Source organism: Rhinolophus sinicus, linkage group LG02, assembly GCF_036562045.2.
Source record: "Rhinolophus sinicus isolate RSC01 linkage group LG02, ASM3656204v1, whole genome shotgun sequence".
Lineage (NCBI taxonomy): Eukaryota > Metazoa > Chordata > Mammalia > Chiroptera > Rhinolophidae > Rhinolophus > Rhinolophus sinicus.
The window spans coordinates 96580019-96702490 of record NC_133752.1 but is presented as its reverse complement, the minus strand read 5'-3'; the positions used below and the strand labels follow the sequence as shown (position 1 = coordinate 96702490).

The following is a 122472-nucleotide window of genomic DNA, read 5'->3' as shown; positions in this document are numbered from 1 at the left end:
TTTTATCTTTCTAGATACATTCATGTCATTGATCAATGTCACCGCATTAGCATGTGACTTAATGTGCCTATTAATACAGCTCACGTGAGTACAGTCTGACCACCAATGTGAAAGAAACTTTTCAACAGCGCAAGGACATTTTTCAGCAGTTAAAGAGGCCAATGCTGGTTAATATCATAATTAACTCTTAAGAGGGCATTTTAATTTCTCTCATTTCCAAGTTCTTAGTAACCCGCAGAAGGTGATTCATTCGTAAACACTGGTCACTCCAAGTAGGAGACAAACATAGGTAAGGGACAAAAAGAGCAAGATAATTTTTCTGAAGGTTAGTTTCTTCCTGTTGAGATGTGCTGTAGTGAAAAAAGTCAGCAGATTTGACTCTAACAGTAAGTTATGTGATCTCTGGGAAATCACCTAGTGTCTCTCAGCCTTAATTATATCTGTGAAACAAAGAAACTGGCCTGGATTTTGTATGACCCTCCTTTCAGTTCTAATTGTCCATCACTATAAAACTATATGACTATTTTCAACTTAGCTAAAGCAAAACTTTGGTCTCCAAACCGATCAGAATGCAGATAAGCACTAGAGAATTCAGAGCCAATGATTTGCACCAACACTCATCAGCCCAACCCACCATTTAACATACTGGAAAGAATGTTAAGTAGAGTGAAAACCATCACTAGTTTTCAGATCTTTTTAGATGAAAACTTTCTTAATTATAGGCATTTGAGGTTTTCAACTACAGGGTGTTCTTCACTCTAAGGATTTTAAATAGATGTTCTCTTTAGAAAAGTAGTGCTGAAAAAAAGGAAGGAAGAGGACAGGAGAAAAGGAAGAAAGGATGGGAAGAGGAATAGGAGGAGATAATTTTAAAATGAAAGGGGATATGTCTTTTAGTTGGAAAGACTGGTTCCAATTATAGAAGAACATTCTCTCTGACCATGTCACAGCCTCTATGCTCTTAGACAATATCTGTGACAAAAAAAAAAAAGAAAAAAGGGAAGAAAGAAATCTTGTCTTCACAATATAAAATAGATTGATTCATTCATTGCTAAATGAGGTCAGAGCTGGCAACATTTTTTTCCTTCACACCTAATGTGCTTGATGAGAAAGAACTGTAATTAGCAACAGACTAAATGCTAATTATCCCTGAAAACTGAAGATATTGTTTCACAAGATTGGTGTAAAAAGGTCATGCCAATATTAATTTTAAACTGCACATGCAGATATGGCATGTAGATGCAGACTTTTTATTCTAAAGAATGCTGATTCTATAGCAAATAAGACTGCATGGTGATACATACTTTTTAGGCACTCAAATTAAAGTCGTCTATGAAGAAAGGATATACTCTTATCTAAATGATCCTCTGATGTGGAAACATCTGTGGAATTCTTTTGGAATAAAAGTATCCACCCCACCCCTGAACAGCTCTGCCACCAAGTTCTCCTTTCCTGAATAGCCAATGTTATCAATTTTTTAATCTATTTTTCAGAACTATTTTATAAAAGCCATGAATATATATGTTTGCACAAAATATACATAATTAGATATATTATATACACATACATTTCTCTCACTTTTTAAAAACTCAAATGAGACCATGCAATAATACTTGCTTTTTTCACTAATACTGTGGAGCTCATTTTTTATTAAAACAATGTTCTTCATTCTATGTTGTGGATACATGGTATTAAATGGTATGGGTGGATATAATATATTTCATCAGTGCCCCATTGATGGCTATTTAAGTTATTTCATGTAAGTTGTTTTCAGTATTTGCTATTGAAAACAATGCTGCAGTGACTCTGAACATTCATCATTTCACACATTTGATTATATTTGTAGGAACTCATTCGCAGAAGAGAAATAACTAGGTCAAAAAATATGTACATTTGTAATTTTATTAGAAATTTATTAAAAATGTTTTCTCTCTCTCTCTCTCTCTCTCTGTTAGACCATATATACATTCATTGTCTAAAGTTCATAATGTGCCCAAAGGTGAGTAGGGAGAAATAAATCTCCCTCATACCCCTTCCCTACAGTCACTGAATCCCCCTTCCCAGAAGGAATGACTGTGACCATCTTCTTGTGTATCTGTCCAAATAATACTCTATGCATATGTTATATTATATAATAACATTATATAATTTATATCTACAATATATTTTTATTTTTGTTAGTTTTAGGTGTACAAAACAATGTAATAGACATTTATCATTTATATCCCTCACACAGTGATAACCCCCCTCTCCCCATCTACTACCCCTCTGACATCACATACAGCCATTACATTTCCACTGTCTCTACTCTGAGTACTCCATTTCTTGTGACTATATATATATATATATATATATATATATATATATAAAATTATAGTTGACATTCATTATTGTTCAACTTCAGCTTCAGGTGTACAGTGCAGTGATCAGGCATCTACATCATCCCTGAGGTGGTCTCCCTAATGGGACAAGTGTCCATCGGATGCCCTACAGAATCTTTACAACATTATTGATTATATCCATAATATAAAAATAATGATATATGTGTCTACTGGAGAATTACTCGAATTTGACAGATCCGTGGTTTTCTTCTGTCACAGTCTATGAGGATCAGAAGACTCTTGCCCGGAGAGGCATCACAGATCCGTGCAAGCATTCATATAAGGAATAGCTTTGTTCCTGTCTCATCATTCTTCATCAGCCACACATCATCAATACTGCAGTGGTTTTATTGACTCACTATGCCCGTGTGTTCATTCTGGATGGAAGAGAGGCCATGGATACGTCCCGGGACATTGCCCTGTCCTTGGCCACACCACATCAAATGTTCCAGTCTGGATTCGTTGCAACCATCTGAGATCTGCTTTCAGCTCCTTAGCGGTGGCACCTGTGTTGGGTCTACTGTTTCCTGTGTTTTGTGTTTTTCTCTTGATTGTCTTTTCCAACACTGAAAGTCTACACATTTATTAACTTTAGATCACAGGCCACATTAAGAGAAGCTTCCTTGTGTGTTATGTGCCACTGAACAGCTCTGACTCCTGGCAACCGTATGAATGAGCAATGCCCAGTGTCCCGTCCTCAGCAGCCCTGCTCAGCTCCCGTAGACTCCATGCCTGTGGCTTCCGTTATGGAGCCAGTCCATCTCACGTCTGGTCTTCCTCTTGCCCTGCTGCCTTCTATTGTTCCCAGCATTACTGTCCTGTCCAAAGAACCCTGCCTCCTCATGATGTGCCCGAAGTAGAACAGCTTCGGTTGTGTCATTTTTCCTGCAGTGATGTTTCAGGCTTAATTTGCTCTAGGACCCACTTGTTCATCTTCCTGGTGGTCCACGGTATCCGCAGAGCTCTCCTCCAACACCGTATTTCAAATGAATCAATATTTTCTCTATCAGCCTTCTTCACTGTCCAACTTTCACATCCATGCATAGTAACTGGGAATACGAGGGTGTCGATGATCTTTGCCTTGGTCTCTAATGACACATCTTTGTTTTTGGTGATCTTTCCTCATTCTTCCATCGCTGCTTTTCCCTTAACCTCCCTCGACACAACTCTACTCACTCCCATCTCTCTGTGCAAACTGTACATCCCTCACCTGAGTTCCTCCTTTCATAGTATCTTGCTAAAAGCAACAAGTAGCAGCCAACACAACCACAATATTCTGAGTTTTTCCAAACAGTTCCCCTCAAGGGTGTAGTAAATAAGCATGTGGTTTCACTTCTGTGACAGTACAAGTGACAATTTTACCAAATGTTTTGTCATGGAATAACAAGGGTCAACAGCTTTCCAGCCTGCATCAGAACCTTTCCTGCCATCTATATGCCACCCTGGTCAATCACTATTAAGAGGAATTGGACCTTTCCAAGGCACAGAATGCCTGTTAAGTTTTACCTTTCATAGGATTCTGTCCCAATGATGTTGCTAGTGTATCACCTAGTGGACGTAATAACCAGTTTGCGATTACGTGCTCAAGTCCCCCTATTCACCAACAGGGTTAATCAAGACAAAGTTAACTCTCCGGTTCAAAATGGGTTCCATTCTTTTAAGCAAGCAAAACAACGAAACTGAGGGACCCAGCAGCTGTTTACTTTGCTCTCTCTCCCTTGGTCTTTCTGAGGCCGTCTCAGAGGACAAACCTTAATCTTGTGCATTTCCCACACATGAGCTGTGCTGTTTTGGACTAATGCAGGTTTCTTTTATCTTTGTTGGCTTTGAGGAGACAGTCAAACTTTCTTCTGGATAAACTCTATGGTTCTACACAGCCAGCAGGCTTAGGCTTCAGGCCCAGAGCACCCTGGAGGCCATATGTGGTTTCATCTGGACAAACACTTTAAAACAAATTTCCTGGCTTTTCTTCAGAATTATTAAGATGACAGGCAGCTGCCACCCACGTAGCAAGATGAGGACTAGCACTAACATGAGGGCCATATAGGGTATGGGTGTTATAAACAGTGAGATTGGTGAGTTAGGCCTCGAATTATAATATTACCTTAGAATTTGCTCAACATCTTACAGAGCATTAAACTGCTATCGTCCTTTTGTGATGCACCCAAATCTTTAAAAAAAAAAAAAATCCCTTGACATACCCCTTGGGGAATTAAAATACAGTCATAAAGCCTAAAAGACTCTGATTCTGCTAAGTATAATTTATAACATTAAAAAAAAAAGTGTGCAAGAGTGTGCCAAGATTCTAAGTTTTCAAAATTTTTAGTTATTGCAGCATGAGCCAAACAAGTTGACGACAATTGACGCTTATGCTGTTAAAAAATTAAATAAAATGGAAAATTCACAAAAGGAAAAATATAATCCAAGAGCTTTAACCAGAATAATAACCGGATAGAATAATAAGATGCATTATTCTATCATTATTTAGTCTTATGGTTCTAATATTATCCAATAAGTTTAAGTGCATTTTATGTAATTATCATATGATAGTTGGGGATTTTTTAAAAGAACACAAGTATATTTCATATAAATGGGATGAAATTATGAATGCTGAGATTGATATTATTATAATCCTCTTAATAAACACATTGAGAATAGTTTTTTTAAAATAGATTTTTAAACTGTTTAAACATTTAGATTCTTTTAAACGTTACATCAAAATTCACATGTTCTAGATTGTTTATTCAAATGTTTAAGAGAAACTAATTCTAAAATTATTATATTTGTTAACCAATATTTTTCTGGGGGCCTTATGTAGTGTGATCCCCCCCATATTGAACCTCTGCTTTTCTATTGCATGTTCTTAAGATCATAATTATCTTACTCATCTTTCTCACATGCCCATATCTCATTAAATCTAAGATACTATCATAGTAAGATGTACCATTATCTTATGTGCCACTAAGAAAGGAAAAACTCTAACAAACTGTCAAAATGCTTATCACCAAGAATTTTTATTTTAGACTTCTAGAGAGAGTTCTTTTTTATTTAAATGTACACTTTTTTTCATGTATTCCTATGTGACATAAAACGATGAAGGTTAAGGTAATCCTAAACGTCTTTACATTCACAGCCAGACTCATCTTTATCAGCTTTCTACTCAGAATTGTCAATGTCCATAACTTACCATCTTGTGTGCAGTCAGGAGTGTGGGTGATACATTTGACACTAGAGAACTCCAATATTGTCTCTGAGATGGTATTCCAAACTACTGACTCCTCTTCTGCAAGTTTTGATAATATTGGTCTTACATCCAATGACAATGACTTCCTTCAACTAGTATCTAACTTGCCACTCTGTTTCCATACTTTTCAGTGTACACAACAACTTTCACTTCAGGGATTAATAGTAGTATAATCTTTTGTAAGACATTTTAAATATCTGTTAAACTCAACATATGTAGAGCCAACAATGCATAAAACTCAGTTGAAGCTACAATGACCAAGATTGCTCACGTGTGTATGATGTCACATCACAGCTGCAACCTGGTTGATAGTGACCATGTGACACCATCAGTTCTAAGGCAGCTTCATTTCAGAGATGTTCAAATGTGCATCTTAAGATAGATGAAACATGGTAGTAGCCCTTCTACAAAAACTGCACTCTGACTCCTGACTCAAATCCAGCTCATTGCGGAAGCCTCCATGATTATTATTACCCTACTCGACACATCACATTGCTCAGCAACCCTACATATCCACGTATGCAGTGGCATGTCACATTTACTCTCCTTTTCAGAATAAACTCTCATGAACCAGGCTGGAAGAATCCTCTTTGCTATTGCTTAGCATGGCTTTCAGCTAAGAGCTGGGTGATGCCTTCCTGGGAAATTAGAGCAGAATAAAAAGCTCTAATTTTATTCTGCTCTAATTTCCCAGTGCCCACTTTGATGGATTTTTTTTAAGCAAACTTGTGGTTTGATTGTTTGATGTGCAAACATTTTCTCTTATAGCTCTTATCCTCCCCCACTTACACCTGCCTATTAAATCCAGTCTGTTGGATTTGACTCCCAACCGATGTTTAATTTGTGTAGCTTAGATATTTGTGTGGAAATGTACTGCTGCAATTACCCTTCCATCTAATGGGGAAAAAGTTTTGTTTCTATGGTAACTGCTTTAGAACAGTGCATACTTACTATACTTCTAAAATATGCAGCCTGTCCTTATGGGAGTATACATCATCTTGAAAGGATTTTTCCCCCTTCTATAAACATTCATTTTTTACTTTTTACCTAATTTCAGAATAAAATAAAACTTTCTTTGTAAGAATTGCTAAGGAAGAGCTTAAGGAAATGAGAACCATGGATGGGCCTGGTCCCTTGTAGCTGTCATGGGAGAGCTGCACCATGATCCCCAAGTGGTTTCTGGGAACACATGACCTGTCTCTCCATGGCTGTATGTGTCCCAGACTCTTTCTATTTTCCATGCATCATCATGTTTGCTGTGTTTTGAATGTTGCTATGCAAAATTACATAAAAGGGTGAGTTTTTTCCTAAGTAATCAAGCTTAACAAATGCTACTTTAGGATGAGGCAAAAGTTTCTTAGAAAAATTTTAGAATTCCTTAGGGAATGATTTAAGAATGTTCATGATAAGAAATGACAAATGACAATAATGGCCTAAAACGTTATTCCATGTGACAAAATTCATCTGTTCCAGGGGCTTTGTAACTATTGATGTCATTTAAACCGCAGTTTTAAAAAGTACTCTTATTTCTATTTTTGTAAGCAAGAGGAACTCTCCATATTTTCTTCAAATTCTTTGATCTCTACATATTTTTACCTTTAAAAATTATATGATAACGATTTTATTAAAGCAAAAATAAATAAATACACCAAAACTACAACTTACAGTATTTGTTAGAAAAGTTTGCATCATGTTTTCATTTTATCTTTGTTTTTCCATTTGTGAATTTTTCTTCAGAGCTTACTCACAGAAAAAGATCTATGGATTCTGTAATTCTGTGATAGACATGTAGAAGTTACAAAATATGTTCATAATATCTTAAGCACGTAAGCCCCATCCTCAGCAAACCTGACTTATAGACTCTGAAACAACAAGTCTTCATAACCAAAGGGGCAGCATGGCTTACTTAAAGATTGGAAACAGCCATCTTGCTACTTAAAAAGAAGCTGAAAGGCAAGGGTTGGGAGAGTAGAAAATGAATGATCATGCATGATTCAACTTTTGTGCGTCCAAAGTTATCCATCCCTGTGTACAGGTGAACCGGATAAGATACAGGCTTCCCAGGAGATACTATGCGTTTCCAAGCATCCCTCATCAACATGCCACAGTGGCTGAAATTCACCATCAAGTCTTGTCAGGTACTACTGAATTAGATGACTCAGACAGCACAGAGGGCCCCAACTGAAGGAGTCAGAAGGCACACAAGGGAGTAGGGGCAGCGTAAGGAACTGAAAAAAGTCTTGGGTGTGCAGTAATACCATTCAAGGTAGGTCTGGGTATGGAACCACTGGGGGAGCTCAGACAGCACAGGATATTATGAAGGATGTTAGCTGTTTGATGAGCAAGGAGGTGTCAACATCTGTGAGAAGGAGGATTGGTAGAGAATCTGGAAGTCTTTTCCTGTTCTCTAAGTTTGCCTTGTTGTCTCTGCAAGACAACTTTGTGCCATCTCAGACCTCATGGGCAGGAACACCTCACAGTGGCTAGGCTTATGCTTTGTTTTCCTGTTCATCAACTGTGGAAAACGATTCTTGTCAGAGAAAAAGGAAAGACAATTCTTCTTCCTCTCGGGCCTGGGAAAACCCCACTGCCTATATCAGGATGAGAAGGAAGAAGGAATGGTAATTCAACATCTTACTCGAAAATAGGTTTTTTTTAAAAAAATCTACCAGGTAACAACATTTTTCATCAATATTTCCCACTCTTTCCTTATCCCAGTGATGTTATAGTTGATGGCCAGAAATACTAGAAGTCTAGTCTATGGGAAGCTATTAAAATCATTTTTAAAAAATTATGTATTGCTTTACTACAATTCCTTGTATCTTTAGGTTATGGTTAATTTATTTCAGAGAGGGTGTGTCGAACCATAATTATTTGGTCATACGTATGCGGGGGTGCCAAAAAAATGTATACACAATTTGTATTCATCTTTTATTATCGGTATATTAATATATTGAGCATTATAATTTTAATAGTTTTTTTCTTTCTTAAAATGTGTATACATTTTTTAGGCACCCTCTGTATATATCACGTATATAAACATAGGTATCACTACTATCCAAATACGGAAATAAAGGAGGTTCAGGATCGTGGTGAGACTGCTAAAAAGTCGCTTGTAACATTTTTGTTCAAGGATCTAAATATAGAATTAAGCAAACAGTAATGCAATGAGAAATACCAGGGCTTAACTGAAAGAAAAAAAATAGAATTCGTGACCTTTCATGTCCTATGTCCACGGCAAGTATTCAGCGCATTTGGAGAGATATTCTCATTTGTAAGAGCCAAAGGCTTTCATCATTTCTGGGCATGGGATCTATTAAAGGCAGACCAGGTGGTAGCAGCTGCATGTAATGAAAGAAATCACACGGTTTCATTATGTAGAGTAATGACAGAAGAATGGGCAGTCCAAACCAGCTGGATCCATCTCTGCCACTTTTCACACACACACACACACACACACACACACACACACACACACACACTCACACACACACACACACACACACACACACACACACACTCCAGAAAAAGAATTCAGAAGCTCTGAATTTGTGGATGCAGAAATTGAACCTGGCACCCACAGAATCTAAAATCTTCTTGGTCTGTTATGATGAGCAGAGCAGCGAGTCTTGCTCATAGTGGAGAGTAAAGCTGCTTATTAAATTAGGTTTAAAAAAACTAAATTACTATATGACTTTTCAAAGTGATGAATGGCCAATAAAATGAGAAACAGATATCACCCCATTTTCTTCTCTATAATATAACAACAGGAAATATATGTGGCAGTTCTAGGGTCTATATTTTTCTACGTGCTTAAGTTAAACTCACTTAATCCTCATAACATTATGACTATCATACTCTTTTAGCAATAGGGAAACTGAGACATGGAAAGGTTAGGAAATTGTCCAAAATCTCACCATTAATGATTGGCAGTGGAAGAGTTGATAAGGGAGAGTGTTTTTATTTATGCCCGTAAATAAAAGCATATGCTCAGGCACCTGACGGGCAACTGACATACACTTCCCAAAGATTTCACTTAATCTCTAGCATCTTCCTTGTACCATATTCCATCTACTTTAATGCCTATGTGTATGGAGTGGCCCATTTTAACAGAGTGCAATTGCATGATGGAAAAGGCATCTGAGAACCTGGAAAGTGCCTCAGAGGAAAACATTTCTAGTGTCCAGAAAAAGCCATGGCACTGGGAGGAAGGAGGGAAGGAAACTACAGGATGTTACGGTCTAAGAGAATGAAAAAGCTGCACATACCACAAATAACGGGGTCTCTCCCTCATTAGCCACTTAAGTTTTAAGGCCTTTGCACATATTTCATTTTTCTTCTCTAATTACAAAGGTGGCATACATGCCGATATGCAAGTTACCTAAGAGTCATGTTCAAGTTTTTTTTGCTATTTTCTGGCCATACCATGGAGGTTCTAATTCATACTCCCAAAACATACTTGTGTATGTTTGACACTTATTCTTCTGGACGGAGGCTGTGAATCTGAATGTATGCTGGGTGAACTATTCTTATAGGCATCATCTATGAAGTCAGTAACTGAATATGACTACAGGCAAAACCAAATAGAATTTATTTTCTCTGCCAGTTAGATCTCTTATTCTGCAGTTTCCATAGCCCTACTCATTGTCTGCATTTTACCTGAAGCTTCTATAGTCTTCCAAGTTACACAACCCCCACTAATGCAAGAAATAAGACTAGGCTTCAGGTGCCTATAAAATTAGTTTCATTGTTTTGTGTCTGATATCTTCACATGCCAGGTCTTTAAATGCAGCAAACGTACAGGCCCATGATTTGCCGATGGCTGTATAGCTCATTAGGGAATGAGGAAGGAGATGCAACCAGTGCTGTTCCAGAAGAACACCCGAAGGGTACAGATAGGGCAGTATCAGAACTTTCCAATAACTAGCACTTCTCAAAAATGACATGAGGTGCCTGCAAAGGGCTGAGTCCCCATCAGTGAAAGATTCCTGACTAGGAATCCTTGCTAGACGAGATGACCTCTAGTATTCCTCCTGCCCCAGCACTAAGAATTTGGTAATTATTTTCACAGAGAACCTAATTTTTAATATTCATAGACATCTAAGCACTTGGAAATGTAATGAAACCATTTCAAGTAGTAAGAAATTAAAAGACACACAGAGCTCTCCGTTAATTTTATGAAGCATGTGAACTTTGTTTTCTAAAACTTCAGAGACATGTTGGTGAGCTCTCCAGTGCTGAGCCTCAGAATCTGGGCTGAGCGAGTTCACAAAACTGTGGCCCCTGAGGGCCTGGGTGTACGCAAGGAATCAATGCCAGTGGAGAGGAGTGAAGGGAAAGGAGGAAAAGTGGAATGATATGAGTGACAGTGATCGTGATACTAATGTAATCATCACAGCAATCACAACAGTTAATCTTGGTCGTTCTCATTTTCACACGGAGGAACTGAATCTCAGGGTCATGAGTCCCAAGGTCAAGCAGCAAGTGGCAGAGGCAGGGCACAGACTTCGGTGCTGTCACTTTTTTTTTTTTTTAATTAACCCATTCATTTTATTTTATTTTATTTGTATTTACTTATTTTTTTAATGAAATTTTATCGGGGTGACAATTATTAGTAAAGTTACATAGATTTCAGGTGTACAATTCTGTATTGCATCATCTATAAATCCCATTGTGTGTTCACCACCCAGAGTCAGTTCTCCTTCCATCACCATATATTTGATTCCCTTTACCCTCATCAATCACCCGCCTTCCCTCTTACCCTCTGGTAACCACTAAAGTATTGTCTGTGTCTATGAGTTTTTGTTTCTCATTTGTTTGTCTTGTTCTTTTGTTGTTTCCAATTTTATATACCACATATCAGTGAAATCATATGGTTCCCTACTTTTTCTGTCTGACTTATTTCGCTTAGCATTATACTCTCAAGATCCATCCATGTTGTCACAAATGTTCCTATATCATCTTTTCTTACCGCCGAATAGTATTCCATTGTGTATATATACCACAACTTCTTTATCCATTCATCTATCGAAGGACATTTTGATTGTTTCCATGTCTTGGCCACCGTAAATAAAGCTGCAATGAACATTGGAGCACACGTGTCTTTATCTCTAAATGTTTTCAGATTTTTGGGGTAGATACCAGGAGAGGGATTGCTGGGTCATATGGCAATTCTATTCTTAATTTTTGGAGGAACCTCCATACCGCCTTCCATAATGGCTGCACCAATCTGCATTCCCACCAACAGTGTATGAAGGTTCCTTTTTCTCCACAGCCTCTCCAACACTTGTTACTATTTGTCTTGTTGATGATCGCCATTCTGACTGGGGTGAGGTGATATCTCATTGTGGTTTTTATTTGCATTTCTCTGATGATTAGTGATGTTGAGCATTTTTTCATATGTCTATTGGGAATTTGTATGTCCTCTTCGGAGAAACGTCTCTTCAGTTCATCTGCCCATTTTTCAATTGGGTTGTTTGTTTTTTTGTTGTTGAGTTGTATGAGTTCAGTGCTGTGACATCTGATTCTAGCTTTGCCCACATTGTCAGGCCCACACACCTGTGTGGGCCCAGCATGGAAGGCTATATATTCAAGACAGGCCACAGGAGGGATGCTCACTTCAGAATCTTGCCATACACTTCATTAATTTAAAATATGACTACTTTGGGTAATCTTAGTATGTTTCTCAGCCTCTCTGGAGGCTCACATTTCTTGATATTAAATGGAAATCAAATTAACAAACCTTAGAGGTCTATGAATATTATAAACTCAAATTCCTGTGTTGATAAACTAGGAGAAAATGAAAAACCATTGAGCCTATATTAAAAAGACAGTGCAGAAGCCAAATATTGGTTTTGCTTTTGACCTGAACTTTATCAGATTTATGGTTCCCTATGTTTGAAACATAATCGATGTTTTCTTTATGTTTGGTTATATTTCTCTATCCCAGGAAGCACGAAAAAAGAAAATCCTGCCACAATCTCACATTAATCCATAGCCAAGGAGGCTATAGACTTACCATTAATGGGTTTTGGCTACTGGCTGAATGTTTTCCTTTACCTTTTCAAAACAGAGTAGGAAACAGTCGAGGCCAGCATAAGAGCTGTTGTTACTCTAGGACAGTGATTCTTAACGGGGGTGAATTTGTTCCTCCTCCCTCCTGAGGGACATTTGGCCCTTGCTGGGGGTATTTTTGCTTATCACAACTGGGAGTGCTTCTAGTGAGTAAAAATCAGGGATGCTGCTAAACATCCTGCATGCACGGAACAGCCTCCACAACATTTATTTGGTCCCAAATGTTGAGAAACCCTGGTCTAAGGCAAGGTAAAATGTATGGGTTTTGCACACTTGAGCAACCCCATTGGAAAAATCTTCTAGGCTTCTAAACCCAGAGAATCTCAGCATGATGGTGTTACCTAGAGCTTTTCCCAGATGGAGAGGGAACATCTTCCCTGCATTCTCCATTCATTTTCACAAGTTCCTAGAATGGGCTGTGTGGAACAGGGGAGTACTTCTTACATAATTATTTCCACCATCTTCTTTCTCTATTTTGATCATTATGCAAAGCAATCTGACTTTGGGGAATTTTTGCTTGTCTATCCTTTTACATCATTTTCATAATTTACTTTTAAAACCAGAGTTTTCCTTTTTTATTGTTCTTTTATAAGAAGAAAATGTGGAAGAAGATCCAGAAAACGCTTTTTCAAATGTCTAATCTCTCTAAAAGTAAGAAAAAGCATTGGAAACCTATGTTTCAGGTTTTCTGAATTAACACGAGATTTCTGAATAACTACCAAATGACTACTTTAGTAACCAGTCTAAATATTCATAATTTTGTAAAATTTGTTATTTTTGAAAATTCAATCTAGTTGATTAAACAACTGGAATGAAGCCAGGAAGTATGAGTTTCTAAGTTTCTAAGTTTCTAAAGCAAGAACTTAGAAACACAAACTGGTTTTAAGACCTAGAAAAAAATGTTGAAAAAGAATGCAGAAAAATCACAGATAACAATGACAACAACAAAAAAATCCTAATATAAAAGGTAATATAACTTGATTATCAAGGTGAAAAGGTAATGAGTACAAAGTCCAGGTAGACAGTTATAATTCTAAGACAGTCTGTCTATATCACTTAAGTTTTGGCAAAATCCCCAGACCCACATATAAGCCTGAGTCACCCATCTCTCATTCCTTTACACTCTGTAAAAGGTGACCTACCTGGGTGTATACTCCGTGACTGACTGTGCTGAACATGCTGAGAAATTTGAGAATAAAAAGCCAATGACATCAATCCTGGAGTGAGAAATGATTTCTTGGTTAAGCATTTGGCCTTACCATACAAACTAGATTTTTCTGGTCTCCTATTTCTTTGAATGACTTTAATTTAAAAAGATGTGTTGAAAATTTTTCACCTCTGTGACTTAAGATTGTTTGCTATTTCTGCATTTGGTATGAACCAAAGAGAATCTGAAGGTTATTTCTCAAGCCATGAGACAAAGTCAGATAACAACAGTGTTGGCCTGAGCTTTGAGTTCAAAAGGATCATGATAGTTTTGCTGAGCTAAGAAATAGTGGAGCATTTAAGGTAAAGTGAGTGCTAAAGCAAAAAACCACTAACCACAGTAACTGAATAGTATCTAAAATGGCCTATGGAAACAGAATACTGCTTTACCCAAGTCCCGAATGCAACACCCACTCTGCATCAAGAGACACCTTTTCACTAGAAGATTTTCCCCAATCACTCCTTAGAGAAACACTTAGAAAAATGTTAACTGAGTTTTAAATTTGATCCATTTATATTTGTTCCTTAGGTATAAACTATAAATATTGAGATTTTTGGTGTATATATGTTTGATATAAGCTTATTTGAAGTACATTCATTAATTTTGAAATAAACATTTATTGTTGTTCTTCATATTCCAAACATTAATGGCATTAAATCAAGAAAATTACTTTCTTTCTACTGTAATATTTAAAAACTTAAAGCAATAAATTAAAAATAGACCTCTTAATTAATTCAGAATCAATCACTATTTGTACTAACAGGGGCTTTTCTTATTAGCTTACTTTTGTTTTACATACACATACACACACACTATAAAGAGAGAACAGGTTGATGACACAACAAATATAATTTCATGGAAAATGTTAGTTCCTTTACATGAAGAAACTTGTATAGATTGCAGGTTTATTTATTTAAAACTCTTCAACTGATCTGTTTATTGACACAGAAATTCTCACTGACCAGGAATTCCATTTAAAATGATTCTATTTTAATAACTGATAAAGTGTATTGGGCACTTCTTAGGTCCTCACTACTTTGAACACATTATTTAAGCCTCACATTAACCCTAAGGAGTAGGAATTAACTTATCTTCATTAAACAGATGCAGAAAATAAAGCAAAGAAGTTAGGAAACTTGCCTAAGGTCAGGTGATAGGTGGTGAAATCTGAGTTTAAAGCTCAGTCTACCTGACTTGGAGCCAAAAGCCTTAAACAGAACACCATAAACTTTTCATTAGTCTAGGTACTATTTTATGGACTACGACAATAAAAGCACATTGTTTAAAGCAGTTTATAGTTAAGACTTAATCACAAATTCAAACTGACTTTCCTTATTAGTTTCAATTACTAAGCTTTTAACATATGTTAACTAATACTCTCTTCCCTCAAACTTCAAAGTGTTTTTGCAGTAAAATTTTATTCACGTTCAGTTAAAAACCCCATAAGACTTTCTATAATTTTCCACTGAACACAGACATTAACATGGTAAGCTAAATTTAGCAATATATATCAAAAGCCTTAAAATATTTATACCCTCTTAGAAATTCCATTTCTGAAGAATTTATCCTCCAGAAATTGTTAAAATGCATATAAATGTTTTATTACAAAAATATTTATTTATATATATTTCTAAAATCAAAATTTGGAAGTAATAAAAATACATTGGGGAATGGTTAAATAAATAATGGCATTATCATTTCAGGTGATCTTTCTTATTCATTGGAAAAACACTGTGTTATATGTTTATTTTACTTAAGAGTGCAAAGCAGAGAAGCAGTATAGAAATATAGAGCAAGCACTTAGTCACAACTATATAAGATAAACTTTCCAAAATCACAAAACTAGAAGACACCAAAACATGTTTAAAATGCCTTTCTATTTTACTCCTCTTTTCTATATTTTTCAGTTTAAATTCATTTGCACATACGAATTTTAGCATAGGGAAAACATTATAATTTTCTTCTTAAAAAGTTATAAGTTAGCAAGATGGCAGAATAGGAGGATCACCCCCCCCCCGTCCCACACATATCAAGCACCCCATAGCAACAATAATTAGGCAAAAGTGACTTTGTGGGAGCTTTGTATCCAGGTACGACATTGTGAAACCTGAGTGGAGCCCAAGACAGAGAAGGCCCGTTTTGAGAAGACAGAGGAGACCGACACTCACATGGCAGGTTCCTGACCACGGTCCTGGTTATAGACCCAGAAATGGGTCTTTTACCCTATGGACTTGCTATAGCCCTATTTGGCCATGTTCCTGCCACCAGCCATCTGTTAAGGACACAGGAGGAGTCACACTTGCCCATGCTGTAGGTAACAGACCCGTCAACCTCAGTCTCAGATGTGGACCCTGAAGTGGCCTGTGACCTGGCTCCAGCCCTTCTCAGCTGCTCACCCAGAGACCCACTGGGAGACATGCTCATCAGTGCCCTTGGAGGAAAGCCCACCCACCTGGGTCTGATTTTGGAGCCTGAAGTGGCCCTATAACTTGGCTTTAGCGCCTCTTAGCTACAGTCTGGGAGGGGTATTGCCCAGCTGGGACGTGGTAGGAGACACGGTCTTCCATGCCCTGGAAGATAGGCCTGCCAACCTAGATTTGATTTCAGGTCCTGAAGCAGCCCTGTGACCTGGTTCCACCCCTGCAAACCCACATTCCAGAGGCAGTCCCGCTCACCCAGCCAGCCAGCAAGAGGCACTCCTATCCATGTCCCCAAAGGCAGGCCTGCAAACCTCGGTTCTGGTTGTGGACCAGGAAGCAGTCCTGTATCTCAATACCAGTCTTTCTCAGCCTCAGTCTGGGACCAGCCTGCCTAGTGACCTGGCAGGAGCCCTCCCACAGACATGGTGGGAGCCATACCTGTCTGCTGTGTACCTGGTTAACAGTCCCACTATCTGCAGATCCAATCACAGACACTGAAGTGGATCCTTGTCCCAGCACCAGCCCTACTGACCCAAGTCCTGGAAGTAGCTCCATATATCCAGGGACCAGACAAAACCCATGCCTTCCTGAGCCCCTGGTAAAAAGCCCACCAACACTGCAAGCCCCAATGGAAGCTGAATGCTTTTCCTCTAAGATTGAGAACAAGACAAATGTGTCCACTCTTACCACTTCTGTTCAACATAGTACTGGAAGTCTTAGCCAAAGTAATTAGGCAAGCAATTAATGGCATACAAATCAAAAAGAGAGAAGCAAAATTGTCTCTGTTTGCAGATGACATGATCTTATATATAGGAAACCCTAAAGACTATGCCAAAAACTTGTTAGAACTAATAGATGAATTCAGTGAAGTTGCAGGACACAAAATCAACATGCAAAAACCAGTTGCTTTTCTATACACTAATGATGAGCGATCTGAAAAAGAATAAAGAAAACAATCTTATATACAAAAACATCAAAAATAATAAAATACTTAGGAATACATTTAACCAAGAAGTGAAAGGTCTCTACACTGAAAACTATAAGACATTGATGAAAGAAATTGAAGAAGACATAAATAAATGGAAAGGTATCTTGTGTTCATTGATTGGAATAATTAATATTGTTTAAATGTCCATACTACCCAAAGTGACCTACAGATTCAATGCAATCCTTATCAAAAGTCCAATAGTATTTTTCACTGAAATAGGAAAAACAATCCTAGAATTTATATAAAACCAAAGAAGAATCCAAATGGTCAAAGCATATTTGAGGAAGAAGAACAAAGCTGGAAGCAACACATTTTCTGATTTCAAACTATATTACAAAGCTATAGCAATCAAATAATACAGTTCTAGCATTAAAACAGACAAGTATTCTAATAGAGCAGAATAGAGAGCCTAGAAATAAACCTGTATATATATGGTGAACTAATCTATGAGAAAAACACCAAGAATACACAATGGAAAAAGAATAATCTCTTCAATAAAAGGTACTGGGAAAACTGGATATCTATTAATGCAAAATAATGAAAATAGACACCTATCTTACAACACAAACAAAAATTTCCTTGAAATGGATTAAAGACTTAAAAAATAAGACCTTAAACCATAAAACTCCTTAAAAAAAAAAAAAAAAAAAAAAAAAACAGGGGAAAAATCTCCTTGACATTGGTCTTGGAAATACTTTTTTTGATATAACACCAAAAGCACAGGCAACAAAAGCAACACACACACACACACACACACACACACACACACACACACACACAAGTGGGATGACACCAAAATAAAAATCTCTGCCCAACAAAATAAACAAGCAACAAAATTAAAAGCAACCTACAGAATGAGAGAAAATATTTGCAAACCATTTATTAGATAAGGGGTTAATATCCGAAATATATAAGGAACCCATACAACTCAGTAGCAAAAAAACAAATCACCTGATTAAAAAATGGGCAAAGGATCTGAACAGACATTTTCCCAAAGAAGATATATGAATGGCCAACAAACATGAAAAGATGCTCAACATTACTAATCATCAGGGAAATGCAAAAAAAGACAATAGATAACAAATGTTGTCATGGATGTGAAGAAAATGGAACCCTTGTACACTGCTCGTGGAAATGTAAATTGGTACAGTCATTATGGAAAACAGTATGGAGGTTCCTCAAAACATTAAGAATAGAACTACCTTATGATTCCAGCAATCCCATTTCTGAGCATATATCCAAAGTGAACAAAATCAGTATCTCAAAGACATATCTACACTTCTATGTTCATTCCAGCATTATTCACAAGAAGCTAAGATATGAAAATAACCTAAGTGTCCATTAACAGATGAATGGACAAAGAAAATGTGAATATATATATATATATATATATATGTAAAATTTAGCCATAAAAAGTAAATCTTGCTATTTGAAACAGCATGGATGAACCTGGAGGATAGTGTGCTAAGTGAAATAAGAGAGACACAGAAAGACAAATACTGTATGATCTCACTTATATGTGTAATTAAAAAAAAATCAAATATCAAACTCACAAAGGCAGAAAATAGAATGGTGATTTCCAAGGTCTGTGGGGTGGGGGTGGGGGGTGGAAATGGGGATATGTTGGTCAAAAGGTACAAACTTTCAGTTATAAAATAAGTTCTGGAGATCTAATATACAGCATGGTGACTGTAGTTAATAATATTGTATGTATTGTGTACTTGAAATTTGCTAAGAGAGTAGATATTAAGCATTCTCCATACACACAGAACTGTGTGATACCTACGTGGATGTGTTAATTAGCATGTTTGTGGTAATTATTTCACAATGTATAGCTATATCAAGTTATTGTTTTACATAACTTAAATATATACAATTATATTTGTCAGTTATTATTTCAATAAAGTTGGAACAAAAACAAAAAATCAAAGTGAAAAGTTATAAACAGAATTGCTAAAACTTATCAAATTTGACCATCTGGAAGTCAGGTTCAACTAGCCATGAATCCTACAGGTACAGCTGAAGTAGCGAGTGTAATTAAGAGACCCCTAGATAGAAAACACAAAGAACTCAGTTCCTTCAAGAACAAATCACAGGACTATTAATATGGGTGCTGCAATAAATGTCCATGGACCCGGATGTAATAGAGGGCTCCCTAGAGAGAAGCAGGAGCCCAGCACGCCCACGCCCTTGGATGGCTTGCTATATCCCAACTCTACTTCCCTATTTACAGAGATATGTGGGCAGTGTTTAAAAACAATTGCCTGTGGAAGTCACCATACCATCACTCAGTAAGACAAAAGGGAATTGCCACAGTGAGATGGCTTTCATCTCTCTTGTTAGTCAGAAGGCTGATCTTGTTCATACCTGGGGAAAAGGAGAAAGAATGAGTGGAGGTGAGTGGGAATCCTTCCTTATGTTCTCGGACAATACAAAGTTTCACGTCAACTTGAAGGATGGCACAAATTGTAAAGCCAGGCCCTTTCAGCGTTGGGAAAGGTCTTAGCCATGTCCATTTAAGTTCTTGGTGCATATTTTTAAAAAGAAGAGAATAAAGAGCTCAGTTCCCATTCCCATCCCTACTGGTTCTTAGTCTCCCACAACACGAGCCAAAGTTTCTGTCAACTAAACAGGTCCCTTGAGGGTTTTGGTTTTTTGTTGTTGTTGTTTTGTTTTTTGGTGTTTTTTGTTTTTTAAGTGGACTTCTTTCCATTAGAAACTCAGCACTGGCTGAGGCACCAATTAATTTTGCATAAGCTACCACAGCACCATTAGATGCTAATCCGTTCATTCACAACCACAAGGTATTGTGCTAGGGTCATGTACATGACTTGTGCCTCCAGCCCTGCGGATTTGTTTAGTGCTTAGCCGCTAGTTTCTGCAGCTGTGTCCTTTCAATGACTGCTTTATGGTGGCCAAGAGAGTCGAGGTCGCCTGCCAGGACTCTGAGATCTGGAGGAACACATGGACATATTATTCTTTAGCTCTGAAGCTATCCAATTCCTGTTCCGGTCAGATGGGGAGATAGTGGGAGGATATCTCTGAAACAGCCTAGCACTTACTGTTGATGATATTACTCACGCCTGACATTATTGCAAGAGGACAGGCTTAAATCTCCCTGCACTACCTACGTTCTTCAGTGGAAGAAGGTTAATTACTAATGAAAGTTAATAATACAGAATATAATTCTGAATGTAGCTCCTGGCTTTATTTGTAAGGGCTACTATGGAGCCATTATTTTCTTTACTCTAAAACCACACATTGGATTCAGTCTGCTTCAAACAAGAGGCCAGGAAACAGGGCTTACTATGCTAATTGAATACAAATAAGGCTTTGGCTTAAGTTGTTTTGTGTTATAATTAATTGCAACTAGATTTCTTCTGTATTTATGTAGAGGGAAAAAATACCTCAAAGGTAGCAAGATTTTTACTTAGCCTGAATATTTGGGAGACAGGATCTTGCCACTTTTTATTTTGTATTTGTAATATTTGTAAAGGGTTTTGTTCAGCATTACAGAAAAGCAAAATATCATCATCATTATGACTGGCCTTTGTCCACAGTGGATCTCATCCAGACTAACCAGTGACTCTGTGACTAATAATCTGAGTCACTAAGTTTCATATGTTTATGTATTTCAACACAATTTGCAGGCTGAGAGTTTTTTATTTATTTTCATGTTTCAGGACTCAGAAAGAATGAAATGCCCTTCTGTGTTTCAAATCACTGTAGTGTCACTAAGTGACTGGCTCTGAGGAACTCAGTGCATAGATTGAATTGTGCCTTCAATAACAGATTAGTATTGGCAAAGTCAAAGAATTACCAAACTGTCAAAAGATTAGTATGTAGTTTCAGGACAAAAGTCTTTAGCCTGGTGGAGAATTCAGGTAAGTATAAATATTAATATTTATGTTTTCACTATGGTAGTGGCACAAGATAATTTCAGAATTTAAAATGCAGGCAACCTACAACTAAAAGGGGATAAAGAGAATACAGAAAAATGCAAGTATATTTATTGGCTATTAACTTTGTAAAGATATATGTCTTTATTCTTACAGCTTCTTCAAAGGAATATCATAAAACGGCTGAGTTAAAATATTCTTTTTTTATGGAAAATTCCATTACTTTAATACTTTTCTCATTTCACTATATCCATTTTCATACCAGCCCCAACTTGTTCCTAGATTATAACTGTCCCTCATTGGTCATCTACACTCATCTTTAAAAGGTAGTTAACCTGTCATTTTCACATCAAATTACTTTACAAACATTTGGTTATACATTTTCACAGCATCTCAGATTAGTAATGCCTTACAGTTTTATAGCATTTTTGAAAGGATTCTCTTGCATGTGATCTCATGTTAATTTCATTATCATATGCGGCAGAGCAGAAATGTACTGCCCCTCTTACAGATGAGAAAACTGAGGCACATTACATTGATGTAATTGGCTAAGGTCATACGGATTATTACTAGAAAAACTGGCACACTAATCCAAAGCTATTCCACTAGACATGTAACAGAAATTTAACATCTAAAAAGAATTTTAACTCTTAAATCCTCATAATGCAAGGTTAAAAATAAAGCCTGGAAAGATGAGTTGTTATTCTTGGATATTGGTCCTTGCGAATACTTTTTGTAATACCAAGTATTCTATTATATTACAGTAATGATGTCCAAAGTATAGAAGTGTAATTCAAATGTTATCAAAATATAAAATGATAATAAAATGAATTCCATTTTCAGAAAAGATTTCTTCATCATTCTGTACTCTTCATAGCATGTCCTATATAGGTCTCTGTAGGATGTTCTTTTTTTTTTTTTTTTTAAGATTTTTTTTTATTGGGGAAGGGGAACAGGACTTTATTGGGAAACCGTGTGTACTTCCAGGCCTTTTGTCCAAGTCAAGTTGTTGTCCTTTCAATCTTAGTTGTGGAGGGTGCCATTCAGCTTCAAGTTGTTGTTCTTTCAGTCTTAGTTGTGGAGGGCGCAGCTCAGCTCCAGGTCCAGTTGCCATTTTCTAGTTGCAGGGGGCACAGCCCACCATCCCTTGCGGGAGTCGAACCGGCAACCTTGTGGTTGAGAGACACATTCCAACCAACTGAGCCATCCAGGAGCTCAGCAGCAGCTCAGCTCAAGGTGCCGTGTTCAATCTTAGTTGCAGGGGGTGCTGCCCACCATCCCTTGCGGGTATCGAGGAATTGAACTGGCAACCTTGTGGTTAAGAGCCTGTGCTCCAACCAACTGAGCCATCCGGGAGGCAGCTCAGCTCAAGGTGCTGTGTTCAATCTTAGTTGCAGGGGGCAGAGCCCACCATCCCTTTCGGGACTCGAGGAGTTTGAACCAGCAACCTTGTGGTTGAGAGCCCACTGGCCCATGTGGGAATCGAACTGGCAACCTTCGGAGTTAGGAGCATGGAGCTCTAACCGCCTGAGCCACCAGGCCGGCCCCTGTAGGATGTTCTTGAGTGTGCATTTGTAAGATTCCTGTTATCATCCAAGCAAGTTACATTGTTTTTATTGTGAACCTATTGGGTTTTAAGTTTAAATTAATGGCTTTCTTGGAGATGCTGTGGAGAAAAAGGAACCCTCATGCACTGTTGGTGGGAATGCAGACTGGTGCAGCCGCTATGAAGGCAGTGTGGAGGTTCCTCAAAAAATTACAAATAGAATTACCATATGACCCAGCAATCCCTCTCCTGGGTATCTACCCCAAAAATCTGAAAACATTTATCCATAAAGACACGTGTACTCCAATGTTCATTGCAGCTTTATTTACGGTGGCCAAGACATGGAAACAATCAAAATGTCCTTCGATAGATGAATGGATAAAGAAGTTGTGGTATATATACACAATGGAATACTATGTGGCAGTAAGAAAAGATGAAATAGGAACATTTGTGACAACATGGATGGATCTTGAGATTATAATGCTAAGCGAAATAAGTCAGACAGAAAAAACAGAGACCCATATGATTTCACTGATATGTGGTATATAAACCAAAAACAACAAAAGAACAAGACAAACAAATGAGAAACAAAAACTCATAGACACAGACAGTAGTTTAGTGGTTACCAGAGGGTAATGGGGGTGAAGGGTGGGAGATGAGGGTAAGAGGGATCAAATATATGGTGATGGAAAGACAACTGTCTCTGGGTGGTGAACACACAATGGGATTTATAGATGATGCAATACAGAATTGTACATCTGAAATCTATGTAACTTTACTAACAATTGTCACCCCAATAAACTTTAATTAAAAAAAAATTAATGGCTTTCCTGAGGAAAGAAGATTTATCTACCATTTCCCTGACATCTTCCACAGTGCTTGGGCGTGGCACACAGTTGCTGCTATTTGACTTGTGTATGGCAGCTATATCTGTAATTTATTTTGAAGTACCATTCCCCTACTCTGGCCCCAAACACCCACATCAGTCTCTTATGGATAAATCTGATTTTGCAGCAGTAAGATGGTAAAGTGAAGGCATGGTTCATCAACCACCTGCATCACACTCACCTGTGTCTTAGCCTTGAGTCCCACTACACAGCTTCTCCACCAAAGCCTACAGGGTAGGGTGGTGGTCGGCTCCCCCAAGAGATTCCTATGAACCCTAATGTTTGATCATTCCCCGGGTGAGATAGCATTTTTCAGTTCCTGGAAGTTGTAGTGTTAAGATGGTTCCTGGGCTTGGTGTTTCACAATGAAACATAGGAGATGATCCTTCACCTTTGGGAAACGAGGTGAGAGGCAGACTGTAAAACAGCCCCAAACAAGGACCTCTGACAATACCGAGAGAAAATGTTTACCTGTGCGCTAGGAAACAGTATCACCCAGTTTACAGGAGCCAGGTGACCAGTGTGATGCGTAATCTGAGTGATCCACGGAGCTGTCTTCCTTCCACTGCGCTGGCATTTAGAAGACACTAAGACCAAGCAGTGCTGAGCACAGCCAGGGACCATGTCTGAAGGACTATTTTTCCAACCTAGAGCGACATTAACTGATTGATAACAGTATGCCCCTCAAACCAGGCAAAATCAGCATTCCTCTCTCTGTCTTGTGCCGGAGCCCGAAGATTAACAAAACTGTCTTTTGGAGAGGTGGAGAGGCCCGAGTCAGAGAGCTGTGTTCAGCTGAAGCGCTGAAACCCAGAGCAGGGCCGCAAAGGATGTGGCGGGACAGCAGAGACCAGGGGAATGAATACATACATAAAGGGAAAGCAGGGCCTTGGAGAAACAAAGACCCGGGACATTCACTTGGGGAAGGCTGGGATTCGGGCAGGAATTAACAAAAGATTCATAAAATGATTTCTAATCTGAAGAGAATAATTGCTTTAAACTGCAACCTGAAACAATGAAATCCAACCATCTATTCTTACAAAAAGTAAAGCAGATAACTTGTAAAAAATCTCACCCTCTCCCCCCCCCCCCCCCCCCCCGCTGAATACGGTTAAGAAGAGGCCCTAATTCAAAGCCCAGATATCCTATAATCGCAGTACATTCCAAGGTAAAAGCAATAGCGTGGCTCTTGCAAACTCCTGGTTTGGCAGCTCGAGGATTTAAAAACCACATCCGGGAGCGTTTCATGCACTGCCCTACTCGAGAACGTCCTAGAATGCAGACCTCTTCAAAGGTTTACTTGGGATCAAGAGTGCATACAAATTAGCAGGAAGGACTCCACGACATTGTTAGTCTGAAAGCTGGGAAGACATACTCAGGGTGGCAGGGGACAAGCGAACACTTTCTCTTCCGGTAAAAATCGAGCCGCGGGCAACCACTTTCTCCCGAGTCCCAGGGGGGCGCGGACCAGGAGAGGTCCCCAGCTCGCAGACGGGCGGCGGCGGCGAGGGACGCGCCTGGGGCCTGAGCTCAGGTGGAGCAAGCGCTGCTCCGCAATTGCTCCCGGTGTCCTCACTCGGTGGACCAGCTCAGGAAGGAGATCGGGGAGGGGGCGCCGTGGTGGAGGCGCTGGAGCCCAGCCAGACACCGGTCCGCGGCGAGCTTTCCAGCCCGAGGGCTGGGGGCGGGGCGGCCCCACCCCAACCCCAACCGCCCCGTCCCCTCCCAGATCCTTCCCGCGGCCTTCTTCCCTTCCCGCTTTCCCCAGGAGAAACATGGCCGGGAGCAGTGAAGAGGCGCCAGACTGCGGGCGAGGCGTAGTGGTAAATGCAAACTCCCGATTATTTCGGGCTGAGTCGTGCGCTCCCGGCGCTCTCCCTACCCCTTCCTTCTTGTCAGCCTCCTTAGATTCAATGCCTGAAGTGCATTCGGGTGAGCGCGGGCCGGCCACTGCTTTGTTCTTCCCTCTCGGCGAGGATCGCTTTCGTCCTCAAACCCAGTCCTCCCCTTTCCGCTCCCCCCCCCCCCCCGCGCAATCTGACCAAATACTTAACGTCCCTTCACCCGGTGTTCTCAGTGTCCCCCTTCCGCCTCAACTCCCGCCCCCCAGCCAGGAATCCGCTACTCCAGCGTTAAGCCTGTGTGGTGCTGGGTCCCACTCCTGCCAGCCGCCAGGAGTCACCCCTGGGAGCAGCGTGGGTCTGTGAAGACCCCCGCGGGCTACTCTTGGGGGCCTCCTTCTCTTTGTGCTTGCTCCTGAGTCCTCTAGCCCGGGCCTCACATTTGTTATCCAAAAAGATACTAAGGATTCTTCAAGGCAGCTAAAGTAGCTCAAGTGGATGGAGTTTGAGCTTTAAAACCTGCGCTGGGACCCTGTCTGTAGGGGTCTGTGCCCAAGCTTTAGACAAGCCAGTGCCTCTCCAGCGAAAGTTTCCCCAGTTTCCCTGCAAAAGGGCCACAGCACCAGAGGCCCGTTGAGCGAATTGGAGAGGACGTGTGTAAAATATCAAGTTGTGGGTCCCGACGGTAGGATGTAGGATAATGAGTTTCCAGAACAGAGCCTCTGTACCCTTGGCAATCCCTTGAGGAGTCAGCCAGCCCAGCGGGTACCCATCTCTCAGTGCCCTGGATTCAAATCTGGTCTTGCCCTGTGGCCAGCAACTTCTGCTCATGGCTCCCATGGAGAATGGTTTCTGGAAGGTGGTGATTATTACTGTGTCAGGTTTAATGTAGAACAGTGGTGAGGGTGGCAGGTGGGGCTAATTTACTACATTAAGATTCTTTTTTCAGAGATTAGCCTGTAATTCACGGATAATCTATGATTATGAATGGACTGAATGAGTAAATGGGCTGCGGAAGGAAACACCTCATACTCCAACAGAATTATTTGGATTGAAATGTGTTGCTCAGCTCTTAATTTAACAGCAGGGCAGTTCCTTCTTAAAGGATGAGTTCATTCATTCGACACATTTGATGGTGCTGGGTTCCAGGCCATGTTCTAGGTTCTAGGTATACAGCAGGGAACAAGACAAAGCCCTGTCTTCATGGAGCTTACGTTCTACAGAAAGGTCATAGGCAGGCAGTGTGAAAGCAAATAAGAGAATTTCAGATAGTGATATATGCAATAAGAAAGAAAGAGGAGAACAGAGTGGTTGGAGAAGGGCTGGGGAGCACTACTTTTGCTCAGGTGGTCAGGATGTCCTCTTTTCAGTGACATTTGAGCCAAGATCTGAAGGGTAAGCAGGGGTAGCCCCCCCCCGCCCCCCCGGAAGCTGAGTACTCCAAGACGGCACATACCAAGTGTAAAGAAATCATTACATCCGGAGAAGAAATCATTACACCAAATTTATGGTTTAAAAAACACTCCAATTGCCACGGAGAGGCTGGTCAGGCCTGGGGTTGGGTGGGAGGGATGAAAATGCAAAAAGGGAAACAAGTTCAATTCTGGACAGATTGAGTCTGTAGTGCACATAGGGCCCACAGGTCAGGATGCAACATAGGCAATTTAAAATTCATATTTGGAATTCAGGAGAGTGATTGGATAGATTTGGAAATCATTAGCAAATAGAAAAATATCTGATACTTGGGAGTGGATAGGGATGCCCAGTGAAAATGGAAAAAAATGAAAAAGTACTCTTAAGGGTAGAAACCTGGAAAGTCCCAAATGTAAGAGGCAGAGTTTCCAGGAGAAGCCAGATAAAGAGACCAAGAATGAGTAGCAAAGTAGTAGAGAGCAGGAAGGGTGGTGGGTGCCCAGGGAACAGTGTTTTGTGGCGCCGGGAGTGGGGAGGACACTAAGAGATTATCAAGAGTATTAGATACTACAGAAGGAGCAGGACCAAGATGGAAAAGTGGCCAGTGGATTGAACAATTACAAAGCCATCTGTAAAACAAAGCCATCCCATCAGTAGAATGGTTAAAATATAGCACTCTTATTTAATAATAGGTACTCTTAAAAAGGAGTGAGGTAACTATGACTAATAGGATAGGTAGATTGTTAAAGTCTAAAAAGCAAATGATGGAACAGTGTAAGCCCAATCTGTGTCCAAAAAAGCCTTCAAAAACAAGGCAGTTTTCTGAAAGATGCAGGAAGGTAGTGAGAGGGCCCACCAAGGCTGGAAATAATGCAGAAGGGAGATAGTTCCTGCATGTTTGTCCTTTTCTCCAGTAGAACACAGGATAATTAGATTAACGTCCAGTTGGATATAGGCAGGCGAGGCAAACTCCAAGTGAGTTCAGGGTCAAGGTGCTGATGTGATTCATGTGTGGGATTCTTGGAAACAGAGCTGAGGGGTAGGACTCCATATCTTTCTGATGGTGGAGGGGTAGATGTGAGCCTGAAATTGGCAGCAGCCCTGGTCACAGCCTGCAAGAGAGAGTAGGGGCCCAGAATATGGGACGCCGCAGCAGAGAAGAGCAGAGATTCACTTTTTATATGTTTCCAAACTATTTTTCTCTCTGGGGAAAACCACTTGAAAAATAATGCAAGAAATATTCTGAGCAGCAAAGTATTTTTAACGACTTAGAAAAAAGATTTTCAATGTATCTTCAAATGAGACAAAAGAATTGGAATGAGTTCTGGGATTTGATGTTGTGTGAAATGGCTCAGTTAATGTGTTTGTCACTTCCCCAGCTTGGCCGTGTTTTTGTGTCTTTGAACAGAGAGAGCATTGTTCTGAATAAAATTAGAGCATGTTATCTATGATACTGAAACTATTTAAAGACTTCTTGTTTTGATTTTTTTAAAAGCAGATTAATAACATAATTATCTACAGTTCATAGCAATCTCCATTCCTAACGTTTAGGACTTATTTACAATGCAATTTGCATGCACCATTAAGAATAACAAAGTAAACCAGTAGTTCTTTTATCTCTAATTGTGTTTTATCTCAACCAGGAAAACTTACTATTTTGGACTCTTTGGAAATAAGGCCAGTTTGGATTATATAATAGTTTTAGAGAAATGTATGTCTTCTACTTTTAAATTTACAGCTTTACCTAGAGTAATAAGACTTTGGCAAGGAGGTTGGAAGCACTTCTTTAAATTAAGTAAAATATATAATTTGTAAGTAAACTATTGATGTTTCAGCATATATAAATGGTTAACATTTCTTGCATAAGTACTATAGACTAAGTATGGATAAAAGAACTTTATATCCATTATTTTTCTTATTTAATTCTCACAGTAACCATATGAGGCAGTCCTTGACTCGCCTTTACAGATGAATACACTGAGACTCAGAGACGTTCAAGCGCCCAAGTTCTCACAGTTAGCTACCTCACCTCTAGGTGTGTTGGACTTCTAAGTCCGTGCTCGTAACCATTACTCCTTCTGCCTCTGAGCTGCGGATTACCACTACAGGTTTTATCTATAGGTTGGTTTATTTGTCACTTTCTTATCATTTTTTTCCTTTTTTGGGGGCGTCATTTATTAAGCATTTATTATACACCAGGAAATGTACTAGAACTTCAAGTACATTATCTGTTCTAGTCTTAGTCCTCATAACTACCCTGTATGTAGGTTTTATTGTATCTTATTTAAAGGAGGGGGAAACTGAGTTTCAGAGAGGCTAAGTAATTTCCCTAACACCACAGCTTGTATCAGAGCCGAGCTCTAGGACATGGAGTGGAGAGTAGTCTCTGAGATGTCGCCAGAGCAGAGGGCAGTAAATCATTTGCATAGTGGGAGGAATGGGCACAGAAGACCATCAGTTAATGATGCCACCACCTGGAAGTGCTCCCAGAAGTTGAGAGGGTAGAGTGTGTGGTCTGGAAGGGGAGCCAGAAAGTACTGGTCAGGGTTCTTGTCTGGTCTTTACCTTGGCCTGCCAGTGGGTCTTCTGGAAGCTGCCCATGGGTAGCTGGTGGTTCAGCCGCTGTGGTATTATTGATGGTTACAGCAGGCCTCAGGAGTGGAAACCAGAGTTGCTCTGTGCAAATTCAACAATTTACACCCAGCCAATTTGCTGGTAGAGGCAGGGCAGATGTGATACTCTTCAACTATGCAGATGACATACACCGTTGGCTATCAGTCTACCCATGAATTTCCAGAGCCTTGAACAGCAGTGCTCTTTATCAAATGGAGACAAACCCAGGGTGGAGGCTGGAGTTCAGATAGTTGTGGGTAATCTGTGGATGGAGAATGTGTCATTTATTCCCCCTTTTAACATTTTTGAACACTTACCATATTCCAGGTCAGTGTCCTGGGTACCGGGGATTCAATAATAAGACAGGCAGGGTCTCTGCCAGAGGAGCTAATATTTCAGTGGGAAGAGACAAGACAAAATACACACGCACACACACCACGGGCCACATCCAGTAGGAATACATGCTATGAAGGAAAGTAAAGCTGGGTACGGAGCTACGAGGATGAGTGTGAAGAAGACGGGTGCTATTTTATATAGGTGATCAGAGACTTGGAGGAAGTGAAGGGTAAGCTAGTGGATGGCTGGGGGCAGAGTATTGTAGGCGAAAGAAATGGCAGGTGCAAAGCTCTTGAGGCAGAAACATGTTTGGCACATTCAAGGACCAGCAAGGACAACAGTCGCAGAAGCAGAGTGAGGGAGGAAGAGAGGGAAGCCATGTGAGGACTCTGGATTGTACTCAAAGTGAAATGGGAAGCCCTTGAAAAAAATTGCAGCAGAAGACTGCTATGATACGACGCACCTTTGTAAAGGAGCACTCCAGCTGCCATGTGTGGCCGGGGTGTGTATGCCAAGGTGGAAGCCAGGAGGTGAGTTTGGCAGCTGTGGCAATAGTCCCTGGGGAAATGATGATGGCACGGATGGGGGGAGGCAGTGGAGATGCTGACAGGAGGTCCTGGTTCCATTTTCAAGGAATTGATGATAAGAGTTGCTAATGGGGTGAAAGAACGGAGTCGACCACAACTCCAAGGTTTTGACCTGAGAACTGGGAAAATGAGTTGTCCATTCCTGGGAGGAAAGGATAAATTTGGGGAGCAATAACCACAGGTTTCATTTGGCTGGCATTCCAGAACTTGGGGAGCAGGTGTGGGGTAGAATGACCTTCCAAAATCTGAGCAAAAAGAGAAGTGGTTTTAAATCCCTAGTGAGGAGAAGAATGGAAAGCAGGAGAGTGTCCCAGGATTACGTGAAGTTCAGATGGGTTCTAAAACAACAAAAACCAAACCAGACTGAGGGAGCCAGAGGCTGGAAGGGATAGGAATCTAATCAAGGAACCTGAACGGGAGCCTTTGGGAGACTAGATAGCTGTTAGGGGCACCAGGGATTTGGGAGAGAAGATCAGAGAGCGGAAACAGGCCTCCAGAAAGAAGTGGGGCCTGACCTGAGCTTCCACAAAGGGAGCTGAGCTTGGAATACAGAGGTTGAGGGGGAAGAGAGGAACAGGTTGTAGGTGCAAGACATACGTGAACAGAACACAGCTGGGAAGGATCATGACTTGACTGGAGAGCAATCTGAGGATGGGAAGGGGATGGTGAAGGGAACTGGACTGGAAAATTACGATAGTCTGCGTGAGGAAGGGCCTCGGAAGCTCAACAGAGGCATCTGATGGAAGTGTGCAGGAGTAATTACGAGAACCAGAACCTGCAGTGCAGCCACAGTATGGTTTGAGAATGTGTAATACCTTCGTGTTGCATCCTTCCTTGATGCTCTGAAAGTAACAGTAATACCTTCAGCTTCGTTTTCTTTCCTACCTCTACTGCTTGAACCACAAAACTTGCACATCCCATCCTAAGCAAGAGGAAGGCTTGCTAGCAGTCTTCCTACTACAGGAATAGGCCACTTTTCTGGAGCAACAGTTTCCCAATAAGACTGACTTCAGTACTGACCATAGTACATCCTGTAGCAATTTTTACTAGAAGGACTAGGTGACTCAGAATTTTGGGTCTTCATTAATCCCGGGAGACATGTACTTTTTTTTTTTTTTTTTTTTAAAGATTTTATTGGGGAAGGGGAACAGGACTTTATTGGGGAACAGTGTGCACTTCCAGGACTTTTTTCCAAGTCAAGTTGTTGTCCTTTCAGTCATAGTTGTGGAGGGTGCAGCGCAGCTCCAGGTCCAGTTGCCATTGCTAGTTGCAGGGGACGCAGCCCACCATCCCTTGCGGGAGTCGAACCGGCAACCTTGTGGTTGAGAGGACGCGCTCCAACCAACTGAGCCATCTGGGAGCTCAGTGGCAACTCAGCTCAAGTTGCCATGTTCAATCTTTAGTTGCAGGGGTCAGAGCCCACCATCCCTTGCAGGACTCGAGGAATCGAACTGGCAGCCTTGTGGTTGAGAGCCCACTGGCCCATGTGGGAATCGAACCAGCAGCCTTCGGAGTTAGGAGCATGGAGCTCCAACCACCTGAGCCACTGGGCCAGCCCCGACATGTACTTTTAATAGGTTGTCTTTCCCAGGCCGATGAGGCATTTACATGCCTAGAAATGTAATGGTATATACTATGTTTCCCCGAAAATAAGACCCAGCTGGACAATCAGCTCTAATGTGTCTTTTGGAGCAAAAATTAATATAAGACCTGGTATTATATTATACCCGGTATTATATTATATTACATTATATTATATTATACCTTGTATTATATTATATTGTATTATACCCGGTCTTATATTATTATATTATTATAGTAATAATATAAGACTGGATCTTATATTAATTTTTGCTCCAAAAGACGCATTAGAGCTGATTGTCCGGCTAGGTCTTTCAGGGAAACACGGAATAATATAGTAATGTATGATGATACTGTCTACATTAATATAATTACAAACATGTTATATATATTCATGTTACATTCATGATAATTTTTATAATTTAGACATGTTATATAGTTACACATATGCACTCTTAGAAACAATACTATCAAGTTAGCTATACGACACTGAGTTTATATTTTTATTGCATGATGTCAAGTTTTAGGAAGGGAGTACGTACTCTCTCACTTCAGCTCTAGGTCCTTTATCAGGTTATGTGAAACAAATTACCTGGTCCCATTGAGCTTTTCATAAGTTGACAGAATATAATTTAATGCCATATTGATTATCAGACCTATTCTGTTTTTCAAATGATACTCTTTTTGTGTATTTGTTTTCAAAATTTCCAATGAAAAATATCATAACCAAAATAATTTGATTCACAGATTATGGACGATTGGCCAGGGTATGACTTGAATTTATTCACATACCCACAGCACTATTATGGAGATTTGGAATATGTCCTCATACCTCATGGCGTCATTGTGGACAGGTGAGTGTTACTTCCTGTGTCGGTCTTAGTCCTGTGCTGGGCTGGCTCTCGTGTGAATCGGGCAGTAAATTTTACGACCCTATTCCTGAGTCACTTTTATATAGCAGTGAACAGAACTTATGTAGGACAGAGAATTTGGAATAAAAAGAATCTGTGCTTTAACTGGAACTGTTTACATTTGTCCAGGAGAAATGGTAAGAAGGACATACATACATAAAGTATGACATTACAATAACAGCCTCAAGATAACAATGTCCTGTACAAACTGATGAAAATGGGAGATGGGAAAGCATTGCTTTTCACCTGAGCACCTTTGTCTCACATTTTCCACAGACGCTTGAGTTAACCAGTTAAGAAGTGACCTTTGCTTTCATAGGACACACCCCAAAGCCCTGGCTTTTCCTGCAACTTGCATTTATTTCAAAGCAAATAATGTATCAGAGGTCACCCAGTCTGTGCGATTATATTTTCCAGCCAGTAATAAAGTTTTGGGAATAGGTGTATGTGCAGCTTAAAAAAAATCTGTACAGAACTATTTCTAGAATATGATTTCTACTTATTTCTGACCCATCTACATTGATGTCCTCTGGCTGCTTCCTAGCTGCTTGGCTTTCCAAAAGCCAACACTTTCTCACCTGTTGTAAGCCCCTAAGTCACCCCCATTTGTCCCTTGGTTTTCAGAGAGCCCCCTCCAGTTCGGGCTACCACAAGCGTCAGGATTTATAGGTCATACCCCTTGCACAAAACAGTCCTCATGCCCAGACTGTTACCTTTCCAGGGCCTTTGACAAGGGTCAAATACTTAAGCCTTCACATTTATGTGGAAAGCAAGCTTTGTGTATTTCACAGTGCATTCCCAGGCATCTTAGAGATTCTTCAGAGACCCAGAAATTGGGGTGGTGGGGGGAGTACTGGGGAGTAGGAGCAAATGGAGAGTTGGGCCCTACTCTACCCTTTCCTTAAACCATCGTGCTTCTGCCTCTACTTCACGTGTGTGTGTGCGTGTGTGTTATATCTTTGAGTTAAAATTTAACTGTGAAATAGACCCTCCTCCAAAAGAAAGTTTGAAAAACACTAGGTGGTCACTATTCCCAAGACATTATCTTTCCATCAATTTCTGTCTGTAAGCAAAAGGAAATATCATTCTTTCACTCAAATTCTAAAATTTTCCATTGTATATGCTCTCAAATTATAGTATATTATTAAAATAAGGTCTAGCTTGGGTTTTCTCACGGCCTAAGATGACTTTCTATGGAAAAAAATTCTGATCCTCAGAGGGATAAAACAATTTTGTGATCAAATAAATTTGGGAAATTTTGCATCTCCCAAGTTGCTTAATTTCTGTTGACAATTCATATTAAATATATAGAAATTCCTGAACAAAGAAAGAAACCTGATTGACTTTAACAATGAAACCAACTTAAAACATACATTATTTAATTGTTGATTCAACAGTTGATGGACATTTGGATTTCTAGTTTGGGGCTATTATGAATAATGCTTCTATGAACATTCACATATAATTCTTTGTGTGGACATATCTTTTCATTTCTCTTGGATGGATTCCTTTGAGTGGAATTCTAGGTTTTATGTTGTTTAAGAAACTGCCAATTATTTTCCAACGTGGCTGTATATTTTACGTTTCCACCAGCAATGTATGAGGTTTCCAATTTCTCCACTTGCTTGCCAACATTTAGCATTGTCTGTCCTCCTTCCTGATTATAGCCATTCTAGCAGATGTATAATTCTATCTCATTGTGGTTTTACTTTGTATTTTCCAAATGATTAGTGTGCTTGTTAGCTATTATATGTCTTCTTTGGAGAGATGTCTATTTAAGTTCTTTTGCCAGTTTTTTAAACTGAGTTGTCATCTTATTGAGTTGTAAGAGTTCTTTATATATGTATGCTTGATGCAAGTCCTTTATCAGATATGTGATTTGCAACTATTTTCCCCCAGTCTGTGTCTTGTCTTTTCATTTTCATATTGAGAAATAATGTTGAATGGAGAATTCTATAAGCATCAATTAGGTCCAGTTGATTTATGGTACTGTTCAGTTCAGCTATATCCTTACTGGTTTTCTGCCTGTTGGATCTCAATTACTGAGAGAAGGGTGTTGAAGTGTTCAACTGCAGTAATGGATTCATCTATTTCTCCTTGTAGTTCTATCATTGTTTTGACTCCCTGTTGTTAGGTGCTTACATGTTAAAGATTGTTATGTCTTCTTGGAGAATTGACCTTTTTATTATTATGTAATGCCCCTCTGTATTCCTGATAATTTCCTTGCTCTGAAGTCTGCTTTGTCTGAAATTAACGTAGCAACTCCAGCTTTCTTTTGATTAATGTTAGCATGGTATATTTTGTACATCCTTTTACTTTTAGTCTATCTGTGTCTTTATATTTAAAGTGAATTTCTTCTAGACAACGTATATTAGGATTTTTTTTAATCTACTCTGACAGTCTCTGCCTTTTAATTGGTATACTTAGACCATTCACATTTAAAGTGATTATTGATACAGTTGGTTTAATATTGACCAACTATTTTGTATGCATTGCTCTTTTTCTCTGTTTTTGTTTTTCTTTTGTCTTCCACTCTGTGAAATATGTCTCCCCCACAATGTGTGGCCTCTGATGATGTGCAGTTTATTTTTCTCATTTTTATTTTTAAGCCTCCTTACTAGGGTTCACCCCTCTGTCTGAATAGCTTAGTCTTCAGCATAAGGTTGGTTAGAGATTGTACCCAGGCACCTTGAGCCAGTAAGGCTTCTACTCTCTGCTGATAAATGTATGGTTTGCAGGCACATTCAAATTTCTGGCCTTTTTCAAGTCTTCCTTGGCTTTCATGGGTTTTACATTCTACTGGGTTTTCATGTGTCTCTTCTGCACATGCCTACACACTCCATCATTCAGGGATGTGTGGGCGGTGTCAGCCCACTCTAGTCTCTTCTGCGCATACACATAACTTCTGGTCAATTTGGGATCTGTGACGAGTTTATTGTTTACCCCTCTCCTCTGACTCTCACTTCCCAGAATTCCCTGTCAAATCCCAGACTGGTCTAACCAGTTAGTAGTTGCTCAAACAGGACTGCGAATACAGGAAAGTGGAGCCACCGGCCCTTCCTGTTCACATGCTCCCAACATGGCCGTTTTAGCTGACGGTGCTCCCAGCCAGGTGGGTTCCCGCTGGCAGTGGCCCACTCGGGTTGAGCTACCTTGTTGAGCAACAGAGTCGATGGGGGAGGGACACAACGGGGCATTTTTGGGCAAGAGTGCCACAGACTTGTCCTGTTTCTACCCAGTGTTCAGTGATTTCATGAATAAATCGTTCTCAGTTTGTTGTATGCCTTTGGTTGATTCCAGAGTGCTGAAATGGTTGTTTTTGACAGTTTTGTCCAGCTTTGTAGTTGCTGTTTATGGAGAGGATGTGTTGACCTCCTCACTCCATCAGGATGGAAACGGATGTCTCTGTTTGTAGAGTATCTGGCATGCTGGTGTACATTTTTTGATGATCATATTCTGAGAAACATCGCCTGAAACCATGGTTGCCACTTTATATGTGTATGTGTATATGTGTGTATGCATATGTATACACACACTTATATAAAACATATATAATAGGGTAAAAAAGGTGAAGGGATTCAGATTAGTACAAAATGCCAGTTGTAAAAACAGTCACAGGTATGTAAAGGACAGCATAGGGAATATTGACTATATTATTCACTATATAGTCAGTATTTCCTATGCTGTACTTTGTAATAACTATGTGTGGTGTCGGGGAGGTACTAGAATCATCAGGGTGATCAACTTGTAAGTTATATAAATGTCTAATCACTGTGTTGAAATTAATATAATATTGTATGCCCCCTGTAATTAAAAAAAATTTTTTTAATTAAACATTTTTAAATTAGAAATAAAATAAAAATAAAAGAAACATCAAATCATATAAAATGCATTATGCAATTATATATTATATATGTAGATCACATGTAATATATTTTATATATGCATATGTCTTCAGATCATTCAATTTATCTATTTGAAATCTAATTCTACTTGAGGTGCCAGTGGGAATTTTTTAAAAATGTACTTTAGATCCTGCCTGCGTTCAAGGTTTTAATGTATGGTTGTATGGTCAATGGACTTATACACATGAAGCAATTAGAAAAAAACACAATGACAGTTCCAAATTAGGTATTGGGTGCCAGCCCAATCATTGCATAACTCTAGGAGGCGTCATTCACATCTTGTTCCATGGAAATGCTGTCTACTGGAACTGTACTCTGGGGCACCTTTCACATAGGTAATGTGCTATCTTTGTGAAATATAAGGCAAATGTTATTCTTTTGATAGTTACCAAGGGCTCCTCTAATGTAAGGTGGGTGAGTCATTCTCCATGTCCTTGCTCTCTGCTATAAAGTGAGCGTGATTATCACCAAATGCCATCACAGCATTGCCAGGCTCTGTAGTGATAAAATAATAGCATTCATGATCTTTGACTTTATATTTTACACCTTAAGTATTTTTTGTGATGCAGAGGAGCAAATATGTACTATTGACGATGTGGTTGTCAGAAATATGTTTTGAACACTCTCTCTTTGTCCAACTTGAACAAAGCGTCTTTATCTGTAGGCTTCTGTCTCCCAAGCTCTTCTCCACATTCCCCTGCATAATCTAATATGCATAATACATCACGCATTTTTCTGAAAGGAACAAAAAATACTCTGAAGTGGTTATGGTTTAATATATCTTTTAATCCCTTCTTTCAGAATTGAGCGGCTGGCTAAGGATATTATGAAAGACATAGGATACTGTGACATTATGGTCCTGTGTGTGCTAAAAGGAGGTTACAAGTTCTGTGCTGACCTTGTAGAACACCTTAAGAGCATCAGTCGAAATTCAGATAGATTTGTCTCTATGAAGGTCGATTTCATCAGACTAAAAAGTTACAGGGTAAGTTACTATTTGTTCCATTCTCATTATATGACATTTAGAATGAACAGCTTTATCGAATAATATAAACAACTAATAATGTTATGAAGATGAAGAATATAATTTTTTTTAATTTGCAAGATATCGCAACCTGTAATTCAAGTAGTATTCTTTGGCGGGGGGAGGAGGAGGGACCCTCCTAGCTATTTTCACATATATGGAAAGATGCTTCAGGAATGAGTCATGCTTTCTTTTATGGTTATGAAGTTGAGTGGTTATTTCCTGGTGCCCAGCCTCACAAATGTGTTAAGAATGAGTATTAAGAAAGTCCAGTGAACACTGACATGTTTCTGCCCTGGTTGCCACTGTTGGCCCTGGAGACCTGTATGAGGCTGTCCAGCCCAGAGAGGAGAAGGATAATACCTTGGTGGCTGCAGTCATGGCCCCGAGATAGAGAAGGGAAGCCTGTAGGGACCGTGAATTATCAAGTGTGATGAGACAAGAGCAGGGCACCGCCAGCAGAAGGCCCCTCCACCAGTCTGCCGTGCTCTCTTGGCCGCCACTTAACAGAATTAATGGAGATTATTCTCTAAAAATGTCATCCCTCTAGTCTTCCCCTCTTCTATGACATTACCTTTTGTGATGCTTGAGTCAATATATGGTAAATCATGAAAACTAGCTTACTATTGGGTGAGGAGCTGTTGGAGTCAAAACCATAAAAGTGTTTGCGTTGATTAAACCAGCTTGACACATTTTAATTCACTCTGAATTGGTTTTCTATTGCTGCATGACAAAATCGCCACAAACTCAGTGGCTTAAACCAACACACATTTATCATCTCACAGTTTCTCTGCATCAGAAGTCTGGGCATGGGTTCTTTGCTCAGCGTCTTCCCAGGCTGAAATCGAGGTGTTTTCCTGGGCTTTGATCTCATCTGAGGTTTGGTGTCCTTTTCCAAGATCACCGGTTGTTGGCAGAAATCAGTCCCCGTTTCCCACTGACTCTTGGCTGGAGATGCTCTCAGCAACGAGAGGCTGCTGTCACTCCGGTCTTTGCTTCATGGACTCCTTCACAGGCAGTTCACAACACCGCAGGGGACCCTTTCCATTCACAGAGAGCCCAGTCCCCCTTTTTTAAAGGCTAGCCTGATTAGGTCAGGTTCACCCTGGATAAACTCCCTTTTGGTAAACTCAAAGTCAATTGACTAGTCACCTAATCGTGGGAGTGAATTCCCATGTTACTTACAAGTCTCACCCACGCTCAAGTGGAGCAGATTATACAAGGTGTGTACACCACGGGATGGGAATGAGGCGGGGGCATTTTAGAATTCTACCTTCTACTCTGTCACTCAGTTGCCTCAGCTGCTCTAGAGCAAATGATTTCTTATTTGTTAAGTTACTCTCATTTTCCCTATGACCTCTCAGGCGAGGATGAAGCTATCTTTTGGAGACATCTTAACCTTAACTTTTTGGTTTCATCGTCTCTTGAAACCCCTTTCTCTCTTCAAGTTCCTTTCATTCTGGTTAGGTAGCTGTGCTTTCTTCTTATAAGATTTTATTTTTTCTCATTGACTTGGCTCTGATCCTTATTATATTTTCCCCCAGCAAACAGCTTTTTAAAAATCTTTTACAAATTAAATTCAGATTTATCGAGGTATAATTTACACGCAGAAGAATTCATCTCTTTCAATTTGCAGTTCTGTGAGTTTTGACAATAGCATGTGGTGTTGTAAATCACCACACTCAGGATGTAGAACACTTCCTTACCACAAAAAATATCCTTGTGATCCTTTGAAGTCAACCCAGCCCCGGCAACCACTGATACATTTTCTGTCCTTAGAGGTTTGTTCTTTCCAGAATGTCATCTAACATAATCATATATCATGTAGCCTTAGTAAATCTGTAAATCTTAGCATAATTAATTTGAGTTTCATCCATATTGTTAGGTGTACCATTCATTTCTTCTTATTGTCAAGTAGGATTTCATTATATGGATATACCACAATTTTTAAATCCATCCATTAGTTGGAGGATATTTAGTTTGTTTCCTTTTTGGGGTGATTGAATGAAGCTGCTATAAATATTCACACAGAGGTTTTTGTGTGTACTTATGTCTTAGTTTCTCTTGGGATTTCTAAGTCATATGGTGAGTGTATATAAGAAATTGCCAGATTATTTTCCAAAGTGATGGAATAATTTCGCATTTCCTCCTGCAGTATATTAGAGTTCAGGTTACTCCACATTTTGGCAGCCCTTGATATGCCAGTTTTTCTTTTTTTCTTTATCTTTCCCATTTCAGTAGGTGACAGTATCTCACTGTGGTTTTAATTTGCATTTCCATAATGAATAATGATGTTGAGCATACTTTCTTCGGTTATTTGCTGTTCATATTTTTTCTTTGATGAAGTGTTTTTCAAATGTCTTGCTCATTTTTAAAATTAGGTTGTTTGTTTTCTTATTATTACATTTTGAGAGTTCTTTATATTGGGGGAGTGCAAAAGTAATTGAGGTTTTTGCAATTTTTAACCTCTTAAACTGCAGTTAGTTTTGCACCAACCTAATATATTTTAGCCACAAATCCTTTATTAGATAAAAGAATACATTTTTAAATGTGTTTTGGATATATTTTCCATCCAGTGGGTTTTTTCATTTCCATAAGTGTTTTTTTTCTTTCAAAGAGCGTAATTTTAAAATGTTTATAAACTCTAGTTTATCAAGCTTTTCTTTGGGGGATCATGCTTTTTGTGTATCTAAGTAATCTCTGCCTAATTCTAGGTTACAAAGATGTTCTCCTCTGTTTTCTTTGAGAAGTGTCATAGTCTGAGGTTTAAATCTAGGTCTGTGATCCCTGTTGTTTTAATTATTACGGTACAGGTCAAGGTCAAGGTTCTTTTTTTTTTGCAAGTGAATGTCCGATTGTCCTGGATCAATTGACTATATAAGTGTGGGTCTATTTCGGAACACTCTGTCCAGTTCTGTTCCTCTGTTGCTTATCCTTTTGTCAGTACTTCACCGTTACTGTACTGATCACTGTAGCTGTATTAGAAGTCTGGAAACCAGGTCGTGTGTGCCCTCCAACTGTGTTCTTTTTCATAACTGTTTCACCTATTCTAGTTCTTTGCCTTTCCATATAAATTTTAAAATCATGTGTGTTGATTTCCACAAAATAACCTGTTAGAATTTTTATTGGGATTGCTTTCAATCTATAGATCAATTTGGGGAGAATTAACATCTTAACACTATTTAGTCTTACAATCCCCGAACAGGGTACATTTTCCAACTTATTTAGGTCTTATTTAATATCAGTATTTTGTGCTGTTTCAAGAGTCAGATCTTAGACATACTTCTTAGGTTTATACTTAAATATTTAATGTTTCATGGTCCTATTATATTTGGTAAGTTTTTCTTTGAATTTTAATTTCCAATTGATTATTGCTAGTGTATAGAAATACTGTTGATTTTGTATATTGAAAACTATGACTTTTCAAACCTCTTATTAATTCTAATAGCTTTTTATACATTCTTTTGGATTTTCTGGGAAGATAATTTCTTCTGTGAATAGAGATGGTTTTACTTCTTCCTTTCTAAATTGTATACTGTTTATTTCTTTTTACTGCCTTATTGCCCTGGCTAGGATTTCCTATACAATATGGTCAATCTTGCTGAAACTAACAGCATTGTAATCCATGTCAGATTAAACAATACTGCTATCCTCGTTGTCCCTTTCTCTAAACATCCTCTCTATTTTATCACTATTTTAACTTAAAGGCACACATTCTAACACTTCTTAACAATCATTAACTTATTACTGCAATTAACTCCTGTTTATGTGATGCTAGTTCAGAACAGATATTTGCATTTGTAAAACTCCTGTAACATTGTGATCATTATTGCTACATTTAGACTGATATTTTCAAAGCAATGTATTGTTCCTGGGGATAGAGATGTGGGGGTCCCCTACCCAGGGTTCTGATGAAGGAGAAAGGCAATACTAGACTTTAAACCTTCGGACACATCATCAAAATGGCGGTGTGAGGTGAGCCTCTGTAAAGCTCCCCTGGAATTTACAACTAATCGAACAACAATAACTCCACAAAGGACTCCTTGTACAGCAGACAGGCAAAACAAAGAGGCCTACTACTGAATTCACCTAAAGGTGGGCGAATCGTGTGAGCGGGGGAGGGAAGGGAGAAGTGCAGAAACGGAGCTGCGGGGGCACAGGATGCAGAGCTTGCTCGGTGCTCCGAGCTCACTGAATCCCGGAACTACCGCAGCTGCCGGAGAGGGAAGAACTCGGACTGCTAGGGCTCTGCTTATGGCCCACAGGGCTGAGGGGGCAGCATATAACACGGCTGAACCCAACGCTCATGGCAAAGACCTTGGAGAAAAGACTGAGGGAAGAAAGCTGAAAACGGTGGTTTAAACCCTCACTGCCAAGCAGAGAACAGAAGCCTTAGGCACTGAGAGTAGATGCCCCCTCCCTACCCTTCCAGAGCTCACCCCACCCCGACCTGCCCGGTGCTAGAAGCCGAACAGTAGTAGTGTCAGATCAAAAGAACACAATATTTGCTGTTCTGAGAACTGTGGTCCTCAGACACAGATTCGCAGCCCAACTAGTTCCGGCAAAGGGGAGGGTGCTGTGGAAGCAGGACCGGCTGTGGTGGTGGTCGCTGCCATTGCTCTGGGCCACCTCTCACAACTCACCCCACCCCTGGCCCCACCTATCTGGGCGGATCCCTACAGCAGTAAACAGAACTGCTGAAACATACGGGCTCTGAATCTGCTGCAGGAAGAGCTTTGGAACTTCAAAAGCTCTCCGCATACCCACACAGACACTACGCCCTGTGACCCAGGTGAACTATTAACAGAGGAGAAGCCCATCTCCCAGGGAATCCCCCCATTGTGTGAGAAGCTGGAATAGTTCAGAGAAAACATAGCACTACCGTGTGAGAGAAAAAAAAAGGCTGCAGTCGGAGAGAAAATAAAACATTCTACCAACAAGTACTGGAAAACAAAAGAAAGACCTCTTCCTATCAACCTGTTGCAGAAGCCACTCCTGTAGATGTCTAGGAAGAGAAATAATAAATCAGTAATTGCCATGAATAACCAAGGCAACAAGACAGCTCAGAAAGAAAGTGAAAAGTCTCCAGAAAAGGAACTTAAAGATATGGAAATATGTGACTTAAATGACAGAGAATTCAAGATTGCAGTTCTGAAAAAACTCAACGATATGCAAGAAAACACAGAAAGGCAGTTTAATGAATGCAGAAACACAATCAAAGAACAACATGAACAATTTACAAAAGAGATTTAAATTTTAAAAAAGAACCAAATAGAATTTCTGGAGATTAAGAACTCAATAGAACAAATTAAGAATGAAATAACCAGCTTAGGTAGTAGAGTTGACCAGATGGAAGAAAGAATCCGTGACATCGAAGATAGAGACCTGGAAATTACACAGATGGAAGAAGAAAGAGACTTGAGGCTTAAAAGAAATGAAAGAACTCTACAAGAACTTTCTGACTCCATCAGAAAGAGCAATATAAGAATAATTGGCATTCCAGAAGGGGAAGAGAGAAGGGAACAGAGAATATATTCAAACAAATTGTTGATGAGAACTTCCCAAACTTGTGGAAAGAAATGGATCCTCGAATCCAACAAGCAAATAGAACACCTAGTTACCTCAATCCCAACAAGCCTTCTACAAGGCACATTGTATTGAAGCTGTCTAAAATCAACGACAAAGAAAGAATCCTCAAGGCAGCCAGGGAAAAGAAGACGGTAACCTACAGAGGAAACCCATTAGATTACAAGCCAGCAGGGAGTGGAACCAAGTATTCAACTATTGAAAGAGAGAAATTATGAGCCAAGAATAATATATCCAGCAAAGATATCCTTTAGATATGAAGGAGGAATAAAGACCTTTCCAGACATACACAAGCTGAGGGAGTTTTTTAATGCACTACAAGAAATACTAAAGGAGGCTATTCAACCACCATCAACAGGGACAATTTGTGGCAACCAAAACATTAAAAGGGAGAGAGTAAAGGCCTGAACTCAGATATGGGAATGGAGAAAATAAGTGTGCTGAAGAAAATGGAATACTCTAAATATCAAACTTTCTTTTACATAAACTTAAGGGTAACCACTCAAAAAAAATCCAGAACTGAAATATATAATGTAATAAAAGAAGAAACAGAGGGAAACATCATAGAATACCACCACATGGAAATAATAGACAAAGACAAAAAGGCAAAGAAACAATGGAGACACAGCCTTACCAGAAAACTAAAGATAGAATGACAGGAAATCCTCACATATCAATAATCACCCTAAATGTAAATGCTCTGAACTCACCAATAAAAAGGCACAGAGTGGCAGATTGGATGAAAAAACTAAACCCAACCATATTCTGTCTCCAAGAGACACATTTCAGCTACAAGGGCAAGCATAGACTCAAAGTGAAAGGGTGGAAATTGACACTCCAAGCAAATGGTACCCAGAGAAAATCAGGTGTAGCCATAATGATATCAGATGAAACAGACTTCAGGGTGAAAAAGGTAACAAGAGACAAAGATGGACATTTCATAATGGTAAAGGGGACTATACAACAAGAAGACATAACAGTCATCAATATTTATGGCCCAAATCAGGGAGCACCGAAATATTCCAAGCAACTACTAACAGGACTTAAATGCATCATTGACAGCTATGGATAGATCATCCAAACAGAAAATAAATAATGAAATAGCAGCCCTAAATGACACATTAGATGAAATAGACATAATTGACATATATAGAGTAGTTCATCCTAAAACATCAGACTATACATTCTTTTCTAGTGTACATGGAACATTCTCAAGGATAGACCATATATTGGGACATAAAATCAGCCTCAGCAAATTTAAGAAGATTGAAATCATACCAAGCATATTCTCTGATCACAAGGCTTTGAAATTGGATATCTACTGCAAAAAGAAAGCAGGAAAAAACAAATACGTGGAGATTAAACAGCATACTTTTAAAGAATGACTGGGTCAAAGAAGAAATTAGAGGAGAGATCAAAAGATACATAGAAACAAATGACAATGAAAATACATCCTACAAAAATTTTGGGGATGCAGCAAGCAAAAGCAGTTTTAAGAGGGAAATTTGTATCATTACAGGCCTATCTCAAGAAACAAGAAAAATCCCAAATAAATAACCTCATGTTACACCTTAAAGAACTAGAAAAAGAAGAACAAGTGAAACCCAACGTCAGCAGAAGAAAGGAAATAACAAAATCAGAGCAGAACCAAATGAAACAGAGAACAGAAAGACAATGGAAAAAACTTAATGTGAAAAAGAGGTAGTTCTTTGAAAACATTAACAAAATTGATGAACCCTTGGCTAGAGTCACTAAGATAAAAAGACAGAAGACACTGATTAACAAAATCAGAAATGAAAAAGGGGAAGTTATCACGGACACCACAGAAATACAAAGGATCATCCAAGAATAATATGAAGGACTATATGCCACCAAATTCAACAACCTAAAAGAGATGGACAAGTTCTTAGAAACATATAGCCTTCCAAGGCTGAACCATGAAGAACTGGAAAATCTAAACAGACCGATCACCCGTAATTAAATTGAATCAGTCATCCAAAACCTTCCCAAAAGCAAAAGTCCGGGACCAGATGGCTTCACTAGTGAATTCTACCAAACCTTCAAAGAGGATCTAATACCAATCCTGCTCAAAGTCTTCCAAAAAAATTGAAGAAGAGATAGTACTCCCTAACTCATTTTATGAGGCCACCATTACCCTGATACCAAAACCTGGTAAGGACAACACAAAATAGGAAAACTACAGACCAATATCTGATGAATACAGATGCAGAAATCCTGAACAAAATTCTAGCAAATCGAATACAACAATGCATTAAAAAGATTATTCATCACGACCAAGTGGGGTTCATCCCCGGGGCACAAGGATGGTTCAACATCCGGAAGTCCATCAGTGTGATACATCACATAAACAAAATAAAGGACAAAAATCATATGATTATATCAATTGATGCAGAAAAAGCATTTGACAAGATACAACATCCATTTATGTTTAAAACACTGAATAAAATAGGTATAGAGGGAAAATACCTCAACATAATAAAGGCCATAGATGATAAGCCCTCAGCTAATCTCATAATTAATGGTGAAAAACTGAAGCCCTTTGCTCTACGTTCAGGAACACGACAGGGTTGGCCCCTATCACCTCTGCTTTTCAACATAGTGTTGGAAGTCCTTGCCAGAGCAATCAGGCAAGAGAAAGAAATAAAAGGCATCCAAATTGGGAATGAAGAAGTTAAATTATCACTCTGCAGATGACATGATGCCATATATGAAAACCCTAAAGACTCCACCAAAAAGCTATTAGAAACAATCAACGAATACAGTAAAGTTGCTGGCTACAAAATCAACGCACAAAAGTCCATTGCCTTCCTATATACTAACAATGAAATCTCAGAAAAAGAAATACAAAAAACAATTCCTTTTGCAATTGCAGCAAAAAGAATAAAATACCTAGGAATAAATTTAACCAAGGATGTGAAGGACCTATATGCTGAAAACTATAAGACATTTTTGAAAGAAATTGAAGAAGACACAAAGAAATGGAAAGACATTCCGTGCTCATGGATTGGAAGAATCAACATAGTTAAAATGGCCATATTACCCAAAGCAATATACAGATTTAATGCAATCCCCATCACAATCTCAATGGCATTTTTTAAGGAAATAGAACAAAAAACCATCGGATTTGTTTGGAACAACAAAAGACCCCGAATAGCCAAAGCAATCTTAAGAAAAAAGAACAATAATGGGGGTATCACACTCCCTTACTTTAGCTTGTACTACAGGGCTACAATAATCAAAACAGCATGGTATTGGCAGAAAAACGGACACATAAACCAATGGAATAGAATTGACAACCCAGAAATAAAACCACATAAATATGGACAGATAATTTTTGACAAAAAAACTAAAAACATACAATGGAGGAAAGACAGCCTCTTCAAAAAATGGTGCTGGGAGAATTGGATAGCCACGTGCAAAAGAATGAAACTGGACTGCTATCGGTCACCATGTACCAAAATTAATTCAAAATGGATCAAAGACTTAAGCATAAGACCTGACACAATAAACTGCATAGAAGAAAACATAGGTACTAAACTTATGGACCTTGGGTTCAAAGAGCATTTTATGAATTTGACTCCAAAGGCAATGGAAGTAAAAGCTAAAATAAACGAATGGGACTATATGAAACTTAAAAGCTTCTGCACAGCAAAAGAAACCATTGACAAAATAAAGAGGCCACCAACTGAATGGGAGAAGATTTTTGCAAACAGTGCCTCCGATAAGGGGCTAATATCCAAAATATACAAGGAACTCATGCAACTCAACAACAAAAAACAAACAACCCAATTGAAAAATGGGCAGAGGACCTGAAGAGACATTTCTCCAAAGAGGACATACAAATGGCAAATAGACATATGAAAAATGCTCAACATCACTAATCATCAGAGAAATGCAAATCAAAACCACAATGAGATATCACCTCACCCCAGTCAGAATGGCTATCATCAACAAGACAAATAGTAACAAGTGTTGGAGAGGCTGTGGAGAAAAGGAACCTTCATACACTGTTGGTGGGAATGCAGACTGGTGCAGCCATTATGGAAGGCAGTGTGGAGGTTCCTCAAAAAATTACGAATAGAATTACCATATGACCCAGCAATCCCTCTCCTGGGTATCTACCCAAAAAATCTGAAAACATTTATACATAAAGACACGTGTGCTCCAATGTTCATTGCAGCTTTGTTTACGGTGGCCAAGACATGGAAACAACCAAAATGTCCTTCGATAGATGAATGGATAAAGAAGTTGTGGTATATATACACAATGGAATACTATTCGGCGGTAAGAAAAGATGATATAGGAACATTTGTGACAACATGGATGGATCTTGAGATTATAATGCTAAGCGAAATAAGTCAGACAGAAAAAGCAGAGAACCATATGATTTCACTGATATGTGGTATATAAACCAAAAACAACAAAAGAACAAGACAAACAAATGAGAAACAAAAACTCATAGACACAGACAATAGTTTAGTGGTTACCAGAGGGTAAGGGGGGTGGGAGGTGGGAGATGAGGGTAAGGGGGATCAAATATCTGGTGATGGAAGGAGAACTGACTCTGGGTGGTGAACACACAATGGGATTTATAGGTGATGTATTACAGAATTGTACACCTGAAATCTATGTAATTTCACTAACTATTGTCACCCCAATAAATTAAAAAAAAATCTTCATCACCTTCATCCATTCTCACACACTGTGTATTTTAGCTTTTGTCTCACACTTAAATCCTGTTGGATCCAAGAATGATGCGGTGTCTTGTTTCTTCCCTTCTTATTAAATGTCCTTTTCTTTCTCTTGTCTATTACCGTGGTGACACAGATCATTTCCTGGGAGATTACCTGAGATAAAAGCCTACCTGTTCACTCAGAGCTAGATTTTCCCCCAATTAAATATCCTCAGGAATGGATGGGAAAACGATGTTTATAGTCTGGGGTATGACAGGAACAGCACATACACTGTCCTCATCCAGAGATGAATTAATGGCTATGTCAGGTTAGGCTGGAGCGGACCATCCCTTTACTTACTTGAGCAATTTCAACATTCCTGATGGCAGAGACCTACTAAAAAAAACCACAAAACTAATAAACATCACCAAATACAGGGAATAGGATATAGGATTAGGTCATCTTCCTCTGAGGGTGTTTGGTGCTCCTCCATGCCTCCAAACATATTCAGAGGAAACAGACATCTGAAAACATCTCAGCAGAAACAATGGCTACTAAAGTATTCTTTTTCTTCCTTTAGAAATTTCTGGAAGGTGATCAGGACTCTTTTCTATTGTGGGTGCTGGTCAAAAGCATTTGTGTAGTTTTACTCTCTCCTACCCTTCTGCTCTGATTCTTTTTCATTTCTTTTTGGAGGAAAAAAAGTTGAAAGTTCAGTTTACTCAGAGGCAATGTTTCACTTATTTTAGCCTTTCATAAGTTACTTCAGGAACTCTTTTTCCAGGAGAGATCTTGTTGTTTGATGCCCTCCACTGTTTACTAAGGGACCTTCCGGAGGGATGGCTGGCTCCAAACATCTTTGGGCTCTAGGCAAATTGACTTGTCTTTATTGTTGTATTAAACTTCCCATAAAACATGAAATGAATTTGCATGAATGATAGCAGTCTAGACAATGATTATTTAGAAATTAGCATTAGGCTAATTCACTGGAGAGCATGGCAAACATACTCCTATTATTTAATGAAATAATGACTGACTTCCTTAATAGTTCAAGTTTCTCAGCCCCCCCCCTTTTCGTTTTTTCCTTAGTCTTTCCACTAACGTTTATTCAGCATTTGCTAGATGAATTCATTATCTCATTTAATCCTGACTGCAACCCTGCCAAGGTGTCACTCATCGTTTCTTTTATTGATGAAGAGGAAGCTCAGAGAGGTTAATTTCCTAATGTCACACAGCCAATAAATAGTACAGATGGCCTCAGAGCCCACACCCATCTATCTCTCAAGTCTGTGCCCTTTGCAGCCTATCACTTCCCATAGATTTCTTTAAGGTTTTCCATAAAACTTAATGTTTCATAGATATTAATATGTTTGCTAACATTAATAAGGAAGTTGGTTTTATTTGACTCCTATACTAGATGTAATATAAATATTAAATACATATATATATAATTATTATTATTATGCAATAATTTGCCTTTAAGAAATCATGGCCTTAGTTGAGAAAATCTGGAAGTTGCATGAGATGGAGCACTTATTACATGTATGACATCTTGTATGCATGTAAGTGGCTATACTTTGTAGCTTGTCTTATAAGATCAACAAAATTTGTGAAAGTGTTCAGTGTTTGTTTTATTTAACAAAGAATCAGATATCAATTATTTCTGACAAGCATGTATTCACCCATGGGGTCTAATTTTTCAGCTGCTCTAATCCAAGGATACATTACATCTCATGAGCAGCTATTTGTGTTATATCACTACATTACGCATTTTAAAAATATTTTCTTTTTCTCAAAGTAATACGTTCATGTTGATTAACAGACAGAACAGAGAGAATTTGATTATGGCAATTTTATGGAATAGACAACTTGAAAATGCTACTTGAAATATAATTTGAAAGACTTTTAAATACTGCAGCTCACAAGAAGGTAAGAGATCCTTAGGGGCAGAAATGAAGAGTGGGAGAATCAGAGTGTGTGAACTGGTACCTCCCAGGAGCAGGGGTTGGCGAGAAGGAGTGTCAGACTCAGTAATCTGGTTTTCAGGTTTTCACACCCACGCAGAGACACATGACAAAGACTTGGACCCATATGAAATTGGAAGTTAAAGGTATCTTCAAAGATGTATGCCCTGGGAGAAAAAATTTACCTATTCGTAATGGGAGACCCAAAGAAACTAGCTTGTATTTCTTGGCATGGGCTGGAGTGGGAAGGTAAAATATCCTGCGGGAATTTTTAAACATGAGTCTCTACCATATGTGAATTTGAGGTTTTGAATGTGCTTTACCTGCATAGTCTGGGAAACCCGAACCGGAGAATTTAGTATTAAAATTGGTCTCAGACCGCAATACTCCCTGGGTACCTGGTAGAAGCAAGTTGAACACCTCTCTAGAGGGAGCACCTCATCCTAAGCAGGATTCCTACAAATAAGCTTCACTTAACTTGAGCTTACAAACCCAAAGCACAAAAGATACGCGAAAGCAATCCACACTGGCAAGATCAGCTGTCAAAAATAAATAGAAGCAACAGGTAAACAAGCTATCTGAAAGAGAATATTAAATAATTCTAATATGACTGAAGACATAAATGACAGTATTTAAAGAAAAGGTAAGACAACATGAGACAAAAAAGAAAAGAACTTTTAGAAGTGAAATAATAGAATGTCTAGCAATGAAAAAGATAGTAATTCCTCTTTTCTTTTGCACGGTATGCAGCCAGCTGCAGCCCCAACCAGAGGTATGTGTCCCCACATTGCTGTGGTGGTTTTGTTTCTTTTCTTTTCCCAAATAAACCTTCTTTTTGGTGAAAAAAATAAGTAATTGGATGGATAAGATAGTAAGTCAAACAATAGGATAAACAGCAGATTGAATGTTATTATGGATGTGAATTTTGAACTGGAAGATAGATCTGAAAAAATTACCCAGAAGGTGGCACAGATATAAGAAAGAGAAGGTAGGGCATAAGAAAGATTGAATGAAAAGACACAAAGTATGTTACCTAGGAATTCTATAAGGACAGACTAGAGAGACTTGAAGAGAAGCGATTTTTTAATAAAATAATGCCTAATCATACTCTCGAGTTGATGAAAGACGTGAATATTCAGATTCAGGAATCACAGTGAGACCACACCTAGATGTTTCCTAGTGAAACTGAAAAAGAAAACACCAGTGTCAAAGAATAGATCATAAAGCAAATGAGGAGAAAAGAAAAATTGCTTCTAAAGGAATTATAATACCACTATCCCACCAACAGTCTTCTCAAAGGCAACAACAAATCAGAAGACATGGAACAGTACTGTCAACACACTGAGGGACAATAACTGTTAGCATAGATTTTCATCCACAACTCCTCTTTAGCTCAAGTGGGAGTGCCAGCTAATGACACCAGTAGTCTCATTCTGAGTTTCCTGATAGCAAGTACCTCCTAAAGGATATATTTTAGTAAGAAGGAAATTGAACCCAAAAGAATGAATGATATGCAAAGAAATGAACAAGAATGTAGGTAATCAAAAAAGTTTTGATTGTTCAGAATAATAATTGATAAGATAATAATACTGATTATGACACATTTTGGTGCTAAAACAAAAAGACAGAATTAAAATACCAGTTCATACTCAGATGTAAATGATCAGAATAAAAACATTCTACTGTCCTGTTACTGTTTAGGAGAAGCACAGAGATGTTGAAGACTTGCAAACTTTAAGTTAGGTATGTCTTTAAAAATTTAAGCGTAACTATTGAAAGAATAGGAATATTACATACGTATGTATAACTTCCCAGTAAGTAGAGAAGATGAAAAGGAGTAAGGAAAACTGAAAACTTGATTGATTCAATAGTACACAGGAAATGAGAAACAATTAGATAACCTTATTATACCCATTCTACAGATAAAGAAACAGAGACCTGAGATATTAAATAACATGTCCAAAGTCAAATAGCTTATAGATGGTGTATTCAAACCCAAGTTCAACTCCAGAGCCCCAGACGGAGACCACTAAAACATATTGTCTCTCTAGAGATGTGCTGATGTGCTGAGATGTATTAGGCTAAAAGGAGGAAAATTTCAGCAAATGAATCAGCATCATTTTTTCCTGAACTTAATTTTGATATTTACTGAACTCAGTTAAGCCAGCTCCCATAACTTCTGGAAGAACGGCACTATCTGTAAATAGACAGCTAACTGCTTATTTTTCTGAAGTGTTTTATGTGTTATAGTAATAAACTATGAAGAAGAAGTACCTTCCAAGAAAATAAAAAATAAATTCTGACACTTAGTTTTCCTGTAAGTTCTGGGAAACTAGGACTTTCTTTGCATCTTTCCCCACACACCATGGAGATTTTCCAGATACGAACCTTGACAACACCTGCCCACTCTCTGGATTCACTTAAAGCTGCCGGTCTTTGGATGCCAATTTCAGCAGAATTGTACAGGAGCCAAGCGCCCTACCAACTCCGGGGGCGGGGGGGGGGTGTAGAGACCTGAATGGAAGAGGAACAGGTGTAATTCAGCTGCTCCTTCAGCTTCCCAATTTAGTGTATTCTGAGAAAGCTGTGTCGGGAGGGGTGAGAAGCCTTTTGGAATTATCTCTCCTAAGGGGCTTGGGAGTAGAGACCTAGGCGGATTTGACAAAAGGTGATGTGAAGTATCGGTAGGTGCCAGCAGGTGACTTTTCAGCCAGGTGTTTGTGTGTAGATGTATTATTTGCCAAGTTTTCTTCCTTTATTCCCTCTTAAATGTTACCCTGCATCAGAAGTTCATTCATTTATGTACAATTCAGTGTGAGGATACAGTGCAATTCAGTGCAATACTCTGATGTCTTTGTTTTCCACCAATTTTACTGTGAGCAGAGCAAAATCTTCATCAAACTTTGAGGCTCTCAAGTCTGAAGAGAAATTTTATTTTAAGCCAGTTGTAGTTGCTGTTTGAACCTGCACTGCTTTGTACTAATTAATAATTCTGTGCGTTGGCAGCATCAAGAGAAAGCTTTCTGGAGATAAAATACAATCTAAAGAGTGGCTGCAGGAAGACTGAGGTTTGCTATGCTGGGGATGTGGGCCCCTGAGGAAGCTGGCATCTTTATTAGAGGCTTACTAGAGCTAAGTGTTGGCCGCAAATGTAATCCCATGAAGGAAGAGAACAAGCTAAAATGCATTTCTTCTGTCTCATTCCCACAGTTCAGAACAAAGGGTTTAAGTCAGTCTTTGATGATCCACGCTAGTGAGGAATGGGGACAGGATAGACAAGACAGACCCAGCATCCTTCATTTTAGTGAGTAGTTCTCCCTTCGCCCTACAGCAGGCCTCTCCTTGTAGTAAGGGGGCCTTGAGTTGAAGGCCCCTTTTGTTTCTGAGACAGGAAATCTACCTTTAGCGCAGTCCCAGCTTGGGGTTAGAGTGAGGAAAAGGACTTTATTTCATTTCTTTGGAGATGGACAGGTAGAAAAGAGAGGTCCCCAGTTATTTGTGGGTGCTGGATGGGTCCAAAATAGGTATATATTTATGTCTTGTATACATCTGTATAATTTGTGTGTGTGTGTGTGTGTGTGTGTGTGTGTGTGTATAGAGAGAGAAAGCCGAAAACATGTATACACATGACTTGTATTAATCTTTTGTTATCAGTATATATTGAGTATTACAATTGTAATACAGTTTCTTCCTTTCTTATACACTGTAATACAGTGTATAAATTATTTTGGCACCATCTTTCTCTCTACACATACACACACACACACACACACACACACCCCGGGGGTGCCAAAAAATGTGTACAAGTGGACACTTTGGTCAATGTTGCTCAAGCAGTAGTTCGCCATAATCAGAAGTGTCTGGACGCTGATGGTAACCACTTTGAGCACCTCTTGTAATTGCAGAAGTTAAATGTGACTTGTGTTCATCCTTTGTTATCAGTATAAAGTATTACAGTTTTAATAGTTTTTTTTCCTTTCTTAAAACGTGTGTACAGTTTTTTGGCCCTGTGTGTGTGTGTGTGTGTGTGTGTGTGTGTGTGTGTGTAAAATTTGTGTATATATAAATATATATTATATATAATATGTGTATATATTGTATATAACTTACATATATTATTAATATATATATTATATATAAAGAAAGGGAGGAAAAATAAAGGAATAGGAAAATAGAAGACAATAAAGGAATAGAAAAGGGAAGATTAGAGACAAAAGAAATTTTTCACTAAATCTAAGACATCATGGATTGTAAAGTACACCATTATTGTATGTACCACTAAGAAAGATAAAAATGCTATAAATTAAAACATGAACTGACATGGATTATAAGATGCCCCCCGATTTGGAGTATATTAAAATGTGAAAGAAATGTAGCACTTGAAGTTGATGAATCTGTAGTCCCTCCCCCCCTTTTTTTTTGCAGTACTATGTACAAGTATTTGAAAATATGGTCTTTACCCTTTGCTTATTCTTAAGTCTTGGGTTCTGTAATATTTATTATTCCAATACTCTTTTGCAAATGGTGGAGTATTCCTTTGAGGTTGCAGATTTTTTCCACCTCAGTTGCTAAAATATTTTTAACTTCCACAAAACACTTTTGCAGACTTCAAAGGGAGAATTATTTACTAAAGGATAAATCAGGGAGAGGCCTGGATAATTTGAATCAATCAACATAAATCCTTAAAATTAATCAAAAGCATTTATGAAAACCAGAACATAATTTCTCTGTGGCCTCCAGATAGACATGCTGAAACATCTGTCATGTTCATGTTACTGAAACAAAGAGTGTTGACATTACCTGTTTTGCCTTTTACCTTTGGTTCTTAAGATATATTTACTGCTGGCATTCAGCAAGATATATTTACTGCTGGCATTCAGCAAGGATGAAAAAACTTGGCGTGAAGTAAATATCTATTTGACCTTAAAGGAGATCATTTAACTTTTCTTAGATTGCTCTAGGAACATTTACTTTGAGATGTCTAATTCTATCAAGGAAAAGATTTTTTTTTAAAGTGAAACCAAAGCCCTTTTTTTTTTTTTAAATTTATTGGGGTGACAATTAGTGAAATTACATAGATTTCAGGTGTACAATTCTGTATTACATCATCTATAAATCCCATTGTGTGTTCACCACCCAGAGTCAGTTCTCCTTCCATCACCATATATTTGATCCTCCTTACCCTCGTCTCCCATCCCCCACCCAAAGCCCATTTTTATAATAAGGTTAATGATAGGGTTTATAACAACATTTTCAGTTATTCCTTATAGTCCTTATTTTGAAAATACCTATGCATTTTATTAATGTACATTCTTTGTATTCAAATTTCTTTGTCTATAATGATGCTTATTAGGATTTGTCTTTTCTTATGAGAAACAAACACTGAGAGGTCAAGTAAGAAAATAATACAGAAGTAGTTATTAAATTATAGAGGCAACCAAGTTTTCAGACACCTCTCTGGGCACGGAGCGGTGCTTAACTCAGTAACTGCCTCAAGCTGGGATTGAATCCAGAATAAAGAACAAGAGCCAGCCTGGAGTGGGGCATATTGGAGAACAGACTGCTGCCAGGGCAAGTTGAAGTCCAGTGCAGCAGGTGTAACAGGTAGGTGAGAGATGGGGTGAAAGACCATGGCCTTTAGAGCTCCCAACACTAGGCTGGTAGTATCAGCCAGCTTGTTTTCTATTATTGGCTCGGTTATTAATAAAACTTGACATTTACTGAGTACTTATATATTTTGACCAGCTATTCTTCTAAGTGTTTTATATGTATTAACTCATTACACCCTCACAAGAACCCTTATGAAGTTGGTGCTACTGGTACCCCTTTTCACAGGTGAGGACATTGAGGCCAGAGAGGTTAGTTGGACCCCCAAGAACACATGGCTGGGAAGTGGAGGTCGGTCAGACTCCCAAACTAAGGACTTGGACCACACACCACGCTGCCTCTTGGAGCTGTGGGTGAGGAAGAGGACCCCACTGCCTAGGAGGTGGACAGGCAGGAGAAGGGAGTGCCCCAGTTCTTTAGGAGTGCTGGGTGAGTTTCCAGGAAGGGCCTTGGGCATAGAAGGCAGGACGAGGCTTAAATCCAGCACATGTGAAGGGCCCTCAATCTTGAGAACAAGGCAGGGTGCCAGAGCCAACAGGAGCAGCAAGTACTGAGTCATGGGGCATTGGGCTCCGGTTGACTGCCCATCAGTTGCAGAGTTCCAGTACCATCTAAGGTTGGGTTTGTTCCTAGAGATTCACTGAGGTTGAGCCAGTTGGTGAGGTGGGGCCGGGTCACTTGGCTATTAGGAGAGGAGGCTGCAGAACCTAGGAACAAGGCAGGGCCTGACCCACCCAGCAGAGAGTCTGTATAAGAGTGCTGATTGCATGAAATGCCTCAGGGTTGCAATTATATCTCATGTCCCTGTGTTGCCTCGTGTATCTTTCACGCGCATGCTCTGGACCCCTGGAACTTAAGCATGCTGCATGTACACAGTAAGCATGCTGTTAATCATTTTCATTTGTTTGTACCTGTCCTTTCCCAAAAAGGATACAAAAATAATTGCAGGCAGCAAAAACTTTTGCCCTTACTTTATAAGTTAGGTTATTTTTATCAACATTTTGTAACTAATATAGAATATAAAACGTAGCATCAAGGCCATAAAAATCTTTATGAAATTACATATTCCATATATATTTTATAAAATACATATAGGACATGATAAAATGACTAAGGCAAAATATGGGATGTTAATCTCTAAAAATCTTTTATGATGGTCATTGTGCTATAATACGGTTTGAATTTAGTGTTTTTATTCTCATTTTAGATTATAGTATGGATTACTTTATGGCAATAATATTAAATGCAATATTGTTAACTTAGCTAATTTCCATATATATTAAAATGCTTGAGATTCATAGCTTTCTAGGACAATAGTTATTTAACTTTCTTTTTATTGGCATTCAGTTGGAGGATAGTTTTGAAAATATTTCTTTTTTTTTTTTTTTTTGCTTGCATAGCATTATTTTTCTCTTCGAGAACAGAAATGATGGAATCCAAACAGACACTGACAAATTAGAGAATAATACCATAACAACAGGATGACTCTCAGTGAGAAAAAGGGTACAACAATACGTCAAGGGCCCAAAGCTCACACCACCAGAGAGAAATGACTAGGCAGAGATGCCTCAGGAAAAGGCTGGGCAGTCAGGGTAGTCTGATGAATCAGCAATGCCTTTGCTAAAAATGCTAATCTAATACAGTAGTGGAAAGTATGGGTAGACATGTGACACATAGAAGCCCGGAATTACTCCTTCCTCTCTCACGAGCCCGTGCTGAATTACTGGGATGGGCTTTAGTGCCCTATTAACCTCTGTGTGTTGTTTTCCTTGTGGAAACTCTTCTAATTAGAAAAGGCAACTGGAGGGACACTCAGAAACTGCCCCAACTAGAATTCTGGTATGGGTGCACTTCTGAAGTTCATCGTGGCCTGTGTTTGAGAGATCTAAGAAATGAAAATGTACAGTGGTATTCTCCTCCTATTAAGATAATTTCTTAAGCTGAAAATAGGGTTTTCCTTTATTCCTCTGCTTTCTGAGCCCACGTCACTCAGGAAGATATTAATTATGCCTCTATTGTTAAAGTCTTTAAATTACTTTTAACTGTGGTTGACTGTAGACGAGGAAATACTTAACTATGAAAGAAGCATATCCTTGTTTTATTTCTTTATTTAAAGCAAAATCCATATACTTTTAGTGCAGATCAATTTGGACCAGTCAAAAGGGATAAAATTTTAGATGATTTTTGGCAGTGTTTTTGTTAAGAATTAGAATTGTTAGTAATTTTAGATGACAGAGTATATTTTAATTTGAAAACCATTATTATGTAATTTCAGTTTGTTTCTTTTATTGAATAAATTTAAACATATTTCAAATGGATAGATTAATGCGGACTTTTCTAGGGATAATGATTTTTTTTTTTGTCAGCATCATTGTTAGGCTAATCTCTACATACAGAACACATATACTACAATAAATTATCCCTATTTTCATTTGTACAAATTCTTAAATTAAGATCTCTTTCTACTATAACTGTGCATGTTTTTTTTAAGTTGAGTTAGCTTTATCCATATAAGTGATTTATCCAGATAATAGATTGATTAATTGAGTACTGTGTTAAGTTCTTTTTTAAGTGCTTTGCAGATATTAATGCCAATGAGAACCTGATGAGTTAGGTAACTGTAATTCTTGCCATTTTACCTATGAGGAAAGTGAGCCACAGAGAGTTTAAAAAACTGTTCCAAGATCACAGAGCAGGTTGAGACAGGGGCTGAGATGAAAAAGCAAAACCTGACTACAGCATGAAGGCTTGACAGTGTCTCCACATTGCCTCCCAGAAGGAGGACCCCATTACTACAGTTCACTTGGGCAAAGAACTCATTTTTCTGGGCTTTCCTTTCTTCTCTTATAAAATGATGAATTTAACTTTCAAGATCAGTAGGGTCCCTGACAGATTTGAATATATATAACCTTTAAAATTCTGGAATGTCTGTATGAAAATGACAGATTGACCATACACATTTGATTTGCATTCTCCACTTAAATGACTACACACACACACACACACACACACACACACACACTGGGGTGCCAAAAATATGTATACACATTTTAAGAGATGCTACCGTGTTTCCCCAAAAATAAGACCTACCCGGACAATCACCTCTAATGTGTCTTTTGGAGCAAAAATTAACATAAGACCCTGTCTTATTTTACTATAATATATCATAATTTTTGCTCCAAAAGACGCATTAGAGCTGATTGTCCGGCTAAGTCTTATTTTCGGGGAAACACGGTATCTATGTATTACTTTTTGAAGCTGAATTGAATTATGGTAGCAATGTGTAGGATGACATTTGCTCAAAAGATGGCGTTAATCAAATGAATGCTAGTGTCACCGTGCAACAGGCAGGACAGTCAAAGAAAATGGTAGAACCACAGTTGTCGTTTGAGGCGCGCAAGACCATTTTGAAGAGGTATTTGAAATTCGAGAACGTTGTGGAAGTACGACGACAATGGAGGCGTGAGTGTGCAACAGAACCTCCAACACACCTAACAATTGCACACATTCGTGATAAGTCAGACGCACGGTGCTGTGTGTGACGTGCACAAGGGAAGATCCGGGACGCCTCGCACAGCAACACGTCAAGCAGTAGTTCTCCATAATCAGAAGTGTCTGGGCGCTGATGGGAACCACTTTGAGCACCTCTTGTCATTGCAGAAGTCAAACGTGACTTATATTCATCTTTTGTTATCGGTATATAGTGAGTATTACAATTTTAATACAGTTTTTTCCTTTCTTAAAATGTGTATACATTTTTTTTTGGCACCCACTGTATGTATATATGAAAATTCAAGTGACTGAACAGGAGAGGCGATAACAGTGCCGGAGATGATGGACCTAATGTCATGTAGGTGAGTGGAACCCAAGTGCCTGCAGATAATGACACCAAAGAACAACTTAAGCAGAGTCTTGAGAGAAAGCGCACCAGAGATGTCAGGTTTAGCAAATAGTGGGCTGATGTCTGTACAGGCAATTTGGACTTCCTGGTCCTCCTGCCCCATCTCCCTTGTTTGAAGTCAGGTGACTGCTCTCCTCCCCTCCCGACCTGCCCTCATCTCCTCTTCCACTGTTGCATGAAATTGAATATTCATTTATCAGAAAAATTAAACAGAAGAGACCAAAAGGGTGGACACCAAGCAAAGCAGAGACCTCGGGGATTTAAGGTAAAATTTCTGTATGAAATTCTGGGAACATCACCCCCTTCCTTGGCAGCCAGGCATGTGATCACCTCCCACCCCCATCAACGAGACAGTAAGGTTTGAGAGTAAATGCTCTTCTTTGTTAGAAACTGAGTAGTCCTAAAGAAAAGATCTCCACATATTGCCTTTGGGAGTCCCCTACTGTAAAAGACATCATTCCCCAGGGGAACCCTCTAGTAAGTTCATCTGTCATCACTCTCCGCACTCCGATGGACACATAACTGTTTCCAATTGGCTTTTTGATGTCTTACTTTTAAATAGGAAAAGACGAGCAAGGAAAACAGTCCCTAACATGAATGAGGAAGACCACACAAAACAGGACAAAAGAAAAACAAAATAATATAAAGGGAACTCCAAGAAAATAGAGGTAAAGCAGGGAACAAAAGAAAACTTTAAAATATTATGTTTAAAACATTAAACATAAGAGGCCAAATAAGATATTGTATCTCTAAAGCAAAAGCAAGATTCTAACAGAAGAAGATGAACAAGAGGAGAAGAAAATTCCTTGGAGGTCAAAAATACGTGCACTACAGCAGATGCTTTTGCTTGCCTGTTTAACAACCATCTCTACTCCCAACCACAACGTTTCTGCCTCTCATTACCACGGCTTCTGATGCCAGCAGCTTGCTTTCCCAGACTTCCTTGTACTTAAGAAATGGGCATTTGACACCGTAAAGGGAAGCCTGCTGCACATCTTCCCAGAAGGAATGGTTGTTTCCCTAATGAAAAACAAGCCATGGGAGGAAATCTCTCTCTTTTTCAGTAAGATGTTATTTTGTTGTAAAGTGACCCCTGGAACTGTGGCGATCTTGGGACCACGAGAAGACAAGTATCAAGATTCGGCTGATTACTGAAGATGGCAGAAGAAAGGGGATAGAGCCTAGGTCTTTGATGACACCACTGAACCCAGTGACTGACTGGTTTGTAGGGCAATGGGAAGACAGGAATATATGGCAGTTGGGCCATAAGGTACGGTCTAAAGTTTAGGTGGCGGAGACAGCCTTGTCAGGAAATCAGAGATGGTGCTGTTGGGGGTTCTATGCGCACAAAATTGCCATATCCCAGTCATTCAACAAAGAGTTACACTATGAGTCAGGCCCTGTTCTACGTATGAGGGAGATAGGAGTGAACAAATTCCTTGCCATTCTGGAGCTTACATTCTAGGTCAAACAGACAGGAAATTAAAAGTAAAACAAAGACAAAAATATATGAAATGTGTCAAACAATTAAAAATACTGTAGAGAAAAATAAAGCTGGGTCAGAGAGATGGGATAGGCGGAAGGGGGTTGTGGGAACAATGGTCTCGGAAGGTGGTCTCTAACTGGGGGTTGTTTGAAGCAGAATCTTGAAAGAAAAAGGGGAGCAAACCATGTGGACAGGGGAAGTGAGGTCCAGGCCTAGGAAACGGGAAATGCAGCTGCCGATGTGAGACTGTGCTCAGCATGTCTGAAGAAAAGCGAAGGCCAGAGAAGAGTAAGAGAGGGGAGGAGATTCAGAGAAGTAACAGAAGGTGGAACCATGTCAAATCATGTCCATTGTATGGACTTTGCTCTTTGCTCTGAAGAAGTGGGAAGACTGTTGGGCTTTGAGCAGAGTGACACGATCTTAGTTATGTTTTAAAGAACAAGTTTGTTGTGTTGAGAATGGAATGAAGTGGGTAAAGGTTGAAGCAGGGACATTTGGAAGGCCACTGCCATAATCGCAGTGTGAGATAATTATAGCTTGAACCAGGATGGTTACAGAGGAGGTGGTGAGAAGTATTTGGATTCTGTATGTATCTTAGAGTAAAGCCAGAACCATTAGCCAGATTCGCTGATGGATTTGACCTTGTTTGTCAAGAATGACTGCAAGGCTTAGGGCCTAAGGGAAAGTCAGAACTGAGTTGCTATTTACTAAAATGAGGGAGTGTGAAAAGAGGAGGTCTGGAAGGGGAAAACTGTGTATATTTAAATTTATAAGAAACTTTATATGTTTGGTTTTGAACTATTTTTCCTCTTGGACATCCAGGATGAGCAGGCAGTTGGATATACCAAATTCAGGGAAGAGGTTGAGGATGAATATATTACAGCAGGTCCTCAAATAACAACACTATAAAATTGATGAGAAGAAGAAGGAAAAAAATCCTATTTCCGACTGGGGCCAGTCTGTGTGGAGTTTGCATGTTCTCCCCATGTCTTCGTGGATTTTCCCCAATTAGGTGAATTGCTGTGTCTAAATTGTCCCAGTTTGAGAGACTTTGAGTCTGGGTGTGAGCGGCCCTGAGATGGAAGGTGCATATTGTCCAGGGTTGTCGTTCCGCCTGCATCCTGAGCTGCTGGAATAGACTCCGGCCACATGTGACAGGAACTGGAATAAGTGGGTTGGAAAATAATCGTACTTGTTTTTATTCATCTTTCTTAAATGTATGTAGAGCTCCCATTTTTTCAATGTTTAATATTAGAAATGTTTGGGGTCTCTATTTAGAAGTTTGGTGATTTTTTTGTGACCAGAAATATGCCATCGAAACTTAACTCTTGTTTATATCAATTTGCCTATGGTAAAACTAGTTTTGTTATATGTCATTTTGCTTAGCATTGCAGTTTCCAAGAACCTATTGATGATGTTAAGTAAGGACTTAACAGTAATTTTATTTTTCTAACACTATAGATAAATTTTTTTATTTGTTAAGATTTTTATTTAAAAATGTAGCTAACAATATTATATCAGTTTCAGGTGTACAGCATAGTTGTTCAACATTTACGTACCTAAAGAAGTGATCACCGTAAGTCCAGCGACCACCTGACACCACACTATGCTTTCACAATGTTATTGACTATATTCCCCATGCTGTACATTATATCCCTATGACTTATTTGTTTTATACCTGGAAATTTGAACCTCTTATTCCCCTTCACATTTCCTTCCCTTTTTAAATTTTTCAATTACAGTTGGCATTCGGTATTATTTTGTATTAGTTTCAAGTGTACAGCATAGTGGTTAGCCATTTGTATAATGTAAGAAGTGATCCCCCAGACTAGTGTAGTACTCACCTGACACTATTCATAGTTATTACCCTATTATTGACTATATTCCCTATGCTTTGCTTCACATCCCTATGACTATTTCGTAACTACCAATTAGTACTTCTTCATCCCCTCACCTTTTTCACCCTATTCCCCAAACCTCCTCCCATCTCTCACCTTGATAAATCTAGTACCCATCTAACACCATACACAATTATTACAATATTATTGACTATATTCTTTGTCCTGTACCCTACATCCCCATGGCTACTGTGTAACAAACAATTTGTACTTTATTTTATTGGGGAATATTGGGGAACAGTGTGTTTTTCCAGAGCCCATAAGCTCCAAGTCATTGTCTTTCAATCTAGTTGTGGAGGGCACAGCTCACTGGCCCATGTGGGAATTGAACTGGCGACCCTGTTGTTAAGAGCTTGCGCTGTAACCAACTGAGCTATCTGACCGCCCCAATTTGTTCTTCTTAATCCCTTCCGCTTTCTTACCCACTCCCACACCCCTCCCAACTGTTACCCATCAAAATATTCTTTGTATCTGTGTGTTTCGGTTTTGTTTGTTTGTTTATTTTATTCTTTAGATTCCACATATAAATGAAATCACATTGCATCTGTCTTTTTCTGTCTGACATACTCCACTCAGCACAATACCCTGCAGGTCCATTCATGCCACAACAGATGGCAAACACCCATTCCCTTTCATGGCCCAGCAATATTCCATTGTATACGAGATGCACCACCTCCTCTCTATCCATTCATCCATCAATGAACACCCAGGTTGCCTCCACATCTTGGCCATTGTAAATAACGCTACAGTGAACACATGGATGCACATGTCCTTTGAGGTAGTGTTTTGGGTTTCTTCAGATATATACCCAGAAGTGGGATTACTAGATCCTTCTTTGTCTCTTGTTATAGCCTTTGTTTTAAAGTCTGTTTGGTCTGGTATAAGTATTGTTACCCCAGTTTTGTTTTGTTTTGTTTTTCTATTTCCATTTTCATAAAATAACTTTTTCTATCCCTTTACTTTTAATCTCTGTGTGTCTTTCAATCTGAAGTGAGTCTCTTGTGGGCAGCATATGTAAGGGTTTTGTTTTCTTATCCATTCAGCTACCCTTTGTTTTTCATCAGAGTATTTAATCAATTTACATTGAAAGTAATTATTGATAGATATGTAGCTATTGCCATTTTATTATTCAAATTTTTGATCTTTTTTTTTTTCATCTTAAAGAAGTCCCCCTAACGTTCCTTGTAGTACTGGTTTGGTAGTGATGAACTCTTTTAGCTATTTCTTGTCAGGGAAGCTCTTTCTCTGTCTATCGATTTTAAATGATGGCTTTGCTATGTAGAGTAGTCTTGGTTGTAGATCCTGGCTTTTCATCACATTGGATATTTTGTGCCAATCCCTTCTGGTCTGCAAAGTTTCTGTTGAGAAATCATCTGACAGTCTTATGGGAGCTCCCTTATAAGTTACTAGTTGCCTTTGCCTTGCTGTTTTAAGGATTCTCTCTTTGTCTTTAACCTTTGCCATTTTAATTATAATGTGTCTTGGTGTGGGCCTTTTGGGGACTCACTGCGCTTCCTGGGCTTGTATGTCTATTTCCTGTGCGAGGTTAGGAACGTTTTCAGTTATTATTTCTTCAAGCATGTTCTGAAACCCTTGATTTCTCTCTTTTCCTTCTGGTACCCCTATGATGTGACTGTTGTTATGTTTGACATTGTCCCAGAGATCACTTAAACTATTCTCATATTTTCGGATTCTTTTTTCTTTTTGCTGTTCCAACTGGGTGTTTTATGCTACCTTGTCTTCCAGATCTTTGGTTTGATCCTCTGCTTCATCTAGTCTGCTGGTGATTCCTTCTAGTGCATTCTTCATTTCAGTTATTGTATTCTTCTGACTTTTTTTTATGGTTTCTATATCTTTCTTTATGCTTGCTATCTCTTTGTTGAAGTTTTTACTAAGTTCCTGAGCATCCTTGTAACCATTGTTTTGAACTCTGTCTCTGGTAGGTTCTTGCCTTCATTTCATTTAGTTTTTTTTTCAGGAGTTTTCTCCTGTTCTTTCACTTGGGATGTATGTCTTTATTTCCTCATTTTGGCTGTCTCTCTGTGTTTATTTTTATGTATTACTTAGACCTAATACATCTCCCAGTCTTGCCTGGTGGCCTTATGTAGTAGGTGCCCTGTGGGGCCCGGTGGAACATTTTTCCTTGTCACCGATGCTGGGTACTCCAGGAGTGTCCCTTGTGTGGGTTGTATGTGCCCTTCTGCTATATTTGAGCGTTGATTGCTATTGGCATGTCAGTGGGCAGGACTGACCCTCAGACTGACTGGCTGTGGGGTTGGCCACATCCACAGTTTGCAAACTGCTGTGCAAGGGGTGCTCACCACACAGAGCGGGATTTGTCCCAGCAGGCTCTGGTGCCTGTTAATACTGCCCTTTGGGTGTGCCACTTGTGGGGCTAATAGGTTGGTGCTCTGCTGTGGTCTGAAGCCAACCGCCAAGTATATTGGTTCTGGGGCCTCTTGGGAGGGGCTTCAGTGCAGTCCTGGGTCACCCACTGCCTGTGATCAGCCAGGAACTACCTGGTAGGAGCTACTAAACGATCCACAGTTGGTTGTTGCCTGTGATGAATCTGGAGGCTTGTGAGAGAGGCCATGCTGTGAACTGAGGATAGCTGCTACCAGTACCGGGTCTGGGGTAGCTCTGCAGAAAGCCAGTACACAACAAGGCCTGCTGCTGGTTGCTGGCTCTGGTAAGGTTCAACTGCTGATAAAGCCTTGTGTGGTACAGAGTTGGTTATCAGTGAGTCAGCAGGAAGGAGCTGTGGAGCTGCCCAGGCCAATTAAGATTCAGATTTGGCCATGGGCATTGGGGCGATTCAACACAGGAAAGATGGCAACTGCCTGCCAGCTGCACAGGAGAAAACCCCACACCAGAAAAATGGCAACTGTCCTTCCAGCCCTTATTTGAAGCCACACACCTCAGTCTACCCCTTGTATTTCCCCAACGCCCTCCAAGTCACTGTCCCTCCACTGGAGCCCAGGGTGAGTGCCTGCAAGTGAGCCTGTATGGGCCCTTTAACACGTTGTGTACGGATCACGAGAATCTTCACGAGGGATTTAAACCCCACCGTAGGCAACGTGTTAAGAGGATGTCTGCATTTCCTGCAGACTTCCATCCCACCCTGATGGTTGGAATCCCTACTAATTTTCACAGCCAGATGTTGTGAGGGCTGCTCTTCCCAGCGCCAGTACTCCTGGCTGGAGAGACTGGTATGAGGTTGGGGTCCCTTGCTCCTTCGTGGGGAACCTCTGTGGCCGAGATATACCTCCCAATTTTCGTCTGCCACTTGGAGGTTTGGGGCTGGCCCATTTCGCATCTCCACCCCATCTACCAGTCTCGATGCGGCTTCTTCTTTATATGTTTAGTTAGAAAACTTCTGTTCAGCCAGACTTCAGATGGTTCTCTGGTTTGATTGTTCTGTAATTTAGTTGTAATTTTGATGTGTTCATGGTATAAGGCAAGCACAACGTTTACCTACTCCCCGATCTTGAATTGTTCTCTTAATGGTAATTTTAAAGTGACCAATGTATAGAAGGGATTTAAAGCCATGCTAAAGGATGAAGTCACCCAAGGAGTGAGAGTAAATGGAGGCAAGATCTAAGGACTGATGCCTGTGACATCCCAATATGGCAAAGGAGTCTGAGGAGGAGCAGCTAGAGAAGGAGGGGCTGGTCAACCATCAAATGCAGCTGATAGATCAAGTGGGAAGACTGAAAAAATTGACCAACCACCTGATTTAGCAAGAGGAATTTTTAGTGGCCTTGACAATGGCCCAGGTGTCTTTAGAAACAAGGAGAGAAGGACAGCTTCAGTAAATGATGATCTGTCAACAATAGCAGCTAATCTAGACAACCAGTCACAGGAAGTAGTGTGCAACATTGAAAATGGCTCCTTGCCTGGGAGGTGTGTGCTATTTTAACATTGCCTTTAGGGGTACGGAAGCCAAATCTGGGAAAGGGTCATTCAAATGAAAATGAGGAGCTCTGGATTTACCATTTAAGTTGAACAGGTATGCTCTTCGTAGCTTGTATTTATTTGGAAGCATGGTAAAGGAAGCTTGATGACCCATTTCACTGTCCAACTGCCAGAAGTCTTTGAAAAGGCAAGCATAATAAAAAGTAATATGGACTCCAGAAGCACAAACTCTAGAATAAAGATGTATCTGGTACAAATTCCAGTGTCATATACTAATTTTTGACACCAAGTTACTGAGCCTTTCTTAATCTTAGTGTTCTCATTTGTAAGATAAGTCTAGTTGTGCCTATCTCATGAGAAGATTTGGTGAGCAATAAATTCAAATGACATATCCCTAGTACAGGATCATGTAAATAGAAGATACATAAATAACAAACTATTGTTATTATCATTATTATTATTGGATCCTAGTTAGCCCTGAGGTACAGGCCACTTGCTTTGATGTGGAAAAGATGAAGTATATGTTGATATGAATCTAGCTGGAGAAGGGGTTGGCTGTGCCTGCAGTTTTAACAAAGTTCTTTGAAAGGCATTTATTATGGCCTAGACCTTGTAAAAAGCAGAGCAGGGCTCAAGGCCATATTTTCTTGATACATTCCAAAACAAATTTCACTGACTTCTCTCAAACCAGATCATAGCATGTGTAAGGTTAAGATAATACCACACCCCTGGGACTCTGAGGGTAGAAAAGAGAACACCTTGTTGCCTAAGAATGCTGCCAGACCAAGAAGTCCATCTGTGTGAGAAACTAAATGACCCAAAGTTCACCTTCATCCTATGTGTTTCTTCTCACCCTTATGTATTTTTGCTTTAGGACGCTACGTACACATGGGTGTTGGTTTTGTTCTCATAGGCTCACAAACTGGAAAGCAGATAGCAAATGCCTAAGACATAATTTTGTGAGAGTACATCATGACTTTCTTGTTATTTTCACAGTAACTCAGACCAAATTGGAAAAGTAGTCACATTCCTCACACTTGAATAAAATATTTGGAAATTTAGCAAATGGGTTCTGTGTCCTAAAACAATGTTTACGTGTAGCTATTATTAACTTCATTTTCTTATTTAAATATATATAATTTGAGTCCTGAGTCTGTGATTTATTTTTTCTAGCTGACCTGACCATGAAACTTTATCGCATGAAGCACTTTAGCCAAGAGATTCATAGGGCAGTGTTAGTTTTGGATTACATTTTTGTACTGCAGTTGGTGGTCATTCAGTTTATCAACATAAAAAACATTTTTCAAACAAAATGATATTCCCAGAAGTCAAGTAATTTCCTCAGAGGGAAAATAAAATTTTATTAGTTCCCATATTAAAAAATCTAACCCTATTTAAAAATACCATGGAAATCCTCTTTCTTCACATGCGACTCAAAAGATTTGTTTCTGCATCTTGAATGCACAGCTGCTGTGTTTCCTGATCTTTACTAATATGAGTTCTAGCCCCTATATTAGAGGTAAATAGATTCTAAAAATTGCTTTAAAATCTTTGCCTGAGTGGCCTTTCCCTTATTAGCATCTGACAATAATCTGAATGAAAATACATCCTAATAGGGGCATTGAAAATCACTTAGGACCATTTCTGACAGAAATGACAGTTCCTAAACACTCAGATGTCTTAAGCCTGACTTGATTCTAACCTTTCTTTGTTGTGAAGATCATAGCAGGATTGTACTTAACAAATTCTCTGGGAATACAGAATTGTCAGTTTGGGCCTGAAATATGTTAAAAGTATTTGGAGTCACGGGAACAAGACATGTCAATGATACCACCCAACAGAGATATCCATTACAATTAAAAACTCCATAATCAACTCATAAACCTAATGTATACACATGAAGTTACTTAAAGGGTCAAGCTAAAAGGAACAGTAAGATGGCTTGACATTATTCCCTGACAGCATGACACTTCCATCTCTTAGCTAACCTAACTTTAAATTAACAAAGAAAGACAATTACGGGGTTATCTCTCTTTTAACATAGAGTTTCTCTGTTAGGTAACTGCCTTGGAAAATGAGTAGTCCTAGAAAAGTTAGTGTTTTCTCCAAAAGCTTTTTTTTTTTTTTTTTTTTTGTAAATTGTATTGAATTTTAATTGCCTCAAGTTCCATTTTTATTTCATGGAATTGAATGGTGATTCATTTTGTAAAGTATCCTTTTAAAGTGAAATTGAATTATGTTATAGACTTGTATTATTGAATACTAGGTTTTATTGAAGCTGGATGGATCTATAATTACATATTTCTGAGGGGAGAAAAATGCTTGCTCTCATACTGACAACCAGAAATTCTATGTTCTTAGTTAATTCACACTTAACTAATATTGATTATAGTATTTACTGTGATCATCTACTGCATTTTCACATACACTGTAACTATTAAGACTAGAATTAAATCTTAGATTTTCTGGCTTTATGCTTTTTCCTCAACCAAAGTTGCCTTATTCCCCTAATCCTTAAAACGTATGTAAGTTGTGAAGATAATAGTTGTCTTTAATTTGCTGGTTCCCCAGCTTCCACCATTGTTCAGCTTATTGGACAAATTTATGCATGTTTGGAATATATCTGCATGGGAACCCAACAATGTCACTAAGGTCTGGCCTTGAGAAAGGCTCTTGCACTGCTAAGTTAGACCCCAACCCAATTTTATTGAGGTGTTAAAGGCTTCATAGAGTTTTAGAAAGAAGTGAGATGAAACAAAGTGTCATTTTTCAAAATAGAGGGTAAAATACAGATTGAGAACATTAGAAATCTAAATTTAGTATCAGGTGCGGCCTATTAGTCTTTCACTATTGGGAGAAAGGGATTTTTTTTTTTTTGCTATACAAAGCTATAAAAATTAAGAACAAATATATGTAATACTCTAAAATCCATCCATTCAGCTGATGTTTGCTGAAAGTTTGTGCATTCATGATTCTGGTAGATAGTGTGAATTTGGGAAACATAAGCCGTACACAATTCCTGTCCTTAAAGAGCCCATAGCCTACCTAGGAAGGGAAACAGATGTGCGAGTGTATGCTAACCGTGAGATAATGGGTAATGGATGTTTTTATAATAAAAAGACAGCTTGCATCCCAGCTGCTTATTCAAGGGCCTGCAATATCGCATTCTAATCTTTGAGGTAGATATTCTTATCTCCACTTAAAATACAAGCTGACTTCGGCTCAGGAAGTTTAGGTGCCCTGTTTAAAGTTCATTATCCCAGGATGGAAGTTTATGCTTAAGACAGCTGCCCTCTGTCCTGCATACCCAGCCAGAGAGATCTTCTGTTTTTCTCAAAGTAGCTGAAATCAAAGGGGCTATTTGCAAGAGGGGTTAACTCCAAATGCTCACCTCCTGCTGTCACACCCCACTTTGCTTACCAAGGTCAAAGTAGAAATGGATAGCGGATCCAGTGAGGTGCACAGCAGCACATAGAAAGTTCTAGCGCTCAATCCCTTCCCAGTCCCTTCAAACTCTGGCTATACCAGCAGTCCTGGGAGCAGGAGTGGCGGGGGAGGGACTGGACACTTTGTCACTTGATGGTATATTCAAGAGATTGTGAAAACCACCAAAACATGTAAAGAAACATTGTTTAGACATTAAAAATATTACATTGTGGTTGTCTTCCCACTCTTTATTTGAGGTAAAAGGCATGTTCAATTAAATGCATTTAACAAAAAAGTATTGAGGGTTTTCTGCACCACAGTGGTGGGGATACAGCATGCATCAAAGCTCTGGACCTCTGGGGACTTTGTTGCAGATTGAGCAGTAGTTACTGAAACTTCATTCTAAAAGGCCCTATTCAACATTCACTTTCAATGTCTTGGACCAAATCCTAGAAAGCAGTGTTGCCCTCAAGTAAAATTTTCCCACATTTAATGTTCAAAACACTTGGTTGCTAGAAAACTCTATAAAGAAATTTTACTGGAAAATCAAACTCTTAGGGCAAAGGTCATGACATTTTGCTGCCTGGTTCAAAAATGAATTAGTCTTTTATTCTGTGTTCTCTATTTATGTGGGTTAGAATACTTTACTTTGAAATGTATTTGGTTGTCGTTTTAAAATGAAAAAGGATAGAAAGAAATCAGTTACTCCAAAGATTTTTTTTTGTTTTTTGTCAGACATTGTATTTGAAAGAATTTAAATTCTTCAGTGGTGTTGGTGAAGCTGCCAACCCAAGTGAAGTTGGTGAGGATTTTCAGAACTCAAGTGAAATGATGTAATAACTCCCAAAATGACCATATTTCTATTTTCATAGAAATGACTTTTGTCTTTGAAGAATTTGCCTTGAAGGGATTCAAGTCAGATGCTTTTATCTGTGGAAATTCTAACTCATGCAACTCACTCTCTGTCAGTCTCCATTTCCTGGATAATTTTCCATTTTTATACTTATCTACACTATCCCATTTTTCTGTAATGTGTTCATGTGACTTTTCTATTCAGGAAGGTAAGACATAACCTACTTTATACCCTAAATGAATATAACCATAACATGACTCTATGCCTATATTCCAAAGAAATCCACTTAAGGAAAGATAAGTGAGCAGCCAAACCAGGAAAAGTGCTAAGGTCTTTAGCTGTCTTGTCCATTTCTCCACTCCTTTGGCCCCATGCCTTTCAGACCAAGCAGCTAGTAGCTCTCAAGACAGCTCTCAAGAGCAGCTGAGGAAAACTTACATGTGACCTTGGTGGCCAGTTGCTTCCGTAAATTGAGGTCTTGTAGCAATTTCATTTTTATTTCCTTGATAAATAAAAATGTTCCAGTTCACTGGCTTCTTAGCAGAAATGGCAAGGATGTCAAACAACTAAAGACAGTTTTTTGTGTTCCTTCTGTGGTCTATATTCTGTCCACTTACCAAGGGAGATACGATGGCAAGACACGTTTATTCATTCATAGAAGTCATTTGCATCTAGGAGTGTGTGTGTGTGTGTGTGTGTGTGTGTGTGTGTGTTGTGTAAGTATTCAAATTATATGATTCTTATATTTCCTCATATTCAATATATCAGGATGCTCATAAGATGGGTGGCCCAGGCCTCTCTTGCCTTCAGAGAGGACCTAGCAGTCACAATGCATCAGAACTGTAATAGCATATACACAAAGTGTAGGAACAGAGAGAGAGTTGGGGAGACCTGCAGAGATGAGCCTGGTCTGCCTCTGAGGAGTTGGCCCTGACCTTCCGGGTCTGGAGGATGGGAAACCATGGAAGGATGATAAGCAGGGAATTGATGCAGTCAGCTGCATCATAGAAAGTCATTCTGAGGGTGGTGTGGACCATTGGAGGTGTGGGCAATTGGACCACAAGGAGGCCAGTTAGTCTATTGGCAGTAGTCCTGGCAAGACATGAAGAGGGCCTTGAACTAAGGCAAAGATGGAGAGGAAGCAACAGATACAACAGGCCTAGCCTGAGACTTTGTGAAAATACTTTGAAGCCTATTGGGCAAATAATTGAATCTTTATGAGCCTCAGGTTTCTTACCTGTAAAGTGGACTTAATAACACTTACTTTGAAAAATTATAATTGGAATGAGATGACATAATGACTACAACCAGTGAGCCCTCCCTCTCCCCACTCTTCCAGTCATACTGGCCGCCTTGCATTTCCTTAAGTACACTTGTGCATTCACACTCAAAGCCACTGCAGCCACTGCTCCCCCAGCTTGGATACTGTACCCTCATTCCTTTAGACCTCTTCTTAAGTGTCATCTTATCAGAGTTGTACTTCTCATTGCCCTATCTAAAATAGCACCCCCCATCCTTTTCCCTCCTTATCCTGCTTTATTTTCTTGATAGAATTTATCACTGCATGATATATATGTATGTACTCCCTGTCTCTCTTCACTAAAATATAAAGTCCATGAGACTAGTGGATACTTTGTTTTGGATACTACCATATCCCCAGAACCTAGAAGATTGGCTAGCACATAGCAGTTGTGATGCTGTGATTTATAAGAAATATGTATTTATATGGTCTTCCTCCAGTTTCTGGCACAGAGCTGCTAAAACCTTTGTGATTTCTTGTGAGGCCTAGCCGTTAAGGTGTCTTCTGTTATGTTAATGAGAGGACTTTTGGAAAGCACCTAAGGATAGGGTCTGGTTGCCAGTGGAACCAACCATATGATTAGATTGTTAGAACTTTTAGCACCTCCAAATTCCCCCACCCCAGACTTCCTGGGAGGGGAAAAGGGCTGGAGATTAAGTTCAATCACCAATGGCCAATCAACCATGCCTATGTAATGAAGCCACCATCCAAACCCAAAGGACAGGTTTCTAGAGCTTCCAGGTTGGTGAATCAGAATGCATCCACATACTGCCCGGCTTGGCCCCAAACTCCATGTTCCTGTGTTCAGGACCTCACCCCATGTATCACTTCATCTGGCTATTGATTCATATCCGTCAGTATTTTTTGTAATAACCCAGTAGTCTAGTGAGTAAACCAGTTTCCTAACTTCTTTGAGCTATTTTAGAAAATTAATCAAATCCACAGAGGAGGGAGTGGGAACATCTGATTTACAGCCAGAAGCTATAATGCCTCAATTTGGCATTGGCATCTGAAGTAAGGGTAATCTTGTGGGATTACCTTGTGCCCTTAACCTGTGGCCTTAACCTGTGGAACCTGATGCTATCTTAGATAGTGTCAGAATTGAGTTGAATTGCAGGACACCCTGCTACTGTCAGAGAATTGCTGGATGTGGGCAAGAACCCACATGTCAGAATGTTAGTATAGTACCCTATATTTTTGAATGAATGAATAATGAATGTCAAGTGCCAAATACCTGAATCCTTCCTTCCTTTCTTCCTCCCCCCATCCATCCATCTAGCCATTTTTTGTATCTATGTATGTATGTATGTATTTATGTATGTATGTATGTATATATGTATCCATCCATCCATCCATCCATCCATCCATCCATCCATCCATCCATCTATCCATCTATCCATTCATCCATCCATCTGATCAAAGCAGCTGTAATGGTGGGGATAATAATACTACTAGGACTGACAACAGTAATTCATTGGATATTTACTATTCAGGGATCACATAAGTGCTTTACGTGGACTTTCCCATTTAATCTTCATAATATTATGAAATAGGTCATTAATAGCTACTAATTCTTCTACGTGATTAAATTAATATATAATTGATTGAAAATGGTTAATAAAAGGCAGAGAAGAGAATTTTATGACTCTTGGTTTCTGGGTTTGGCATCTGATAGATAATGTATTGTTACTGAGATACAGGAGGAAGACACCATTCAGCAGAAAAGATCTCAGGCAGTTTTTTGTTTGTTTGTTTGTTTTTTAAACATATCTTTTTTCTTTCTTTTTTTTTTTTAACATTTTATTGGGGAAGAGGAACAGGACTTTACTGGGGGACAGTATGTACTTCCAGACCTTTTTTCCAAGTCAAGTTGTTGTCCTTTCGATCTTAGTTGTGGAGGGTGCCGTTCAGCTTCAAGTTGTTGTCCTTTTAGTCTTAGTTGTGGAGGGCGCATCTCAGCTCCAGGTCCAGTTGCCGTTTCTAGTTGCAGGGGACACAGCCCACCATCCCTTGCAGGAGTAGAACCAACAACCTTGTGGTTGAGAGGACGCACTCCAACCAACTGAGCTATCCGGGAGCTCAGCGGCAGCTCAGCTCAAGGTGCCGTGTTCAATCTTAGTTTCAGGGGCAGAGCCCACCATCCCTTGTGGGACTTGAGGAATTGAACTGGCAACCTTGCGGTTGAGAACCCGTGCTCCAACCAACTGAGCCATCTGGGAAGCAGCTCACTCAAGGGGCTGTGTTCAATCTTAGTTGCAGGGGGCGGAGTCCACCATGCCTTGTGGGACTCGAGGAGTTGAACTGGCAACCTTGTGGTTGAGAGCCCACTGGTCCATGTGGGGATTGAACAGGCAGCCTTCGGAGTTAGGAGCACGGAGCTCTAACCGCCTGAGCCACCAGGCCGGCCCCTCAGGCAGTTTTTTAAATGCTAACTTTGAAGAGCCCATAGGACACCCTTGTGGAGATTTCCAGTAGGCCATTAGGAAGATCAGCCTTGGCACTGGAAAGGTATCTTGGCAAGAGGTAAAAATGAAGCAGAGTGTCACTAGCTTACAGGTGGGAATTGATACGATGGAAGAGATTGCCTAGAAAATGTGAACTTGGGTTGAAAGTTGGAGGTAAGATCATGGATAGTATCTACATAACGGGTGGGCCGAGGAAGAGGGGCCCACTAGAAAGGATCAGTAGTGTAGGTAAAGACCAAGTAAGAGTGGTCTCCATAAATTGTGCTTCGGAGATAGTTAGAGGTCCTTAGAAGTTTAGATGTATTCTTAGCGTTTGTAGAAGAGACGGCCCTAATATTAAGTCAGGGAGAAGGGATCCAAGAGGTAGCATAGGAGATGGCCAGCGCCGTGGGTCTGAGGTGTGCCAAGACTCCCATGTAGCATGGACTGCCCCTGACGGGCCCTCACAGTTACCACATGCCCACTTTGAAGGCTTTCTGGAGGCCACTCACTCTTGGTGAGAGAAGCATGGTTGGTTGCCCACACTTTTTTGGGAGAGATATCTCAATGAAGATATGTAATAGTGTGACTTGTTCCTCAGAAGTGGGTAATCCCACATACAAGTTTTTGTCAACTTCAGAAATGATGAGTATCTCAGACTTGCAAATGTAAACAAAGAAACATTTCAGATGAAAGATGAAAGAGAATCTCAGTGGTATATGTTTGCAGTCCACTTGGGGTACAGAGGCAACCCCCTTTGTTCCCATCAGATAAACTTCATTGAAGCGAGGGAGCTCTGTTAAATTTCTGAACTTTACAGTTTAGTAAATCAAAAGAAAGACCAAATTTTTAAATTACAGTTTAGAAAGACTAGAATGAGGCCAAGAAGAAATAAAAGGGTCCATTTTTTTCAGCGACCCTCTTCGAAGACGGCCCTTAGAAGAGAATACCATACCGATAAAGAGAGGAAGCACAGTGTGGAAAGAGTATGGACCAGGAAAATCAGGTTCTATTGGCTCTGTCAAAACCAGCCATGTACCATTCTAGACTTCAGTGTTCTCCTTTGTAAAGTGAAAGAGGGGGCTTCTTTTTCTATAAATATCATTGGATGATTACATTAAAATATAAGCTCCTTGAGAAATAGAATTGTGTCCATTATTAGGTTGGTATAAAAGTAATTGCAGTTTTTGCAATTTTTAACCTTTTTAATCTCAGTTACTTTTGCCCCAACCTAATAATTGCTTCCTATTGTTTGTATCTTTTAAAAACTTTATTGAAGTGTAGCTACCTACAGAAGAGTGCTCAGATTGTAAGTGCACAGCTCAGTGAAGTTTTCACCAAGTGAGTATGAGTACACTCGTGTAATCGTTACCAGTTAACAGCAAATAGGACTGTTACCAACTGTTTGCATTATTAGTTTTCAACCTATAGGGGATGCTCAATAACTAGCAGTTTACTTAGTAGTCTATGAAAATAATCTAATCTTACAACACTCTCTATAACTGTTATTCCATTCATAGTGGGGAATTTGTGCCAGATAATCTGTTATAACCTATTATAACCTCTTACAGTCTTAGGAAATCAGCAGAGATTTGTTGAAAGGATAAATGAATGACTCCCTAAGAAACAATTATGGCAGAGCACCAAAAGGAAGAAAGAAATCTGACTGTAATCTCGTTAGACTACGTTTTGCTTACATTCACACGGTGCCCATTTCTTGTCACCTTGACACTGTGTGGTGAGAGAAGAAAGCTCTAAGCTTCCGTGTCACTCTCTCTGGTCCAAAGTGTGAAGAAAAAATGTAAAAGTCAACTTCCCCCTAAGGCTTCTATTCTAGGAAGAGTCTCCTTTCCTAAGAGAGGCAGTTTGCTCTGGATTAGATTCATGCATTCTAGATTCTGGTCCTGGTTCTAATGTGACTTATTGCATTACAAACTCATGGACACAAGTTGACTGGGTCTCTCATCTGTGAAAGGACAGAACTAGACAATTACTAGAATTTATTCCAACTCTAAGATTCCAAGGACACACACTTTTTCACAATGATTGGCTAGAGCTAAGGGTGCAGTCTGTGACCACGGGGCACATAAAAATGAACTGGGGCCCCGCAGTGGTAAGACATTAATGCCTAACTAGAATGTGAATTGTTGCTTTGCAAAAGAACAATTTAAACATTAAGAAAAAAAAATTCCAGTCACATCACTCTACACCATCCAGCTAAATGGGCAGCTTTGATGAGCTTTAAGCCGTAACTTTCTTCTTTCACCATCCTTTGCTGCAGCAATTTTCACAGCCAAAAGCAGTGCAGTCTTGCCTACCTAACACACACCCCCTCCACGATAGCTGGTGCAGGACTTGCAGTGATATTCCTAAGGGAGATGCCGGGGCTTTGTCCCTGGTGGATGGACACCTGTGACAAGCCACCACGCCTTTAGACCATCTCTATTGGGGGAGTTGGATAGTCATAAGGGCTCAGGAAGAGAAATTCACTGCAAATGCAGTGACTCAATATAACAATAAGACCTTGTAGGTACGGCTAAGGCAACAACATGGGAAGGATTAGAAATGGTCTTTTTCTGCCTTTTATGCAACACATTTTAGTGTGTATTAGGGAGGTTAGGCCATGGTAGTCATTTCTCTTTAAAAACAACTTTCCATCTATAACTTCTATTTTTATCTTACGATTACAACATGCATATGCTCTCACCCATGCCGGTTCCCCTCACTCTTCTTCTAATTGCTGACATTAAGCCAAAAACTAAACACCCACTTAGTTTCATTCTCACACCATCATAGTTTCTTTTTTCTTGGGTCTTGAAGTAACACTTGGTCATTCAAGAAACAAGAGCCTAACAATTGAGGGATTTGATGTTTTATTAAATTTATTGGGGTGACAAATTGGGGTATTTTAATTGTGGCCTTGTGATCAACTACACATGCATAAAGGAACGAAGATACAATTTTCTATTAAATTGTGTGATGATGACTGAGACATATGATTCTGAAGCATTTTAAATTCTGAAGACTTAGGCACATTTCTAATGCTAAAATATGATTTCTAGGTTATAATTACTTTGTCTATAATAATCTGAGGTTCAACTTTCAGACCAGAAATTTCAAATTCTAATTTCAAACACCAATTAGTGACAGGTGGCCATGAAATTTCTTTTTTTAGAGACACGCACAGGAAGCAGGGTTCTTCCTTTTTAAAAACAGTCTTTATGCATAGATTTTATTTATATAAAATGTTCATCCTAAGTCTTTGTAAAAAGCACTCACCCTAGTTATTGGGTTTTTTAATTCTAAAAATAAGCATGCACAAAATTTAGCAATTAAAATCCAAATTCACTGGTCTTGCAAGTAATGTTATATAGCTTTGTTGATTTGGTTTGTAGGAGAAACAGCTGATTTTTTTTTTCATCCAATGAATGGATTTGAAGAGAATATTTAAACGAATAAAGAGCTACGTATCCCAAAGAGCATATATGTTTTTTCACCAGGTTACTCTTCCACAGGTTGGTTAGCATATTCTTCTCTATCTTTACTCAAGATTCTAGAAGGGTCTGAGGTATTGGCTCTCTGTTAATTGACCAGAATAGGAGAGCAACTTCTCTGGAGCTGCAGAAGTCAATGGGGAACATTCAATTACAAAAATGCCAAGTGACCTAAGTTTCTGTAAAAAGTCAGCCACAGAGTCGTGCTTTAGAGTTTCAGTTTTTTGGTTTCCATCCCTTTTTTGAACTTAGGTGTGAAATGGCGTGTGAAACACACACCTGGGTGTGAAGGGGCTCTAGGTCAACACCAGTGCCATGTTCTGTTTCTCACATCTGCTCAATGTTGGTTTAGGTTTTCACAGTAACTTATATTTGGAAAGAAACTCTTATGGGGCAAATATTTAAACTCTCTCAACTTAGCAATATGAGAAATGATATATGATCAATGGTTTTCAAAAGGGAGACTTAGGTCACATCAGTAAATTAGGTGAACTGTGGATTTCTGCCTATTGATGGGCAGTAAGTATCTCTAATAGGTGATAATCCACAGATATCCATGTCTATATCACAAAGAAAATCCATAAAGGCAGCCTTTAATTCAGAATACCGCTTGCAACATTGTTGGCTATTCTCTGCAGAATCAGTGCATCTCATTGTTGTGGTAACATATTTTAAATGACCATCATTTGTCATAGCCATCTGTCGCTATTATATTGAGAGCTTGGATTTTTAAAGGCTCATGTTGTATTTCTCTCTGTAAAGTATATGGTTCACATATGCCATCTCTAATGATAGAATGATTGAGTCCATTTTCTAGTTAATTAGGAATCAGTATGTTTTATAAATGCTCTGCTAGATTTCTGTATAATAGAGAAATTGTTGTTTCCCATAACCACTTCTTACCCACTAAGCTTTCTGGGGGATATGAAGTCTTTTGTCAGGGTGGCAGCTCATTTGTCCCATCCCACTCCAACCATGTGGCTGGGGCTAGCCATATACAGGAACAACAGCATAACCCCTACCCAGTGCCCTGTACTCCAGAGTACTTCCCCACCACAGAATCACACAGGACTCTTTTTTCTTGAAACAAACTAAGACAAAGTTACTCTTTAACCCCACAAGAAGACTAAGGTCAACAATTGTGGAAAGAAAGCATTGGCAAATAATATTATCAACTGAAGCTATAGGAGACAAATTGGAGTGGGTCCCCCAGTCCCAGCCATTGCCCCAGTGACCCTGTGTTAGTCCGTCTGTCCACTCCTCTCACAGGGCGTCTACATTGCCCCCTTCATCACAGCGGTTGATCTAAGGGTAGGTATCTGACACAAGGCAGCTAATCCTTAGAGCTCAAGTATACCTGGCCACGGTGACTGGTCCAAGGGATAGACATGTGATCCAAGCCAGACCAATCAAATCTTCCTTGGGATTTTTCACACTGGAGTTTACAGGGGAAAATCCTCTTCTCTTGGGTGGATTTGGTTGTTAGGATGTGAGCCCAGAAACAAGACAAGAGAGGGTCCTGAGGCCATCTGAGCCCCTGGTTCTAGAGTCTCATTGTCCCACAAACTTCTCTGTGTCCTACCTTCCTAAGCTTGATTGCTCAACTCTTCCTTTCAGTCACCTTTCTATTTAAATGAGTTCAAATGAGGTTCCTGTCACTTCACTCAAGAAAATCCTGAGTTGAACACATATCAAAAAGTACTTTACAATATCACTTTTACTGGCAAGTAAGCATCCTGTTACATGCATATATTTACAAATTTTTCAAATAATTCTTTAATGTTGGGCATTTGGATTGCTTAGAGTCTTCCTGTATCATAAATAATGTGATGTCATCCTTCATAAAATGATGTCCACATCTCTGGTCATTTTGTTAGACTTATTCCTACAACTGTGTGTACCTTGAAAGCTTTTGATACTGTATCACTAGGTTTCCCTGTCAGTTGTATTTAAAGTGTTTTTCTGACAGCAGTTTCCGAAAGTGTCTGTTTTTTTCTCATTGTCACCACCCCAGGATATGATCATTCTGTTTCTTTAACATGTTTCCCAATTTTACAGGCAAAAAGTGCTACCTCATTTTCTTTTTTTTCAGTTTCCATTTCTTGGGAAACAGAGGTCATTCTTATAAAAAAGCCTAGGATGGACATCATGTTTTTGAGTACATGCTGATGGCACCCTTATCACTGCACTGAGTCTCAACTGCTGACTGACTCACTCTGTCAAAATGCTAACAGTTTCCTGCCATTGGAGGGTTTTGTCAAAACATCACATTGGCTAATTTTGATCCAAAATACCAACAACCTTCTTCATTCTGGGAGGACGTGAAGAGAAAGCAGTCAGTAAACATCCTAAGAGATGATAGCAGGCAGCAGGAGTATTTTCGATTTATTTTGTTTGGTTTTGTTAAGTTTAGACTTGGCAATTTGAAGGTGGATGGGAAAGCCTTGAAACTGACTCTAAGGAGACTTTCTTTTGACTCAGAGTTTCTCAAAATTGTTTTCACAATAGTTTGTCTTTTGGTGAGGACTTGGAATGACCTTGAATTTCCCAGAGGCCCTTTTCAGGACGCTTCCATGTCATCCTTTTCCAAAGCATTTGCAAAGCTTGACCGCCCAGTACTTCTCACAAGAAACCGAATGACACACTTTTCCTCTTTCCTCTGTAGTGGTTCCAAATAGGGTACATATGCTCTCATCTTTCTCTCCCCTTCCATTAGAATCAGACTAAAACTAGCATTACGTTGTCAAAATTTGAATTTAGTGGACTCTGAGATTCTCATCAAGAGGCTCCCACTGAAGACAGGCCGCGTCTTGTAATTAAAGGCTTGAGGAAGCACCCTTCAGCGCATGTACTATTCCCTTCTGTGCCCCTGGGGGCCAGGACCAAAAGCCCTTCTGTACATATGTGTTACGAGTGTGATGTGGCTGAGATTTTTCAGCTAACTTGAGGTTTTTCACTGTGTCAGTATAGTAAAAGAAGGGGATAAGTATGTGTTGACCTAGCTTCCAATGGTCTGAAAATTATTAAGTGAAAAATTTTTTGAATATAGTAGGGTCTGTATTAACATATCATTATTATGTAGGTAGTAACAGGTTAAAACGATTACATTAAGGCATACTGATTTTCATTTTTAATCTTTTGAGGTTTTCTTTCAATTGTATTCCAGTGCTTGTACCTTTTCCCTAAGCTCACATCAGTTTCCCACCCCAATGTATAGAAATCTAGTCTATTTATTTGAATATGAAAGTTTAGAGATTCCAAAAGAAATAAGAAAAACCACATGGATACAGAAATAGAATGATTTATAGGACACATAGATTTCTAGACCTCAGTTTTCACATTTATAATAGGAGAGGGATTGGATTTTCTCTCTACAGTGACATCCAGTTGTATAATTAAAAGACATAACACAGGTAAACCCTCCCCTCCTTACTCCAGACCTGTCTTCCCCCACAAACCACTATCTTTCACAAACCACTAGGTATTTTCCCTTCACTTTCTGGATTTTAACCGGATTCCGCTCTAGTTCCTCACCCACTTACGGGACCAGACAGTAATGTAAATAACTAACATTTCTTGTGTCAGTTCTGCACCAGAATATATATTTGAGGTTCAGAAAGGGTGGAGTGATTCACTCTGGAAAGTACATAGTCCAGGAGTGGTTGGACCTGGATTTGAACGCGTGTTATCAAGCTCCAAAGCTATGGTCTTAACCATTGTGCTGTGCCGTCTCCCAGCAGGCTTGTGGTTTTCAAACGTTTCTTAAGCACTGAAACTTTTTAAGTGCTATCTTCCATAAAACCTCAAAAGTGGAGCTGCTCTAGGTAAAGCAGAGTGGGACCTGGGTGTCGGCCACGTTGCCTCATCTGCAAGCCTAGGTGCTTTCACAGAACCCCGAGCTGCATGAAGTGGAGAAAGACACCAGGACACTCCCGGGACTCGGCACAACCATGACAGAGCAAATCCTACCTTGCCTCCTCTTCAGAGTTTCTGGGTGAAGATAAAGTGGTCAGAGGCCACAGAACCAGAGGCTCAAGAGCATGACTCACAGCTTAAGCCGCATGACTCACAGCTAAAGTGCCAGCAGAGCTGCCCTATCTTAACGCTTCCTTTGAGGGCCACAGTCATGTTATCAGGAGACAAGCAGTTTCTGCACTTCCTCTGTCTCGACCCCATCACATTTCCAACAGACATGATAAGGTAGGAGTCTGTGGGCCTTCAGTTTTGAGCACCACTGCCACTCGCATTGCCAACTCAGTTAGTATTGATTTGTATCGTTTTCCTGAAGTTCAACATAAGGGCAAGTGGGAAGACTTTGCTATCTGTGGGCAGGCCTGGGTTCCCAATCTGGCCCTGCCAATTACTGAATAGGCTTCGAACACCATTTTCTCATCTAGAAAATAAGATAAGTAAAACCCAGCACAGTATCTATCACAATAAAGGTTAGCTATTAATAGTAATATTATAAGTTAACGAAACTTACATTCTTTTTATAAGAAAATGAGAAAAACCACTGTTTTAAAAAATGTTGTAAATATATAGGTTATCTAATTGTAACAAAGTTTGCTTTTAGGTTTTCAGTGCTCCAAAAATAACTAATGCTTTTAATAGAATCAAAAATGTCAGTTTTCTAGTAAAGAATATTGCTTTCATTAGCACTTGCTTCCTGAAATACTCAGTCCCTTTCCACTTGTGAACCAGTGTGGTTATAGTACCCACACTTTGTTATTGAATTTCAGTTGTTGAGTTAGGTCTGCTGGGAGAGCGTGTGAGCATAGACCCACGGCTGCATCACCTAATTGGCCCCAGTGGCATTCATCCTATGGTGTCATGCGGGGTCTCTGCTCCCGCTCCCCACATAAGAACGCAGGATATGGCTAGGCCAAAAAGGAACACCCACGGAGCCATAGATAGGGGAGTCATAGCACTATAGTCTCGCTGGTGGCTGGGTTGGAGACACAGGAAGCAGGAGCCACACTATCTGCAACCTGCCATCCACTTCTCTCTGCCAAACAACCTCACTTGCTAGCTGCAATCCGCTCTTGCTAGCTCAGCCACCATCTTCTTGCTAGCCCCCATTTTTCTTGCTAGCGTAGCCACGTCAGTTATATTAGTGGCCAGTGGCTCACTGGTTACAGCTGACTGCCAACTAGCCACAGCTGATGGCCATCCAATCACAGTTGATGGCCATTTACTACCCGAGTGAGCACCTTTGCATGGAGGCCGAGAGCCTGGAAACTGCACTCCTGGCTCTGCCCCCACATATGGTAAATGGAAAAAGAGGCTTTATTTTAACTGTAGGGGCAAAAATAATAGTGCATAGCCAATCTAAGCAGATGAGAAGCAGGGATGGACATGCAGAAGAAACAGGGGGTGATGAGTAAAAGAGAAGGAGGCTAGGAGTTTTACATGAGTTTTACATCAGAACACTGGTAACTTGAACTGATTTAAAAGACATCTGAAAGAGGTTGGTCTCTATGGGGGGTGGTTGTGAGGATTTGGAGCAAGTTCCTAGAACTTTTGGCTACAGTAGAGTGTAAATTAGTTAACATTATTCCAGTCTGTTTATTGAGTTTTTTTTAAATGAGAGCTTTTTTAATTTTTTTAACCTTTTCAAATACTTAAACCTGATGTTCAATCCTCTTTGAAAATGGCCAATCAGTAAGGAGCATGAGGCTTTTCTGTTGTCTAGTGTTAGCATCTCCTGAGCCCACCTCCTTGGCACCTATTGATGTGGGTAGTCTCAAGTTTGGGGCTATTGTAAAATAAAGCCGGTATGAATATTTGTAACAGATCTTTGTATAATATATGCTTTCTTTTCTCTTGGGTAAACACCTAGGAGTGAATGGCCGGACTTTATAGTAAATACATATTTAATTGTATAAGAAACTGCCCTACGTCTTCCAAAGCTACTGTTCCTTTCATAGCCCACCAGCAGTTTGTGAGTTCCAGTCCCTCTGCACCGTCACCAACGCTTGGTATGGTTTTTAATTTTAGCCATTCAAGGGAACAGAGCTGTCTCATTGTGGTGTTAATTTGTATTTCCCTAATGACTAGTGTGCTTGTTAGCTATTCATATGTCTTCTTTGGAGAGATGTCTATCTAAGTCTGTTACCAAATTTTGCTTTAGACCCTTCACCCCTCCCAGAATCTTACAGGCTGCAGTGAAAGCAGTTTAATCCTCTAGCATCAGGACTCAAAGGTAGTCAAAGGAACGAGACAGGGAACAGTGTTCTTATCACTCTCTACCCTCTTCATTCTTTCCTGCCACCTCCGACTCAATCAAACGTCTCCTCTTGCCCCAACCCACTCCCCCTTACAAAACAAAGGCCCTTGTGCTCATCAGCCAATGACAGCAAATATTTGACAAGGGCAAAGAGAAAGTAGTAGGTATTTATGCAAGAGCAATATCTAGAGGCAAGAAATAGACAGCTCACGTGCACTGTTCCGTAGCTGCTGGCCCCTATTAGCCCAGGTCATGTGGACATTCTGACATGCACAGAGGTTGTCGGGTCTGGAGCCTCAGCCGAATGTCTCATTGAAGCATTGTTCTTAGATCATTCAGCAGAAGCTGAGAGCAAAAGCCACCCTCCCTCAGTGATTAGGCATTCCTCGTTGGCAGTCTAGAGTAAGGTATGCTATAGTAGCCTCTTATGTTGAACCCCACATTTCCCACATTGAAGAAGCAACACCACTCTACGTCACACATAGCTATGGACTCCTTCCATCTGCCACTCCTCTTCCAGGCTTCCACCAACAAATTGGTACAGCGGAGTCTCATTTCCTTTGGTGTCCGGGACCTTCCTTTCCACTGTGATTATAAAAACATTTATTAGAGAATAATTTATTCCTCAGGCACATTGATGGAGTCCAGATTCTGTTTGTATAATATGGACAGACAGATGTGCAGTGTTTTGTGTTACTTTTAGATGAGCAATGCTGTTTACACAGAATTTTCCCGAGACCACCCAACTCTGTTCACATGTAGTCTTCAGCTACTTCCAAGCCCAGGCCTCCAGAGGAAAAGAAAAAAAAATAATAACCCAGCGCCCCACCCAGTTTTGAAGACATGACTTAATACTGAAGGAATTTGCAAGCCTGCACTGCCAATCAACATGCCTACATCAAATAAACCATCTTATTCTGGAAAGTGGAAGGTGGCTCTAGAAGCAGTCTACTCTCTGACCTCTTTACATATTACTCATGTCTCATTAGCTACCCGGAGAAGTTTGAGCAAAGACTGAATCTAAAAAACAATAATAGTAGATGAAACATTTGCTATTTGGCCCTCCCCGAGTCTTCCACTTTCTGTATCTTTTACATAAATTGCTTTTACCCACAGCTCTGTATTATGCCTAAAGATATTGCTAATAGTTTTTTGCATAGAAACTTTGCTGTATTTTCCATAGTGTTCGCATATATTGGCAATTTGTTTGCTCCTCACATGAACTATGAAAAGCAAGTAAGGCAGTTAGTAGTGTCTCCATTTTCCAGGTAAAGTCAATGACAAATCAGGTGAGTTTGCCAAGGTGTCTCGGTGAGTAATTGGTTAAGGCAATTACTATGCATGATCATAATCATTTTGTGTTTTTTGTTTTTCCTTGTATGATCATGTTTAATCTGAAAACTATTACCTATTTTTAAATTTGGTCGTTTTGACTTACATAGACATACCACCATGAACATACCACTATATTATAGATGTATATTAAATATATTATGTTGTGTTATTTGACTTTACCAAGACGTAAGGATACATCAGTGCCTATTATTTCTAAACTCTATTTGAATTTTAGTCAGTGATTTGCATAGAAAATGTGAACCAAGGAATAAAATTCTAGGTTTCTTCAATAAATACTGATTAATTTTAGTTCCTTCAATGGCTTGGAGTTACTCACATAACCAACGTAAAGTGAAGTAGAGCTTGATAGAGTGAAAAATTATTTAAATAAAAGTTAAGACACCTGGTGCTACCCCTGGCTCTGTCATTAATTCACTCCCATGTCCTCCGCCTTCCCTTATACAGATAATAAAAGAGGAAAATCTAATTTGATAAGTATTTATCAGGGGCCTACTGAGGACGAAGCATTTAACATATGACATTTAATTTAAACCTCACAACAATCCTAAAGGGTAGGTTTACTGTCCTCATTTTATAGAAGAGGGGACCAATATCTGGGAACTTAAAGAAGAGGCAAGGCAGGGCAGGGGGTCTGAGCCCCTTTCCTTAACATACCTTGTTCCTTTCTGCGTACAAGGCCCAGCTCAGTGTCAGGGGACCTAAAAGGTGCATGATATAAAGTCCCTATCCTCAAGTTGCTTTCCAAATAGCAGAAATGAACAGATGCAGAGACACTGAGCAAGGAATAGCCAGCATAATAGGGAAGAAGCAGGTGCTGCATGCATTTGGTGCTAAATGCACAGGAAACACATTGGTGGGAGAGATGAATTCTGGCTGATGGTGATGGGGTGGGAGGTGAGCATCGGTGATGATTGACAATGAAAGTCAACCTTCATTTGTGTATCTAAGGAAGATTATGATTTTGAGAGGCAGAGATGTGGCAGAAAGACATTCTGGGTGAAGGGAGCATTGTAAGATACAAAGGTGATAAAATACAGGGTGCGCACTGGACTTAGCCAGCAGGTTGGCGTGGGTGGGACATAGACCCTGGGGACTCAGAGTGTGGAACCTGCTCCATCCCCATCGCCTGGGAACTTGTTAGAAATGCAGGCTGTCAGGCCCCATCCCAGACAGGCTCATCGTCTGCACAGGTGATTCCTGCGCCCATTGTGAAGCACTGGGGAGGAGGGAATATAGTCGTGCGTCACATGAGGAGATAAAGTCTGGCCAGACCCAGGACAGAAGTTGTATGACGTGTGGGTAGGTGGAGGCTTTGGAGCAAGAAAGAGGGTTAATCTCTGCTCAACCTTCAGCTCCGTCACTTTCCAGCTATGGAACCTTGAGCAAAGTTACTTAAATTGGAGTGATAACAGTACTGGTTACCTAATAGGATTTTTTCAATGGACGTTATTTTTTAGAGTAGTTTTAGGTTCACAGCAAAATTGAGGGGAAGGTTCAGAGTTCTGATATCTCTCTTGTCCCCACACACCCACCGGCTCCCCCATTATCACCATCCCCCATCAGAGTGGGACATGTGTTACAATGGATGAACCTCCATTCACACATCATATTCACCCAAAGTCCACAGTTCACATGAGGGCTCCCTCTTGGTGTTGTACCTTCTATGGGTTTGGGCAAATGTATTATGACATGGACCTGTCATTATAGTGTCAGAAAGACCAGTGTCACTGCCCTAAAAATCCTCTGTGCTCCACTTATTCATCCCTTCTTCCCCCTTCCCTGTAACCACTGATCTTTTTACTGTCTCCATAGTTTTGCCTTTTCCAGAATATCATGCAGTTGGGATCAGACAGTATGAAGCCTTTTCAGATTGACTTCTTCCACTTAGTAATGTACATTTAAGGTTCCTCCCTGTCTATTCATGGCTTGACAGCTCATGTCTTTTTAACACTGAGTAATAGTCCATTGTCTGGATGTATCACGGTTTGTTTATCCACTCACCTACTGAAGGACATCTCAGTTGCTTCCAAGCTTTGGCAATTACGAATGAAACTGCTGTACACATCCATGTGCAGGTTTTTATGTGGACATACATTTTCAACTCCTTGGGGAAATACCCAGGAGCACAGTGGCTAGATCATGCCTCATAGGATTTGGTAGGATCCATGTAAATAATGTGCTTAGCATCGTGCCTGGCACTTAGTAAGTGCTCAGTAAATGGTTCTTATCATCAGACTTGCCTCTAATATTTAGGGGGCTCAGGGCAAGAGCACGACTGCAGATCCCCTAACCACATGACTAAATAGTTAGTTTGAAATATTGCACCTTAAAACTGTATCGCTTTGTCCATGGCCTGCTCATGTTTCTACCCAGATCAGCTAAGCTGGAGACTAAAGGAGCCGCGCTCATCCCTACAGCCTGCAAGCCTGAGCAGGGCGATGTGTCTGCGGGGCAGGGCAGGGCAAACTCTGGGCCCAGGACCAGCTCCTGGGTGGCGACTGAGCCTGCCTGAACCCCGCACAGGACCTGGTTAAGCTCTTCAGGGCTCTGGGCAGTTAGGTTCTTCTCCTTCATGTATTCTTCTTCCAACTCAACTCAGATGCCTCCTTCTAATGCAGACTGTGCCTTCTGAGCAGAGGCAGGAGGAAACACAGCTATCTGGGGACTCTGGTCTCTGAGTCGCCTGCTTGGGTGATTTAGGGTAGCCAACTTGAAAAATATCAGCCACTCTTTGGTATCCCAAGGTAATGCTGTGCTTTTCTCTATTACCACCCTCCCCACCACAAATTTGGTCCTGTGAGGGGAGACGGGGCAAGGCCCTGTTCAGCACACATGTCTTTGTTGTATAAGTCCTATTAGTTCAAATTGGTATAGACCTTTGCAAAAAACTTCGTTTTAAGACCAAAAAGAACAAAGCAAATGTGTTTGTGTTTCAGTATTTGTGATATGCAGAGCCCCTCTTGCCTGGCTCTCAGGGTGGCACTGCCCGTTGTGATGACAAAACTGGACTTTATTTTGAGGGCCTCGGCATGTCCAGAAACGTTTTGAGCTGAGACATGACACAAGATAGTCAAACTTTTAGGACCTAGAGTACAATTGGGTAGGGATGAAGATAGTTCCAGTGTAATGCCCCAGAGTGGTATGTGTTCTAGAACTGCCACCAGTTCCCTCCCTTGGCCCTTTCTCTTCACCTTCTCATCCCCTGGCAATCTTAAAACAGTTTCTGGATAGCTGGTATAAGATTTCATTACTGTTGAACAATGATTTTTACTTAGTTTTTTTTTTGTTTTGTTTTGTTTTTTTGTTTGTTTGTGTTTTTTTGTTATAGTTATAAATCTTCTCTGGATAACTTAAGGGAAAAAATTGTGTGGAGAAAATGCCTTTCAAGAAATAGTCACCACTGGGATATAGTGGTACACATTTTAAAACACAGATTGTACTAACATCTTCTGGGGTCATTCAGATGTGTCAGGAGGTTCGGCTTGTTGGTCATTCTGATCCATAATTTAAAAACATAAGTTAAACCAAAACAAGTCCATACCAGTGTTCAAAACAGAAGGATATCCTGCTTCAAGGTTTCAAACAGTTCATGTAAAGCAAAGTCACCGAATCTGTTTTTAAACTGAGTTTCCTCTTTCCTGGGGTGTGTTATAACTAAATTGAAGTAAAGGTCTATTTCATTCTCCCCTTCCCTTTTCCTTTTTCTTGGTGACCCGGCATTATTCCTACTAGCCTATAGCTTCTTTATATGATTGTGGTCCTTCTTCTGACCCATATCCCTTTATTTCTCATAAGAAAAGAGCCTTTCCTTATTGGATGGAGATTACTCTTAGCTAACCAATACCCCTCTTGGAGACTGGGTGGAGTAGAATACCAATCACAATAGAGTAATAAATCATTGTCATGAAACAGAAAGCCATTTTGTCTTTGAATAAAGTCACATCATGTTTGCAAAGTTAGATACACCAAATTCAGGAAATGCAAAAGGTACGTACACTTTGAATTGACTAAATTGAGCGTGCAACGTTTATTTATTTATTTATTTTTTCCTGGTTAAAATACTGATTTGATTTTAAAATGTATCCTCTACTAATCATGAAATGAACTACTGGTATTAAAATATCTTAATAATGCAAATTTTCACACTTTTAGTGTTCAGAATTCACATCGCATTTAAGCATTTAAAAATATTGAGGAGGCTGTTTGGAAACTGAGATAATAAAATAATAGTCATGAGAATAAAGAAATACAGTTTGGGTGGGACTCACTCAGACTTAACACAGGAAAGTTTATATTTTTCTGTCTTCCGAGGTACTCAGGTTAGCTTTATTTATGTCCCTCTCAATTGAGCTTTACAGATATTCTTTCATATGTGTTTGTTGTTTTTTTCTCTGTCTCCCTTTGGGCAGTAAGCTCTTTTAGGATGCTAGACAGCCAGAGAAAGAACTTAAAGCAAGAAAAAAACTAAATGCTGCCTGAGAACAATTAGTGTCTAAAGTGGGTAGGGGAAAAAGTATTAAAAATATAGCTAACCCATGTACTCAAATGCTTCAACATCTGATAGCTCAACAAACATTGGGTGCCAAAATGTGCCAACTACTGAGCGCATAGTTAGGGTGAAAATAAGGCTGCTACATTGAAGGAGTTCTCACTCTATTGGCAACTGCTACATTCACAGAAAGTTCCAGTTGGACGTGGTCTGTTAACATGCAGATATGTATAGAGTGTTATTGGGACACAGATGAAGTCCAGGGGACTCCAGGAAAACTTCCTAAAAGAGGTGATGCCTGAAGTGAGTCTTGAAGAAACAGTAAAAATTACCCTTGTGAGGGAAGATGGAGAGGTGAGGCACGAACTACCACGAGCTAAGACATGGAGGATAAAGCAGAGTGTTGTATGCCGGGAACTCCTAGGGTCTCAGTGCAGTGCATTATTCATTGACAAAATAGTGAGATTTGTCATTAGTAATATTTACCAAAATTTGTAAATACTGACTTTTCCTGTAAATTATTAGGTTGATGCAAAAGTAATTGCGGTTCTTGCAATTATTTTTAACCTTTTAAACCGCAATTACTTTTGCACCAACCTAACAGCATGATATCTTAGTCAAGTTTCTTTTGTATACAAGTAGTGTAAGTCTATTTTAAATTACCCTAAGCTAAAATGGTGGATTTGTAGGAAATAGTTGGGGTATCTCATGATCCCTACGGTAAAAATGCAGCCAGGCCTGGAAAAATATGAAGGAACCCAGCCATCCATTCTCATCTTCTACCACAGATCAACTGTTGCCGTCTTATGAAGCAGTTGGACTATAAATGGCTCTGTAGACTAGCCATCAGGGATCTGATAAGAGATGATAGATTCCAAAGTAGATCAGAGCATGATCTCCAGGTGGCTTCTGTCTATTGAGGGAAAAGGGGATGATGGAAATTATGCCCACCAAATGGTCCACTTTAAAGCTCCAGACACCATAGCATGGGAACTGGGGGGGTCACTGAGGAATCCCAAAGGAACACACAAACAAGGTCATTTTTAACCAGGGCTCTCACCATGATACAGAATGGCAATGGAAAGACATGAGTCCTTCTTAGCCACATGCCTCAAGGGTAGTGGTCAGCTTCAGGAACCCCTAACCACAGAGCACGTGGCATACATGTATTATTGCAATGTGCTAAGTTAAGAGCTGAACAAAGATACATCACAAAGCCAATGTGAAGAAACTCAAGTACATATAATCATCGTTCTTAGATGTAGATGGTGAGAAGACAGTGCCTAGTTTATGACTGTTTATTATTATATGGCAGGCACTTTTCTAAGTGCTTAATGCATATTAATCCTTTCAGTTCTCCCAATAATCCTGTAAATAGGAAATATTAATATACTTTCTTCATAGATAGGGACACTGAAGCACAGAGAGGTGGAGTGACTTTCTCAAAGTCCTACAACCGGTGGAAGCTGGAGCTGTGATGGGAAGCCCGCAGTCTGGTCCCAGAGTGCAGGGGACACCCGCTGCCTGTTCACTTAGCTCTGTATTCTTTCTCACAACTCACCCCACATTGGTTGAAAGAATGAGTCTCTAAACAAAAACAGTCTCAGAAGGAAATGGATATTTCAATGAACAGGAAAACAAAAAGAAAGTAAGTCAATTTTAAGGGCAGACAACATGATAGTTTTCAAACATTTGTTTTGCCCCCACCATCTTACTTTGAACCCATTCAATATGACAGGGACAAGTGGAGCTGGTCTGGTTGAAGCCCAGAAGCCACACCAGCTCTGACTGCACTGTGCCCTCCACTTTAGCCCCAGACAGCTTAAAGGACTAAGGCACCCAGTTCAGTGTCATGTCCTACACCAACCATTGGTTGAAAAGAAAACTGGAGAATACCTGGAGAAAAGTATTCTGGAGAATACCTATTCTGAGCGCTACCAAACTATAGCAATTTACCTGTTCTCATAATCTGACTTGGTGTCAAATGTTAGAGTTAAAAAAAATTTTTTTTCAGTAGTTTGAAACTACTGAAATTTTCATTATAAGCTCTCTAGTTTGATCATTAAAACTTCTTATAACTAACTGGTTTTGGTTTGGTTTTGCATTTCTATCCATTTTATATAGTCTAGACAACCTTATTAAGCGCAGAAATAGCTGAGAGGAAGGATTAGGCTGAAATTTGGCAGTGAAGCAAAGTTAAGGCTTCTGTGGGGACTGAGAATATTGAGAAAGCTTTTGCATGTATAGATTTTCAAATAAGTCTCTCTGACTTTGGAGATAAATAGCTGAGAGTGGTTCTTTGTTTATTTGTTTTCTTGATTTTCCCCCTTCTGTTTCCTCAAAGGGACAGGAATTCAGGATATTTATTCTTCCTCATTTATATTTTCTTCTAAACATTATCTAAGCAGTCCACATTCTCTGGGTGAGGAATCGCCATTGCTGGGCTATTTGGCATGCTCTCTTTTTATACCTGGTGATCAGGTCATCTAAGGTAATATAATTTCCAAAATATTCCAAAGGATGGCTAGACTCAATGTCAGAGATTTCCTTTGCTACTTAAACAAATCCAACATTTCTACCAAGATTTTGATTTCTCAGAGACATTTCAGCTCATGTATTTACTTCATTAGTACAACCAGGACCCACTCCTTCTGCGTGTTACTATCAAGATGTACTATGCGCTTCTTTCTTCTAGGAATATTGGGTGATGGGTGTTCCACCAGAATAGTATGGTACCAGGCAATTCTAGGACTGAACTGCATTCCTTCACTTCCTATTTTGTCACTTACTTGCCCTCTTTCGACAAGTTACTTCAACTCTTACTGCCTCAAGATCCTCATCTATAAATTGGGTATTAAATAATACCTATTCTGAGCGCTACCGAACTATAGCAGAACAGATATATCTATTCATGTGCAAACTCTTCTAGAGCACAGAAAAAAAAAAGAACCACCCAACTCATTATATGAGGCTAGTATCATTTTGAAAAAACTATAGGCCAACCTTACTTATGAAGATAAGATGAACAATCCCAAATAAATATTATGAAATCAAAACCAATGATGTTTAACAAAAAATATATCAGTTCTAGGAATAGAAGGATGTTTCTGAACCATTAGAAAAATATCATGGTTGAACATAGTGAATTGAATGCATATAATTAACTCTATTCCCTCCTGAAATCTCACAGAAACTATGGTGAAAAAAAAAAAATAAGTAAGGTGCATACACACACACACACACACACACACACACGGACAAAGAGGATGGGGAAACGACTTCTGTGGGTAAGAGATGGCATTGTTTTTTAGGAAGCAAAACTGATTAAGGAAGGGCACTGACTCAGCTGAATAGAGAAAGTGAAAATCTGAAAGCCTGTGGAGAGAAATGTCAATGAGAAGTAGAGCATTCATGTGCCAGAATTCCTGAAAGGCTCAGTGTCACCAGGTTCTTAGAAGATGGGGTGAGGGAGGAATGAGCTGAAAGCAGTGGGAAGCATGTGAATGGAGAAGTTAGACCTGTAAGTTCCCTTCTGTATCCAGGCAAGAGACAAAGGCTTATTCTCTGGAGTCATTAAACCGGGGAAGCTCTAGACTCCACTGTACCAGGAAAGCCTGAGGAGTGACCTTCCTGGGAAGTAAGGGAGAGAGGGAGGGAGGAAGGGAGGAAGGAAGGAAGGGAGGAAGGGAGAGAAGGAGGGAGGAACAGAGGGAAGGAAATTAATTACAACTAGCATTTAGTGAGTGCTTGCCATGTTCCAGGCTCTGTTCTATCTAAATGTTCTATATGTATCAATTTATTTGCTCTTCATAACAACATACCAGACAGGCAAATAAATGCACAAAAGTAGCCAAGACAATTTGAAAAAGAACAGAACAGTGGGACTTGCTCTACCAGATACTAAAACATAGTAAAATGTTACGGTAATTTAACAGTATGGTTTGGATGCTGAAATATACATGTTAGCTTAAGGAAACAAGAATATAGAAATCGGACCCTCACGTATGAGAATGAAAGATACAATAAAAATGACATTTCAAACCAGTAGGGAAAAATAAGAATTCAATAAATGGTATTGGGACAATAGACTTATACACACTTGGAAAATATAAGTTCCAGATGAATTAAGGACAAATCTAATATTAAAAACATGTTATAAACTTGGACTAAGTAAGACCTTCTGAAATATGACTTGGTTGGCAATACACTACTGTGTGACTAGCACATTATTTAGCTTTCTGATGTATTGTGTTTTTTGTTTTTAATCAATAGAAAGGAAATGATAATAGAATTGTGAAATATACTCTGATCTGGCAGAGTACAAATCTCGTTTTTTACATTAAACTTTGTGGTTTAATAGTTGTATCCAATTCTGCATACTTCAGTCCTCTGGAGGTACTGAAATTTTATTTTTCCTGTTGCTGTTAACATATTTGAGTCTAATATGCAGAAATTCTCCCTGTGTTAACTTCTATGTTAACTCCTGTATATCGGCACTTCTGGAAGTGACAAGAAAATTTTTTCCTTTGACATTTTTGACAAGTTTTTAACCTACTGACATACCTGCTTGTTAATATCTGATTATATATGCCTATACAAAAAACAGCAAAACATCAGGGAATTCTGGATATTCTTTGATTTTTTTTTTTTCCTTATGAGATCAGTTCCCGTAAGAAGAAAATTATTGGTTTTATCTAATGTACTGGGCCACTTTTAAGCATTCTGTCCACTCCTTTGCAGTAAGGAGTAAATGCTTTACCAAGTGGATGTAAAAACATTATAAGGTCATTTTTTTTCCTTCTTAAGCAATAAGGTAAAAAGTCAAAAGCTGCTTCATTGGTAAACCTGTTTATTGGCTTTGGGGCTTTTTTCCCCCTTCCCAGATGACCATTCTATGACAAAGTAACTCTATGTCTAGATCAAGACTCCTAGTTTCAAGTGAGAGAATTCAACTCAAGCCAACCCAAGAAAATTTCTAAGAGAATAAAGTGGCTTACATAGCTGGAAGGTCCAAGGCTGGGTACAGCTTCAGGCATAGCTGGTTTACGTGGGTAAGGCCTGACCCCACCTGATCTGTGTGGAATAAACTCCACCCAGAAAGAGGCAGGGCTTCTTGCCAGAATAAGGGAAGAAAGCGCTGAACTGGCAAAAGCAACAGCTGTCCACAGCAGTAACTGAAGATGTTTCCTGGTTCCACACGTCATACACATAGTGCCGAGATTGTCATCTTCTCCCTTAGGTTATCGTTTGCATCAAGGAGTTGCAACATTACAGCAGTCTTGCTTGATCACAAGCCGAATGCCTGTAGGATATCTGCTTCAGTTCCTTGAATGCATCTCTGTAATGAGGCTAGAAAACAACTTGCCTGCTTTGTTTCCTGTTTTGCCTCCATGTTATTCTATGGTGCCATTCACTAAGTAACGATCTACATTTTATTTTGTGTTTGTGTGTGTAGGGGTGTGTATGTGTGTAGTTGTGTGTGTGTGTGTAGGGTGTGTGTAGGGGATGTGTGTAGGGCGGTGTGTGTGTAGGGTGTGTGTGTGTGTAGGGGTGTGTGTGTGTAGGTGTGTGTGTGTAGGATGTGTGTGTGTGTGTGGGGTGTGTGTGTGTAGGGGTGTGTGTGTGTAGGGGTGTGTGTGTATGTGTCCACATGCGCATGTGCATGATTTAATTAGGACAGGATAATGTACCGTACATAAAAACTATGGAAATGGATGCTTATAACCTCTAATGGGATTTGAGTGAAGTCTCCTAAACAGGGTTCTGGGTCTCATATTCCTGGAACTGCAGAAAGTTCCTGAGGCTTCATCATTCGTGTCTGAAGGTCTAAATGCAGTCATCCTTGATCCTGTTAGAATTGCCCTTGACGTCAGGTGAGGACCTGCCCTGGTAGGGCGTAGGGGAGGCTTCTAACATCTTTGAGAACCACAGTTCCTCACTGCAGAGCTGTGACTGGGGCATGTTGGTGCAGCTGACCAGCACTTGGCCTCCTCCTGGGGCTCCCGTAGCCCTCTCTCCCTCAGGGAGTCCAGGAGTATGACTGTCTTCTCTAATTCTGTCTGCTCAGGAGGGGTTCAGGCACCCATCAGAGTTTTTTGTTCCAAAATTAGGCGTGTTTGTTCTCTCTCCACTCCTTCCATCCGCTGTCCACAGTCTCTCACCCCAGCCATTAGAATGCTTTGTCTCAAGCACCAGAGCAAGAAGGAGAGTGGCTCTTGGTAACCATAGGCAACCATGAACCTGTATTAGCTATTTGTGCTTTATTTGTAAGATGCAATCTAGCCCCTGGCTGGGTAGATGGGAACATGTGCTCTACAGTTTTTCTTGTACAGTAAAATACTGGCTTCTCTGTTTTCAGAATGACCAGTCCATGGGCGAGATGCAGATAATTGGAGGCAACGATCTTTCAACACTGGCTGGAAAGGTTTGTAAATGGAACTCTGCTCGGTTCACACTGATGTCTGATGTCGTGGGGAAATCAGTGACCTTCATTTCAGGTCAGCTCTTGCAATACAGTTCAGACACTGTCCCGGGTTTGCTAATTCATGCAAGTGGATGTGTGAGTCCTGTTAGTGGTTTCTCCTTTATAAAACACTCCTTTTACAGTGCTTCCAGGATGTGATGCAGACCAAATCTTTCGTCTTCCAGCTTCCTTCCAATCTCATTTCAGACAACCTCGTATTACAAAACCCCACTGGCACTCCTGTTCTTTCTTTTCTGCTCACCCTTTCAGGTACCTCCTGAAAAGAAAGCTTTTCCCTTTACTTGTCTGCTTTATGTCTCTCATCTATGCCTTCACCCAGGCCCTTCAGTAACACATTTAAACAGGTTTGTTGAAATGTACAAAATTTGGGGTTAGAATAAAAAGGACTTCGAGACAGCACATTTTTCAGCCCTCTGCCTTTTTCCACCTCATTAAAAAGAATGTAACCCGTTAGATCATGCTGCATACACCGCCAGTTTTAAAATGGAGTTTTAAACATGCCAGTGCTTAATAATCAAGTGAAAAAATTGTTTGGATTCAGACATAAATACATACTTCGGAAAGAAGAGTTGTTTCATAAAGCAGATGGTCTTTGTGGAAATGTGACCTGAAATGCAATTTTTGCTGTGAATGAAAACAACACAGAATCTGTTTTTGTTCAGCTCTACTGACATATCTTGTATTCATTATCCCTGAACAACTTCAGCTCTCTTAAGTAAAATGGCTCAGTCTGTTACACAAGCTCAATCTCTCATATTTGTGGTTGTTATTGTTACGCAATGCCTGGATGGTGAAAAGGAATAGCAACTACATTTAATAAAAAGATGAATAATAACATTAGGGATACTCCCACACCACAAAGACTCTACCTGCAAAATAGCTCACTTCCCTGTACTCCGAAGACAGCATAGTTGCATTCAAGTGTTAGATTGCTATCTAGTAGTAGATTATGTTCCATAGAAATTGGAATTAACTTGATGTTAATGTTTCACTAGCCCACCATTTGATGTTGCTATTACAGTGTATAAAATAACATCCTAGAATGCTAAAATACTCAAAGCAATTTCCAGAGAATCATAACTTTTTAACACTCTTGGAGTGGTATTTAAATAAGTCATTTAATTTATTTTTTTATCTTTTAACTTATCTTTATCTTTATGAAATGTATAATTTTATCAGTATTTGAAAATTGGCACATATAAGTTCAGTATCTCTATAATTACAAATGTATGTATGTGTATGTTTATAGTAACACGTTAACTTATGTGTGTGATATCAGATCACCCAACTTAAATATTACATTTGTATCACTTGGGGAAGTAAACATCATAGGTAAAGCCAGGTTGCAGCCTCTTATATCATCAGTATTCCTGAAGATCAAAAGCTAGCAAGTGATACTGAGCATGGCTCAATATTAAACTCTGTTTTATGTAATTTTTGTATGCAGATGTTAGTTCACTATGAAGTAAAATGTGCAAAATATTGAAGGATTCCTTTCATTTAGGGAAAGATGAGATAAACATAATTTGTTACGTCATTATACCAAGCTAACATTATTACTGTGCTTTTTTCCTCTTAAGATCTGAGATGAAAGATCAGGTAGATAGGTTTATGAATAGCAACTGTATGCTAAGTTAATGCACATTTTAAATTGAGGTAAAATTGACATATAACATTGTATTAGTTTCAGATGTACAAAATAAAGATTCAATAGTTGTATATATGGCGAAGTGATCACCACAATAAGTCTAGTTAACATGATAAGTCGTTTTAGTACTTTGTTGTATGACATTGCCTTACAGGTTTATTACACAAGAGAAATATCACACCTTGTGCTTTTACTATGGAGTCTGTCAAACTGGCAACTCTAAGAATCTCAAATGAATGCCTCCAAGAAAAACCTTGCACACAGACTTGTGGTCCTTCTCTCCTTCCTTCTAACATCATCTTCTATTTCCTTTTAGAGTGATTTCCCTCTAGGATGAGAACTGGCTAGTCCCTTCCTTTAAGAGATAGAGAGGAGGCTGAGGAAAAAGTAGTTTCTTACTGGGGATGGAGTGAGCAGAAGGGGTGAAAGTGCTGTGGCTCAGTATCTCCGCCTATAATTACTGCAAAGACCCCCACCCATGAGAAAGTAGAGCTCATGGACGTTCAGGTAGGAGAGATGGAAAACCAGCCAGCAGTAAGAGCAAGCAGGAGTCAGCTTCAACTTCTGCTCACATGACAAATGAGTCTTCCAAATTACCAGGTGCTGTTTTGTGGTATATTTACACCCTCCCTGTATGTGTAGATGCATTTCTGTATGTGTTTCAATGCATGCCAAGTAGAACCTCTTGGGCTTTGAATGCACTGGGTTAATATTTCTAAGATGCATCAACATAGATTCGCCAGGTTCTCTGTCACAACAGCTTAAGGTTAAAATCCTGCAGTTCAAGGTGTGTAGGCTCACATCATAAGGGAATGCTGAATATGCCAGTGTAAACCACACTCTCTGCCTTCAAATATATCTTGAATCTGCCCACTTTGACCCATGTCCTTGGTAATCACCCAAGTCTAGACCCTTTGCTACTCAAAGTATTGTCTAGGGCAGGGATCAGCAGACTTTCCAGGTAAGGACAGAGTAGTAAGTCTTTTAGATTTTGTGGGCTAGTTGCAACTACTTGATTCTGCCATCATGGCATGAAAACAGCCATAGATAATATGGCAACAAGTGGTATGTTTCAGTAAAACTTTATTTACAGAAATAGGCAGCGGGCCAGATTTGGCTGATGAGCTATAGTTTGCGGATGTTTGGTCTGGGAACCAGGACGGTCAGTACCCCCTGGAAATGTGTTAGAAATGTAGTATCTCAGATCCCATCCCAGATCTTCTGAATTAAGTCTTCCTTTAACAAGATCCCTAGATGATTCCTATGAACATTAAGGTTTGAGAAGCACTGGTCTTCTAGGGAGAGGCCACCACTGTACCTTCTCTGGGTTGCTATGATATGGCCTCACAAGTCTCCCTGACCTTCTGCCTGCACTTAACCTTTGCCACCCTCCAAAGCATTCTCCACAAAGCAGCCAGAGGGATCTTCTTCAAATACGAATTGGATCACATCACTAGCCTACTGAAAACCTTTCAGTGGCCTCTCAACTAGCTTGTCAGATTTCACAACAAAAGAACCAACGAAAAACAGGATGCCAAGTTAAATTTGAATTTCAAATAAACAATGAATAAATTTTTAGTATAATTATGTTTCATGCAATATTTGGAACATACTTACATTAAAAGGTTAATTGTTATTTATCTGAAATTCAATTTTAACTGGGTGTTCAGTATTTTACCTGACAACCCCACTCCTAGTGTTCTGAGATTAGAAGCCAGACTCCTTCTCACAGCCTGTAAGGCCTGTGTTATCTGGCCCTGCCTCTCTCCCAGCAGCATCATACACCACCCTCTCCTCCATGACCACACTGGCTAAGCTCCTTCCTGCCAGGACCTTGGACAAACTGTGGCCTGTACCTGGAATCCATTTCCCAACGATTCCTCAGGTCTCCCTGTATAAGGGAGGCATTCCCTGACTTTCTGTCCAAAATGAGCAAATGCTCTCCCGCTCTATACTCCCCCCATTCCCCACTACTCTCTATATCAGTACCCTGTTTCCGTTGGAGCCCTTTCCACAATTTGCAGTGTGTACTTTGGGGCTAATGTTTTATTGGCCTATTCCCCACCCACCCCCCAAGTATCAGTGTGACGCAGACAGGACCACGTCTGTCTCATTCACCATCCTGTCTCCAGCATGGTGCTCAGTGCCTCATGCATGGCAGGTCACAAGAAGTGTTTGGTGACTGAGTCTGCGCAGGTTCCTCTTAATCTTAGGTGGAAATCAGAAAGCCATTTTCCACTCAGTTTGGGAAAGGGAAGACATGGTGGAAGGAAGGCATAAATAGAAGCCCCCTGGTCACAACAAAGGACACCTCCACCAGCTGGTTTTGTTTAGAGTTGGAGGAGAAAGGTGTTGAATGGAGAGAAGGGAGCATGCTCTTTGTGGAAGAAGGGATTTAGTGTTGCAAGAAATTCAAGGGGGAAAGAGTTGGTGAATGCTACATAGCTGAGGGTGAAGGAGTGTAAAAAAAAAAAAAAAAAGGCTTAACTTTTGGAATTTCTTTTTCCTTAAACAAAGAAAGGAATCAAATGGCCTGCCCTGCTTGCCCCTTCTTTAGCCTGTCAGAGAAAGGCTAACCATTAAGAGTTAAGAGAACTTTAAAAATAAGTTTCAGAATCTTTCAATCATGCAGACCATACACCAGCTGGGAAAAGACTTAAAAGGAAAAAGCAGCCAACAATTAGTGGGTGCTTTTCTAATGGCTGTAGAAGAAAGTCTGAAACTGCAAATAAATGTCTGCATTGGATGAATATCTGCATTGGAAGGGTGGTAGGTCGTCATCTAATCTCTCCCTTCTCATATAGTCATCACATCATTTCCCAATCAATGAATTTACATTGAAGTTACATTCACCATTATATTATTTTTCTGCCATGAACTGTACATATGTTCTCTTTTTAAGTACTCAGTACCCAGAGAAGCACTCCAGGGGTCTTTCCAAATGAGACTCTTTCTTGAATTTAAAGAAATCCAAGAAGGAATGACTCCTTGGGACTGTAATTGTCTTATCTAGAGGAGGGTGCAGTTTTCTTTGGGACCAGTTCTGGGAATAACACAGAAGAGGGAGGAAGAGCAGCATGGAATGAAGGGAGGGGAATAGGAAAGCCAGGGGACAGGAGTGGATAAGTGTGACTGAAGGAAATTCGTCAGCAATAGGGAAATAATAATTTAAAAAACTGAACATGTAAATTGGATTTGGTCTGTAGAATACATTGGATGTCCCAATAAAGAGTTTAACTTGCTCAGAAAAACAAGGAGGAGCCATGAAAGTTGTGTTTTGGGAAAATGAACTGGCAGGAGGGTAGGATTAACAGAGGAGGCAGAGAGACTTCAGGTAGAGAAGCCAGTTAGGAGGCGGTGTGGGGAGAGCCAGCATGAGTTTGTATTTGAACTACATGAGCAAAGCAGGAGTAGAAGAGAAGGGATAAGTTCTCCAAGGAGCAGCGACAGAGTTAAATGGTTAAATGAAGGTAGAAGGGTTAGAAAGAATGTTTTCAAATGTGTTTATAAAAGAACTTTTTAAAACGTGGGAAAACAGCTCACCTGTGTAATTTTCCATGCTGTACGTTGGAGGCATGATAAGCCCCATAACTGTCCTATGTAACTCTTAAACCCTCTAAGGATGAGCAAGTTAAAACATTTGGAAAAGGGAGACTCTAAACAGCCCCCGTGCACCTTTCTCTTTCCTTGCTTCTTTTTTGTTTTTCTCTCTTTCCTTCTTCCTTTCTCTCTTTTTTCTTTCTTTCTATTCTTCTTTCTTTTTTTTTTTTTTTAAAGGGAGAGACGCTCACATGGGAGGCTGGTTGAGTCATGGTTCTAAATAGGTCATTGCTATTGAATAAAGGGAGCCCTCAATGATGAAGTTAAATGGCCTCTCTTTGCTCACAATGTTAAAAGCATTTTACTCGGTGCGTTTAAGCTGTCTGTGCACCATGCTCTCTGGCGGATTTTTTTCAAAGTTGATTTAATCCTGGCACTTCATAACATATGTATATCCATTAAAGCCAGAAGATTCTATTCATGTTCAAGAGAAATCTCTGAAAGGGTGAAATAAAACCAAATGCATGGAAACAAGCTCAAATCTGGCAACGGGAAAACACAGATGTGCAGGTTAAGTACAAGACTTCGGGAGACGTGGCCCCCGCCCCCCAATAAGTTTCTAATCAAATGCCAGAACGAAGCATCGGAACCTGCCAACATTCCCTCCTTGGCTGCCTTAGCTCTTTCATTCCTTTTTATTGCATCTGACTAGGCTGAGAATAATCATGAAAATGCCCACCAACTGACGATTCTGGCAATTTTGTGAATTATCACATAAAATGAAATGCTGAACTACATTCCTTTCTCCATGGGCTTTATACTCACACTCCTTCCTACTCATGCTCAGCATCCGCAATCAGCTTATCCTCACTGCTGCCATCCCTCTGCTTGGTGTGACAGCCACAAAAGGGCACTGCTGGGGATAAGACTGTGGTGTGCTAATCACTTTGCGTTTTAAAAGATTAAAAGTAGGAATAACGAGTTGAAGAAAATCATTTAGATTTGTGTGATTCTTTCCTTCTTTCTTTCCTTCCTTTTTCTTTAGGAAGCTTGATGTGATTACCTTTGATTAGGATCGTACAATAGCAGACGAAGAACACACTTCAGAGATTCCCCATAGAATTTTTGCCTGCAGCCCCCAGGCTGCAGATTTTACTGGCTTCCTGGGAGGAAGTGAGCTAGGTGTGATGAGATGACTAAGACAGAAACTGGCGGACAGCTCAGATTCAGTGATCAGAGTTATCAGATTGGAAGTGTCTAGGAGGCACAGTGTGTTCTGAAGAAATTTCCAAAGCTGCCCACTCAAAAAAAAATGGGAATTTTAGAAGATTTCTTTGCGGCAATTTAAGCAGTAAACGTTAATTATAGCTCAATTAAGGAGGAGTTGTACATCATTAAGGAAAAAGTGGAGGGGATGTATCAAAAGCATAATGAATTAGAGAAAATGAAAGAAATAAGGTCAGAATTATTGATTTGTTCCACAGACATTTCTTGAGCAACTACTATATACCAGTCTCCATGTTATATATTGATTGTTTAAACATGACTTAGTCTTTGTCCCTTAGTTTGTGGAGTTATTCTTAGTACATGAATGAAAATGTAAATAGCTTAGTTCTTTTAGACACTAGTAAAAATGCTTCCGAGTTGAGGTAGTCGCTTTCTCTCTCCTCGTAGGCTACCTCTTGTGTCACATGGCTGAGTCAAGCTTCCAAAGGGACTAAAGGCATTGCTTTTGTTGGAGGTAAGCTTTTCACACAACAGTTAGGCCACTGAAAATCCAGACAGTGGCATATATTACTAATGAAAAACTTTGGAAACATAGTGTGATGTTAAGTAAAGGAAAATAAGTCTATATGTAATGACCACTCTATATAACTCATTAAAGAACTCTAGATTTCTCTACAGTTCCCTTTTAATAGCAGTCGGTTTGTCTGTACCAGTATTCCCTGCCCATCATTCATGAGCCCACCAAATAATTTTACTTTTTAAGTAACTCAGAGAGTTATTTGTATTGTTACAGATATTATCAATCCATTTCTTTCTTTCTTTTTTTTTTTTTTGTAATGAATTATTTCATTTAGGGAAAATAAATTTTTCTTTACATATCTTCTTGAACTTTTCTTGTTATACATGTAAAACCAGTGTGTTCATGGATGTAAATTAATATAAGTAATCTCAATATTACAAAAGAATAAGATTTATAATTTAGGATCAATTCAGAAATATAGAATATTTTCTTATGTTAATATTATAGTATCTCTGGATACTTTTAAAGACATTAAGTTAATAAAAAGACACCTTCCATTCTTTCACCCTTTTACAGGACTGTTTTGCAAAAAAAAAAAAAAAAAAAAAAAAAAGGATTATCCTAAAAACAAAATTAAAATTGTAGCTAACACATCTTACAATTAAGGGGCTAAGTCCTAGTTAATTGTCTGTGCTTGTGTGACAAAGAAAGAATTATTCCTTCTTTCTATATTTCTCCATTGCCATCAACTAACCCACGAAATTCAACACTCTGGGTCATTAGCATGTTTTTCATTTAAAATATTTTGTCAACACTTTCGGACTCATGTTAATAGAATTAGAGAATATAAAAATGCCTTCGAGTCAACAAAGATTATTTTATGATGTGGTTCATCTCTCTTTGGCAATTTTGCTTAGAAAAGACTAGACCATATCTTTTTTGTTTGTTTTCAATATCTAATTAATGTTTTTAATTTTTATTTCCTTTGTAAGTAAAAATAGCATTACATATCTAGTGGAAAAAAGTTACTTGTTCCTTTTCTTCAGGCTCACCTTTTAAGCATGAACAAATCTCTACACTTTCCTACACTTTTAGGAAAGGAATCACGCTCAGTCTTGAGAGTTGTTCTATTTCCCAGAGGGTTAGGAGTGTTGAGAATATGATTCCAGGACAGATTCGTTTCTCCTCACTTCACTGATACTCCTACGCACCTTAAAAGACAATGATTATATACAAAACAAAAAGCACTACTGCATATATTGTGTCCACGCCTCCAGAAATTTATAAGGAACTAGAAATATTCTGTGTACTTGTGTACGCTTTCTTCTTGTCTCTTTGGCTAAGTCAGCTAGCCAGTGATTGTTAGCATCATAGCAAAACTGTCAATGTTGTAAAGGCGTGTCCAGATGCAATGATGCCGACCCCTGCCGGAAGGGTTCCTGAATGAAAAGATGTGGATCTTGCATAAAAAAAAGGCGTGGTTGCCCTGGGAACGGCTCAAATCTGTGTTGCTATAATATGAGCAAAGGTCAATCTTTGTGTTGTGTGGAGACCCTTAGTCACTGGGTCATGTACAGCAGTGAACTTTTGTGTTACTGTGACTTGTGTAGCAGAAGTGTTTGCCATGATGAGAGTCTGGGATGCTGGTGGGTCTCTGTCACTAAAACATTTGATGCATGGGATGTTTTGGCTATTGTGGCTGAAGCATTTGCTGTGATAGTTTTCTGAGGAGTTGTTGAGGCTTCTGTAGCTGCAACATGTACAGTGGTGGGTTTCTGAGGAATTAGTGAAGGCTTTCTGGCTGGAATATTTACTGTGGTGGTTTCTGAGAAGCTGACGGGGCTTCTGTAACTGGGATATTTACTGTGGTGGTTTTCTGAGGAGTTGGTATAGCTTTTGTAACAGGAGCATTTACTGTGATGGGCTTCTGAGGAGTTGATAGGGCTTCGGTACCTGGACTATTTTATTGTGGTAGCTTTCTGAGAAGTTGGTGTGACCTTGGAAATTTGAGAACTTTCCTTGCATTCTGGCAATAGATCACTCCAATCAACAGTTTTTCCCACGAGAATACACTAACTAGAAGTTCTACCAACTTATTTGTACCCTGTATTACATGAGAAGAAGGGGGATGCGCCAAATAATATGTCAGTTGTTATATTAACATGACCATTTATTATTTCTTCAGGATCCGGACATGATTTTTTTTTCCCCACAAAATTCATCTGGTTTGGACCACATAAAATTCTGAAGGCAAGTTAGTTTTCCTGATAGAGAATGATCCCTTTTGTAGCCCATATGGCACTCATACTCTACAGTGGAACCCACTGGGAAATAATTCTGTTATTTATAAGGCTGTTTGAGAGATGCAAAGAGTAGCCTGGTTGGAACGTCACAGCTATGATTACAGAATTCTGCAGTCTGTGACCACTCATTGTCCTTAAAACAGATCACTGTGTCTGGCTTGCCAGGAACTTTTACAAAGCCCTTATTACATTTGTACATTACTGTGCTTCGTTCAGGAAAACTAGTACAACCTTCCAAAGCTGGCTGGGCATTCGGTACACCTTGGGGGGGAAGGCTGCAGTCACTCCTCGCAGCCTGTGGACACAGCAGCAGCAGCAACACGCTCAGCCCACCGAGGAGGCGCAACACTGCAGGGGCGCCTCGCCGTGTGGGACACATAGTGCAGGGGGACAGGGACCCCACCCCGAGACTCAGTGGCCTCCGCCACAAAACCAAGTGGGCTCCAGCAAGGAGCTATAAGTTGCAGCACCTTATCAACCCATTTCTTAATACTCCAAAACCCACTGAGAAATACAGTTAAACTATACTTAACCAATACTTTTCTCATACTAATCCTTCCAAGAAAGAAGAGCTTGCCTAAAAAAAATAACACACTGGAAGATGATAGGAAAAACAATTAGGACTTCTAAGAAAAGAATAAACAAGCTCTAAAAGGTAATATAATGATAGTACACTGTAATTATATTATCTTTAGTGGGGGGGGGATGTAAGCAGTATAAGATACAGTTGTAACAAAGTAACTGCATTGGGCAATGGGGAAAGGAAGTGGAATAGTATAAAAGAACTAAATCCTTATCTATTATATAATATAGTAAATAGATAATGTCTTAAATTATTAAATTGAGAAACAGAAACACAGAAAAAGAGACTATTATGAATTAAAAGAGAATTAAAAATCCAATGTGTGGTCTTATATTGGACAAACCAGCTACAAAGGCTATTTTAAGGACAATTGGAGAAATTTAAATATGTGCTAAGTTTTATATCATATTTAGAAATTGTCAGAAATCCAAGATGGTGGAGTAGATAAGCACTGTGCCTGCTTCCTTCCATGGACACATCAAAAGTACAATTAAATTACAGAACAATAAACCTAAAGAATCATCTCAAGTCTAGCTGAACAGAAATTTTATAACTAAGGATATAAAAAAGAAACCACGTCGAGACTGGTAGGAGGGGCAGAGACAGGAAACAGGCTGGCCCAAACCTCCATGTGGCAGCTGTGAATCAGGGTGGTTAACGGAACTTACTGCCTGGAGGAGGGAGGGACCTCAGCCCCACATCAGGCTCCCCAGCCTGCAGGACTGGTGCTGGAAAGAGGAACCCCAACAACATCTGGCTGTGAAAAACAGGATTCCTACTGTCTGAGTGGGACAGAAGCCTAGGGGAAACGCATCCTCTTAAGGGGCCCGCACACAGACTCACTCTCAGACACTCATCCTGGGCTCCAGCAGAGGGACAGTGACTCGGGGGGAGTCAGAGGCATACGGAGAGGGCAAACTGAGGTGTGTGGCTATGGGGCCAGGGCTGAAGGACAGTTGCCATTTTTCCTGTGAGGGGGCTTCCTTCCATGCAGCCAACAGGCAGACGCCATCTTTCCTGTGTTGAGCCCACACCCACAGGCCAAAGCTGAATCTGATTGGGCTGGTGAGCTCCACTGCTCCACCCTGCTGACTCACTGCGACCCCCTTCTCTCAACCAACTTGAGGATCAATGGAGGCACTTTCTTGGTGAGAAGCTAGTCCCACCCGCACTATGTGTACACTCTTCCTTGGTAAACTATTGGAATCCTTGGGCCCCACACAGGCAATGACTGGCCTCGATGTTCTCTGAGATGTTTTCCAAGTAGCTCCAGTCTCAACACTGATACCAGAATCTACATTAATTGGCAACCACAAGTCTTCCCACTCTAGTGACTCCCTGAGACCCTACCTCACCCAACTTGTGTGCCATGAAGCTCTATCAGTGACTGAATCTTAAGGTAGCCAGCAGGTGACAGCAGGCCTAAGGGTGTCCTGGCTTTTTGTGGAGCAACCCTAGGCCTGGTACTGGTGGCAGACGTCCTTAATTCACAGCGTGGCCTCACCCATATGCCTCTAGGTTTAGCACAGGCAGCAAACAACTGCAGATCACTTTGTAGCTCCTACCAGGTAGTTGCCTGGGCCTGCACCAGAGCCCCTCCTAAGAGGCCCCAAAACTAACACACTTGGAGGTTGGCTTCAGAGCACTGCCCAATTAGCCGCACAAGCAGCACACCCAAAGAGTCATCTCAACAGGTAACAGAGCCCACTGGGGTGAATCCCACTCAGTGGGGTAAGTCCCCCACACAACAGTTCATGAGCTGTGGACGTGGTTAAACCTCACAGCCAATCACCCTGAGGGTCAATCCCACCCATTGACCTGCCAATAGCAATCATGGCTCAACTAGGCGGACACACAAAGCCCAATCAAGGGACACTCCTGGAACACCTGGAGGAGATGGTGCCAGGGCCCCACAGGACATATGGCCACCTGATGGGTGACATAGCAGATCTACCTAATACATAGAAACAAACGCAGAGAGGCAGCCAAAATGAGGAAACAAAGAAATACGTCCCATATGAAAGAACAGGAGAAAACTCCAGAAAAAAAACTAAGCAAACTGGAGGCAAGCAACCTACCAGAGAGAGTTCAAAACAATGGTTATAAGGATGCTCAAGAAACTTAGTGAGAACTTCAACAAAGAGATAGCAAGCATAAAAAAAGGACATAGGAACCATTTTAAAAAAACCAGTCAGAAGTGAAGAATACAATAACTGAAATGAAGAATGCATTAGAAGGAATCACTAGAAACTGGATGAAGCAAAGGATCAAATCAGCGATTTGGAAGACAAAGTAGCAGAAAACACCCAATCAGAATAGCAAAAAGAAAAAGAATCCAAAAAAATATGAGGATAGTTTAAGAGACCTCTGGGACAACATCAAGTGTAACAACATTCGCATCATAGGGGTACCAGAAGGAGAAGAGAGAAAGCAAGGGATTGAGAACCAATTTGAGGAAATAATGACTGAAAGCTTTCCTAACCTGGAGAAGGAAATAGACATGCAAGCCCAGGAAGTGCAGAGAGTCCCCCAAAAAATGAACCCAAAGAGGCCAACACCAAGACACATCATAATTAGAATGGCAAAGGTTAAAAACAAAGAGAGAGTCCTAAAAGCAGCAAGAGAAAGGCAACTAGTAATTTATAAGGGAGCTCCCATAAGACTGTCAGCTGATTTCTCAACAGAAATTTTGCAGGCAAGAAGGGAGTGGCAGGAAATATTCAACATGATGAAAAGCAAGGATCTAGAAGCAAGATTACTCTATCCAGCAAGGCTATCATTTAAAACCAAAGGGCAGATAAGGAGTTTTCCAGACAAGATAAATTTAAAGGATTTCATCACTACCAAACCAGTGTTACAAGGAATGTTAGAGGGACTTTTTTAAGATGGAGGGAAAAAGATCAAAATTCTGAATAATAAAATGGCAATAGCTACATTATCTATCAACAATTACTTTCAATGTAAATGGATTAAATACTCCACTCAAAAGACATAGGAGGGCTGAATTAAAAAAAAATAAGAAAGCAAGGCCTTTACATATGCTGCCTACAACAGACTCACTTCAGATCAAAAGACACACACAGATGGAAAGTAAAGGGAAGGAAGATGATATTTCATAAAAACAGAAATTAAAAAAAAAAAGCTGGAATAGTAATATTTATACCAGACAAAATAGACCTTAACACAAAAGCTATAAGAAGAGACAAAGAAGAAGCCGATAATCCCACTTCTGGGTATTTATCTGAAGAAACCCAAAACACCACTTCAAAGGGACTTGTGCATCCATATGTTCATTGCTGCATTGTTAACAATGGCCAAGATGCAGAGGCAGTCTGTCAATGGATGAATGGATAAAGAGGAGATGATACCTATATATACAGTGGAATATTGCTTGACCATGGAAGAGAATGGGTTGTTGCCATCTGTGGTGGCATAGATGGACCTGGAGAGTATTGTGCTGAGTGGAGTGTAAGACAGAGAAAGACAGATGCAATGTGATTTCGCTTATATGTGGAATCTAAAGAACAAAATAAACACAAAAAACAGAAACAAACTCATAGATACAGAGAACATTTTGATGGTAGCTGGGTGGGATGGGAGGTAGTGTGTGAGGGTGAAAAAAGGGGAAGGGATTAAGAAGTATAAATTGGTTGTTACAAAGTAGTTATTGGGATGTAGGGTATAGCATAAGGAATATAATCAATTATATGACAGTAACTATGTATAGTGCCAGGTGGGTATTCGACTAGTCAGAGGAATCTTTTCTTAAATTATGTAAATGTCTAACCACTCTGCTGTACACCGGAAATTAATATAAAATAATATTGAATGTTCACTGTAATTGAAAAAATTAAAATGGGCGGAAAAGGTGAGGGGGAGTAAGAGGTCCAAATTTCCATGTACAAAACATGTGAATGTAATACACAACACCGGGAATATAGTCAATAATAATATTATGATAGCATGGTATGTAGTCAGATGGTTGCTGGACTTATCATGGTGATCACTTCTTCAGGTATATAAATGTTGAAAGCTATGGTATACCCCTGAAATTAATATAATAATGTATGTTAGCTGTATTTTTAATAAAGATATTTTTAAAAAGAAATTGTGATTTTATTAAATGTGACAATATTTAGCTATGCATAATAAAGAATATCGCGATGACCTTTATTTTAAAGTACATAAACATCGTAAAATACTTTAAACAGACAGACATCAACATTTAGAAAATAGACTTTTCTATTTGATTTTTAACTTTTGTATGCATTACGTGGATTTTTAAGTGTGTTTAAGTAATTTTGACAATATATATCTGGATTTGTACACATCCGTGTCCCACTTCTTAGCCACCACTTCATCTTATAGTTGAAGATAATCTTCTCAAAGATGACTCTTTTGTTTTGCAAGGTTCTGAACTTTCAAAAAAAAAGATTTAATTACAATCAGTGCACTTAATTAGGCAAAAATGCAGACTAACAGTTTAGAAAGGTTTTTCATTGTCAGACTGAAACAAAAAGAGATCCTAAACCAGGAGATTAAATTTACCAATTATTTTCCCAGTATTCTCTTTTGTTAATAGGCATGGTTGGTCACTCTCTGTCAAACCAGAAATGCGCATCCTAACTAAATGTTATGGGTTCATGGTTAAGATCATAGCAAATCTGGTTAGAATACCAAGGAGAGTCCTCTGTCATTGTGATTCCTAGGGTAGAGAGGATACTGGGAGCATGAATTACCTCAAAAGTGGACAAAATAATCTTACATTTTAATGGTAAAATTAAGATTTTCAGGGAATTTAATGACGAAATAAAATACCATACCTGAGAGAAAAACACTTCCTGAAAGAATTCTACCTCAGAATTCATTTGACACATAAAGTAATATGGTGCAAATTTAACAGACTTTTTGGTTGGTTGATTAACATTTTTATTCCTTAAATCTCATTTGCAGTAGATATAAGTAAGATACCTAAGGTGCAAGCCTTAATGTAATTTTTTTAAAGTATTATATGAATCATAGGGATAAATGAAAGGTCATCTAAAGAAAGGCACCATTACACTGAGGAACTATCCACACCATTTAGTTAATTGGAATGGCATATTAACACAGTCATATTTTAATTTGGTGGGACAGTATTGACATGTAACTACTAATCCATTTAATTGGTTGATTTTAACTCATTAATAAGTGTAATCAGTTATTATTCCTTCATTCAACAAATAATTATGGAGCATCTATCTACAGGTATTTATGCTGGGGACTGAGAATACGTAGTAAGCTAAACAAACATGATTCCCACCCTCATGGATTTTATAGTCTAGTGGGGAAGACGGGTATCAAACAAGAAATTAAAATGAAACATAATCAGTGTTCTTAGGGGAGAAGTCGATGAATGTATTGAGAGTACATAGCAATGAATCTCACCAGGTCACTAAAATTAAAAACCAGGCACCTCACAGCCCTCTCCCTAGCCCACCCCCTTCCTCGGGGTTGAAAATTCAAAAGTAAGTACAGAATCCCCAGTGATTTTGGTGGCTACTCAGGATTAGCTCTGTCACAGCTGAGTATGGGATCCCTCTACTGTGCATTGTCTCCATTAACAATGCAGTTTATGTCAGCTTTGCTTCCCTGGTAAAAGGCATAGTAAGCTTTGTATCTCAAAGAATGCGGGGTGGGGCACTGGCAAGAATTGTGGAGGTGGGGTCACTTTATGAGTAGTTCCTCAGACAGGTAACAGAGTCTAAGATAAGCCTGCTCCTAACCCGAATAAAGATATTAATATTGTAACACCAAGTAATCCCAGAGAGACCGTAGAAATGAGTCAGGAACACCGAGATTGTCTCCAAGCATTTGGGTTAGATAGAGTGGGGCGGTCCAGCTAAGCAAATTGTGAAATTCTAACTGTAAGCAAAATGTGTGTTTATCTTGTGAGCCAGATTTGCATCATATTCTAAATAACTGGTGTTTGTTTTTCAGAATGTCCTCATTGTTGAGGTAAGCCGACTTTTCCTAATCCATATTTGAAAGTTGAAAGAATCTAATGGTGAGTTTTAAAATATAGAACTTGTCATTGAATTGGCCAGGGATTTATTGGATTCCTATTGGCTGTCCAGATTTGTTGACTAGGAGCCAGCTAGAATCTCGGACTTGAAATAACCAAGAAAAAAAGCTTTGCAAGTTGTGTGGTACTTTGTCATTTTTTATATCTAGTTTCACACTGTCTAAATTTGTTCTTATGCCTATTTGTGAATCAGACATTTTTAAAGAAAAGGAAACGAGCCCTGAGAACCCAATTTATTTAATAGAAAAGCCAAGGTTAGAACTCTCTTCGCCTTTAAGTGAGTGTTCTTGCTAATAACCTCTAATGACTTTGATCATTTCTACCTTCAGCATCCAAATAAAAAATACAGTCAATTTTAGAATGGCATTCCAAAGGAAAGCTATGATTTAATTTAATTGTTTTTTGTGTTTTTAAAAAAGAAAGAACAAAAGGGAGGGAACAGGGAGCGGGAGAAGGAGGAAGGGAGGACAAAAAAACAGACTTTATGGCAGCAGTGGACTAATATAGCAAATGTCCATGTTTCCTTCAAGAGCACACCTGGCTTATCAGATGGCAAAAATTCAAGGGAGCCTGTTTTCAAGCTTTTGTTACACAATTGCCTGTGTGTGCCATATGTATCTGCAGTTCTGGCTGAGACATAACCCGTGAAGTAGACCCTCTAGCTAAATGAATTGCCCAACCCTGGTTAAATTCAGACCTCTTGTTCTGACAATCAGCTCCTGACAGCTGATTTCTGTCCCAAGGACAATAAATTTGTGCTGCCCATTCTACTCTAATTGCTCAGCAGCTCATCAGCGGACATGAGCCTCAGCTTATTGCAGCCTCGTACCCTCAGAATTCAAGGGCTGTCACCAGCTGCCGTCCAGACACATCTCACTTCCCAGGCTTAGAGTCCCCTCTTGAATGGGGAGGGCAAGGGGAAGGTGTTTATCCATTCAGTGTATTCAGATGTACATCCCATGTCCATGAAAATTCATGCGTCCTGTATTGTATTACATAACCTCGGGGCCAAATTTAGTCCTTGAATATGCGTGCACGAGTCCAAATGTACTCAATGAGGAGCCCCACATGCTCTCCAAAGGCCGAATTTAGCCTTTTAACACAGCTCAAGGATTCGAGGAAATACCAATATATTCTCCCAAGCCCAGAAGGAAGCACCTGTCTAAAAAATATAACCAACTCTGCCTCCTCCTTTCACTCCAATTCAATGGCAATTCTAATTACGATGCATTATTAATAAGGAATATAATTACCTGTCTGGATGAAAAATCTATTATGCTGCCCAAATGCATTTGGTTGAATTTGTCTGTCCTCTTTGCAAAGGATGTTGTTGGAACAGGGAGGACCATGAAAGCGCTGCTCAGTCGCTTAGAGAAATACAAGCCCAACATGATTAAGGTGGCCAGGTGAGTAGGACAATCACATCATCATTGTTTCTGTCTTTTCAAACCTGTCCAAGAGGGCTGCTAACACAGGGTGCTGTTTTCAAAGAGTGCAGTCTACCCCAAACCAGCGACCTTTTGCTCTGGAGTGTTATGGTTTGACCACACTGAACAAATAGCCGGTTTGACCACACTGAACAAATATCCGATTTGACAGCTTGCCTGAGAGAGAGGAAAGGGAAGAGGACGTGTTTTGCGGTGGCTCAGTCCCTCCTTGCTGTGCCTCTAGCTGTTTCCAGGAGCAGCTGGCTGGGTCGTGGTGCCAGTGCCCTTCACTCCACCCCCCTTTATCCAGAATCACTGCGGTGGTGCCGCAGTAGCAGAAGCATGAGTTAGAGGGCTGTGATCATGCCCCACCTGCTCAAGGAGAAAAGAACACATTTTAAATACATATTTTAATGATGTTTGATTCTATTTGCAATTCACAGAGATTTTATTTGGATCACTAAAGTTTTTTGTTTTGTTTTGTTTTTAACGGTAGTTTGTTGGTGAAGAGAACACCTAGAAGTGATGGCTTTAGACCTGACTGTAAGTGTTTCTGGTTTCTGTTCGTTGATGGGTTGGTTGGTTGGCTATGGTGGTTTATGTTTAAGAAATTCTTATTTTATGGCATTCTATGTGAAATGGGAGATGTATAAGACTGGTAGTCCCACAAATTCCCTATGGTCTCCCCAGCCTTGCCAGTGAGAATAGAACTCTTTACAACAAGGGGCTTAATTCTAATTTACATCTTTCAGAGGAACTCGATTGTGTGCATGGACATTTTGATTTTTATGTTTTTCATAGCCCTTTACCTCCAAAGAACTCAGCTAATAAGTTTTAGGGGGTGGAGGGAGACTTGATCTTGCTGGACTGACTCGGATACACAGGAATCCTGCCATGACCACTGTCCCCTTAGGGGGATTCTCATATACCATCTCTGGAACAACCAGACAGTGCACAATGCTGACCTTCAGTGAGCCTAACTTTTAGCACACAGAAAGGGAAATCTGAAACATCTCCCTACCACCTCCAAACAAAAGTTTAGTATCACAGAGAATTAAATGTACGGTATATGGAATGTTGTCAATAATATTGTAATAACTTTGATGACAGGAAATAACTAGACTTACTGTGGTGATCATGGGTGGGGTGTGGGAGATGAGGGTAAGGGGGATCGAATATATGGTGATGGAAGGAGAACTGACTCTGGGTGATGAACACACAATGGGATTTATAGATGATGTAATACAGAATTGTACACCTGAAATCTATGTAATTTTACTAACAATTGTCACCCCAATAAATTTAATAAAATAAAATTAAGAAAAGAAAAAATTACTATTTTACCAAAAAAAAAAAAAAAGCATTAAATCACTATGTTGCACACCTGAAGCTAATATAATAGTGTATGTCAACTATAATTCTATAAAAAATTAAAATAAAATATAACTTCACAGACACACAAAAAATAACACAGAGAATTAGCAGATCAAGTATCTCTAGATACTATCTTCACACTTGACTTCAGACATGTGTTCTGAAAGACTTTCCTCCTCTAGGGCAAAAAGGATAAACAAGCAGCTTGATTATTTATTATTATAACACTGGAGGTGATTTTTTTTTTCACTTGCATAGGCAGACTTCAGCTTGATTTTTATAACTTCCATTTGCTCTAAAGCCTCCGAGATAATTTGGCTACAGTTCTCATCAGCAAGCTGAACAAACATTACAGCAAGAGAAGCATGCTATGGATGGGTAATGTGCCAGTGACATTTAGCCAGTGACTCTATTCTAAAAACAAGTTTCATTCCTACTCTGGATGTATTCAATGTAGGCAGTGTCAGTTCTGGGCAGATAGACGTATTCGTGTATTCCTGTCCTTTTACTGGCTTGGGGAATATATTCTGGATGTAGTTAAGCTTGGACAGGTTAATAAACAGAAATCTTCTAAGGAAATAATGTAAGATACTATACAGAAAAGGTTTTAACTGAAATTGAAAGGTACTCACTTCAGCTGCATCCAACTAATTACAAATTTCTTGTCGCTCATAGCAACAACATTAATAAAGTAGTAACAGTAAACACTAGTAAGAGGTTGTGATGTGCCCGACACTATTCCAAGAGCTACACAGAGATTGACACATGTAATCCTCTCAACATTGCTCTTATTGTTATGCCCACTTTACAGATGAGGAAATTGAACACAGCAAGGTTAAATCGCCTGCCAAGGTCATATAGCTATAGGTGTAAGTCAGTATTGAACCCAACCAGTCTGGTTCCAATCACTGCTCTTCTGGCTGCGCTATATCTGTAAGTAACATCTGCAATTGCAAATATCAGTGTAGGAATTGCACCCCTTTATCAGCGAGAGATAGATCCCCCTGATTCTTGACAGTTCTCCAGTCCTACTCATCCAACAATGCCCTTCTTTTATTCCATGAAAGCTCTGAAGATTTAGCTTTCTGAACTAGCTTTTCCCAGTTTGAGTTGCCATGCCTAGTCTCAAGTTTGATTGCTCACTGTAAAGTCATTATCGTTACAACCGGGGTTCCCTGGGGGTTACTAATATTCTTTTAGCCAGCTCAGAATCTCTGTTTCTTCTTTCTCCCTGGATTTCTGAGACTTTGTGCTTTTTGTTTCTTTCTCCTGTTTGATTCTTTCCTATATACTCGACACCTTTTATATGCTCAATGACAATCTTTTCTTCTGCTTGTGCATCTCCTCTTTGATTATTTTTCTCAAGAACCTACAGTTTGAAAGGACCAAAGGGGCTTTCTAACAGTGACACATAATGCAATCCCCTAGAAAATAAGTCCCTCACCTCTAGCACTTTCTGTGAGCAGGAACCAGTTGGTTTCTCCATGTGAAAGCATCTTTGGTCATAGGGATCAAAATGGCGGTGAGCAGTCACCATGGAGGTAACTTCTTCTGTGCTGTAAGTCCACTGGCTGCACCAAAGTACAGTTTTGTAAAAGTAAGCAAGAACATCTCTCATCTGCAATACTGTATAAACAAACATAGATTCCAAAAAACTTGATTTTGGAAAACCACTGGACCATAAGCACATTTATTCTGTTTTAAGACCTCCAAAGAAGGAGAGCTACTGTCTGTTCCTTAAGGATCCTTTTCAATAAATGTCATCTTTTCAATACATTCTTCCTTTGCTTAACCTAAGTACTTCATACTGCATTTAAATTCATTTACTCTCCTTCTGCCCTTAACAGAGATAAAACACGCATTAGTGTCATCTGCGTTGTGGACTCCAAGACTAGCATGGAAAAACACTTAGCATTCTCTTCCTCAAGCTGAACAATCTCATTTCCTTTCATCTTGTCTCCCAAGTTTTGCTTTGCAGCCCTTATCTGGCTGAGGACACAGAGTACAGTGGGAGGATCACCTCCTAGTCGCAACAGCCTATGCATCTACCTGTCCACATACTGCAGTATTGTAATAATACCTTCTGCACTTTGGGCTTTCCAGAGTATTTCCTTTGGCATTGTGTCTTTGGCTACAGCTTGCTTTGGAACGACAGGGCTACATGACTAGCTCATGCATACTTCTTGTTACCCACTGGGCTGCCCAAGCCCTTCCTCAGCTCTGGATACCAGGGGTACAGTCATTCTTCATTGTATATCTGCTTGTTTGTCTTGTCTCCCTTAGTACTTCACTCTGGTCCAGGTCCCTACTGGGCTCATCCTATGTGTTGCTCATCACTTTTCTCACTTGCTTCTGCCTAAATAAAAAGTCCTCACTGTTGAAGTGCCAACAATAGCATTTATACTTATCTAAATTTTTTTTTTTTTTTTTTTTTTTACCCCTCTCTCCTCAGATGCTGGATTTGAGATTCCGAACTTATTTGTGGTGGGTTATGCCTTAGATTACAATGAATACTTCAGAGATCTGAATGTAAGTCTTGCGTGCAAATCTCTACCTTCCTTTCCTTAAACAGTTTTATCAGTTTAAAAAATATTGAAATAGTAGTAACGATGGCTGCCATTTCCTGATTATCTTTTATGTCAGTAATATTCTGGGCACTTTGCATGCATAATCTCAATTCATTTCCTCCTGTATCCCACAAGATAGGAATTAGGGTGATAGAAGCCATTATGATTATCTCTATTTTATACTAAAGAAATAAGGAAGCTAAAAGCAGAACTATGGCTTGATGTTGATTTTTCTCCAAGTCACTGACTATGCCCACCCATCCATAGTAATACTCAACATCCTATAACTTGTTTTGTGTCTGTGCTTGAAATCTAGCAGGTGCCAATTACAGTGGCATGCAGCAGCTCATAACTGTTCCCAATTTGGGAGCAATGGTTTAATATCTCTCTCTCTCTCTCTCTCTCCTAAGAATTAGAAACTTAACCCAAAAGTCACAGAGGCCAAGGGATTTTTGGGCTTAAGCCATGGGCTAAGGTCCAGAGCTACCCCTGTTCCTGCTTTCCAGTTGCTTCTTGCTCAGCCTTTCCTTTGTTTCTATTAGCTACCCTAGTATCCTACCAATAAAACCCCCTTTTTTACTTACATTATTAGCCTGACTCCATTTCTGTTTATTGCAATCAAAGTATTCCTGATACATTTCTTGCTACCCAAAAAGGGTCAAATAAGAGTCAATATTATTTTTTTATGGCTCTTTCTCCATTCAGCCTAGAGATTGTAATTTTACCAGTAAGAGATTTCTATCTCCACTCTTACTAACCAATACTGCTCCCTCAGCATTTCTGGTTGTCATAGACCCAGAGAGCTAAATTCAGAAAAGGGCTCAAAACTAAAACAACAAAGAAATTTTTGTCAAGCATTTGAATGGGTCTCTTTAGATTTTACATAAACACACGCACACTCAAATACACACATGTATTTTTAAATGAACAGTAACCAATTACCAGATGACATTCTGTTATTACTGCACAAAGTTTTCTGCATCTCATGTTAAGAAACTGATGCATATTGTAATAACTATGTATGGTGTCAGATGGGTATTAGACTTATCAGGTGATCACTTTGTAAGTTGTATAAATGTCTAATCACTATGTTGTACACCTGAAAGAAATGTAATATTGTATGTCAACTGAAATTGAAAAAGAATTAATTGAAACAATTAATCCTTTATTGTTTCAGCACATATGTGTGATCAATGAACATGGAAAAGAAAAGTATCGAGTCTAAAGAATGAAATTCTTCCCATCGAATCTCCAGATAACATCATGACTTACGACTGCACTCAGGAAGCCAGCATGTAAAGTTTGTCTCCCCGGGCGTCTTCACTCAGCAGGACAGGAAAGAAAAAAAATGTTTTAATGAGAGAGCTTTCTTTTTTGAGATTATAACATAAAGAGTATCAAAGGTTCTCAAGGAAAAGAAAGCAAGACTTTTATTTGACTTGTTCCAAATTAAACACTCCACCTTGTGACTAAGAGTTCTATCTACCTTCACACTGCTGAGCCACACCTTCTTTTGTGTCGATACAGTCATTGTGCTTGATTGCTGTACCCCCACCTAGTTACTCAAATATTTCGCACTTAATTTTTTTTTATATATGTATATACTCTATTTTGGTAACATTTCACAGTCTTAAGTACCTGGAAGCCTTTGAAATTGAGCTCTGAATCCATATACTGGGAACTAGAGTTCCATACTAAAACAGGAGAGGAAGGACAATTTAATATAAATTTCTGTTTGCGCTTTTCTGACAGGCCATTATTATCTGCTTTGACAAAGCCCTTCTGAACCGCAGCATACAATGAATGTTAATGATGTTATGAAATGAGGCTTTGCTCAGTGCTCTTGAGTGGAGCTTCCGGTATGTAATAACGGTATGTCATGTATGCATGGATGTATTCAACTGTGCTTAATACTCTGAATTTTAATTAGAAAAAATACAATGGCAGCAAGGCCCTGCTTTCTAAGTGGCATCCTTTTATTCATGTGGGACATGAGCAAATGGCAGAATTTGGGGGGAGGGGCAAGTGTTTTCAATGCTCAAATCTAAGCAAGTTTAAATTTTTCCTCTTATTTGCACCAAAGGAAAAAACACTATTATGTATTATCCTAAACAGGAACACAGAGGTTGAATTATTTTTTAAGTGGCCTTCTGAGACTGAGCACACAATCCAAGGCACTACAGAAAAAAAGCATACATAAGAAAGTTTTTTCTGAATAACGTTTTTTCCCTTTTCCCTGTTTTATGAGATGTTTTCTAATTTATGGAGATTTTAATTGAAAATAAACTTGAGTGCCAATTGAGCTGTTTTTTCTCACTTCCTAAAAGGAGCAAATGCAAAATAAATAATTAAGCAGTCTTTGTTTGGTTCTGAACCATATGCAGCCTATTGTTATCAGGTTCTAGCTTCCTTTAAACTAATAAAGAATAAGAAACCTTGTTATGTTTCATAACTGCTTACTGTTTTTCTTCTGCCTTCATATTTTTTATATTCTTTCAGCCATTAAAATGTGTGGGAGCTGGTAGCTTAAATATACTACTGCATATATCTTCCCTGTGGCTTTATTTTTGTTAACCTGGAAAAAATCCAATATATGCACCAGTGTAAGCAAACGATTAAGACAGGCTTGATCTGCTGCTTTTTTTTCCTCCTTAAACTTGCTTGTAAGCACAAGGAATTTTTAGTTGTAAAAGAAGATTTTCCTGCATATTTTTGTTCCATCCAGAGAAGAAAATAAACCACACCCAGATATCCCAAGGGGGAAATAGGCAAAGGGAATTCCTTTTAGCTTTGTTCTGTAGAGGAACCAGTATCCAAGTTATACATTGATCATTCTAACTGGCATATTTCTTGAACTATCAAAATTAACATTCTAAGCACAATTTTTCATTTTGCCACATTTATATCAGAGGACACATTTGAAAATAATTCAGACACATTTGATTTTAAATATAAAATTATAAAGCATGTATTATTGACATATTTTCTTTAATATGTATTTTAGTAACCATGAGTGTAATTTCTGAGGACTTTATGTTTATTCAAATTAAAAAAGAAATTTATCTATTAGGTTGGTGCAAAAGTAATTGCGGTTTTTGCAATTATTTTTAACCTTTTAAACCGCAATTACTTTTGCACCAACCTAATACTTCACAAGATTTTAGGAAGGACTTGCACTAATGAATGTTAACAAAGAAAAATCCATTAAATACATAAGAAGTTTAATTATTCCTGTAATTTTTTCCTATCAGGTAACATTTTGACAGTGATATTCAGGAATGTCATCTTGGGAAAAATAGTATTTCCTTTTCTCTCGCAAAACTCTAGTCTATTTAATCCCACAGAGTTTATTCAACCTTGATTAAAAAATGTAAAAGTTTATTACCTGATTAATAACCAATTAATTTAATGTTCCAAAGCTGATGAGTAGAGAGAAGAAAAGGGGAGAGTTATGTTTCATTGGAAAAATTTGGATTCAGTTACAACAATTAGTAATATTTTTACTAGAGTAATACGGTAATATAATTAGTAATACTTTGGGATCTTCCATAATTAGAACCCCTCATTATAAAGTGGACCTTTCTTCCTGGACTGGAATGTATCACGTATTGAACCATGTACACCCCAATGTGAACTGCAAATACAGTTGACTCGGGAACAACACGGGTTTGAACTGTACCAGTCCACTCATACACAGATTTTTTTCAATAAATATATTGGGAAATGTTTTGGAGATTTGTAACAATTTGAAAGACTCAGATGAACCTTATGATTTTCTTAATAACATTTTCTTTTCTCTAGCTTACTTTATTGTAAGAACACAGTATGTAGTACATATAACATACAAAATATGTGTTTATCAACTGACTATCTTATCGTAAAGCTTCTGGTCAACAGTAGGCTATTAGTAGTTAAGTTTTGAAGGGAGTCAGTTACATATGGATTTTTGACTGTGCCTCTAATCCCCATGATGTTCAAGGGTCAACTGTACTCAAATCCTGATGTACCTCACTCAAGTTCTGGATGTCTTTGAATAGAACATGTTTGCCATGTTTTAGGTCTTCTGAGACAGAGATAGTATGTTCTAGGGACTTAAAACCCTAACCCACATCCTTTGCCCAGATGTCTGGTTAATTTGAGCAAAAATAGCATTTGGGAGTTTTACTTACTATACTATAATAAAGTTCCTTTGGGATCCCCAGATGACATCCGAGGACTGGGGGCAGGCTCGTTTCATGA

General features: G+C 39.4%; 1 protein-coding gene and 1 pseudogene across 6 annotated transcripts; one reads left to right on the top strand and one right to left on the bottom strand.

Moving 5' to 3' along the window:
* The first annotated feature begins 24989 nt into the window (after window positions 1-24989).
* Window positions 24990-120671, top strand: PRTFDC1 (phosphoribosyl transferase domain containing 1). 6 transcript variants are annotated; one of them, XM_074324930.1, is made up of 10 exons: window positions 25371-25469; window positions 28833-29021; window positions 32765-32871; window positions 37635-37818; window positions 96855-96920; window positions 112781-112798; window positions 114189-114271; window positions 114789-114835; window positions 118119-118195; window positions 119411-120671. In XM_074324930.1, the coding sequence occupies exons 3-10, from the start codon at window positions 32768-32770 to the stop codon at window positions 119456-119458; spliced, it is 627 nt and encodes a 208-aa protein (XP_074181031.1). In that variant the 5' UTR covers window positions 25371-25469; window positions 28833-29021; window positions 32765-32767; the 3' UTR covers window positions 119459-120671. The 6 variants fall into 6 exon arrangements, with proteins under 6 accessions (XP_074181032.1, XP_074181035.1, XP_074181031.1 ...); XM_074324931.1 differs by lacking the exons at window positions 25371-25469; window positions 28833-29021 and adding an exon at window positions 24990-25059; XM_074324934.1 differs by lacking the exon at window positions 28833-29021 and having other exon boundaries at window positions 25180-25469.
* LOC141568546 (complement decay-accelerating factor pseudogene) lies at window positions 105508-107822 on the bottom strand (annotated as a pseudogene).
* Window positions 120672-122472: the final 1801 nt, after the last annotated feature.

Coding starts and splice junctions, on each gene's coding strand:
- PRTFDC1 (XM_074324929.1), top strand. CDS start 30,299: ATGATACGACGCACCTTTGTAAAGGAGCACTCCAGCTGCCATGTGTGG. Junction 37,819..96,854: donor TCAGACTAAAAAGTTACAGG/GTAAGTTACTAT, acceptor CTCTGTTTTCAG/AATGACCAGTCCATGGGCGA. Junction 114,272..114,788: donor AACATGATTAAGGTGGCCAG/GTGAGTAGGACA, acceptor TTTTAACGGTAG/TTTGTTGGTGAAGAGAACAC.